The 144,179-nt window shown below is 43.9% G+C and overlaps 7 protein-coding genes across 10 annotated transcripts in view; 3 read left to right on the top strand and 4 right to left on the bottom strand.

The window, feature by feature from the left end:
- LOC117263751 (E3 ubiquitin-protein ligase znrf2-like) overlaps window positions 1-450 on the bottom strand; it is an 11,329-nt gene extending 10,879 nt beyond the window's left edge. The window contains exon 1 of one of the 2 annotated variants that reach the window (XM_033637374.2): window positions 1-450. This exon is cut by the window's left edge and continues 331 nt beyond it. The gene's annotated coding sequence lies outside the window, so the exon portion shown is untranslated. The other variant, XM_033637373.2, reaches the window with a different exon arrangement.
- A 4,974-nt stretch (window positions 451-5,424) lies between these two features.
- mturn (maturin, neural progenitor differentiation regulator homolog (Xenopus)) lies at window positions 5,425-22,858 on the bottom strand. The gene is made up of 3 exons (XM_033636383.2): window positions 22,218-22,858; window positions 9,497-9,619; window positions 5,425-6,914 (listed from the first exon to the last, which is right to left on the bottom strand). The coding sequence occupies exons 1-3, from the start codon at window positions 22,374-22,376 to the stop codon at window positions 6,807-6,809; spliced, it is 390 nt and encodes a 129-aa protein (XP_033492274.1). The 5' UTR covers window positions 22,377-22,858; the 3' UTR covers window positions 5,425-6,806.
- A 2,671-nt stretch (window positions 22,859-25,529) lies between these two features.
- Window positions 25,530-42,362, top strand: LOC117263159 (SH3 domain-binding protein 5-like). Its single transcript, XM_033636338.2, has 9 exons — window positions 25,530-25,865; window positions 26,193-26,255; window positions 28,669-28,797; window positions 36,787-36,951; window positions 37,068-37,198; window positions 37,484-37,526; window positions 37,812-38,028; window positions 38,157-38,495; window positions 40,282-42,362. Exons 1-9 carry the CDS (start codon window positions 25,704-25,706, stop codon window positions 40,455-40,457), a joined length of 1,425 nt encoding a protein of 474 aa, XP_033492229.1. The 5' UTR covers window positions 25,530-25,703; the 3' UTR covers window positions 40,458-42,362.
- A 3,741-nt stretch (window positions 42,363-46,103) lies between these two features.
- LOC117264080 (digestive cysteine proteinase 1) lies at window positions 46,104-58,545 on the top strand. 2 transcript variants are annotated; one of them, XM_033637894.2, is made up of 11 exons: window positions 46,104-46,260; window positions 48,034-48,093; window positions 48,183-48,275; window positions 50,416-50,588; window positions 51,108-51,369; window positions 51,468-51,663; window positions 53,540-53,733; window positions 53,820-53,911; window positions 57,302-57,463; window positions 57,764-57,953; window positions 58,036-58,545. In XM_033637894.2, exons 1-11 carry the CDS (start codon window positions 46,218-46,220, stop codon window positions 58,221-58,223), a joined length of 1,653 nt encoding a protein of 550 aa, XP_033493785.1. In that variant the 5' UTR covers window positions 46,104-46,217; the 3' UTR covers window positions 58,224-58,545. The 2 variants fall into 2 exon arrangements, with proteins under 2 accessions (XP_033493785.1, XP_033493786.1); XM_033637895.2 differs by having other exon boundaries at window positions 46,131-46,260; window positions 48,040-48,093.
- LOC117263238 (solute carrier family 22 member 13) lies at window positions 58,394-71,786 on the bottom strand. 2 transcript variants are annotated; one of them, XM_078175734.1, is made up of 11 exons: window positions 71,346-71,786; window positions 70,871-71,207; window positions 69,226-69,329; window positions 68,439-68,593; window positions 67,147-67,315; window positions 66,889-67,003; window positions 64,381-64,487; window positions 64,084-64,295; window positions 63,517-63,625; window positions 63,199-63,411; window positions 58,394-63,010 (listed from the first exon to the last, which is right to left on the bottom strand). In XM_078175734.1, the coding sequence occupies exons 2-11, from the start codon at window positions 71,204-71,206 to the stop codon at window positions 62,920-62,922; spliced, it is 1,611 nt and encodes a 536-aa protein (XP_078031860.1). In that variant the 5' UTR covers window position 71,207; window positions 71,346-71,786; the 3' UTR covers window positions 58,394-62,919. The 2 variants fall into 2 exon arrangements, with proteins under 2 accessions (XP_078031860.1, XP_078031861.1); XM_078175735.1 differs by having other exon boundaries at window positions 66,895-67,003; window positions 70,871-71,786.
- Window positions 71,787-75,755: 3,969 nt separating this feature from the next.
- Window positions 75,756-98,057, top strand: trak1b (trafficking protein, kinesin binding 1b). Its single transcript, XM_033637628.2, has 19 exons — window positions 75,756-76,126; window positions 79,948-80,231; window positions 81,248-81,442; window positions 87,083-87,159; window positions 87,426-87,542; window positions 88,020-88,120; window positions 88,240-88,345; window positions 88,445-88,523; window positions 89,019-89,149; window positions 89,247-89,321; window positions 89,414-89,551; window positions 89,633-89,709; window positions 89,818-90,066; window positions 90,231-90,508; window positions 94,522-94,640; window positions 95,796-96,009; window positions 96,101-96,206; window positions 96,808-96,933; window positions 97,133-98,057. Exons 4-19 carry the CDS (start codon window positions 87,109-87,111, stop codon window positions 97,725-97,727), a joined length of 2,562 nt encoding a protein of 853 aa, XP_033493519.2. The 5' UTR covers window positions 75,756-76,126; window positions 79,948-80,231; window positions 81,248-81,442; window positions 87,083-87,108; the 3' UTR covers window positions 97,728-98,057.
- A 9,933-nt stretch (window positions 98,058-107,990) lies between these two features.
- On the bottom strand, window positions 107,991-111,501 carry LOC117263331 (cholecystokinin). The gene is made up of 4 exons (XM_033636596.2): window positions 111,383-111,501; window positions 110,584-110,704; window positions 110,326-110,481; window positions 107,991-108,427 (listed from the first exon to the last, which is right to left on the bottom strand). The coding sequence occupies exons 2-4, from the start codon at window positions 110,702-110,704 to the stop codon at window positions 108,291-108,293; spliced, it is 414 nt and encodes a 137-aa protein (XP_033492487.1). The 5' UTR covers window positions 111,383-111,501; the 3' UTR covers window positions 107,991-108,290.
- Between the last annotated feature and the right edge of the window lie 32,678 nt (window positions 111,502-144,179).

The raw sequence follows: 144,179 nt of genomic DNA on the forward strand, positions 1-144,179 counted from the left end.
CCTCCTCTGGCTTCTGCGTGCGCTTTAAAGTTTTTTAGCCGCGACACATGTTGACAGTGAGTTCTGAAGAGCTGACACAACAAAGGAAATAAAACCTAAACACGTGAACAACAATAAAGGGCGAGGTGATCCAACACTTCACAGTGTCATGGTGCGCTCTGTGCGTAAAGTGCGCACTCACTGACGCATAACTTCATTTCCAAACGGTTGTTTGTTTTCAGTTTTTTCTCCTGGCAGAGCCCTTCCCCTTTTTCCAACAATGGGAAAAATAAACCAGCTCAAATCTCTTTAGATAAAAGTCCCCAGTTCCTCCGCTTCACACGAGCTCATCAGCGCCGGTGTTGACTCACAGCTCGGCTGCTTCAACTTTGTTTTTGTGCTCAACTGCGGCCGTCTGCAAAGAAAAATAAAAGCAGGGGTTGCCCTCCTCCTCCTCCCCCTCCCCTCTGAGAGACAGCTCCGTCAACTGACCCAGAGTTCAACAGGAGAACATAAATTCACCTTCAAAGTAAAAGCAGAGAACAAACCACTGAGGGGCGAAACGTGAGGACAAACTGTGGAAGTTAGAATTTATAAAAGACTCCAGTAAAGTACAAGTAGCTTTAATTTGTAAATATACTCAGTAATATAACAATATGACACTAAGTACTAAATAATCTGAATATTTTAACAGTGCTGAGTCACAGACACACAGCACCGCTCTCAACATTTAGGATTTATATTTCTATACTTTTAGTTTTTCCTCACTATAACTGGAACTATGATAGATATTGGGAGGGACACATCCCCCTAAAATTCAAATAAAAAAAGTATACATAAATATATAAATTATTATTATTATTATTATTATTATTATTATTATTATTATTATTAATTCATATAATGAAAAAAAAAAAATTAAAATAGAATAAAAAATAAATTCCAAAATAATCATTAGCAAATATAATCAGTACCAGTCTAAAGCTAATAAACTGTCATTATTATTACCACTGCTTCTAGTGTAACAATTTACTGCAGTTCTACTTGTGGTTTGTCCCAGCTGTGTTGCCGTACCTCTGGGTACACCATTGTTCAACTGCTGTGAATAGTCAGTGTCAAACACTGTGCTGTCTCTCTATTTTATTACTTTAAAATGTATTAAAAACCAGGATGTAGTGAGTGTCATGTAGACTATATGACTGTTAAATGCTATAGTTTCTGTAACATGTCAGTGTGTCATAAAAAAAAAGTCATAGTGTGTGTTTCCTGTGCAGTTCTCAGTCACATGTTGGTGCTCAAATGGCTCTCGCACCCTTTTCCATCAACATGAAACAGGTTCTGTTCCAGTCTCTGCACCTTATTTTGAACCATTCAGAGCATTTTGACCAAAAATAAACTGGTTCACAGTCCAACAATAGCAGGTTTTCTCTGAAGTGTGAACTGTGATGACATCAGTGGGCGTGTCATAATCTACAGATTGGAGAGAGAGGATGGAGAAGGCAACAGCAGAGACGTTAAGTAAGAAATCATCATATAAAGAGTGTTCACTGGTCTCATTAATAGTTCCGTAGTAACAGAACAAAAGTTTGCAGGCGATCGGTACCATCCGCCATCTTGCTACTGCTGTTTGTTTCTGTTGTGCATTGTGCGATGCGACGCCCTCTGTTGATGACACATCTTTGAATACGATGGTTCTGATCGAGACTGATGGAAACGTGGGCTGGTTCACTAGATGGTACTTATCTTTAGTGAAATATTGTAGGCAACTGGATTTGAAGAGGTTTCACCTCTCATCCAAGAAGCTTCTTCAGTTCTTCAGCAGCGAGATAACACCGAGGTCCAAAGAGTCCTGAGCAGAACCAGCTCAGTCATCAAACCTTTAACCTTTAACAACCCCTGATCTAACAGTGTCTCAAATCACATACTAAATGCAGTGAGCTACTGGTGCACTCAACACGGTTCAAAAGTTGAGCATAGAATGACGAACACTTCTCACCCTCAGTGATCGCCATCTTTATGACATGTGCAGCTGGGGACAGCAAGGAGCCTGAGCTGGCTGCAGTCAACACCAGCGTGTCACACAGATGTTACTACATGTCTTTGGTATTAACTTTCAATACTGTTGTCAAATAGAAGCTGTCATAATCAAATGTCTGCGATAATGCTCCACCATTTGTTCACTGTTAAAAAGAAGAAGAAGAAGAAGAAGAAGAAGAAGAAGAAGGAGAAGGAGAAGAAGAGGAAGAAGAAGAAGAAGAAGAAGAAGGAGAAGGAGAAGAAGAGGAAGAAGAGGTGGTTAAAAAAAGCTGTCATCACTTCCGGTAAGTACAAAACAGCAGTGTGCGACTTGAGACAACACGACCTTGTTGAAATGAGTGCACCGCACAGGAAGTGCACACTGTACATAGTGCACTAACAGAAGTATGCCATTTAAGACACACTCTGAGATTTTTGTTTCGGTTTAGCAGTAACTTTTCCAAAAACGTCTCCAGGGGTGGGAGAGGTTCCTGCACGTACCTCCCTGGAGCGTTGGGTTTCAGAGGGACGACGGCCCTGTTTCCTGCGTGGCTCTGGATCAATGTTGTGCTCACATTAGGTTGTAAATGTTGATGTGTACTGAGAGGTGTCTGATTATACTCACAGTTCCACCAAATTAAAATTGTATGAACTGCTTTATGCTTGACGACTGTCTGGACTTTAACCTGAATTGGACATACAGTAAATGTGTGTATATTAGTGTATAGATCTATAAGAACTCAAAATACAAACAAAACCAAATGGAAGCAGTCACATGCTCTCTGTCATACTCAGTAACCAGCCTGTGGAAGAAGCAGAACAGTTAAAGTGCTTGGGCACAGTTACTGATCAGACCGAAGCTTTTAATGGAAACTCAGAGGGGATTTTAAAGACAGCCAATCAGCCTGTTTTTAATCAGGAAGCTGGAGAGCTTCAGTGTCAGCCAGCACATACTTGAAACAGCATACAGAGGCCTGGATGCATTTTATTTTATCATGTAACATATCAGAATGGGATGACAACCTGAGTGCAAAGAGCAAAATCAAGCTCAAGTGAAACAACTGACCGACAAGTCACAGAAACAACTCAGCAACATATCTGACAGTGCTGTGTGCAGGAGGGCCAAACATATAACTGCTGATGCCTCACGTCCATCACACTCAGAGTTTGAGCTGCTCCCGTCTGGACGCAGCTTTAGGGTCCAAAGAACCAGTCAGAACATGTGTATGAAGTCCTCTACTCCCTGTGCTGCACAGGCAATGAACACTACTACTTTACTTTTTATATAACTCACTGCTCCTGCCTGCTGATTTGCACCACTGTATCATATATATGGTTTAATTGTGCATATTTAATGGTGCATTGTGTGTGTGTAACAGGGTCGGTCATACAGCAGTAACATGTGTGACACAGTCAAATGTATAGTAATATTCAGTATTCTAATTACACAATATTAGTTTCAGTTGTTATAATCTGACCCTCTCAGGCCTCCATAGTCAATATGTGGAACCTTTGACACAGTTTCTGTACCCCTACGTTCACCTTTGAGAGTACCCCACCTATAAAGGGGGGTCTCCCTCCTTACCTCTCCCCTGTTGCTGCTGTGGTCCATAAGAGAGGTGAGAGACATTGCTCTCATAGTAATCCCCATGTTTTAACGCTGTTAAGATGTTTATAAGTTCATTTCATGCTGACATTATCTTGTGGATCCATTTGTGAAGGGACTGGAGTTATACGGTTGTGTTTGACGAAGGATTTTGTTTTTACCTCTTGCTGTCAGGAACAAACGGAGATCACTTCAGAAGATATCCACAGTCTGGGCCTCTTTATATCAACTCTACGCAGACGTCACTAGAGTCTATCTATCTATCTATCTATCTATCTATCTATCTATCTATCTATCTATCTATCTATCATCCATCCATCCATGTCTCTATCTATCCATCCATCCATCCATCCATGTCTCTATATATCCATCCATCCATCTATCCATGTCTCTATCCATCCATCCATCCATCCATCCATCCATGTCTCTATATATCCATCCATCCATCCATCCATCCATCCATCCATCCATCCATGTCTCTATCCATCCATCCATGTCTCTATCCATCCATCCATCCATGTCTCTATATATCCATCCATCCATGTCTCTATATATCCATCCATCCATGTCTCTATATATCCATCCATCCATCCATCCATGTCTCTATATATCCATCCATCCATCCATCCATGTCTCTATATATCCATCCATCCATCCATGTCTCTATCCATCCATCCATCCATCCATGTCTCTATATATCCATCCATCCATCTATCCATGTCTCTATCCATCCATCCATCCATCCATCCATCCATGTCTCTATATATCCATCCAACATCCATCCATCCATCCATCCATGTCTCTATCCATCCATCCATCCATCCATCCATGTCTCTATATATCCATCCAACCATCCAACCATCCAACCATCCATCCATCCATCCATCCACCCAACCATCCATCCATCCATCCATGTCTCTATATATCCATCCAACCATCCAACCATCCATCCATCCATCCACCCAACCATCCAACCATCCATCCATCCATCCATGTCTCTATATATCCATCCAACCATCCATCCATCCATCCATCCATCCATCCATGTCTCTATATATCCATCCATCCACCCAACCATCCATCCATCCATCCATCCATGTCTCTATATATCCATCCATCCATCCATGTCTCTATATATCCATCCAACCATCCAACCATCCATCCATCCATCCATCCATGTCTCTATATATCCATCCAACCATCCAACCATCCATCCATCCATCCATCCATCCATGTCTCTATATATCCATCCATCCACCCAACCATCCATCCATCCATCCATCCATGTCTCTATATATCCATCCAACCATCCAACCATCCATCCATCCATCCACCCAACCATCCAACCATCCATCCATCCATCCACCCAACCATCCAACCATCCATCCATCCATCCATCCATCCATCTACCTATCCATCTATCCATTTATCTATCTATCTATCTATCTATCTATCTATCTATCCATCCATGTCTCCATCATCTATCTATCTATCTATCTATCTATCTATCTATCTATCCATGTCTCTATCATCCATCTATCTATCTATCTATCTATCTATCTATCTATCTATCTATCACTAAAACCCTCAGCAGACAGCCTTTATGCTTTTACTTTGAAGGCCACAGCACAGCTTCCTGTCTGCAGTCCCCTCCCAGTCTCGAGCTTGACGCAGCTCAGCCTGAGTGGGCGCGTCAGGTGGCTCATGACGTCAATCCCAGTAACACCAGCGGGCTGTTGGCACAGCAGCAGCAGCAGCAGGTCACCAGTCCACTGTCTCCATGTTTGGCTCTTTGTGTGCATGAAGCTGAGAGACGCTCAGAGTGACGCTCTGCTGACACGCTTTATTGAACAGTTTCACACACATCGGAGGACGAACAGAAGATACACTGCATGAGAAACACCCAATAAAAAGACAGACATTTACAAGCCAAAGTAAACAGGCCAAAGATGAACCTGTGAAACAGTCTTACATGTGGATGGAGTGGTTGGAGGCGGCGGGCGGGGGCAGGGCAGGGCAGGGCGGCGGGGCCTGAAGCATTGCAGTGCACTGGATGCGACAAACAACAACACACTGTGAGAGATAAGAGGGCCGGCCGAGGGTGGCTGTCAACAAATAGTTCCTCTCCCCTGTGACGTCACTCGGGGACTGGGGTGTGCACGTATTAAATCATGGTTAGAAGCCGATAAATTCAAAACAACACACTGCAAAAAGAGACTGCGGCTAGATTTAGGAAGGGTCTCGTCAGATTGTGCTGAGAAAAGGAGGGTGAACTGTGAAGCACCAGGAAGACTACAGGACAGGAGGGTGTCATGTGACAATGACACACCCACACCAGGAAGGGCTGAAGCTGCAGCATGGGCCTTTGTTGTGATGTCATGTGATCGGAACACTGATTAAAAACCTCCTCATTGGGCGACTCTGAACTCTTTGAGGTGCCTTGAAAACATTACGGGACACACCTCACGAAATGATCCATGCTACTGTAAAGCCGCACACTGTGACGTCCACATGGGTGCTGTAGTTTTGACTATGTGAAGTGTTGCGATCTGGACGGCGAGCTGAATCAGTTCCCTCCATGCAGTGGAAAACTCTACCTGCGTCACTCCTGTTACCTCACGCGGCCACAAACTGTCACTTTTCAGCTCGCTCTTGTGTATCGTGTGTGTGTGTGTGTGTGTGTGTGTGTGTGTGTGTGTGTGTGTGTGTGTGCGATCAGACACGCAGAGAAGTAGGTTATCTGTCACATTCATCTTCGAAGCCACGGGGAAGGACGTGTGTATTGCGTCTGACGGTTTTTCTGCATAACAAAGCCAGCTGAGGCCGATGTAATATTGCTGTGCTGTGGAACGTTAACTAACCGGATGGTGAATGATTATGATACTTGCATTGTACATGGCTACTGCCACGTAGCCCCAATGTGTGTGTGTACGTGTGTGTGTGTGTGTGTGTGTGTGTGTGTGTGTGTGTGTGTTTGGTCGGGGGGGGTTCAACACAGTGCAACAGAGTGCACTCTTTGGGAAGCAAAGCCACTGAGACATTCAAGAACATGGTGGTGTAGTTTTAGCAAGTTGGCCGTAAGTATGTGTGTGTGTGTGTGTGTGTGTGTGTGTTTGGATAAGTTGTTAAGTGTTTGGGCTAATGAGTTGAGACCCAGAGCTTCGGAGCAGCTCTGCCCCAGCTGCAGGCCTCGTCCTGGGGCTCATCACTGCTGGCTGACCCCCATCTGCTGGTGGTCCGGCCCCGGTTCCCCCTCCATGTCAGCGTGGTAGTGCTCGAAACTGTCGTCCTCTATGTCTGGCAGACCCAGCAGCTGACAAAAGGTAAAGAGAAGTGTGTGTTACAGTTTGTGATGTAAAGGTGTGTGTGTGTGTGTGTGTGTAAATAGCAATAACACAATGTCTCTCTGTGCCGTACAGTGTCAGTTTAACGACTTCTTGTTTATCTGCAAACAAACATTCAGCACCAGGAAGCAGAACATGATCAAAGGTCTTATCTTAATTATTAGTTTAATCTATTCTCTTCAACGCACTCTGCACCCCGTGGTGGAAGTATATTTACTCAAGCACTGTACTTAAAGAGGCAACAGATAGCATCTTTTCCTGAATATATCATGATGAAAATAATGTGGGTTGCACAGGGTAGTGTCCACAGTAAAATCATAGGTTACTTAGTGGCTTTGCAATCTTTGCAATAAGCTTCTGCCACCGGGGGCGAAATTTCACAGATAAAATCTGCTTTACGGCAGGAAACGCGTCATGTATTGTGAAACTGGTCGGTCAGCCAATCAGGGACTGGAGCTGGTCCTTATGAGGAGTTGGGCATGAGATAGTTGAGTCACGAGCACAATGGCAGACGGCCAAAGTTTGGAGACAAGTGAAAAATGGCCTAAAAAAAGAAAAGGAGCTCCTCTGTGTGAGGAGGCAAAGAGGAGCAAAAAGGAGAGTGATAAAAGAAGAGGAAAAACAAGAGTAAACCTCAGTCAGGCGTTCAAGAGATGGAGGGAGCTCCGTGACCAAAGAGGCTTCAAAACCCATGTCCAGCTAGCTTTCTTTCTAATGGATCAGTAAGTAACATGGCTAAATGTTAGCTAGACCAGAGAGGACTGTACTGTACTGGCTGCTAGTTCATTCCTAGCTGGCCAGCATCGCAAATCGCCGCAACCAGGGAGCGGGTAGCGAGTGTTGGTCGGCTGACATCCTGGTTGCCATTCTACGGCAGCCCTCGGACAGTGATACCCCCCTCCCTTCCTTATGTTCTCTTCTCACGGAGGCAGCTATCAACGGACATCGCCCAGCTAAGTTACGCCCAGCTAAGTGAACACTGGACTTTGTTTCCCATTCAATTTGAGCTCCAACCGGCCGCATGGTTTCCATACGGTAGCGTTTATTCTAGAATGGGGACTGTTTACATGTGCATATTGGTATAATTCCACTGTGTCTACTGTTGTTTGTACTGATACTGTACATATTGGTATCATTTACTGTGAGCTGTTTGTACTGGTACTGTGCATTCTGCTATAATTATTTGCATTACTATTTGTTTTTTCTTCAGATAAATCTGATAATTGTTGCTCGGTCTCTTTACTCATTTATTCAGTAGAGTGTCCACACACCTTCTCATTCTACATATACATAGAGGTATACTGGTGGCTTTACAGCCTGCATTTTATTCATTATCTCTGATCCCCACGCTCAATTTGGTCGTTGCCACAGTGCAACCGCTGACGCTAGGTGGCGCCCAAAAAACCTGAATCCTATCTGTTGCCTCTTGAAGTATTTATACTTGAGTAATTCTAGTTGCTACTTTTACTCCACTACATTTTGGAGGCCCACACTGACACACTGTGTGCTGGTGTCTTCCAGAGTTGACATACTGATGACACATGTGTGACATCATCCTAATTATCCTAAGTCTGCAGATGAGTCAAGGCTTCAGAATAAGAGCACTTATTTATCTATTTCTCACCTAACCATAAAAATAACCTCAGGCATGATGGCCGCCAGCCCGCTCTGACACACGGTGCAAATTCGAGCCACTACAGCTGCCGACCTAAGGTCCATCTCCAGAGCTGCTGCCCACTCTCCTCCCGGGGAAGCAGTCCACAGCGGCGGGGAGCGAGGCGGAGGGAACGTGGGGTGGCTAGCTAGCTAATTCATTTTTGGTTTATTAAACAGAGAGAGTGGGAGTTACTGTATGAAGTGTGTGCATGTATGTGGACAACCAGTGGGAGGGGCTTAGGACAGAGATAGGGGAGCTGTAAGAGGAGGGTATATTTTCAAATTCTGAATTTTTTGTTTGTTTGTTTGTTTAATTGGTTGGGTTTTAAAAAAAAACTTTTTCTAAGTTTGATGCACGGTTACTGGGATTGTTAGTTGTCACTCAGTCTTGATGTAAGCTATGTGTTCTTGTCAAGTTAATCTTATCTTAAATTTCTTACCTAATAAATGTGTAATTAAGTCATTATTGATGGGTAAATCAACATAATCTTTGGACAAAAAGAAGGGAATAACTTTTATAGTGTTACCCTACAGTAAACCCAGTAACATCTGCTTTAATTTTTAAAAAGATCTTTACGTATTGTCATATTTATTCTGACATATTCCTATTAACCAAAAAATGAAGTGTCAGGCAGTTTCAGCTCTTCTTATTAAGGGTTAAGTAGTGTTACATGTCAAACAGATGATAACACTCTAAGAAGACCTTGAATCATGTTCTGTATCCACCTCTTGTTTTTTTAATGTCAGATTTGTGGGTGGAGTTCAGCATGTTTTGTCCGTACCACAGAGAACAGAATGTATCAGGGCTGTAATGGAAACAGACATATCGAGCAGAGGTCACCCTGCTGCGCTCCATGCACTGTGTTAAAAAGTTGTCACGCTTCAGATTCCTTACAGGCCTAAAGGACGTGAAGACCTTCTCCAGCACCTCCAGCAGAGTCTTCTTCCCGCAGGAGGAGATGTAGTCCTGGGCCAGCTGTAGGAAGGGGAGGCAGTCCTCACTCTCACTCCATACATGCTGCAGACACACAGGGACACACAATAAGTAATGAGCAGGTGGCGTCAGTCCAAACCTGTCACTGCATAAACCTGTGTGTGTGTGTGTGTGTGTGTGTGTGTGTGTGTGTGTGACACCAAACACACTGAGAAAAAGAAAGTAAAGCTTCATTATTGCTTCATATAACAACATAAGTGAAGTAACAAACACTCTGCCTGGTGATGTAACACTGTCACATGTCCTCAGTGACAAATTGGAGGAATTAAGCAGTAAATAAGTGAAGCTGGGTCGGGGCCAATGCAGCGCAGAGAGAAACTGGAACGAAGCAATTAAAGCAGAGAAATGTTTCTCTGTGGACGCACAGCAGACAGGACTGAAGACACAAACAGTGGGGACACTTCAAAGGAAGACACACAGAGTCCTCAATGTTTACCACAGAGGTGTCAAACTCATTTTAGTTCATCGGCCACATTCAGACCAGTTTGATTTCAAGTGGGCCGGACCAGTAAAACCATCGACATGACCATGTGATAACCTGTAAATAACAACACCTCCAAGTTTCTCCCTTTCCACGTCCACATATGACGTCCAAGGTACCCTGGGTGTGTTGGTTGTTGACGCTGTCCGTTTTCAAAATACACCTCTGTTTTCACAGGAAATTTAACGTTAAGTCTTTCTACCTTCAACAACAAAAACACGTGATTAGGTTTAGGAAAAAAGAACAGGGTTTGGTTTAAGAATCTTACAGGACACAAACACCACTTTCTCAGGTGAAAGTCCGTGTTTGTTTGACACATCCAACACCTGTCCCACCCCAGTCAGACTTTCACTGCTTATACATCCGTCCTTGTCCTGCCGCGATTCCCACTGATGCCGCCTGGTGTAATCAACTATAACAGCAGCCGCGTATTATGCTGACGTCAAAGGACACCTTTTTTTGTTGGTTTCTGACACCGCAGGTCACTGCCCAAGCACCGGATTTCAACGACTTTGGAGTGAGACTGGGCTCTCTGAAAAGGTTCATCCATTTACAAAACAGACGATGGACAGCCTGAGATGTCTCCAGATGAATAAGTGCAATCTTAACAACATGTCTCAGTGTTTCCACATTCAGTCAGTCAGCTACTCACTGGCATTGCATGTGCATTTCCTTAATTTATGTCCACTCCTGTGTAATGCTGACATCACCACACCAGATTAAAGTGGAATCTACTGAGGAAGCAGGTTGTTATCTCCTGCTTTACAAACTATTTACTAATCTACGGTTTGGCAGTGCCTCAGCAAAGAGAAAAAGAAGATATACTTTATCAATCCCTGAGGGGAAATTCATGTCAGAGCAAGGAGCTGCTCATGGACGGGCGCACCGAGCAGTCGCGGGTTTGGTGCATTGCTCAAGGGCACCTCGGTGGTGCCCGGGCAACCCATCCTCACTGTGACCTCGTCACATGTCCACGTTTGGTCATGGACTTTCCACGTCCACATATAACGTCCAAGGTACCCTGGGTGTGTTGGTTGTTGACGTTCTGGAACGCCGTGTCAACTTCAGCCTGTTACATGCATTGTCTGTTTTCAAAATACACTTCTGTTTTCACAGGAAATGTACAGTTTGCATACAGTCTCTTTCAAAATAAAAGCACTACGTCGGCTTTTCAGTTTTCTCTGGATTGGGCACTTTTACTTTTAAAACTTTAAATATGTACTTCCTCCACCACTGGAGATAACTCTTTCTCACCACAGAGCCTGTCTGGTCTGTTTGGTTGTTTGGTGTAAAGCCTCCACAGCTCTGATGAACACTGAGGTCAGCAACATTAGCATCCTGATGGCTAATAAAACAGTATTAAGTAACTATAAATGGTCACTTCTCCTTATCAGACGTAAGAGTCCCAGTCAGATTAGAATAAACTTCCTCATTAGTGCAAGTCGTCTGCTCCCCTCAGATTGTTAGATAAACATCACCACTTGGGGAAAGGCCATCTGAGTAATTCAGCTTCACTTCCTCTTACTGCTCTTTAATTGGAGTCGAAGGCCGCATAGTTATAGATGATGTATTAGGTAATATTATTAAGGGTGATCGGTCGAGTGTGCACCGTGAGCTGGAGGAAATAACCAGCAGGTGTAAAACAAAAACAGGTCATCTTATTGGGGTGTGTGTAGGCTTTGTAGAAGAAGTTTAAGTGACGCAGGAGTTAAGAGTTTGACACTGGGTTTGATTATTTTAGGAACTCTTTTTGGGATTGTTTGGATTTCAGTTTAAATTAAAGTCTGAAAAGTTTTCAGGTGAAAATTAAGGTAATTAAATCACAGTTATATGTAACAGCATTCTGGTATTTCTGCCACAAATTTGGGGTTGATTAACAGATTGTAAAATGTTAGGGTATTTTAAATTGTTCATGTGAACAGACTAAGGACTACTAAAGGAATACTTCACCCCCAAACGACCATTTGTTTATCAATTACTCAGCACATGACACTGAATTCACGAGCAAAGCAGTTTTTCTCTCATGTCTCCACTGTGAACAGAGAATCCAAAAAAGGCGAACCATCGTCATGAATGGAAGTAATCAGGGTCTGCACTTAACAACAGCAAAACTATATCAAAACATCTGTTTACAAACTCTCACACAACTCATGTTGTGTCAGATACGACTGGTTAAAAAACAACTGGATAAAGGAGACCTGGATTACACTGCAAGAGTTGTGTGAGAGTTTGTAAACAGATGTTTTGATTTAGTTTTGCTGATGTTAAATGTGGTCCACAATGAATGTAATTCATGCAGAAGGTTTGCCTTTTTGGATTCTCCGTTCACCGTGGAGGCATGCGAGAAAAACAAAGTTTTCATTACGAATTCATTGTAAATAATAAGGACAAAATGATATCTATGAGAAGTTTCAATCTGGTTTTAGGTCTGGTCACAGTACTGAAACTGCTCTTTTAAGAGTGTTTAATGATCTTGTCTTAACTGTGGACTCAGGATGTGCCGCTAACCTGGTGACCTTAGATTTGACGGCTGCCTTTGATACTGTTGATCATAGGACCCTCTTATCACGCCTAGATCACTGTGTAGGCATTAAAGGTGCTGCCCTCAAGTTGCTACAGTCGTACCTAACCGACAGCAGTTTCTCTGTCCATCTGGGTGAATTCTCCTCAAATGTGGCCCCTCTTACCTGTGGGGTCCCCCAAGGCTCCATTTTGGGCCCTTTATTGTTTTCTTTATATATGCTGCCCCTAGGTTCCATTCTCCGTAAGCATAATGTTTCTTTTCATTGCTTTGCAGATGATGTCCAAGTGTACCTTCCTTTAAAATTAAAATGTAAGGACTCTCTGCAGCCTCTGTTAGCTTGTCTTAATGACATAAAAACTTGGATGGGCCTAAATTTCCTGAATCTAAATGATAATAAGACTGAGGTTATTGGATTTGGATATCCAGAATGTGTAAATGACTCTGTTGGTGCTCCGGGCCCCTTGGCTTCCAAAAACTGTTCTTTTATTAAAAGCCTTGGTGTCACTTTTGATAGTGCTTTTAAGTTTGACAGGCAAATTGGTTCTGTGGTCAAAGGTGCTTTCTTTCAGCTTCGCCTGCTCGCCAAAGTAAAGCCCTATCTCTCACCCAAAGACTTGGAGAGAGTTATCCATCCATCCATTACGTCTAGGCTTGATTACTGCAACTCTCTGTATGTGGGCTTAGATAAACGTTCTTTGCGGCGTCTGCAGCTAGTGCAAAATGCTGCTGCTCGCCTTTTGACCAGCACAAAAAAACGTGACCACATCACACCGTTTCTGGCCTCTTTGCATTGGCTTCCTGTCCGCTGCAGGATTGACTTTAAGATTTTGATGTTTGTTTTTAAGATATTGAATGGTCTGGCCCCCCAGTACTTAGTTGAACTCATCCATGTTCACACACCAGCTAGAGCACTGAGGTCATCAAATGAGTTGCTTCTAGATGTCCCGATATCTAGGCTCAAAACTAAAGGCGACCGAGCCTTCGCGGTGGCTGCCCCAAAATTGTGGAACAGCTTACCACTGTATATTAGATCTGCCCAGACTCTTGAGATATTTAAGTCGTTGCTGAAGACCCATCTTTTCTCGTTAGCATTTGATGCACGTTGAGCCGAACACTGCCGATGTATGGACTGTTTTTATCGAATTTTGTGCCTATTGTGCACTTTATTTTGTTTTCTATTGTTACTCTTAATATTTATATGTACTGTGTGCTCTAATACTGTATTTTTCTATTTCTATAGTTGTATTTTAATACTTTAGTGCTTTCTAGATTGCACAGCACTTTGGCAAACCTCGGTTGTTTTAAATGTGCTATATAAATAAATTTGACCTTGACCTTGACATTTTATTAGATGCATGATTCAAAGGGTTTGTAATGTGTAAGAATGTTCACCTTTTCTGGATTCTCCATTCACCGTGGAGGCATACAAGAAAAACAGTCTCTTTTCTAAGTTTCCTTTACTAATTCTGTCTTTGGATTATTCTGCAGGAGTCGTGTGAGTTTGTAAATGGATGTTTTGATATAGTTCTGCTGTTGTCTAACGGGGTCCACGATGACTTTAATTCATGCAGAAGCTTTGTCTTTTTTGGATTCTCCGTTCATCATGGAGGCATGTGAGAAAAACAAAGTTTTCTTTACCAATTCAAGGTAACACGTAGTGAGTAACTGATCATTTTGCAGGTGAAGTATTCTTGTAAAATTGACACAAAACCATGAAAACCATCCCATAATTTAAACCTTTAAATGCCAAACACTGGGATAATTAAGGGGGGTAATAAGGAAATTTTATTACATGCATGATTTAAGGGGTTTGTAATGGGTCCACACAAAAAAAGATGGCCCCCAGTGACTTTAAATCATAAATGATGTTCACCTTATTTGGATTCTCCATTAACAGTGGAGACATGTGAGAAAAACATTTCTTTAGGAAGTCTTCCTTTGGATTATACTGAACGAGTTTGTAAACGGATGTTTTTATATAGTTTTGATGTTGTTAAACGGGGTCCATGATGACTTTAATGCACACACAGGGTTCACCTTTTTTGGATTCTAACACCCAGTGAGTAACTGATATACATTTGATCATTTTGTGACTGAAATATTCTTTTAAAATTGACACAAAACCATGAAAACCATCCCATAATTTAAACCTTTAAATGCCAAACATTGGGATAATTAATGGGGGCAATAAGGACATTTTATTAGATGCATGATTTAAGGGGTTTGTAATGGTTTAAGAAAAAAGATAACATCAATTTTTACCTTTACTGAAAAATGCATGCCTCCTTCAAAATGCCTCAGTATCTATTAATGTATCCATTAATTATTCCCCTAAAATCCCAATAAAAACACCTTAATTTCATTATTACTAGTAAATGGAGTGATGTAATTTATAGCTAATAAATAAAGCGATTAAGTTTTCTGATGTGTAGTAGGGACACACCTTCATGTGAGAGTCATGTGAATCAGCCCAGATAAAGTGTTGTCACAGACGGGGTTAATGCTCAGCCCTCTGGCTCACTGCTCAGGGACGGTTGTTCCTGTTTGACACTGACGGATGGACTCTCACATGAGGGCGTGCCTCTGCTGCAGCAGCAGAAACACCACCCTCCAGCAGATCTCACAAAGCACGTCCAGCAGCTCTTGTTCTTCGGTCACCTGACCTGGACCATTAAAAACTACTGAGAGGGAGATAACAGAGCTGGAGACAGTGACGTGCAGCTGAGCTGTGATCACAGTGATGTCACAGCGCCCTCCAGTGAGAGGACGGGGCCATGATACCAGGGTTTGAGAGGAAAACAAGATAAACTGAGAACAGGACTGTGTGTGTGTGTGTGTGTGTGTGTATGAGAGAGAGAGAGCATGTGAGACGCCCTGCTGATGGCAGTATTGATCGAGTGAGAGCAACTAGATCTCAGAGTTATTCTGGCTGATTTGAGAGCAGACAGCAAACTGTGAAAGTGTGTGTGTGTGTGTGTGTGTGTGTGTGTGTGTGTGTCAGGGTTGCAGCAGTAAACAGATTCAAAAGCAGAAGAAGAGCAGAGCGCTGTGACCGTGGCGCCCCCAGAATTTTTTCTTAAGGGTGTCCAGATGGGATGGCACATCGAAACCAAAACCCCAAACTGAATTTCAGGAGTTAAATTATTAAAGTATACAGACTGTGTCAATATAGAGAGTTAGGCAGTGATCACACAGAAAGTGTTTCAGCAGCTGGAGGCAGGTTTTTGTAACAGTTTTAATGAGTATGAAGCTTTTTGCTCGCTGTTTTTGTTGCTACGCACCTCATGTTTCTGTGCTCCAAGCGCCTGGTGTTTTTTTTAGGAACTAGATACTGACTACTGTGAAATAAATTAAATAAAAAGTATATTGATTACACAGAAAGGTTAGAGTACGGAGGTGATGGGGTGGTTTTTTAAAGTTTGGAAAAAAAAGTCAAATAAAGTATAAACTTAACAAAGTGTCCAAAAAACTACAGTGAAATGCCCCAAAAAATATTGATAAAATATCAGAAAAAATGAAGAAAAAAAATAGTCTGAAAAAATGTTGATAAAATGTCCAAAAAATATTTAAAAATGTCCAAAAAAAATGTTGCTAAAATATCTGAATAAATGTTGATAAAATGTCTGGAAAATGTTATTAAAATGTTGGGAAAAAATAATAAGATGTCTGAAATATTAATAAAATAGACGGAAAAAATGTTAAAAAAGAGTCTAAATAAATATTGATAAAATGTCCAAAAATATTACTGAAACATCCAAACAAGTTAACAAAATGTTCGGAGAAATGTTAACATGTCTGAAAAATATTAATAAAATGTCTGAAAAACATCTTAACAAAATTTCCAAATAAATGTTGATAAAATGTCCGAAAAAAAATTACAATGTTGGAAAAAAATTAATAAAATGTTCAAAAAATATGATCCTAACAAGTCAAAAAAATGAAAACATTGGTGAATGTCAGGGAGACAAAGTGAAAGAAAAGGAAGGAAGATGGGAAATGAAATTGGCACAAAGACAACTGACCACATGATGTATTTATGTACAGTAGCTACAAGTTGTGTGTGTGTGTGTGTGTGTGTGTGTTATTTAATCTCTTTAATGTATTTTCCCTCTGTAATATTCTAAATAAGATGATTTGATCATGCAGCAGCTGGATTTATATTTATCTGTCCTCCAGCAGCAGTCGGTGGAAAGCCCCGGCTTAATCAGCCCAGCTCTGCTCAGCTCTGCTCAGCTCTGCTCAGCTCTCCCGTCTGTGGGACACTCCAAACTCGTAACGCAGCCACAGTCGGTGTGACATAATGTGTTATTGACTGAACAGACGCCCTGGCTCCTGGGTCATCTCCATCTGCTCCCCGCCCTGTTAGCCCCTGTCACTAAGCAGGAGGAGGGAGCTGGGTGGGTCTGGCCTCGGGAGCTTTAGGGCTCACAACACCAACATTGCAGCACACTGCTACAGGGTATACAGTCAGGACGGCCTGGAGATGATCAGAGCACAGCTGGAGCCTCTATCAGTGACACTGAGCTTATATCCTCTGTGCTGTCTCTGGAGTTTAGAGGATTTTAACACCATCAGGAGTTTATGTTCAGTAATTACAGACAGATTCCACACTGTGTCTCTGCAGGACTGACTGATGTTGTCTGGGACCCTCACATGGGACTGTTTGAGGAAACATATTTAACAGCTCAACAGTCAGATGAAGGGATCTGGCAGCCATTTGCTTTAAACCTTACATTGTGTAGTTTAAGTACACACATTCTAGCACTGTAGGGTTACACAGGCAAATTGTTTGACATTAAATATCTGTTTCTTTGTCTTTGAGTTGCCGTGGTTGTTTGGGGAGGTCACTTCCTGGTGGAGCAAAAGGCGTGGCCGAGGGCCAAGGACAAGTGCTGTCAGCCCTAGAGTGGTCTCCTCTGGTCTGAATCAGGGACTCATGTTGTTCCAAAGTTGTATAATTGCCTAGAGTTGGTTGGTGTTCTCACGGCAGCATTTACAAGAGGACCAGATCAAATGCCTTGTGTGAGAAAGCTGCTCTTGATTGGTCAGAATTTCCATGTGGGAAAAATCCAGGAAGTAAAGCAAACGTTGAAGAAGAGTACACTTGCAAGATAAATGTGACACTTTCTAATGTCACAATGGAGGGACAACTACGCAGGTTGATTTTAGCGCTGCTCATCGTGGACTATATTGCTGTCATTGTTCATTTTAGTCAAACCATACAGTTTGAAAACGAGGCGCGGCTCCAACTAGAAAACAATGTTTTGATGCATTGGATGTGCTGAATGTGCATATTAAGGCAGTACAGGAGGAGGTGCACATTAATAATCCTCCAGGACTGTAACATGCTCATGTTTAACCCAAACAATGTGTCATGTGACTGCAGTTGCTTCACATCCAGGTCGGAACACCTTCTCACCACAAACCAACCGCACCAGAGTTCCTTTGGAACCGGACTGAGACCACCTCTTCAAGAAGGTCTCGGTCCGGTTGTTTTGGTGTGTTCACACCTGCACAAATGAACCGCACTGAGGGGGCAAACACACCTGAGTTCGATTGGACCGAACCAAACAGAGCAGGTGTGAAAGCAGCCTTAAACCCTGCAGCCAACTCATTGGACCAAACCATGTGCTGCCATGTCATGGGGGGGATTTGGGATTAGTTAGTCTTGCTTTGTATTTGGTCGTAGTTGCCGTCCATTTTGGTTACCCCTTGTGTATTATTTGGTTTGTCAAAGCCAGTCTATAGTCTCCCTCATGTGTTATCTTGACAGCTCAGTTTGTTCAGTTAACACCTTGTTTAGTCATTTTATTGAGTATAGTTATGTTACACTGACCTGTTTTATAGTCTAGTTGTTCAGTTCTTGATTTGTAATTTTTCGTGCATTTTAATTGAGTAAATAAAAACTCACGGGTTTGTCAACAACTCCTGCGGCCTCACTGCTTGGTCCCTAACATTGAGGGGGGGCTTGTTTTGTGTGGGGTTTCATTGGATCCCATGGATTCTGTATCAAAGGAGAAAACTGCAATAATTCCTTCAAAATAAAAATACGAAAATGTGGCCCTTGAAAATTATTATTTACTGTGTGTCTGCAGAACACCAACCTTCACCAAATCTTACATGAACACAGCTCTCTCAGGTGAAAGTCGGTGTTTGTTGGACCCATCCACTTCACTCCTGCCCAACTCGGACTTTCACCGCCTTAAGTTTTGTCCTTGTCTCACTGCGTTTCCCCCTGACGCCACCTGGCACTGTTAAGATATAATGGCAACCAGCCACGTATCATGCCGACATTACAGGACGCCTTTTTCATTGGTTTCTGACGCTGCAAGTCAGTGCCCAAGCGCTGGATTTCTACGACTTCGGAGTGAGACCAGGCTCAACATACACGTCACCCAACAATCTCCACTGCATATCTGTATATGACAAAAACATCAAAGAGAATAAGAAACCGTTCATTTAATTCAATATTATATGTATATAGTTTATTCAGAATGGTTATGGTTTTTGTAGCGTAAGCATTAGTTTTGTTGGAGATAGTTACTGACTATTGTAGGGACAAAATGAATCATGACCATATACAGACATGTAGTATTCTGCTTCCTTGTGTGTAAAAGGCTTCATTACCTGCAGTAAACTGTGTCCTTGCACAGTTTTCATTTGTGTATGAGGAGCTCAGTTTGTAGCTGCTCTCATGACACTTCTCAGTGAACCAGACGCCTCCCTGTGCCTCTGTTTAACTGTGCACCTCTAAGTTTTAATCACACTATGTGACTGAATGTGTGACTCTTCATCAGACCTACAGAGGATGCTCCATGTGTCACAGCTCTGACCTGTCAGCTGAGATAGACTGACTCTGTTATAGCTCTAATTATTCTGTTCTGTCACTTTGTTAAATAACTCAAATGACAACTTGATTGTTTGTCTCATTTGTTCACGTCTGCCACCACAACGATTTTACCCGAAAAAGAATCAGAACGCCTTTTGATTCACAACAATTTAAGGAGCACTACTGCAGTAAGGTGCTGACTGAGAGTGAAGAGCCGCTGCACAAACGCACACCGCCATCTTGGATCAACCATCAGCTGTGAATAATCCTTCCACGGTTTCACCTACAGAAACCTTATTACGACTTTTACCTCCTTTAACCCTTTCACGTACAGTGGTCACTGCAGTGGACCCTGGTGCATCATGCCATACACTGCCACCCACTGGCCAGGTGGTGTCGGCGCAACACAAGTCTTTCAAAACCAAGATGGCCGACAGAAAGCAAGGAATATTGTGCAGCTCAAGAATATCTTACCAGTCCCTCTATGATAGGAGACCCTGGTGGATAAATAACATCTGAAAACATCTAAGGAGTGATACAGATGATTATATGTTGGGAGGAAATACAATTAATCATCTGTCCACTAAACTGGACGTCATGCATCACGGCTCTGACACATCCTCACTGCGACCTCGTCACATGTCCACGTTTGGTCATGGACTTTCCACGTCCACATATGACGTCCAAGGTACCCTGGGTGTGTTGGTTGTTTTTGACGTTCTGGGACGCTGTGTCAACTTCAGCCTGTTACATGCATTGTCTGTTTTCAAAATACACTTCTGTTTTCACAGGAAATGTACAGTTTGATACAGTGTCTTTCAAAATAAAAGCTCTATGTTGGAACAACACCACCAACTGATATTTTTTCCTACAACAACAACAAACACACACACGTGGTTGGGTTCAGGACAAAAGAACAGGGTTTGACTTTACAATCTTACGGGACGTGAACACTGGCCTCCTGAATGAAAGTTGGTGCCTGCTCAACTTGGACTGTTGCCGTCTTAACTTTCGTGCTTGTCCCGCCACATTTCCCCCTGACGCCACCAGGCGCTGTTAAACTATAACAACAACCAGCCATGTATCATGCTGATATTAAAGGACGCCTTTTTTAGTTGGTGACGCCGCAAGTCAGTGCCCATGTTCTGGATTTCGATTCGGAGTGACACCGTGTTCACATCACTGGCTATTTTTCAACTACAATTAAAGCGACACTTACCTTTCTGGAAATTTTTACGCTTTTCTTTCTTTAGGTTAAAATGCTATTAATAAGCTGATGGCACACTGAAATGTAAGTGAATTCCACCAGAGATAAAAACTCATCATTATACCATTCTCATACGGTTCTAAGAAAACTCCGGCCGAGCGTCCTGTCTATCTTCCCCACGTGGAGGCCTCCGACTGACGTAACCGCTCACGTATGTTGTAACGTTACACTCGCCCTCCTCTTCTGTGTATCTAACGTTACCTTGCCAATGCCTACATCTATCATAAACGTAATGAGGACGTAATGGAGGAGGGAGATGGGACTTTGGAGGGAGGCGGGAGTTGTGGATGTTCAAATTTTTGTGCTGTGTGAAATGCAAGAAAGGTAAGAGTTGCTTTAACAGTATTACAGCAACTTTGTTCTTGAAAATATTTCATCTGCAGTGATTTTTTTTGGCTGTAAATCAAATTGATTTGTGTTTTTAGAAGGTAATGTTCAGTTTTTGTAACAGAAACAGTATTTTGACAAGATTTATGTAGAAAATGTTCATTGAAAAAATGATACAGTTCAACAGGAGGTGTGTGTGTGTGTGGGGGGGGGGGGGGGGTGGCTGAGGAGTGAGGAGGAAGGAGCTGAATGATGGAAGAAGGAGGAGTACAAAGGGAGGGGAGAGGCTGAGGAGTCAGAAGCAAAGTTCAGCACTTTTGCATGGCACTGAACAGTATTATAATTTGTTTAAAAAAATGTGAACACACTAGTTTAACAGCATTTAAATATATTTCTATAGTTTCACATGACGTGTCATTTCTTGATTGGTTTATATTTTTTTGTTTAAAAACTTAAACACATTCTGTCCACCTGAGAGTTTAAAAAAATGAATTTCATAATTCTTTTCATCCCTGAGGAGGAATAAAAACACTTATAATTCATGCATGAAAAGTCTACAAAGTCAAGTTTGATCATCAAAAAATAATCATAAGATAGAGAATACAGGTTTGTATTTTATTGCAAATGGCACCATTTTTAATTTATTTTATTTCTTTATAAACACAGGTGTAGCTCTGAATCATTGGCAGGGCCCCCTCCACCCCAACCCACGGGCCCCTGTGCATCCTCACCGCCTGCACTGTCTATATTTACGCCTCTGCTCCACATACACCCCCTCGTTTTATTTTAAAAGCTGACTCTGTGTTGCAGCTGCAGAGAGATGATCTGCAGGGCTTTTATTTTGAAAGCTACAGGCCTGTTGTTTCTCAGGAGCTTGATGCTGCTGGTTCACAGGGTTATCGCTGCTGATTATCATGGAGGAAAAAACACCATCGACAGAGGGATGGGAGGGTGTGCGTGCGTGCGTGTGTGCATGTGTGCACCCAAACTGAAATGACATCATCCTCCCTCTTCGATCACCGCCCCCCCTCCCATGTCCATCAGCCGGAAAACCGGGACCGACCGTGACAACCCCACCTCCACAGCAGCCTCGACACACCTACAATAACACACACGCGCGCGCGCACACACACACACACACACACACACACACACACCGAGTGTGAGCTAAAGGCCCTGCAGAAGCTCACTTACGAAACTGTCGGTGCCGCCGGGACACAGCACGTAGAAGGAGACGCCGGGCTCTGCGTAAAAGTCCAGCCGCCTCTCGTCGTCCTCCTCGGCGAAGATGAGGTCGAACGGGTTACCGGAGCACCACTTCTCCGCCGCCTCCACCAGATGCTTGAACTCCATCCTGTGTTATCCGGTCTGCGGTGTCCCTGGCTCCGGAGCTTGATCTCGGTGTGTGTGGCCGTCACGGCGATGATGCTCAAGACAAGAATAAGAGCTGATCGGACAGCAGCATCAGCAGCCTCCACCACTACCGCATCTCCTCAGTGCGCCGTGTGCATGGCCCGGGAATAACGGGAACACTGATGGTGCATAGAGCCTACCGGGACTGGTGCTCCTCCGTGCTCACAGCTCCATTCCTCTCTTCCTCCCCACGTTATGAAATCAGCCCGTCGGTCGCATACATGCATACGCAGGAGGACGCTGGGAGAAACGCGATGACGAAGAGTGGAGCCGGGCAGCCGTCCATATCTGAGGCACTATAGGCTCCCTGCTGTCTGTGGGCACGAGCCCTGGGTCAGTAACCTGCTGACATCACGCAGCAGCTCAGTGGACACGAAGCTGTGCAGAGGCTGCTGCAAGGTGCTCACAAGAGTATTATACTGGACACAGGTCAGCAGCCTGCACCTCCAATACAGACACAGCTGATATAGCTGAGCATAAATAAAAAATAAAATTAAATAAAATTAAATTAAATATTAAAAAAAAACAATATATGCAACACACACTCTGAGCCTTATGATGAAGGCAGCAGGGGTGTAAATATAGACAGTGCAGTGGGGCCCCTAGGTCGGGGTGGGGGCCCTGGCAAATGATTCAGATCTCACTCCCAAGTCATCGCGATGCGGCGCTTGGGCAGTGACTTGCAGCGTCAGACACCAACGATGAAAGGCGTCCTTTAATGTCAGCATGATACGTGGCCGGTTGCCGTTATAGTTTAACGGTGCCCGGTGGCGTCAGGGGGGAAACATGGCGGGACAAGGATGAAAGTTAAGGCAGTGAGAGTCCGAGTGAGGCAGGTGGCAGGTGGCAGGTGGGAGGAGGGAGGGGTGGTGCATGGGTCCAGAAGCTGCAGCAAGAAAAACAAAAGAAACCAACAGGACAAGAAAGTCGCAGAGCTCCTTAAATTACATTCATTTAGCTTTTTTATAAACAGCTTCCAGTCGTGTGTGTGTGTGTGTGTGTGCACCTCATAGCCATGCACTAGGGCCCGTCCCAACAGTGTGCACTGGGGCCTGTGGTACCTGCCTTACACCACTGTCTAAACTAGCCAATCAGCAGGCCTCAGTGAGCGTTCATTACTAAGTTCTACCACAAGGTGGCGTAAAAACCTGGCTTAGAAGCTCTGGGGCCAGTTACACAAAACACCTCAACATTTTTTGTAACATCCAAGTTAAGGGATCCTTAAAATAAATAATAATAATAATAAAAACATAAAATAAAGGTTAAGGCTTAAGGTTTCCTTAAACTGTTCACTTTAAGGTTTCTGCTCCTCTGAGCTTATTCTAAGAAAATCCCTTAAAGTTATCGCACAAAAGACCTTAGGTATCAATCCTCAACTAAGGAAATGTTTGAAGGGATTTCCTGCAACAACAATTATTTGTTAATAATAATAATATTTTCTGAATTATTATTAACTATTGTTAATCAATAAAGACAAAATAATATCAGGGACTAATTAAATGAAAACATTAAACAAGGAGCACGAGTATTCCTTTTAAATTTTTCTTAAAATGATCTTATTATATTCTTTAGTTTAATTTTCAAACCCTATAAATGCAGATTCAGATTGGCTTAATCTGGATTTATGAATAAGACTCTTTGCTAAAATAATCACCAAACTGATTATATATAGTTCTTTAAGGTTTTTATGATCACTGTTGTTGTAGAAACCGAACAGTTTATTCCAGAGTCCCAGCTCAGAGTGTTTTACAGGAATGCAGCCTGCTGCCATTGTTCTCAGTGTGACCCTCCCTGCTCCCCGTAGTCCTCACCAGCAGAGGGCGACACAAACCAGCCCACATTCCCATAATGCAGCTGCGTCAAGCTCCCAACAGGTAGCGCCAATAAGACCGGAAGTCAGCCTGAGTCTGTCCCTACAAAATAATAGTAAGATTTTGGGGAAAAAATGAGGAGGAAAAAATGAGACAAGACTGAGTCACAAAGTTACAGTGTTAAAGTTTAAGTTACAGATCATTATCTAAATGTCAAGTCTTTTAGTTCCAGCTACAGGACAACAACTAATCACAAACTCCTTTAAGCTTATTTTTAATTCTGATTAACTGAGAAAGTTTCAAGGTAGGATATTTTTGTAAATCAACAAGTCAGAATTATGGTATTTGAACAGATTTGTTATTGTGGTAGTCAAATGAATGTCCCAGATGTACAGTCGGACCTGCAGCTAACGTCATGCAGCTGAGGACTTGACTGGAAAGTCACCAGATTTGTTTCTGAATTATCTTCAGTGTTTTTCTTTTTATGAAAAGACAAGTTCTTATCTGATATGGTTAGGGACTGTTTGTTAGTTATGAAGGTTAGGGGTGGAAAAAAGGGGCTTAGGGGAGGATGTACAACTTTAAATGATTGCATTTTATATTAATTTTACAGCTTTTTAAGTTGTTCCAACTCTGACATTTTTTTAGTCAGTCAGTCCTATGAGTGTTTTAAAATATGACAAACTGAATTATTTAAGTAGGCTATTACATATGTGATTTGCTTTGACCTTGAAGGGATTAATTAACCAACCAACTTCATATTTATCCAAAAGCTTTGGTGATATTAAGTGGTCAAATTATTTTATTTTATTTAAGATATTCTAATTTATTTATTTTAATTCCATCCTTCTGGATGTGCATTGACAATAAAGTTCTATTCTATTTCTTTAAAAAGAAAAAAGTAAAACATCAATGATACAACTTTTTTTTTTTTTATGCTGAAAAACTTATTTATTTGAGGAGTTATCCGCTAACCCCATGAATCATTTCACCATTAAAAAATCCATTGGTTCAACTTAAAAAAACTCTACTCAACTCAAAAATGTCCGATTTTTTTCTTATATTTTTTGTTTAATTTATTTTTTTATTTTGACCAACTTCTTAAAATAGGTTGTAAACTGACTAAAATACTTCGATGTAAAAAGAGTAACATTTTAATGCTGAAAATCAGTCATATTTTAGAGTGTATAGTTGAAACATTATCACAGCCTGCCCAGTAAACGAGCTTTTATTTTGAAAGTCCAAACCAGAAGTAGTCACATTGATCTTTTCCTCAGCGGGTGTGCTGCCGATCCCTGAGGTTGTGATCCTGCTCAGTGAGTGTCGGCTCTCCCAGCGGTCAGACCGCGGACTCCTCTGCTCCCGGACCCGCACTGAGACCTCACAGAGCCGGAACATGCGCTGCGCTCTGCGTAATTACGCTCAGTGAGGCCGGATCACAGCTGGACATCTCTGTATGTCCGGCACCCCGGGGTCGAGCTCTCTTTGCACTCAAGACCCACATTTTGTCTCACCAACAAAATCTCCAGATATCCTGAAAATGGATCCTTTGAGGAATAACCATGAGGAAGACTCTCCGTGTGCTGAGGAGGAGGAAGAAGTGGATCCAAGAATCCAGGTGAGGTTTTAAAATGAGATCCAGATGTGGCACCAGGGAAAGTGACTCTGGGGGGAGCAATGGGAAGCCCAGTGGAAAGTGCTGTCAGAGAGTGTGTGATGGTGTGTGTGTGTGTGTGTGTGTGTGGCCAGTGAGAGACTGGACATATTATTACTTTATTATATTAATACTGTTTTATAACCACTACAGGTAAAATAGTTGAGTGACTGAATGTGCCAGAGTTCAAGTCATGCAGAAATAAATACACACACATACACACACACACACACACGCTCAAGTAACTCAGTACCTCTCTCTGTGTCTCTGTGCCATGTTGTGTGTAAACAGGGAGAGCTGGAGAAGTTAAACCAGTCCACAGATGACATTAACCGCTGGGAGAGTGAGCTGGAGGTAAGAGCAGACACCAACACACCATCATCACAGCCTCTCCCTGCAGGGCTAAACACACGGCCGAGCTGCGCCACAGAAACACCCATCAGCCCTCACTTTCAAATCTAATTTTACTCCAAATGTGAGAAATCCTCCGGTTGCTGTGAGGTCATCAATCTTGTTTGAGGAATTCGCCTAGCAACGAGGTCACCGCATAGAAACAGTTCAGACTGGATGGAAATATTTCTGAAGCTGCTTCTGAGGGAAAATGTGGAAAAACTGAAGCAGCCGTCGCTCCTCCTTAATAACTCTGCACTGTATGAACCCTCCCTGCTGTAAGAGGCCTTACTGTGATCTGAATGTTAAATATAATATCTGAATGGCACGTTCGGAGCAATCTGAACCCAGAGTGCTCTCCTCGCTTCCTTTAAAAACACACTGAGCACTTTGAAAGGCTGTGAAGCAGCAGCAGCAGGAAGATGGAGGGTCGGTCAGCGCTCGCTTGGATGTTTAAAGGTTTACTAGACGGGTTACTGTTCAGCAAAGTAAAAACATTCCAGAGGAAGGCAACGGTTTCTTTTCCTTAAAGCAGGCTCCTTCTGTTTCTCATTAGACCCTCAGTCTGTCTGAATGCCACCAATCAGAGCTGGAAGAAAAGTACCAACAGACAGAGAGGCAGATGAAGAGGATTTAAACACACACGTCTCTGTGTGTTGCTTCATGCTGCTTAATTCATGTTCTCAAGATAAACACTGGATAGTTATGGTCATTTTTATCCAACTGCTGTGAGTTGTGTTGTGATGCACGTCTTCCCTCTGCTTATGCAGTGTGTTGAGGCAACAGTTGTGTCACTGGTGTAAATACACACACACACACAGGAGCAAACAGAAAGTGAAAGGAGCCGATTCATCGTCAGGCAGAATGAGCTGAAGAATGAGGAAGTGCTGCAGGCAGGCTGCGGGCTGTTTCCCTGCAGAGTCTGGGGTTGATTAAAGATGTACAGTGGAGTCAGGCGACGCCAGAGAGGCAGCCAGGTTAAATCTGAGCTCAGATATGAGACGCTCTGCTCGCCAACATGGAGGTAAACCTCTCATGGCACACACACAACACAGCAGGGCCCAGAGTGTGAGCTGTCATTGAGCCCCTACAGAATATATTACTCAGCGTGCGTGCTGCATCACTGTGTCACAGCAGGAACAGGAAGTCAGGAAAGGTGATGATGTCACAGGAAGTGTGCTTCCTGTAGCGCCCTCTCCCTTTTCCCTCTTTAACGCTCTCTTGTGTTCTTCCTTCAGTTTTTTGTATGAACAGGATGCAGGTGCTGCTGCCTTTCAGACTCTGTGTAAATCACAACACATGTACACACACACACACACACACACATGCACTCAGTAACCTCACCATATAGATTCAGTGATGACAGACCTTATTTCTGGATGGCAGGTCTTCTGTCACTCAGTGTGTTCACATAGAGAAAATTGATTTATCGTGTCAGTCTGACTAAATCAGACATTTAAAGTCATGTGAACATGTTAGTGTGACTGAAATCATACTAAATCGAATTTCTGAAAGTCGGACTAAGTCAGGAGTCAAATCCCTCCTGCATGTATACAGTCAATCAGACCCAAACTGGCCGAGGCGCTCTGAGCATGCTCCACAGTTTCCGCCCCGAGCTTTGACCCGGAAGTCCAATAGCATTAAATGTGTAAGAGAAGAAGAAGCCGGTAACAACATGGAGAAATCTACATCCAGAGCCGTGACTTTTTGGACGGACCAAATGTACAGAGCTGTAAAGTTGTCCACCATGGTAGCAGTTAGCTGCTAGCTAACCGTAGCTAACTTGTTTGTCCATTGTTTGGTCTGTGACGTAATAGGTCAACAGGAAAAAGGTCCAATACTAACAAGCTGAAAGGGGGCATATCTCCACCTATCGTAGAGGAGTCGCACATACTTGGCTCAATAAATGGATTCCCCTCCTGTGCTTGTATACTGGGACAAGGACAGTAGGCCAGTTAAATGTCCTCGTCCAGCTGGAACTGTAGCTCCACTTCACTGTGACTGGAAACACTGAGAATTTCAACCTGATTTAATCACCAAAGAATGTACATAAGGTTTGTTCAAAACCAAATTGAGATACAGCTGCTGTGCAACGCATGCTCATAATATTTGGGTTATGGTTTAGAGATGGCTTTGGAGGCACCAGGCCAAACTGATCAGAGCCAGCAGGACAGCAGAAGCAGACACGAGGCTGAAGCTTAAAACCTTCAACACAAGAGGAAACACAGAGTCACACTGATTTTCCAGTTCTCCAGATCCACCTTCACACAGCTTTGACATGCAGTGTAATGACCAACATTGACAGAGACATTTAAAAGCTATTGAGTGTGTACGTGTGTGTGTGTGTGTGTGTGTGTGTGTGTGTGTGTGTGTGTAGGACTGCCGTCAGAGGTTTCGTGCCGTGCTGGCGGAGGCAACAGTGAAGCTGGACGAGCAGGTGAAGAGGATCGGGCGAGCTGTGGACGACTCCAAACCGTACTGGGAGGCCCGCAAGATAGCAAGACAGGTACACACACATACACACACACACACACACACACACACACACACACACACACACCCACACCCACACACACATACATACAAATGCACACTGTATATACACACACACACATTGACAGAGGAGGGCTGGAGTGAGTGAGGTCAGCAGACAGTGAGTGTGAGGGCAGGCTTACTGAGGATGAGAAGTTTAAAGAGCTCAATATCTACTTAAAGGGAGCAGAGTCATGTGGTGTCTATTTTTAAACTCAGTCACACCTCTGCATGCTAAGCTGCTGTCACACACACACACACACACACACACACACACTGTGGGGAAGAGGAATTGTCTGAGGCTACATCCACACTAAGACGTTTTCGCTTGAAGACGCAGAACTATTGCTTCGTTTAATCGGAGCGTTCACACTACTGCAGCATTTTGGAACCCTCAAAACGGAGACTTGAAAACGCTGCTGACCCTGTTTTTGTTTCAGTCTGGACGGGCAGTAACTAAGTCTTTTGGAAACGATGACACAGACACCTACGTTCGCCTCCTGGTTGGTATCAGTCATGACGTGTCAGGTCAAAACATTATACCCCTCTTCTGACAATGGATCAAGCTCCTGGTTTTTGACTCCCAGTCTGTTCTGCGCCGCCTTGACCACATTATACTCATGTCAGTGACAGTTCCACCTCGTCATCGGTCCGAGCAAAGAAATCTCTGGTCTTTAGTTTCAGCCATCTCCCTACTATTTTCTGTAACTAAGCAACCGACCACAGAGTAGACAATCTGCTTCCTGTTCACATCGGCACACACATTCTCAGTGTACATTAAGGGACACGTGATATGCATTTTCAGGCACGTTAATAGAAAGCTGCAGGGACTACGTTTATTTGTCGGCCAATACGGAAGTCAGCATCACCCTGGTTCGCTTGCAGGGTTGCAACAGTTTCTTGATTTTCACAGTATGATAACTGTCTCAGAAAATATTGTGGTTTCACAGAATCACAGTATTACAGAATTTATATTATTATAAGTCAGAATGACACTTAAAGGGATAGTGCACCCAAAAATGTAAATTCAGCCATTATCTACTCACCCATATGCCGAGGGAGGCTCAGGTGAAGTTTTAGAGTCCTCACATCACTTGCAGAGATCCAAGGGGAGAGGAGGTAGCAACACAACTCCACCTAATGGAGGCTGACGGCGCCCCAGATTCAAACGTCCAAAAACACATCATTGAAACCACAAAATATCTCCATACTGCTCGTCCGTAGTGATCCAAGTGTCCTGAAGCCCCGACATAAAAAGTTGTTTGGAAAAACCTCATTTGAACTCTGTTTTTAGCCTCATTGTAGCCTGTAGCTCTGACTGCCTCTCTGGGCACCGCGCTCACGTGTGGTTTCAATGATGTGTTTTTGGACGTTTGAATCTGGGGCGCCGTCAGCCTCCATTAGGTGGAGTTGTGTTGCTACCTCCTCTCCCCTTGGATCTCTGCAAGTGATGTGAGGACTCTAAAACTTCACCTGAGCCTCCCTCGGCATATGGGTGAGTAGATAATGGCTGAATTTTCATTTTTGGGTGCACTATCCCTTTAAAGGAATAACTGATCTATAGTTGAAACTTGAAACCATTTTTTAAAATGGAAGTATGTGTAATAAATGACTCCTTTAAACAGTAAGACAAATAAAGGGGAGATTCTCTGTCCAGTTGCATTTTTTTATATCATCAATAAGCAAATGTACACGGTATGATAACCACCAATTTTCATATCAAGGTTTACATTAAAATCAGTATATTTTTGCAACACCTACCTGCTCATGACTCATTCCTGCACCGCTCAGTATGGATGGAGATTAATTCTAAAAATTGTGCTAAAATGTTCTTAAAAAAGAAAAAATGTGGATGCAGCCTGAGCTTTACTGAAACAGAGATCTGCCATATTTCAATAATCTGTGTGCATCCTTTGCTTTGTCCAAAAGCCTCTGTGTTTTCAGGCTTGTTGCAGGTAGACGCAAAGTAGGGCGACTTCCCCAACACCTGTTGTCCCCTCTGCGCCGGGTCGCGACCTTTAACGTCAAATTGTTCCAGCCTGTTGAGGCTGTGATCTGATTGGGTGGCACAACTTTGGAGTCCAGCCCCCCCCCCACCCCCCCCCCCACCCCCCCTTGTTTCAGCCAATAAGGAAGAAGCTTATGAGTCATTTATCAGAAGGCTGACATTTGTGTGTCAGAGCTGAGCTGTCAAACTGAAATAGACTCTGTGTGTGTGTGTGTGTGTGTGTGTGTCTTTTCTTATCTCTGTAGCTATATAACAAACTACTTGACAGCAGCATCGTCCTCTGACAGTAACACGTGAGAGTCGGGGATTACTGAGAGGTTTTGAATTTTGATGGGACCTGGCGTTCACGTGAAACGATCCAAAGCCTTTCTGAGCTTCGTGTATAAGTGTGTGTGTGTGTGTGTGTGTGTGTGTGTGTGTGTGATCAGGGGGGATTATATAGAGCACAGCCCCCAGGTTAAACTGGCGTATTGTCCCCTTATGATTTATGGATGAATATTTAATATTTAAAACATGACCTATTTTAAAGGAATTCGAATGCTTACCCTCACTGACCCTACCAGAATAAACACACACACACACACACACACACACACACTACCCCACCCATAAACCAGTCCCAACCCCCCATGTTTATCCCCCTACATTCCAGCAGACTGGGGAGGTGGTGTGCAGGAATTTGCCTGTACTGTCCCATCTTTTGTCCTTTTTACCCAGCATTCTCTTCTGCACCGCTGCCTGTCTGTCTCTCTCCCCACCCCTTCACCCTCTCATCTCTCACCTCCACAAAACTGTAACTGGGGTGTATTTCTCGAGACAAAGGCGTCAGACAGGATGAAAGTGTCTGACACATGAATTCAAAATGAGTACAGTCACACACACACACACACACACACACACACACAAACACACACAGTAGGATGATAGTAACGTCATGCATCATGCGTATACGAGGTGACAGCGTGTCATGGTTTTTCAGAACAAAACACGGTTGGCATTGTTGCCTTACAGACACACTGGGCTCCATGACGTTAATTAACTGATAACAGTGGTTGCCATCTGCGTGCTGTCACATGTTCAGCAGGCTTTGTGCCACAGAGAAAACTGAGTAGTGTCCTCCACCTCTGATGCAGGTTACTCATCAGGGTGCTGAAGGTTTGCAGAGGCAGAGACTCACATACTCATCAGCCCTTTTTACACTGCCTCTTCAAGGCGGGAATTTCATGCCATTATTCCCAATTGGGGAATAGGGGGACAGAGTTGTCTCACCTTAAAGCCGGCATCAGAGGTGGCAGTAGCACCACAACAAGGTCTGTTACGGTCTGCAGTCCGTTGCTGCCCTTGTCGTTGGCCCTCGTCATCACTAGTCAGCCTTACTTCAGCAGCACAGAAGAGCCCATCTCATCCTCACTGTGACCTCGTCACATGTCCACGTTTGGTCATGGACTTTCCACGTCCACATATGACGTCCAAGGTACCCTGGGTGTGTTGGTTGTTGACGTTCTGGGACGCCGTGTCAACTTCAGCCTGTTACATGCATTGTCTGTTTTCAAAATACACTTCTGTTTTCACAGGAAATGTACAGTTTGCATACAGTCTCTTTCAAAATAAAAGCACTACGTTGCTACAACACTGCAAATTGACTTTTTTTTCTTTCTACAACAAAACACGTAGTTGGGTTTCGGAAAAAAGAACAGGGTTTGGCTTTAGAATCTTACAGGAAGTGAACACCGGCCTTCTGGGTAAAAGTCGGTGTGCACTGCACTCTTTCAACATTGGATTGTGTTGGATTGTCTTCCGGTTTCCCTTTTCCCATGACAAATACAGACGACGACGGTCTGCTGGTGTGGAGGGTTATGTCCTCTCACACAGGCACTGAAGATAATCCCCTTGTTGGCCGTCTATTTGGTGTGTGCATGTGCAACTTTTTTGGCCAAGACATGGCAATGAGGTGACACAGCAGGGGGCTCTCATAGCAGCCAGTTCTCCGACGACTGTTTGGTGTGTTTGGGCCTTGAAAGGGACGGCCGGCAGGATGTGACCAAGGGCAGCACGGGTGTGACGTTTTGACATGTTATGTGTGCGACCCATTGCGGGAGAATAAAAAAGTAGCTGATAGCAGTTAGTGGCTAACTCAAGGAAGAACAGCAGACGAAAAAGTCCACAAAGTGGTAAAAAAGTGAGGTCCGGGAGCTCCTTACCCTCCGAGCAGAGGACGAGATAAGCTGCCATAAAACAGGGACAGGAAATTATTGTTATAGACATGTAATGCCATTGTTATTGTTTGTAAAGCACTGCTGACATGTATGTTACATGTCACACCCATCATGCCTTGTTTGATCCCACGATGCCGGCATGCTGTCTGAAATCACACACAGAAGCGACACAATGCCGCTATTTTTTGGTTCTGTGTAAAAAGGGTGACTGTGTTTGTTCTGCTAACAACATGAGCAAACACCAAACCCTGCATGAGAAAGGAAGCTGCTGCTCAGTCCAGGAAGTCTGTGTGACGCTTTATCTCCAACTTGACAAACACCATTGATGGATAGCATTAGAGTCTCAGCTCCTTTTCTGCTCCTCGCTCATGGTTTCTCCTAATCAAATATCCATCATCCTCCGTCTGTCTCCCTGCACCCCCTCTCCTCTCTGAGCCTGGGAAATGGGTCATGACGGGGACAAAGAGGAGGGATTCATCTTTGCCAGTCAAACTAACAGATTACCCACAAAGAGCCGCTGCTATCTCCCCGTCCCCGTCTTCTGTCTGTTCACCTTCTCGTAGAAGTCTTGACAACCCCGGACAGGCTATCTGAGCACTGATAGACTCAAGATATCACAACAGCACGACACAGGAGATGTCAGCTTTGGGAGTTTTTATAATTGGTGTGAGACGATGCAGATCTGTGCTCGCTCACGTCACTGGTGGAGCCCTTATCATGAACATGGCTGACAGAGGCAGAGGGTCGTGTCACTGGGGTTAATGTAACAGGAAGACACAGGAGGCTGTGAGAAAAGAAGTCTCTGACTTCACGCAGTATAATTTGCAGGCTAGCATCATCCACTCCGTCTTTCTCATTGATGTCATAGGTGGGGGAGCTACTTTGGCTAGTACTCAGTATTTTCTGTCACAGTCGTAGCTTTCCTGCTTTTTTTTGTAACCTTTTTTCCAGCGTGTCTGAAAACATACACTTTGCTGTTATCTGGAATGTTCTCAGGGTTATTTTGCCAAACTGTCGGGGAGCACAAAAATTAAACCGCCATCTTGACTGTGACCTGGAAGCCCATTCTGGGCTCAAATTAATTTTTATGTTCCCAGCCTTCAGATGATGTGCACCACTTGTATGTAAAATACATTGTTGACCTGCTAAATTCCCCCAAAGACACCCCCATAGAAAGACGAAAATGGTGGGTCTCAGAGGGTTAAAAATGGCTATTTAGCTGCAACAATAATCCATTCAAAATGCTCGAGGACAGAAACACAAACTAGTGCAGCAAAGTTAGTTTCCATTGTTTTGCTCAGTCAATGCACACAGACGGTTTGGTTAAAGCAGGACAAGGGCTCAGTGGCAGACTCACAGCGTATGTTAGAAAATGTTACACAGCACGTATAACAACTGATTATCCTGTTAAACTGTGCTGAACAAAATGTACTCTAACCCCGTAAAGCTTCTGAGGGACAAGAGGAAGAGTATCAGCTCGGCCTGTTGTTGCATAATTTTGGATGTAAGATGATATGACAGAAAGCTTGGAGCTGAACTTTTTCTCCTTATGTAAACTGAAAATCTGTGAGCTGTGTAGGAGGATGAGGATGTTGCTTTGTTTCTTCTGTTTGTGAATTATGTTTGATACACAGAGGTAGAGCAAAGCTAAATGTTACACCCACTACAGGTCTCTGGCACAAGGAAGAAATATTTTTATTACAGAAGTTTGACTTTACAGTCTCTACTCTCCCACCGTACCCACCTCAAAACTGAGCCCCCAGCTGTCCCCAACAGGGCAGAGTTTAAGTTCCACTGTCACACCTGTGTACACAGCAATCAATGCACTCTGCACTCCAAGTGCTAACACATTTCCAAAGTTTCCATACGTGATTGTTTTCACTGCAAACAATCAACCACGGCGCACCTTAAGCCTGCCCTGACCGTCTGACTGGGGTTAACCTGGGCGAGTCGGGAGTTAGTGCCTGGGGGGATGTGGACAGATTAAACATACGAAGGAAAATGAAAGAATGAAAACCAGTCCGGCCTGAGGGAAACACCCAAATCTTTTTGCCCGTTACCAGCTCACTGCTCAGGGCGGACTAGACAAAGAAAAAGACCTAAGCAAACATCCAAAACGGTCCCACAGCAGGAGCAGCTAATGAACCACTGCTGCTCTGCAGAGACACAAATGGATAATCTTAAAAACACTATTACAAAATTTTAAAATGCACTCAGATTAAATGCTTAAAATCAGATAAACATGTATGACTAAACTTTAAAAATACCCGGTCATCCCACTGACCTGAACCAACATCACAGCCTGCGCTGCTTCCGCAGGAAACCCTACACCAAAGACATCACTACTTGGTGCACCTCCTATTTTCCTCCGTGCCACCTGCCACATATGTACTGTATGTAGAGTACGTACACATCACAGCCACGGCTAAGTCTCTATTGTTTCTGTTCTCGAATATACATTTTCATCCGCTTATCCGGGGCTGGGTCGCAGGGGCAGCAGACCAAGCAAAGCACCCCAGACGTCCCTCTCCCCAGCAACACTTTCCAGCTCCTCCTGGAGGATCTCGAGGTGTTTTAACGCCAGATGAGATATGTCATCCCTCCAGTGTGTTCTGGGTCTGCCCCGGGGCCTCCTACCAGTGGGACGTGCCCAGAACACCTCTAACAGGAGGCGCCCAGGAGGATCCTGATCAGATGCTGAACCACCTCAACTGACCCCTTTTGACGGGAAGGAGCAGCAGCTCTACTCTGAGCTCCCTCTGGATGTCTGAACTCCTCACCCCATCTCTAAGGAAACTCATTTCAGACGCTTGTATCCCTGATCTCATTCTTTCAGTCACTACCCAGAGCTCATGACCATAGGTGAGGGTGGGACGGAGTTGGACCAAGAAATTGAAAGACAGTCCACATTACTGCAGACACCGTGCCATATTGCCGATCCATTCTTCCCTCACTCATGAACATGACCCCGAGATACTTGAACTCCATCGCTTAGTAACTCACTCCCAACCAGGAGGAGGCAATCGACAGAGCACCATGGCCTCAAGTTTGGAGGTGCTGATTTACAAATCACCCAGCTAACCAAATGTTCTTCAGTATTTTTTACTCCAGATAATCTGATGAAGTTACTGTAACTGCTTGGTACTCAGCCAGTTGCTGACCTTAAAGTCACACGCCTGTATGGGTGGAGGGAGTGGGTCCAAATATGCCTAGCATGACAGGAAGAATCCTCGTATTGACTGTGACTGTGGGCAGGAAGAGCCCACTGACAGCGTGTCGGATTTTCTTAGTGACAAAGCTTCTGTTTGTCCATCGGATCAAAGCTCTCTTGTCTGTCTGTGTGTGCATATCTGTGTGCGATCTCTTGGTCCCTCTATGGCTGTCATAGGGAATCAAGCGTGGCTCTTCCAGAGGGGAATACAGGTCATGAAACACACACAGACACACGCTGGATGGATGCAACACAAGCACAACTGCTGCAGTCATACCATGTGAGAAGAAAGGCGGGGCCAACTCACTGTCGGAAATTAGTGTCAAATCAATGTCACGACGCCGTGATTACAGCTCCCATCAGCCTCTCCACACTTGACACTTTCATGACATCAGAAATGGGTGAAATCTCAGTCTGTCATTAAACTGTGAGCTCCAGGGCAGAAATATTTTCCACTTTTCAGTGTAGCTGAAATATGCTTTTATATTTGATGTGATTATAACTGACCCCTGTCTCTCTGAACTCTAGGCCCAGATCGAAGCCCAAAAGGCCACTCAGGAGTTCCAGCGGGCGGTGGAGATCCTGCGGGCTGCCAAGGAGACCATCGCCCTGGCTGAGGAGAGGCTGCTGGAGGAGGACAGCCGCCAGTTTGACTCCGCCTGGCAGGAAATGCTCAACCATGCCACACAGAGGGTACGAACATGAGACAAGGGGTTCAACTGAGGGTGATGTGGTGGAGCCAGTCGATATGATTGGCCATCTTCAGCTCGATTTCCTCAGATAAAATGAGTCTGTATGGATTGTTTCAGGTGATGGAGGCCGAGCAGGCGAGAACACGCAGTGAAGCTGAACACAGGAAAACAGCAGCCAATTACAACTCGTGTATGGGCCACATGAGGCAGTTAGAGAAGAAACTCAAACGCTCCATCAACAAATCCAGGTCTGTGCCTCTGAATGTTTCCCTCTCTGTCCCCTAACTGGGCCTCGCTCTGAGTGTGTGTGTGTGTGTGTGTGTGTGTGTGTGTGTGTGTGTGTGTGTGTGTGTGTGAGAGAGAGAAAGCGTTTATGTCATTTGATGCAGTCCAGATGTTTCATGGCTGTGCAGTGTTGGGGTGTGCTCCCTTTGTAAGAGCCAAGGAATGTGAGTGCTCACAGAGGAGTGTTATTCCTCCAGCAGTGTTTCCCTCCCTCCCTCTCACTGTGTCGTCTCTTTCTCCCCCTGCAGGCCGTACTTTGAACTGAAAGCAAAGTATTATCTGCAGCTGGAGGTATGTATGTATGTATGTATGCCTGTATTAGCAGGCTGTTTAATTATTTACAGTTAAGCTACACTGAGTCGAATCAGATCAAAGCACTGTAGTTTATACATTTTTTAACCACGCTCATGTGGTCGACCAGCTACAGTTGAAAATGTGACATTAACCAAAGCTGAAGATCTGATTTGACGCTCAGCTTCTGTATACCTGAATATTCCTCATATGTGCTCATTAAAATATTAAAACATTAAAATATTAAAACACTGTGTGTTTACTAAGAAACTATTTCTCTCACAGCAACTCAAGCGTCATGTGGACGAGCGTCAGGGCAAACTTGTGGTTGCTAAGGCCGACTACCGCACAGCGCTGCGCAACCTAGAGAGCATCTCCGAGGAGATTCATGCCCAACGACGCTCCGTTGCTATGGGAACCAGGGAGCAGGGCGTCGGTGCGGAGGGAGACGAGGGCAATGACGACATCGCCAACTTCAAGATGGAGTCAGACGGTTTGTCAAGTGAGTGAACTGAAGCTTAGAAACGATCCACGTCATTCATCCACGTTCTGTTTCTTGTTCTGTCGGTGCATCTGTGTGTCTGCATGTTTAATGTGTGTATCCTGTGTGTGTGTGTGTGTGTGTTTCAGTGGTGTCCGTATGCATTGACGAAGAGGGCAGTCACAGTAGCAGCAGCTCAGAGGAGGAGGCCGACTCTCACTCCACCTCCTCACCCCGAGCCATGCCCTCCTCACCCTCCTCTCTCCCTTCCACCTCTGCCTCCACCCCCCTGGACATGCCCTCCTCCTCGCTCCACACCCTCTGCTCCTACCTCTCCTCCTCTCCCTCCTCCCCCGTCCTGTCCTCCTCATGTCCCGCTGGCCTGGAGTTAGTCAGCCCCTGTGACTCTCATGACCCGGACTCACCTCTCCTGGGCCCTCGCAGCCAGTGCAGTGGAGCTTCCTCTCCAGACTGCGACCAGGAGAGAGGTGTGTGTTCACATCATCAGTGTGTGTGTTGACTCCTGATGTGATGCTTCATCCTACATGTTCAAACTGTTTTGTATTTTTTAGCGCAACATTAAAGGGATAGTGCACCAAAAATGAAAATGCAGCCATTATCTACTCACCCATATGCCGAGGGAGGCTCAGGTGACGTTTTAGAGTCCTCACATCACTTGCAGAGATCCAAGGGGACACACATGAACGCGCTGCCCATGTCTCACGGTCTCGCGCAAGCGCACACACGTGAGCGTGGTGCCCAGAGAGGCAGTCAGAGCTACAGGCTACAATGAGGCTAAAAACAGAGTTCAAATGAGGTTTTTCCAAACAGCTTTTTATGTCGGGGCTTCAGGACACTTGGATCACTACGGACGAGCAGTATGGAGATATTTTGTGGTTTCAATTATGTGTTTTTGGACGTTTGAATCTGGGGCGCCGTCAGCCTCCATTAGGTGGAGTTGTGTTGCTACCTCCTCTCCCCTTGGATCTCTGCAAGTGATGTGAGGACTCTAAAACTTCACCTGAGCCTCCCTCGGCATATGGGTGAGTAGATAATGGCTGAATTTTCATTTTTGGGTGCACTATCCCTTTAAAGAAATAGTTAAACATTTAGTTTTTTAAAATACATGCAAATAATACACAACAGTTTATCCATTAACGCAGGACTTTGGTGCAGTGTCTCCAGTTGGATTCAGTCAGTTAGTGCAGGATTTGGTTTCTGTACTTGGACAACTGTATCAAACATGGCAACCTCTCTGTGACAGAATTACAACTTTTTGGTCCATCATGTGATGCCATGGGGCCCAGAAGACTTCATCCTGTAGACTTACATTGTGAAAGAGACGTCTGTAAATCAGTGAAAGGATGTTGTTTCATCAAAACATAAAAAGAATATTCCTTTGGTCGCTTTTCAAAAATTGTAAGACTATTTTTAACAAAATCTCCGACTTGTAAATAACGAAAAAATGGGTTTGAGGAAGAGAGAAAGGGTTTTTTTTTTCAGCTAAATATAAGATGCCACATCTGCAGTGGTTGTCAGCCCGTTATCCCTCCACAAACTAAAGGCTCAGTCGGACTGAGATGGGCTAAAATTATGATTGAATCAGTATTCGTAAGTATCTCACCCCCACAAAATGACTCATTTCACTATCTGAATTTGATCTATTCAGTCCGATAAAGTTTCATAAAAAAAAAAAAAACCTCAAAAGCATTTTGGCAAATTCTGATAGTTTGATATCGGCTGATACTGATTTGGTATTATCGTGCACCCCTACTAGACAGTGCCCAGTTTTTGATAAAGTTCTGCTTCAGTCAGCAAAGATATATTTGAGTGCCCTTGGTTTATGTGAATGTACACTAGGGCTGCCACGATTAGTCGACTAATCGATGACTAATTGACTATTAAAATAATCTGTGACTATTTTAGTAGTTGACTAATCGGTTTGAGTCATTTTTCATAGAAAAGTACTATAAAAGTACCCAAAATATTCTTATTGCAGCTTCTTACGTTCAGATATTGGCAGCTTTACACACTCTCCCGTGACAGTGAACTAAAACCCTTTGGTGTAAGTAAGAAACAAGACATTAGATGACTTAATTTTGGGGTTTGGGCGAGACAGACCAACATTTTTCAACATTTTAACACATTTTTCGATGAAATGATTAGTTTACTCATCAAAGAAATAATCGACAGATTAGTCAACAATGAAAATAAAAGTTAGTGGCAGCCCTAATGTACACATGTATTCACTATTGCTGTGTGTGTGTGTTGCAGGTGACAGAGCAGAGGGAGCGGAGGCGACACTAGAAGCCGGTTTGAACAAGCTAACCTTGACTGTAGCACAGAAACAAGACGGAGACTCTGAGGATGAACAAGATCCCCTTTACATGACCCCAGACATTTCCTCTCCCGGCCCAGCCACCACCATTCTGTTAGTCAACAGCGTCTAATGAGCGTCTTTCAAACTTCAAACACTCTCTGCGCCCGGCTTCAAGCCTCTGGACTCTGTGGCAGAGCAGGTGGAGCAGAGGAGGATGCAAGCTGCACACTCCAACTAACCTGACGTTACGTCTCCGTGTCATCTGAACATCTGATGGTGTCATATTAAAGGTGCTATAGTGTATTTGAACATCAGTACGTCTTTGTCAGATTAATTGTGAACATGAACATGTGTCATAAACGACTGAGAGCAGCAGCAGAAGGATACAGAAGTACTTTTCAAAAGACTATTTCTCTTTTCTTCCTGTTGCAAAGAGGATGCTTCTTGCTGCCATTGAACTGATTTTACTCACTCTGTTTTTGCCAAAAAAAAAAGAAAAAAAAAAGAACATGGCTATTTTGGCTGTCAGTCATCTCAGTAACAGTGTAACATGTCGACAGATTTATAGTGATGTGGTAAACATTTATTGATGTAAATATGCTACAGTTGGCACCACTGAAGCCCCGTCTCCACCAAACCCTTTGAGTCCAGTCCCTGTGGAGCCAACAGTAAGCCTTCAGACATGGTACCTAGACCCTCGGTGTGTTCAGACAGTCCTCTTAAATGTGGGCGGGGTTGTTGTCACTCACTGCTCCGTCCAGCACTCGCTGTATTTCCTCATCAGCGGTGACACAGATGGAAGTCTGCACCTGGTTTATCGTCCACAGAACGAGGCTGCACGCCCACATTTTCACAACAAAATAGAACAGGCTGCAGTGAGAGTCTCTCTCCATGGGATATTTAAAAATAGCAGCTTTGTGCATTTAGTCCTTCTCAGGCAAGCTCAGGGGTTTAGTGTTGCTGTAGCCCACAGGAAGTGAGGATTAGAATATATGACCTTCACATAATCCGCTCCAAATTCATCTATATTTTTAAAGTCATTACTAAAAGTGTGTGTCATATAAAAACTAAAGTGATGGTCAAAGTTGTCACAGTGAAATTTAAGGTGTGCTGATGGATTCACGTCATCAACTCATGCATTGAGTAACATTACAAGTTAACGTTCCACCTTAAAAGTTGCCGGCAGTCGGCCCAGTGAATGAAGTTATTTTTTCTCAGACTCCAGCTGCTGTGAGAGGCAGCAAAACATCCTTTCATTTTATAGTTACAGTTTACTAATAAAACTCTCCACAGTATGAACAGTGGTTACATGAGCCTCAAAACCAGACACAACTCAGCCCTGAGCAGAGTGACCGTCCTCTACTGACCAATCAGACTGCAGTGTTCACAGCTCCACCTTTTAGTACCAGATCTGTGTGCTAGGTACCCCAACAGAGGGGGGACCAAACATGGGGACGCTAAGGAACGCTTGTGTTGGTACCATCCACAACTTTTCACTGTGGAGACAGAAACAATGTGTACTGAACTGAACTGAACTGAACTGAACTGCTCGGTGGAAACGGGGCTTATTAAAAGATGTTTTGTATCAACATCAACAGTGGGACATTTTTGGGATCTGATTCTCCACAAGGATCAAACTGGGACAAGCTGTTGAGTGTTGGATCATGTGTTGTTCTGCCTCGATTGTTGAGCGCCTCCTAAATGTAAAGTTGAAATGTAGGATGTGGAGACTGTTCTGGAGGAACATGGAGTGTGAGCAGTACTCTGAGCACTAAACTAAAGCAGAGACTGAACCCAAATGGTCCTCCATTTGGATGTGTGAATAATGAGTGAGTGAATGTATGGATATGTGTGAGTGAGTGAGTGAGTGAGTGATTGAGTGAGTGAGTGTCTGTTGTGTTTTTGAGAAATGTTCCAACACTATCCTGTAGCACAGATATTCTATATTTATACTCCTGTATTCTTGTTTATGAATGTTCTGTGGTTACTGTTGTTATTGTTTAATACAAAATAAGCAATAAACATGTGCTACACATAACTGATTGTTCTTATATGAGTCTGTGACACTCTGTCAGCACCTAAGGTTATAGATTTAAATATTGCTCATGGACTTTCCACGTCCACATATGACGTCCAAGGTACCCTGGGTGTGTTGGTTGTTGACGTTCTGGGACGCCGTGTCAACTTCAGCCTGTTACATGCATTGTCTGTTTTCAAAATACACTTCTGTTTTCACAGGAAATGTACAGTTTGCATACAGTCTCTTTCAAAATAAAAGCACTACATCGGTACAACACGTGTCCATGGACAGCTCTGACATGTCTGAATATAAGACGGCTACAAAATAAAAACTCACCACTGTAAAACGTCCTGTTTTGGTCTTTGTTATGAAGATGTTTCAGCTTGGGAGAGCCGACGCCATTGTTATCTTCGCCACAGTGGTGTCTTTAGCAGCTCATGTAGCCTCAGGAGGTGAAATCCAGTGAAGGTTAGGGTCGTGGCATTTCCAGTACTCACTCTAAGGGGAGACATGAGCACAAACAGAGTGCTTCAGACAGAGGTGCTGCAGCAGTATAAGAAATATAACATGTTTTTTGAACATTAAAGCACTCAAATCTATTCCAGGAGACCCCAGTATTACACATATGACCCTAAAAACGAGCTTAACAGGACTTCTTTAATGCTGCATGTATCGGTCCTGTTTGTGTACGTGTGTGTATTTTGAACTTGTGTGTGTGTATATGACAACAGAGTGAAAAGAATGTAAAAATAAAGTATATCTTAATCTGGTGGCTGCTCAGCTGTTGCAGTGTGACCTCATGTCTTCAGCAAATGACCTGAGACTCCCACCTGACAGAGTGCACTGCAGCACTCGTTCCTTTACAAAGTAAAACTCCATCTTCCATCTTTCTCTCTCTCCTGCCTGTCTGCACATGCTCATGAGATCACGCCGCTTTTCAGTGACACTGCATCATGTGATTTTTAATATCTGTGCCAGAGCAGCTCCAGACTCTGAGTGGGAGTGTTGGGCAGTAATCTGACCGTGTTCTGTAAGACGCTGACATCTAGTGCCAAGTCTGGGTTTTGTATGTTTGTTTCCACCCACGTGCTCCAAAGCACAGTTGGAAATCTGTGACTTGGTTAAATTTTGTTTTCTCAGTGACTTGCTGTCTTGTGAATGAGTGAAAAAACGGAAACATCTGGTGATAACAGCACAAAAACAAAAAGTAAGACAAAAAAACCAACAAGCTTATTCTCTGACGGGCTGCCCTGCTGCAGTGATGAGAGCTGGTTGAGTGTGTGTGTCCTGTAGCAGCACACCTGATGTTGTCGACCCAGTCACACAGGCTTCATCTTACCTGACGAACTTTAAGGAGTGAAATGTTTTCTGTCCAGTTTCATCACAATCTGTTGAGACAAAAATACAGAAAAAGGAAAAAACTTGTAGTATACATTTGAGAAAAAAAGATTTTGCTCTGATTATTAAACCACAGAAACTTTAAATAAATGGTGAAATGTTTTCAGAATCATTTACTCATTAGTAAAGATTCTCAGTTTGAAATCTGGAACAGTCCAGACTCATTAAACTGCTTCTTTCTTTGTCTGTTTTAAATGGTGTCTTTTGCTGCTGTTTCCATCTTTGTTGTGTTGCAGCCTACAGACAAATCTGTTACACGTCCAGTTATGAGTCATACGGATCAACAATACATACATTCAAGTTTTCAATAATATTCATAGTAATTAGGCTCATTCCCAGCTCTCCATCTATTCTTACTACTTCACCTTCTCCACCAATAAATCAGCTGCAACTGATTCAAAACTCTGCAGCACGAGTTCTCACTCAGACCACAAGGAGAGCACACATTTTAAAATCCCTGCACTGGCTGCCTGTTAGTTTTTGTATTGATTTTAAAGTTCTTTTATTCGTTTAAGGCACTGCATAGCTTGCACCAGACTATATCTCAGAGATGTTTTTATTTTATGAACCAGGAAGGCCCCTCAGATCCTCTGGCTCCTCTCTTTGAACTGTCCCACAGAGTAGAACAAAAACATTTGTTGATGCTGCTTTCAGCCACTATGCTCCAAAAATTCAGTCTGGCTTTTATGTAGTGTCCTAAATTAGTTATATTGTTTTATAACTATTCTATTTATTACTTTTTATCTGTATTTATCTTCTTGCTACTTTTGTTTTTATTCAGTGGTCTTATCTGTATTTTTCTCTTTTCATTATTGCACAGTAGTTTTGATCTGGTTTTTATCTTCTATTATTGTTTTAAATTATTATTGTATGACACAGTGTGCATTAGTTTCCCAGTCCTTCGTCTGTCCTTACTTTTTTATTCTCTGTATTTTTCAATCAAAATGTAAAGCACTTTGAATGACACTGATTTGTTTTGAAAGGTGCTATATAAATAAAATTTGATTTGCTGATTGATTCTTACACATTAAAGCCAGCATTGCAGTGTCACGTAAGCTTCTCAAACACCTTCAAATATTCCTCAAATTCATACATGCATGGTATTATTCAGCATTTCAAGCGAGCAATGCAGTATAGTGCAAGCTATTCAACTTGAGCATTCATACCTACAATTTCTTCAGAGCTGGGGTCTCCAGTGTTTTACAGGCCAGGGGCCCCTGAGCTGAAAGGGGGACAAAGCGGTATTAAATAATCTGTACAAAGTAAGTTGTGTATTAAAGGATAACTGCAGCACTTTTCAACCTGGATCCTGTTTCCTCATGTAAATCGGTCAAAGAGACCTATGTGCACAACAGCCTTTAAAGTTGTTTCAGTACTGAGTATACGGACAGCGAGCAGCAGCCGGTAGCCACAGGACAGGTTGCAATGGAAGCACTTGGGGGCAACTGAACACCGTCACCGTGTGCCCATTAACAGTGGTCATGTTTGAGGCAGAGTGGCTCAGGTTGTTATCTTAAAGGGATAGTGCACCCAAAAATGAAAATTCAGCCATTGAAACCACAAAATATCTCCATACTGCTCGTCCGTAGTGATCCAAGTGTCCTGAAGCCCCGACATAAAAAGCTGTTTGGACAAACCTCATTTGAACTCTGTTTTTAGCCTCATTGTAGCCTGTAGCTCTGACTGCCTCTCTGGGCACCGCGCTCACGTGTGGTTTCAATTATGTGTTTTTGGACGTTTGAATCTGGGGCGCCGTCAGCCTCCATTAGGTGGAGTTGTGTTGCTACCTCCTCTCCCCTTGGATCTCTGCAAGTGATGTGAGGACTCTAAAACTTCACCTGAGCCTCCCTCGGCATATGGGTGAGTAGATAATGGCTGAATTTACATTTTTGGGTGCACTATCCCTTTAAGGGTGTGAAGTGTCTCTTTACCTTTCACTTGATCCGGTCTGTTTGTTACTGTCTCGTTAAGCAGAAGTCTTTTTCTAAAACATCAATTGTATAGGTCCTGTTTCTGCATGTGTGAGTATTTCAGGCCTGTGTGTGTGTGTGTGTATGACAACAGAGTGAAAAATTGAATTAATAAAGGATTAATAAAGTCTATCTTCTTCTTCCAAACCCCAGTGTGTAGCTGATGTGTTCAGTGTCTAATCTAGAAACAATAGAAACATCTCTAACACTCTCAGCAGACTGAACTGAGGCCTAAACACACCTGACTCAGCCTCTGTCAGCTGCTCTGTGCAACCTTCCTCTATTTAGTCATATGACACAGATCACATGACTGGCAGATAAAGCCCCGCCTCTCGTATCTGATTGGACCACACTCCTCCGCGCCGCCGTGTGATTGGCTGAGAGCTGTCAGTGTTTGCGGTGGTCGGTTATTTAATCAGTGTTTTGGACGGCAAGCTGCAGAGTCATGTGTTTGAGTGAGAGTTCAGTGTGAGTGCTTCATCTGTTGTGTCTCCATCACGAGATGCGTCTGTTCATCGCAGCTGTTGTCCTGTGGGCTGTCTCAGGTAGGAGACGTTTAATTAGCAGCACTGTGTTAGCAGTTAGCTAACGTTAGCTAGGCTATGAATGCAGCTAGCAAGTGGTGTTATTAGAGTCGTGTCGTAATAGGTAACGGTCAGGTTGCGAAATATATACTTTCAGATTTAAGTGCTTTACAGCGGTGGCGAATACATATTATTATTATTATTATTATTATTATTATTATTATTATTATTATTATTATTATTATTATTATTATTATTATAAATGAATTTAAATACCAAAGGAAACATACCTACTTTTGTCTAAGCTACGTGCTAATGAGTTCAGACAGTGTTGTGCTAAACTTCAGTCAAAAATCATTCAATTTAAAGTTTTCTTACTTTTTAAGATATCTACAGGCATCTTAAAATGTGTCTCATGTTACCTGAGGACACCTCAGAAACTCGTCTGAAATTCGGTGTATATACAACACACTGTGCAACACTTTCTAGGGACTGTTCGTTATTTGTAAGGAGAGAGGGAGGGAGCAAAAAGAGGAGGTATGTCAATTAATTAGGACTCAATTCTCCTCGTGGACCAACAGTCCTCATCAGGGTCCATCAGTGGACCAACAGTCCTCATCAGGGTCCATCAGTGGACCAAGAGTCCTCATCAGGGTCCATCAGTGGACTAGTCTCCTGCATGTTTCTGATATGAATGTAATGATTAAATGATATATTTTGGTGGTTTGAGTTGAAGGTGTGAGAAAGAATAGTATCAGTAACATTGTTAACACTGTGCTACATTACAGAGAAATACAAACCGTACTAATGAACCTTCATTAATATAGGCCTATATTTTATCTCCAAGTGCACGTCACACACTGAGCGAGCCGCCTGTTAATGACGCTGTGGGCTAATGGGCATGTAGCTACTTCCATGTTTCACATGATACGTCATGTTTGGAGTCGACCAATGAAGATGAGTTTACATATCACCTTGGGTTCGTCCTTCACCTTCTCAAAATGATCCCACACTTTGGATTTCCTGCCCGACATGTTATTAACTAGCCTGTGGAATAACCGCAGGTACCAGCCCTGGAGATTAGAGGTTGTACACATGCTGTGTCTTTAAACATGAGCTCAGGTGCTGGGTGCTACTCTTGTGCCTTTTCTGTGCCAGCTTTCAAAAGTGCACCGGCAGGTTGCATCTGACGTTGATAACCAACCTTAACAAGCATCATATAGCCTGTTTACCTGAAACCCTGAGTGCAGAGCTGATCTTCTTCCAGGAGCTGTTTATAAGTGTGTAGGCCTATCGTCTGTGGGACAGATGTAAAGCTCTGGGTAGCCCTGCACTAAAAACAAGAGGGTCAAAGTTCACGGTGTAATGTTATGAGAAAGTCCTGATTGTGTGCGCACTGCATGCTACAGTAGGTACGTTTTAAGGGCAGCTGCAGGACATACTAAAAGTAAACAGTAAAAGTATGTGATCCAGAACTCACCCATTATGTGGAACAAATGCTTCCATCAGAAACAAAACGTAACCAAACCACCAAAACCACTTTATTCTACATGTCTAATTTCAATTTTTGCTAAAAATAAACCTTTTGCAGGAACTAACCAGCGTGCATGACAAGAGTGAAAGAGCACAGCTACTGAATCACCACATTTTTTTTGCTGATGTTTGCGTTGAAAATGATAAGGACACACTCTCAGACCAAATGTCCAGGACAGCTATCAATATTCTGAGCAACACTGTGTGTGTGAAAAGTAGGTGTATAAGTTCAGTAACACAACTGGAAATGTTCTTTTTCAGCTACAGAGGGGAAAGCAGTTCCTTCTCCTCCAGATTTTGGGAGCAGCTATCATGTCAAAGGTGAGCAGTACGACATCATATCACACATCAGGTCTCTGCTTCCCCAGAATTCAGCCTCATCACAAAACTGTCTCACATCTCTGTTTCAGGAGTGATCTCTCTGCCCTACGCTGAGATCAAGGAGCCATTTGAGGCCTGGTTGGATGCAGCAGCAAAGTCCAGCCGCATAGACTACTACCATGGTGAGAAACCTCTTGACCCACGTCTGCTCCTCTTAAACCTGGCGCTCGGCTGGATTAGTGATGTGAAACTGAGAACATGATGTGTCAGACCAGTGTGACCAGAGCAGAACATAAGCACTCAGTACATAAACAAAGAAGTGGAAAAAGAATGAATCAGCATTTTTCTTGTTGGGTCATGTTTCACACTCAGACTCTGAGCCTGTTTTCTTCCTGGCACAAGATAATTTTATGAGCTGTGTATTTTGTGTCCTCACCATCCTGAGGAGGTAACATATCTTGAATGAAGAAGGAACTTCTGAATAATTTTGCCTTCCTGTGACTTTCAACCTACCCACCTGTACCTCGTGTCCAGTTTACATTTTGTCTCTCATGGTGTTGTAACTATGTGTGTAACTGTGTTTATCATCACCAAACAAAGCAAGCAGAGTCGTGACACCTTTACCAGAGGTGGATAGAACAGCCCAAACACTGCACAGTAAACCTGATGTTACTGAACGAGCCAGTTATAAATACTTACTGAGAAATAGAAGTAGCCAAAAAGTTCATACTCAAAGCTCCAGTGTGGAGGATTTATGGGATATATTGTCAGACATAGAATAAAATTTTGTAAGTATGTTTTATTTAGTTTATTATAATCACCTGAAGGTAAGGATTGTTGTGTTTTCGTCACCTTAAAATGAGCCGTTTATATCCACGTAGGGAGCAGGTGTTTGTTAATGGAGATCACCATGTTGCACTGCCATGTTTGTACAGTAGCCCAAAAAGGACAAACCAAACACTGGCTCTAGACTAGTGTGTCTAGTGTTTTCATGTCGGTCACTGCAGTAAGAAGTCCACCTGCAATGAGCAGCGTCGGAGATGCACTGATTTGAAACGTTAAACTGCTTTATTCGTTGTTTTGAATCACTTTGTCTGTTTGTTTTGGAGAGGAGGAGATTTGTGGATAATTTGGCTTCCCATGAAAACTATGGAAAGTTTTATTGGCCTTTATCATTTGTAGCCCACACAAGATGATCTACAAATGTGTGCCATGATCCACAAATACTTCACTATCCACAAACATGTCTTTTTACAGTTGTGTTGTGAAAAGTCATATCCACAAACTTACTCTATGAAAACATATTTTAACTTCACATAAAAATGTGACAGATTTAACAAATATTAAGAGTTTCACCACAGGAAATACACATGAAGTCATATTTACGCATTTGTGGATCCATGTTTACACGTGAAACAGGTTTAGCACATTTGGGGATGGCCTACTGTGAGTTTGCAGGTCATGTGACATTTGTGACTTCCCTCCTGTGTATTTGCGTAAATTTGTCCGGTTCCTGCCGCAGCAGGATCTGTAAAAATAAGTATCTGTGTGAGGTGCATTTACTCGCCACATCAGCAGGTGACGACATTCTCACACATGAGATAACTGTACCAAGTAGCTCACGATAAAAACTTAATGTCTGGATCAGAAAAAGTTGACGTTAACTTATGAGACAAAAGGTCTGAGCACACAACATGTTGTGGGGCATTTTTAGCCTTTAATGTATAGGACAGACAAGCGTGAAAGGGGGAGAGAGAGAGAGTGACATGCAGCAAAGTGCCACAGGCTGGGGTCAAACCCGGGCCGCTGCGGCCACCGACGCCCCACAACTGTGTTTTTATGTGTTTTTACCAGATAATATCACCTGGTTTGTTTGTTTTGGAGACGATAAAAACCTCCTGAACAATAAACACTGAAGGAATTCTCAGTGGAAGAAGTTTTTAGCTGGTTACAGTCTGCAGTTCACCGTTAGACGACACCAAATCCCTCTAAATCTTACACACTTTACTTTTAGTTGTGAGTTTCAGAACAGAAAGCCAAAGCAGACCCAGGATCAGCAGACCAGCAGCCTCTCTGGATAGAAGAGAATATAATACATGAGACATGATGCAGCTTTGCAAATGGGCAGTAAAAAGTCGGCATCAATGCAGGCTCGCTGTCAGGTTTTCTATCCCACTTCCACTCCCTACTGGTTAAATTGAGATGGCACTTAATGTGATGGACCCTCCACATGAAGGCAGACATGGAGTGGAAGTGGGTAGGGAGAGGGTAGATGGAGTGGTTTGGCAAAGGCCCTAACTTAACTACATTCATCATCAACAGGCCAGGTGTCAACCTACCAGCTGGGGGCGGAGCCACAGTGGGGCGTTGCCTATAAAATCACTCCAGAGACCACAGAGACGGAGCTGAATGTGATGAAGTGTTTCCAGTCCAATGGAACAAAGGACGAAGCAGTCACAGCGCAGGCGTCGCTGCCTGACGTGCAGGGCTTCCAGGTCTGTGAGTGCAAAAACACACCACACTTATTAGACTGATTTTTGAAACAGTCTCATCAGGATATACAGTCTTGAAGGATGTAGCTGACCACCAGGTCACATCCTGGAATATTTACAGTGCAGAAAAAGAATAACTTGTCTCTGCTGTTGCAATGTATTGTGTGATCCATTAAAGTGCAAGTGTGAGTGAACCTGAGTGACAGTTTAAGTGTAAATGCTCTCACAGAATCTAGTTCAGCTCTCCCTGACATGGAGCCTGTCCAGTGAATTCTTGTAATTCAGATGCAGGTCTTAGAGTGACTTTATAGTCTTAATGAGTGAGGTCACGGTGTTAGTTCACTGTGCTGTTGACTGTAGTCCCACATCCTTGTACCACTGCACACTAGAGTGATGTTAAGGACTGGGGAAAAATGTGCTCCATAAAAACAGAACAATCAGCATTGAGTGTTCAGTGTTGGAAAAACGCTCTCACAGTCTCTGTCCTGCTGCTCACGTGTCATGATGTTAACCCCTCCATAGTTCCTGAGGATGGAGTACTATGGAGGCTCCCTATGTGAAGTCTGGCAGAATGTCACCACTGTGGGTTACAAGAAGAACACGTACACACTGTGGGTGACCCACTCAGAGAGAGGTGGTGACAGCAGGGACGACCCTGCCGTACCCCTCCACTATGAGATGATGGGCTACAACACGCTGCTGGGCTCACATTACGACAAGTACCTGGTGGATTACAAAGAGTTCAGCACTCATGTGGACCCCAAAGTCTTCTCTCTGCCTGAAGGTTTGTGCTCGGCTGCAGACTCACATCAAGACTCACTCAGGAGGATTTAAAGGGGAGAAAAACACTTGTCTGCTTTGTTGATTTTTTTTCCCCTGCAGGGATGAGCTGTGGGCCATTTCCTGGTCCGGGAGTGGAGCACCACATGTTGGCCAATCCGATGAAAGATCTCATCCACACATCAGCATCAGGCCACTCACAGCGCATGTTCGACTACTTCAAGGACAAGTTCCAGCGTCAGTACAGCGACGAAAGAGAACACGAGGAAAGGCAGCACGCTTTTGTTCATAACCTCAGGTGAGAGGAGCTTCAAGTACTCATGAGCTGTGACACTGATAACCAGTATGGGCATTAAAGGGATAGTTCAGATTTTTTTAAAGTGGGTCTGTGTGGCGAACTTATCTATAGACAGTATATTACATACAGTTAGCAAATCCTAAGTTTGGAGAAGCAGGCTGTAGTCTGAGGTGGAGGTTAAGGGGCCGTACACATGCTGCGTTTTAAAGTGCCTGGAAAATGCGAGGTCAGGTGCTGGGGTGCTACTCTTGTGCGCACTCTGTGCCAACTTTCAAGGCGCGGCTGCAGGTTGAGTCTGAGGTTGCTAAGCGACCATAACCAGCACCATATCAGAGCCTAATTATCAAAAGTCCTGAGTGCAGAGCTGATCTTCCAGTGTGTATTAGACCAAAAATATGGGACTGTCCGTGGGACAGATGTAAAGCTCTGGCAGCTCTGCACTAGAATGATGACTTCTCCATGTTTACACACTGATATTTACGGAAGAAGGGAAAGATATCTGCTGGCTGTGATTGGTTGGTCCTCGTCACATGACAGGCGGTGCACGCTGCTGCATTCAAAAAGTTTCTCTCAGTTTATCTCAAGGCACAGCCGCTGCGCTCTGATAAACAGGTGCTCGGGAACGTGTATCCACTACAACGGCATCGCTCTGGCATTTGAGTACAAGCCAACAAAACGTATTTTAGCCACTTAAAAAAGTCGCAACTAAAAGAAATCAATATCAGTTTAAGTGTACGTTTATATTGAGAGTATTTCCTCTGCTTTACCTTAATGTCACACAGCCTGATCTGATGAGGAAGCTTTTAACGGCTTCAGTTCCCCATCTTTGCACTTGTGAAAGCCACCAGACTCCATTGACAAAAACACTAATTATAGGCCCGTTTCCACCGCAGGGACTTCGGGGTAATTTTCGGGGCCGGGGCCGTTGGTGCGTGTCTCCACTGCAGGAACCACCCCCGAAGGACAGAGTTCCGGAACTTTTACAGGGGCTAAACAAGTCCCTGCCTCGGAGCAGGTACTCAGAACGGCCCCGAAAGACTCCCGGCTGGGGCTTGGGGATTACTTGGTGCTGATTGGATATACTCAAGGAGAGATGTGACGTCAACAGAAAGCAACAAAATAGCTGGCATTTTTAAAACTCAGCAGACAAGGGTTAGCTCGTTCATATAGCTTCCTCCGCCATGTTAAAAAAACTCATTAAATGGCCCGTGAAAAAAATATCTTTTCCAGCGGATATCTTAGTTACAACATGATTGAGCTAGCAAAGCAGTTTTGTGTTGCTATGTGTGGTATTTATTCAGTTTTGGGAAATCACAATGTCTAGAAAGCATCAGCTGACTGGGACAGCTGACAGCAGCAGCAAAGCTAACATCAGGACGTCATCTGTTAAAAGCCTCCCGTTGTCGGATACGACATGAAGCTACTCCAGTTAGCTCAATCATGTTGTAACTAAGACATCCGCTGGAAATTTTTTTTTTTTTTTTCACGGACCATTTAGTGAGTTATTACAGACACCGCTAAGGGCTATCAGCTAACGGCGTCCCTACTTCGCCCCGGCCAAAATGGTCGCGCAACGATTACGTCACATCCAGAGCCCGTAACTTTACAGGAACCTTCCTCCTACTCCACTCTCTCAGTGGAGACACGGCGGTTGAGAGGGCCGAGCGAGAGGACGTTCCTGTAGTAGTTCCTGCCCCCCAAATAGTACCAGGAACTTCTTCAGTGGAAACGGGCCTTTTAAGCTCACTGAACACAGGAGCTGTTCTGCTGGTCTACTGCTGCTTCAACCCCACCCAAAATGATCTGAACTATCCCTTTAATGCCAGTCCAGCACTGATATCCTGTACATCTGATGACAGTTTCCTTGTTGCCGCAGGTACGTCCACTCCAAGAACAGAGCAGGGCTGTCCTTCTCTCTGGCTCTCAACTCTCTGTCAGATCGCACCATGTCGGAGCTGGCCGCCATGAGGGGAAGGAAACGAGGAAAGACCCCAAACAGAGGGCTGCCTTTCCCCGCCAAGATTTACCAAGGGGTGAAAGTACCCGAGTCACTTGACTGGAGGCTTTACGGTACGTGTATATATACACAGTCTAAAACTACAGATGCATCTTCCTGGCTGGACGTTCTAGCTTTTACCCCGGCTGCGTTCTTACAGGTGCGGTGACTCCGGTGAAGGACCAGGCCATCTGCGGCTCCTGCTGGAGCTTCGCCACCACTGGAGCAGTAGAGGGCGCTCTCTTCCTAAAGGTGAGGGGGATGAAAAGCAGTGTGCTGCACAGTCCTGGCCACATTCCAGTGTCTTTAACTGACGGGGCTGCTTCCTAATGCTCTTTGAAGCCACAGATGTTCAGCATGGAGGTTCAGCTGGTCATGTTTTCATAGATGTGCTTTGCTTTTTGAAATATTTAAGACCTGAAGACGTAACGTTAAAGGAATACTTCACCCACAAATGACTAGTTATATATCAGTCGTGCTGTGTTACCTTAAATCTGTGAAGGTGTAGCGTAACTTAAGGCCTTAAAGAACAAAAATTATTTTTGCAATTATTACTAATTACTAATTGAATTAGTTAGGTGCCAGATGAGCGAGGGGAATGGAGATGATGTACCAGAGCTTAGATCCAGGGTCAGACATCAGAGGAGCACAAAGGTAGATAAATTAATCAAACCCGCTCTTGATGATCTGCAGCACTGGAGTACAGCTGAGCAGTTTCCAGCTCCTGAATCCTCCGCGCCACTACAACAACAATCACAATGAATCACCTTCATGATCACTGTCATTCTCCAACATCCTCAAGGAGCTTGTGACGATCAATCAGACAAAGAACAATGCTTTGTGTGGCTCAGCTCTCTTCTTCTCATGCCACTCTCCTCCACACTGGCTTTGTCTTCCTCTCACACCTCACAGGTGTATGCAGTCAGCCATTATTCTCTGTTTAAACAACGCCCCACCTTCACCGTCACACCCACTCACCAAATCCTCCTCTGCTCAGAAAATAAGGAGCAGCCTGCTGTGTACTACTACAAAGGAAACATGTTCTTCCTCACATGGGAACCAGCCTACAAAAACATTAATTTATTGATTGATTGGGGTTTAACAGAAAAACTGTAAACTTGTGCAGTATGATCCAGGTCTCATTTATCCAGTCGTATACTCAGCACTTCCCAAACACATGAATGTTCACAAAAACACCCTCAGTTTTAAATCTGGCTTTGAAGAGAGAACAGGTTTCACTTTCAGCTAGATTGTAAAAAGTCAGGGTTTTTTTTTTTTTTTTTTTTTTTAACCGAGCGATACAGTTCAGTAAAAACAAAGGTAATTTAACTTCAAACACGACAACTATAACCTGGGAATCAACAAATGATCTTTTAAGAATTGTCTACGTGCATTTAGATCAAAGGAAACTCACAATTCATGTTCTCAGTTCAAACAGTTGGATAGAATAATCAGGCTGGCCCAACTGCTCCTTTGTTCTTCCAGGGGAAAATGGGCTGTCACCTGGGAGCCATGGCTGCATATAGATCCAAGGCTCCGCCCATTCTGGTAGAGGGAGGCAAATAGTGTCTGGGGAATTTCTGTGCAGGTAGATGCTGACAGGTAGAGGGCTGCTTGAGCATTTTCCACAAGGTTGTTTTGCTGCCTCTCACAGCAGCTGGAGTCTGAGAAGAAATAACTTCATTCACTGGGCCCACTGCCGGCAACTTTTAAGGTGGAACGTTAACTTGTAATGTTACTCAATGCATGAGTTGATGACGTGAATCCATCAGCACACCTTAAATTTCACTGTGACAACTTTGACCATCACTTTAGTTTTTATATGACACACACTTTTAGTAATGACTTTAAAAATATAGATGAATTTGGAGCGGATTATGTGAAGGTCATATATTCTAATCCTCACTTCCTGTGGGCTACAGCAACACTAAACCCCTGAGCTTGCCTGAGAAGGACTAAATGCACAAAGCTGCTATTTTTAAATATCCCATGGAGAGAGACTCTCACTGCAGCCTGTTCTATTTTGTTGTGAAAATGTGGGCGTGCAGCCTCGTTCTGTGGACGATAAACCAGGTGCAGACTTCCATCTGTGTCACCGCTGATGAGGAAATACAGCAAGTGCTGGACGGAGCAGTGAGTGACAACAACCCCGCCCACATTTAAGAGGACTGTCTGAACAGACCGAGGGTCTAGGTACCATGTCTGAAGGGTCACTGCTGGTTCCAAAGGTGCTGGACTCAAAGGGTTTGGTGGAGACAGGGCTTATATTTGAGGTGCAGCTCTTTTGTCTGTGTGAAGCGTCCCTGTGAGTGAAAAGACGTCCTCCCCCTTCAGAGGAGGAGCGAGTCCACAAGACCTCTCATTGTGCCACTCTCTCTCACGTTAGACAGACATGACTGTGTGTGAAGAAATGAGACTGAGTGAGTGTCGGCCCTGGCCTGCCTCCATCTCAGCAAGGAAAAGCTCAAAGGCATTCCTTCTTACCCTGTTGCCAAGCAACCTGATCCAAACATTGGATGGTGTATTATGGGATTTGACGGCACCCCATTGACGTGACCAGATTCACGGACTCTCTCTCTCACACAGCATCTTGAGTTTGTCTCTCGCCTCGGGCCAGAAGCTGTTTAAAGTGGACAACTCTTCAACTGTCTTTGTGTGTTTTTTGTCAGTGCTGTTGCAGAGACGAGCAGATCACGACCAACAACACAGAAAACACTGCGTATTGTTATCCACAGTTACTGCGGTTGTTCTACCTCCCTCCATCTGTTACTGAGGACAATAACTGCAGAGAGGTTACACTGATACTTTTTGGTAACCGGTTGGGATGGGGCAAGAAATTAATACAGCATAGTATATTTTTGTGTGGTGATATACATCACACAGTGCCAAGTATCAACAAATACAAATTAAACTTTAGGTAGCCTACTAGAATAATATAATCAATTACTTTTTCAGTTCAATAGAAACATTTTGCTGCAATTTTTAAAAAAAAAAAATCTTGCGATATGCTGAGTATTGTGATTTATTACTCGAGGATGAACTGATTAGATTTTGGTGGTGAAGGGCCAAAGGTCCAGGTTGCTGTGACCTTGCATCCATCTCATTTTCATGAACGCTCCCGTACGTCCTGAACTTAATGAAAGGAAATGTTGAGAATCAGACAGATTGTACGATTAAACCCTAAAATGTTTGGCAGGATTGTCAGATTACTGAAGTGATTTGTCAGCTGTCAGATATAATGAGAGCACAGAGGGACAGGACGAGTGCTCCACTAATAGTCTCAGTGTTTGGCAGTACAGTGTGATCAGACTTGCAGAAAGCACCAGCAGTTTGTCTTTGTGCCTCTGCCAGCATGCAGCGCAGCAGCAGCAGGAAGTGACCCGCTGGATGTGTCACCCCGTCCCCACAGGCAGGTTCAAAAACAGAGCTGCTCCACTGGAGACAAATTAGAGCGTTTTCTTTGTGACTTCACGGCGTCTGCCTGACCTGTAGAAAACAGCTGGTGTAAAAGTGTTCATTTTAAACTCCATTGTTTATCTCACACCATCTATTGATGTATTGTGCTGTTCTTCAGAGGAAGTGATGGATGCAGAGCAGGATGTGTTACTAATCTGTGAGTGACGCTTTGCTCTTGTCCTTCAGACGGGCTCCCTGCAGGTCCTGTCTCAGCAGATGCTGGTGGACTGTTCCTGGGGTTACGGTAATAACGGCTGTGACGGAGGGGAGGAGTGGAGGGGGTACGAGTGGATCATGAAACATGGAGGCATCGCTACAACAGAAACCTACGGAGGTTACATGGGAATGGTGAGATGACTCCATGATGTAAAGCCTGTGACTGCTGCAGCAGAATAACCTGTGAAGACTAAAAGCTTTTTCTTTTTGGATGGCGGGAAGCTGTGAAGGTGTTTCATTACGGCTGAAAAAATGAAACACCTTCACACATGTGGTCTTCATATTACAGAGATGGTGAATGGTGCACATCCCAATATTCTTACAGTATTTTGACTCAGACTGAATCATGGAAACCTTGCTCCTGGATTAACTTGAGTATAATTACAAACATGAAGCATTTTATTAACATGTTCCTCCTCCGTCTCTGAACAGAACGGATTTTGCCACATGAACGCGTCCCAGCTCATCGCACCGATCCAAAGCTACACCAACGTGACATCAGGAGACGCAGACGCCCTCAAGCTGGCGCTCTTTAAAAACGGGCCTGCGGCTGTCAGCATCGACGCTGCACACCGATCATTTGTTTTCTACAGCCACGGTGTCTACTATGAGCCGGCCTGTGGTGAGTCTCGCGCTCACTGGTGCTCGCACCCTCTGACAGTGACAGTCTTTCTCGCTCTTTAACTGGCTTCTTGTGTTTCCAGGTAACACCACTGATGATCTGGACCACGCTGTGCTTGCTGTGGGATACGGCTCCCTGAACGGGGAGCCATACTGGCTGATAAAGAACTCATGGTCCACGTACTGGGGCAATGACGGCTACATCCTTATGTCCATGAAGGACAACAACTGTGGCGTCACCACTGATGCTACGTATGTTACAATGGCATAGATTTGTCCATTTTCTCTAACTGTGCTTTAAAGCCACTATGTGAGTGCCTGAGGATGAATGAAACCTAATGCTGGATGTGTTGAGGTGTGATCATCACGTCAGACTGAGCTGCTCGATGAGAATCACGTGTTAAATGTTGAATTAAGATGCTGCACACAGAACAAGACGCCTTTCAAACATGGTACAAGTTTATTGGCTCACAGCTACAATGCCTTCATCATTTCAGTTGTACAAAGTACAGTCTGTGACACATTTCCACTTGAACCTTTGTAATTTGTTGCATTCAAATTTGAAACAATAAAAAATGTAAAGTTTTTTTTTTTATCTGCTGGCGTCAGTGACATCTCTGGTTGATCTAACCAACTCACAGGCTGTGAGACAGTCAGGCATGCTCTCTAAACTCATGCAGTAGAATAATATGTTCAATCATAAGCATTCACAACATACTGGCCTCTGATATATTTGCAAGAAGAGAAACAGATTTTACCTGAGTGACGTTGCAAATTGCACAGTCTGCGCTTCTGGTGTATGCCTTGAGGTTTTTTGTGTATCAAATTCATACACACAGTAACAGCCCTTAAAGATACTAAACAGATCCAAGTCATCGTAGCAAGTCATAAAATACATAAGAATAATTCAATGTAATAAAAAGAGAACAAACAATGCTGAAGCTAAATATTTCACATGCTAATCAGTCACATCCCAAAGTTTCCATACAAAACTACAAATCAATAACAGTGGAGTGCAAACGTTTAGTCCCCCCCGGTCGAAATATACTTTACTGTGAAAAGTTAGAAGATGAACTGATCTCCAAAAGACATGAAGTCAAAGACGAAACATGCTTTTTAACATTTTCAGCAAGATTAGTGTCTTATTTTTGTTCTGTACAAGTTTGGAGTGAAAGAAAAAGAAAGGAGCCCCGTGCAAAAGTCGGGGCGACCCAAAACATTTGAGCTCTCAGACAACTTTAACTATGACCTCAGACCAGGGATCTGGTTTGTTCAGTCATCGTTAGGAAAGGCCAGGTGGTGTAAATTTCAACTGACTCCTGAAACCTTGTCCCAACAATCAGCAGCCATGGGCTCCTCTAAACAGCTGCCTAGCACTCTGAAAACTAAAAGACCTGATGAAGACTATAAGAAGATAGCAAAGTGTCTTCAGGGAGCTGTTTCCTCAGTTGGTCATGTCATTAAGAAATGGACGTTAACAGGAACTGTGGAGGTCAAGCTGAAAACTGTGAGAGAGCTGCTCGTAGGATTGTTAGAAAGGCAAATCAAACCTCTGTTTGACTGCAAAAGACCTGCAGGAAGATTTAAGAAAACCTTTCCTGTGTCCTCGCCGCTAAATTCAGCCTCAAGTTTGCAAAGGAACATCAAAACAAGCCTGATGCTTTTTGGAAACAAGTCCTGTGGACTGATGAAGGTAAAACAGAACTTTGAGGTGTGTTTGGAGAACAAACTGTTAAACATGGGGGTGGATGGATGATGCTTTGGGCTTGTGTTGCAGCCAGTGGCACGGGGAACATTTCACAGGTAGAGGGAAGAATGGATTCAGTTAAAGTCCAGACATCACAGCATCTGTAAAGATGGCTTCTACAACAGGACAGTGATCTGTAACACACTTCTAAATCCACAATGGACGACCTCAAGAGGAGCCAGCTGAAGGTTTGGCCACGCCCCTCACAGTCCCCCGACCTAAACATCATTAAACGTGTGGATAGAGCTCAAAGAGCAGAGCATGAAGACGGCCCAAGAAGAATCCTCCAAACAGGAACTGAGAGACTCTGAGCTGGATACAAAAAGTGCCAAAGGGGGCGCTACTGAGCACTGACCATATAGGGTGCCCAAACTTCTGCTTCAGGCAATTTAATTTTTTGTCATTTTCAAACTATAAAACATTGAAACAAAAAAGTGAATTAAAATATTTACTTAAAATATTGAAGAAATGTGTCATCTTTAACTTCATGTTTTTTTTGAAAATCAGTTCATCTTTTACTCGCTTAGCTTTACACAGTAAATCAAATGTTGACCATTGGTGCCCAAACCTTTGTACACCACTGTTCATTAGTCTAACAAATTCTATATTAAGCATAACTAAGTTAATTAGTGCATGCATTCTCACTAAACTAGATTTTTCTGTAGAAAATGAGGCAGTTATTTGTTCGATACAGCATTAAGACACAACAAAGCTATTCAGCAAACAGTCAACAGACGTGGTACTTTTATACAAAAATATTATCCACAAAAAGTAAGAAACCCTTTGGTCCTGAAAAATATGAAGTCCTAACAATATCTGCTTCTCCTCTCCTCCTGTTTGATGCTTTCAAATCAGCAGAGAATTAGAAATTATAGCTCTGAGCTGATGTTTGTAGATTTATAAATATTAGTAGTGGGGGAAAAAATCAGTACAGCATAGTATCGTGATATCTTCGTGAGGTAATATCATATCACCACAGTGCCAATTATTAATTATTAATATGATAAATACAAGTTAAACTTTAGGTGGCCAACTAGAATAATATAATCAATTGCGTTTTTAGTTCACTAGAAACATTTTGCTGCTGCTGAAGTGACATGAACAGACTGAAAACAGATGTTGACAAAGTTTTCCTTTGAGGACATAATTTACAGTTAAAAAAAGGAAATAAATCACAGTATATTTTATCACAATACTGGTGTAGTAATAGTATCATGAATCCTCTGGTTCCCACCTCTAATAAATATACACAAACATGCAATCTGTGGTTCTGCAGAGTCGTTAAGGAAACGACTGCAGAACCACACATGTAACATACATCAAACCACTTCTCAAAATAGGAACAAAGATGTAAATGTTTGAGGAATGCACAAGATTGTAAAGGAAGACTGTTCTCTGCTGTGACTTTGCCTTGGCAGCATGTATGAATGACTGCTTTGTGTGTGTGTGCAGGTGCCCGAGCTAGTTAGGTTGGTTTGCATAGAGCTCTAAATCAGGTCTTGGCATGTGTTGCATAGGGGATGTTATGTTAAGGGATGACTTTGGTATTTTTCAAACTGAAATCTATTTTTCCCATGTTTGTGTGTCTAAGAGACTAAAGGTGACAACTGTGTGTAAACTGGTCCAGTGGTGAGCGAGACTGCTGAAGCCAGGAGCAGCGAAACAGGCTACAATGTGTCTACGTGGGGCAACTGCGCACTGTCAGTTTATGTCAACTCAAGTTTTGCCACTTGCAGGCTCAGATTGTTGGTGTCATTATCATAATGGAAAGGATCCCTACAGAGATAGAGCTTTTTATTTTACCAGAAACAGTCTCTAAGGTCCCGTTTATACGACAACGATTTCAACTGAAAACAGTAAACTTTAGTTGCGTTTTGGCCGATCATTTACACGACAGCTGCGTTTTGGGTGCCTGAAAACGCAATGTTTTGAAAACAGGTTCCAGAGTGCAATTTTTTGGAAACGGCACCGCCTCCGTTGTCAAGTAAACTTGCAATATGCAGTTCCTCTGAAAATTGTCACTAGACATGCGCGAGAAAGTCGACCATCACAACAACAACGCCGAGCTCTGTTTGTGCTGCTCACCTTGTTGAATTTATCAATGCTTCAGCAAAGTGTAGATCTACTGTGGCAACTCCACCTCGTTGCGGTCCTCTGCGCTCCTCTCACCCACACTTGAGCACCTGTTCTGGGATACACAGTGTTGGCCTGCCCGGCCTGACCTCTGCAGCCCTCCCTGGACAGATGCTCAAGTGTGGGTGAGAGGAGCGGAGAGGACAGGCAATGGTAATGTATAGTTACATGGGCTTCATCAATCAAATTACGCATTACTGCCCAACACTGATTATAACTATTTAATAAGAAAGTAGTATTTGGGTATAGCAAAAAAATAAAAATAAACTTCAGGTTGCAGCCTCTGCTTGGAAAAATAAACGGTCCTAAAACTGCAGCCTCCGGTACTGCAGCCTTACCTTACCTGATTTTGCGGCTCCATGTGAACGGAGATCGTTTCAATAACGTCGTCATATAAACGCAGACGTTTTCTAAAACACAAAGGACAGACTTTTCCGTTTTTAGAGAAACTATTGTCATCTAATTGCCTTCACCAAACACACCAGACTCCATTTAAATAAACACAAATTTTATCATCATAAAACACACTTCATTCAAAGTCTAGATCACAAAATAGGACTCACAAAAGCTGTTTTGGTTTGTCTTTCCACTGTTCCAACAATCACCAGCTCTGGTTTGGTTGAAGTAAACCTTTAATTCACCTGGTGAGATGTGAAAACATGCTGCCTCTATACACGCTAAAATTACTTATTATGTAAATGGAGCCTGGTGGGATGGTCGTTGGTGATTTTGGGGCTGTTTCTGGTTAAACAAAAACGATCTTACTCTTTAACAAGGTGTTTTTCTGTCAGTCTGAGCCTGTCAGTGACAAAAACAAGCACGTTTAGTGGACGTAAATTGATGGTGCACAAATGCCCCAACTGGTTACATTACAACCTGTTTCGCAGCCACCTCCTGCATCAGTCTCACTCAATACTGGACCAGTTTCAAAACCTGTTGTCTCCACTGGTCACTTAGACACACACACACGTGAAAATAGGATCCAGGTTAAAAAAATACCAACGTTACCTTTAAGTTCTGTATCTGCAGGAAACAGTTGAGGCTGTTTAACGTGACTCATGGAATGTGCGTAGTGTTTAAAACGCAGTCAGGCCTGGCTTGTTAGACGCATCTCCTGCCGCTCCGCGCTTCTGGCTGATTGGCTCATATCCTCAGACATCTCAGGGTTCTCCTTGCTCCTGCAGGAGACAAAATACAAAGTACACACTGAACTGTTAGCAGACGTTTGGGTCTTCACATGTGGGAACTGATAGGGCGGTGAGATTCTGTGTCCTGTTCAGGGTCACAGAGGCTGAGTAGCAAAGACACATCAAATGCATGGTGATATAAAAGCTCCAGTGTAACACCAGAGGTCATGTCGTAGCACCTGGTGTCCCAGCTCTCTGCTTCCTCCACTGTGTCAGGCAGAGATCTGTCGGCAGTTTCGGGCAGGGCCAGGGCCAGGACAGCACCCAGCAGCGGGGACATACCGAAGATGACCAGAGGTGTGGTGGGGCTGTGGTTATGGAGCATGTTTATAACGGGAGCTAACACACCGCCCATCCTCGCGAACATACAGGACACACCTATCCCTGTTTGCCTGAGGTACACAGGAAGAGAAAAGTCAACCAACAGATTAAAAATACACTTTGGGATGATGTGTGTGTGAGAAAAGTATTTAAAGCTGTGCAGACCGAGGTCTTACCGAAGCACCGTGGGGAATATCTCAGCAGTGTACACATAGATTACAGCAAAGGAAGCTGTTATACCAAACTTCCCCGCCATGGCAAGAGCAGTCAGGACGCTGGGATGATCTACAGATGGCAGGAGGGGAACTGGTTATTAGATTATTTGAGTTGTGAGTATTTTTTTAGCAGGATAAAGTGGTGTCTGTGTGCCGGGTGCCGTTATCCTCAGGTGCCCTGAAACAAGTGTCTTAACATAACATAACAAGAAATGTCTATGCAAACTGATTCAAATAAAAAGATGTGTACAGTTTTGTGTTAAAGGAATTAAAGGCCTGTCTCAAATATAGGTCCCCTTGATAACAGTAATTTAAGCTCATAATAGTCCAGGCCACTAATTGAATACTAAATATAAATGTAGTTGAACTACCAGCACGCTACTGAGAAATGTAATTAAACCACTAGTTGAATCACAAGACCTTGGCTCCTCTCCTACACTGAGGATGAGATGAAAGCTGATGTTTCTAAGATTTGGAGAAAGTTCACATTCTTGTCAGAGAACAACAAACACACAGTGTGCGTCCCACCTGCAGGCACAGCCAGCATGAGCAGACAGGCGAGACCTCCAACAGCCAGGAATCCACTTTGGGAGAGTCGGCGACTGAAGGGCAGGACGAGCAGGACGAGGGTACGAGCCGGGATCTCAACCAGCCCGAACACAAACTGGGTCAGGTAGAGGTTTGTCCCCAACCTGGACACGCCCAGAGAGAGGCCATAATACACCAGCACGTTCACAAACCTGAGGGGACACAGGAGGACACAGTTATTGATTTTCTATATCTATAAATCATCCGTGCATGTACACACACACACACTCATCTTACCAGATGTAGAATAAGATGAGAGCCCTCTTCCTCATCTGAGGTGTTTGTACGAGATCCACAGCTGAGTGACTTCGCTTCCCTTCACGTAAAATCTGACACTTTTCAACCTGGACACACATCAAGCAAAACATTTGAAAGATATGAACGCTGATATTCTACATTATTTTTAACAGATCCAATGGAAAGACGAACAGACAGAGTGGTTCTCTTCTAACTCTTGGCAAGGTTTACATCTGCAGCAAGAATAAACAGACCTGGAGCTGAGTGTCACCGACGGGTTGGAAACGTTGTAAAGTACTGAGAGACGGACTAATGCTGTTATATATGTTACATAATGTTGCTTTTCTAAGGTTTTGTCGAAAATAATGAAAAACATAGAGTAACAGTATCTTTTAACAAAAACTAGTCCATAGCCATTGGTAGCTTTGTCCCCTTCTACCTATGCCAGTCCTCAATGCCTATGTGCAGTTTCACATAGATTGACCACGTCAGTGAGTAGAAAAACGTGGGACAGACAGAATGACTGACTGACAGAATGACACACTGACAGTTTCTGTGATTATGTACAGCATACCATACCATGACTTAGTCATACCAAACATTAGAAAACACCAACACTGGTCCACAGGGGGAGCCACAGCGATCGGTCGCATTTTAGCCATTTTGAAGCATTTTTCTGTTGTTATAGCGCCACCCAGTTGCCAATTAGAGTTAAATTTCTCCAGTCACCTTGAGGCGTCCTGTTCTACATATCTACCAAGTTTAGTAAAAATCCATATGGCGGTTAGGCCTAGATAAGAAATGAGCTCTCTAGCGCCCCCATTTTGTTTGATGGGGTCAATAATGGAGGGGTCCCCTCAGATTATGTGTGGTCATATGCCTACAAAGTTGCGTGGTGATGGGTGAAACCCTTGAGATGTTATACACCTTTATGTGATGAGCCACGCCCTCCACAATATTCATTGCCTTATAGAAGCTCAGTTTTAGTAAGTTTTCCAACTTTTGCCAAGAGGGAACTTTAGATATTGGTCCCTAGATTATGTTCACCCAGTTTCATGCAGATCGCTCAAACTTCCTAGGAAGAGATCCATTTGAAGTGTTTTTCAAAAAATTCAAAATGGCGGTAAATCTATATAAGCGGAAGTTATGGGTTCTTGAGGCAAATGTGTTCCTCATGAGGAGAGGCATCTCTGTGCAAAGTTTCATGTCTCTACCACATACGGGGCATGAGATATGCCCATTCAAAGTTTGACATTTCAATGGGTTGCTATAGCGCCCCCCTTTGGCCAATTGATGTAATATTGCTTCATTGGCATCCTCCCATGACCCTCTACCACTGTGCCAAATTTCACATGGATTGACCAAGTCAGTGAGGAGGAAAACGTGGAACACACACACACACACAGAGTTTTCGTCACTATATAGTAAGATAAGATACATCTTAAACAGCATGCAGCAAATCAATCTCTTTTTACCTTTATTCAATTGAATACAGTACAAAGACAAGATATTTATAATATTCAAACTGATCAGCTTTATTGTATTTTGTGAATATATACTCATTCTGAATGTGATGCACAGGACAGGAGCATGTTTACCACTGTGTGACATCACTGTGTCACATGATTGTCACAGTCTATGTTCACATCAGCTTTTCCTTTTAGCAACACTCAGTCAGTGTTCAGGAGCTGAGGACACTAATTGTTAATGTTCCACGCATGTTCAGTGGGAGACAGGTGTGGACTGAAGCAGGTCAGTCTGGTACCTGCACTCTGTCACTACAAAGCCACGCTGTTAGAACACATCACAGTGAGTCTCATTGTCTCGCTGGAATAAGACGGGACACAGATGTGAAGTTACCCATGATGCCATGGGCTCTAACACACCTCCATCCCATCACAGATGCTTTGAACGTTGAGCTGGTAACAGTCTGGATGGTCCCAGAGGACACGACGCCCATGATGGACTCGTCAGACCACTTTGTGTCAGTCTGTCTCAGATGAGCTCAGAGAAGTGGGCGGAGCTGTTTCTGGATGTTGTTGATATCTGGGTCTTAATGTACATGAGGGGTCAAAGGTCACAGACTTTGAGTGCTGGTTTTCAGCCTTGTTCCTCACATGCAGTAATGATGCAGTCTTGCTTTGAGAAACTTGGTTGGACTGTTTGCCCCCACAGTTTTTTACAAAGTGACCGCCCTTCCAGGTGAACCACCACAGAGGTATATTTTGAGCAACCCACAACTTTTCCAGTCTGTCGTTGCTCCTGTCCCGACTTTTTTGGAACACATTGAAGGCATCAAATTCAGAGTGTGTATCTATAAAAAAACAATAAAGTGTATCAGAACTTTAAATATCTTGTCTCTGTGCTGTATTCAGCTGAATATATGTTGAGAAAGATTGGCAAATCATTGCATGCTGGTTTCATTTCTGTTTTACACAACTTGTGGTTGTTCTATTACAGCAGCTTAGACAGCATGAGAACTGTGGAGTAAAATGCAGAGAGACAAACTTGTACAGCAGGAGGTAAGACCCGGCCGTTAACCAGTGCTGCCTTGCGGAGGAGTGCGATGGCTTCCTCCCTCCTGTCGTTGGCCAGCAACCATCTGGCAGACTGAGGGAGCACCCTGACACGAGACAGAGAGGGCAGACAGGAAGAGGAGGCAAGACCAAGTGTCAGAAATAAGGGCAGGGGAGGAACAAAGAGGACACCCATGTACTCTGGTCAAAGAAATGTACGAGTACACAGTGGATCTGTTGGATTTCCCACCATATGTAGAAGATGAGCAGGAAGCCCGGGGCTGATATCGCCAGCTGCAACTTCCTCCAGTCTCGTATCAAGTACGCTATGCCTGCTAGCAGCATGTAGCCCAGACCAAACGCATAGTCGGTGATGATACCTGCTAGCATGCGTCTCTTGGTGCACGTCCATTCAGTGCCTTATAGAGGAGAGGAGAGGAGAGGAGAGGAGACGCGACGAGACAGGACAAGACGGAGGAAAGGAAAGGACAGGAGACGAGATGACACAAGACGAGATGAGACGAGACAAAGATGAGGAGAGGAGAGGAGAGGAGACGAGACGAGACGAGACGAGACGGAGGAAAGGAAAGGACAGGAGACGAGATGATACAAGACGAGATGAGAAGAGATGAGACAAGACAAGATGAGACAAGACCAAGAAGAGGAGAGGAGAGGAGATGAGACGAGACAGAGGAAAGAAGAGGAAAAGAGACAAGACGAGACAAGATGAGACAAGACGAAGAAGAGGAGAGGAGACGAGACGAGACAGAGGAAAGAAGAGGAAAAGAGACAAGACGAGACAAGACAAGATGAGACAAGACGAAGAAGAGGAGAGGAGACGAGACGAGACGAGACAGAGGAAAGAAGAGGAAAAGAGACAAGACGAGGCAAGACAAGACGAGATGGAGGAAAGGAAAGGACAGGAGACGAGATGACACAAGACGAGACAAGAAGAGACGAGACAAGACAAGATGAGACAAGACGAAGGAGAGGAGAGGAGAGGAGAGGAGACAAGACAAGATGAGACGAAGGAGACGAGATGAGACGAGACAAAGGAGACAAGACAAGCCGAGACGAGACGAAACGGAGGAAAGGAGAGGAAAAGAGACAAGACGAGACGAGACGAGACGAGACGGAGGAAAGGAAAGGAGAGGAGAGGAGAGGAGAGGAAAGGAGAGGAGCCGAGACGAGAAGGAGGAAAGAAGAGGAAAAGAGACAAGATGAGGCAAGACAAGACAAGACATGGCGAGACGGAGGAAAGGAAAGGAAAGGAAAGGAAAGGAGACGAGATGAGAGAAGATGAGACGAGGCGAGACGAGAAGAGACGAGACAAGACAAGATGAGACAAGACGAAGGAGAGGAGAGGAGAGGAGAGGAGAGGAGGGGAGAGGAGGGTTAAACTCAGGAGGTGGTTTGGGGCTTTAAGGTCGTGGAAAAAGAGGCTGGGTTCATGTTGTGGGGCAAAAACAAGCAGAACACATTAAAACAAGTGAATAATCCAGTCGTGCTACATCACAGTGAGTATCTGTGTTTGGTTAGTACCAAGTACAAAGGCATTGATGATGACTCCGGATATGGTGGTGCCGACTATAAAGCGAAGAATCACATAGACGGGGAAGTTGGGTGCAAACGCCACGGCGACTCCAAACACAGTCTGCAGAGCGATGGACAGCAGCAGGATGAGACGTCGGCCGTACCTTGCACAGAGAGAGGAGCGGACATGAGTTGGCACGTGCACACGCATCAATGAGTGCACAGGTGAACCACTGCGACTGTGACAGAGTGAGGCCAGGCTGCACAGGGAGGGGTGGAGGGGTTAGTGTGTGAAAACTGCCACTGCCTCGCCAAAGTCACACCTTCAGGAATGTCAGCAGTTTGAGTTTTAGCATCCCGTGAACGTTTATGTGCTAGTTCATAGAGAGAAACACTGAATATTTCACCACTTAAAGATTCTGTCAGATTTGTCAGATGGTGTTTGAGGCACAGACGTCAGAACAGTGTCGGTCTTCACTGCAGCAGCACTCGCCTTACTTTATCTTAATGCTCTGTTCAGAGAAAAAACAGACGTCACCTCCAGGTGGATCAGACTGTGAACAAACTGACACATGGATCTGATAACAGACTGAGATTTGACAGGAAGTTAGTGTTTCAGTGACTTCCTGTACGCACTTAAGGCTTGCTTACAACAAGCTTCACCACAGCTTGTTGTAATAACTCATTTGACATAACGTGCCCTTCTTACACAGCTCCCATACGCTGGCTGTGTGTTGCACCTGTACCCAGTGTGAGGCCACAGGGCTCCAGTCCTACAGAGAGCAGCGAGGCCTACCTGTCAGCCATGGCTCCAAACAGCACCGATCCCACCAACAGGCCGAACATGTAGACAGACGAACCCAGACTGTTCAGTCTGGCTTTGTCGCACACCAGGTCCCACTGGAAGAAGGAAAACCAAACAAGTGGTTACAGAAACACACCTTATATCTGAATTTATAGGCCGGTGCCTGTGTGAGTGTTGGAGCAGGAATCTGTGTGTCAGAATGCAGCTGTGTGACAGTTTAGGAGAAACACTTATTTGCTTTTTTTTGCAAAAGTCAGAAGAGAAAATCACTCTTATATCTTCCTGGTAAATAACAAGGCCACAGCCAGCAGCTGGTTAGCTTAGCTTAGCATAAAGACTGGAGACAGGAGGAAACAGGAAGCCTGGCTCCGTCCACACATTACAGAAAATACATCATGTAGCATGAGTGAAGGTTTTTACGGTAAAAATGATGGTGGCCTTCATACTGAAACGTTGGCACAATTTTTTTCTTTTACTTATCAGACTACATATAATTTTGATTTTTTAAAGAATAAAGATTTTTTTGTAGAAATGGTCCTAGACTCGGGTGCTTAATCAAGCCTGCTGGTAAAAGGATGAATCGATGTTCATTTGTACAGTGAAACTGAGTCCACCTGTTTCCATGCATGGGAATAATTATAGTTGTATATTTTTTATCTCTAATTAAACAGATCATGTGCACATCAGCATCCCTCTGTGCAAGGGATGCACGATAATATCAGCATGTCATCGGTATCGGCCGATATTGGCTTTAAAATGAAATATCAGAAACGTCCAATACCAGGGGTGTAAATATAGACAGTGCAGGCAGTGCGGTTGCCCAGTGGGCACCTGGAAATACGCCCGTGTTTGAATTTGAATTTTAGTAGCACACAAGATGTGATAAAAACAAGTATATAAAAACAAACATGAGAGAGGTAGGAAACCTGAAGGGGCTCATGGTAAGAAAAAATCTACATATACATGTTTGCCCTCAAAAAGGCAAACACATCTCCATCGTGTTTTTCTGTTTTTGTAAAATAGTGTCAATCTATAACAAAATCATCTGCTTATTCTACAAAAAATATAATTCAGCTATGAAAACAATTTGATTAAATTAAAGATTTCCTATTTTCTTCTGTAGTTTTTGTCACAAACAGATATGTAACGATGATGCTGGGTAATATGTGTGTTGATCTTGTCCAGGATCAAGTCTCTGTTTAATCATGTAACAAGACGATATGATTAGCAGACGATAGTTTAGGTGCAAAATATCCCAACACTGACGAGCTGACGAGCTGGGCACATCTGCAACTGGATATAACATGAAAGCTGCAGCAACACACACTGTTGGTACAATATATTTATGCCTAAAACTCTGTGTGTGTTTGTGTTTCATAATTAGTAGCAAGGGCGCACTGGGGCCCATCATGCACTGGGGCCCATTGCCAAGTATTTCATGTCTCCATGTGCTGGTGGACGGTCACAATAAGAGTATGTATGTATAATATGATGTTAATTCCACACAAAAAACAGACTCGATGATCTCTAAGATTAGGTGGGGAAAAAGTGAACATATTGATATCGATTGCTAAATATCGGCATATCGGATATCGGCAAAAAACAAAAACAAATATCGTGCACCGTTACTCTGTACCTCTGTGACTGTTGTGCTCTGGAAGGTCTCCTGGCTGTACACCCATCCGTGGCCACACGGGACGCGCTCGGTCCGGTTGTCCTGCAGGACCTCAGAGAAGCAGCGGGAGGGATCCGACAGGCTGAAGTTGAGGCTCAGTGTATGCGGGAAGGAGGACTGATTCCCGGTCACTGAGATGGAGCTGTCCCGGCAGTGGTGAGGCGGCGTGGATCCGGTGAAGATGCTCACCATCATGTGGAAGGCGAGGAGGACCTGAGGCAAACAGATCCACACGTACAGGATCTTCTGATACTTCCCGAAGCCTCCGACGGCAGACAGGATCTGGTCGAAATTCATTCTGGGGGAATAAATAGGTCACTTTGGAGATTTGCTGTGTTTGAGAGAAGGAGGCAGAGAGCTGAGGGTGAGCACCAGCAGGCAGTAAATCAGAGGGGCTGCTGGGAGCTGGAGGAGAGATGAGGAGGTAAACAACAACCTGCATCCAGCTCCACGTGACGCCTCAGTCTGCCCAGCTGTGCTCCAACAACATGTATGTAGTATGATCCTCAGCACAGGTCACAGGTCCATCAGGTAGAGAGGTGCGTCACTGACTCAATGCATCAGTTTCCTCCTTGAATCCGTCGTTTAAGAATCTGACAGAGTGAAAACAGTCAGCTGGTGTTGGGCTGATGCTCCGTGCAAAACGTGGTGAAGCCACACACACACTCACACACACACACACACTGCTGGCAGCTGGGAGCGGTGTATCCTCACTCAGTGTGCAGGGCAGAGCCACAGGATCCCAGAAAAAGACGCTCCAGCGGAAGATCACAGCCCAGCACTGATCCTGTCAGAGGAAGAGTTCATCACAGAGCCTCCTCTTCATGAAACCATCAGTTACACACGCTGCCACCCTCCCTGTAGAGTCAGAGCACTCCATTGTTTATCCGCTGTTAATGTGCATCAGATCAAACACGGTGTGTTCATGTTGTCAGAGGCTCTCTGCTGCCACCTGCTGGTTGACTCACAGTGAGTGTGTCTGTCATCACTGATGTTACAGCTCCCTGTTTGTGCTGCTGCAGCCTGAAGTGACAGTCGCTGAGGTCAGAAGGTCAGGTGCTGGTGCTGCATTAACCCTTTGAAACCTGAACAAAGTGGCTGTGGGAAGAAAGCAATGAGCATCTTCAAAAGAAGTTACATGAGGTTAATTCGTCAGGAGCAGGGCCACACCTCGAACTCACCTCTAATTACCTGCACAGCCTTCTTATACCTGGTCCACCCGTCCTGCTCTGTTTGTCTCAGATGTCTCGACCCATCCTCCCTTTGCCTTCTCTTCATCCATCATCCTCCGTACCAACCTTCCTTCATCCTCCCTCATCTCGTCTTATTCAATCTGGTGCAAACTTCTCCCATGTCTCATTCTAGGTACCGTCTTAGGGCCTGTAATCAGCCTGAGACTGAACCCCTACTCTGAGTCTCCCTCTGCCCGATCACCAGAGGACATCCCTCCTCCACCTTCACCCTCACTTACATCCATTCACCAGTCCTCAACAACCAACACCTCCTGAATTACAACTAAACATTGAGACGACATGTTGTTGTGGTCCTTGCTAGTGAACCTGAAATTAGCAAGACGTTAGGAAAGGACAAAAGTGAAAGTACAAGAAAATTACACAGAAATATGGGGGAAAGTTAAAAAAAAAAGATAAAAACAAACAAACAAGAAAATGACTTTAAAATAATGTTTAAATATAATAACAATTCTGTAATATAATTCTAAACATGTAAATATGATAATTATAAATATAGATTTCTGGACATTTTTCCCATAGATAATTTAAAATAATTTTCTAAATCTACTAAAGTTGCTCAGTGCTTTTTCCCCATGTTTCAAAATAATCAAACTCGTTTGCTCAGCATTCAAAGATTCAAATAGACTTGTGAAAGGCAAGTGAACGCAGCACAAGAAAAGTGATGTCGATCCAGGTTTCAGAGGGTTAATGTCACTGCCTCTGCTGCCTTCAGGTGCACCCAGAAGCTTTTCTCTGCCAGACTGCAGGATGAAGCTACCTGTGATCAGGATAACCTGAACTCTGCTCAGGCTCAAGTCACAAATATGATGATTGTGAACTCAACTTGACAAAATTTTACACTTGCAACTCGACTTTGACTTTAATACCAGTGACTCGTGACTGCACTCAGACTTGAGCCTTTTCATTTGAAAATTCTGTAGCTCTTTAGCTCCTCTCCTGTGGCTCCCGGTGGCTTTGACAGAAAATTAACTGGAAATGAATAACCGTTATTTTTTTAACTTCCAGATTTTAATTTGTGGTTGTTGTGGGACTAAAGTGATTATTACATTCTACAGCTGTGAAAATGTGCAGCCTATACGTCAAATTAAAAAAAGTTTTAACGTTTCATCAACTAAAACGTGTGTCAAACGTTGATGACCTGCTGCCTTGTCCTTGTCCTAAATTTTACTGAACTTCAGAAGTGGAGCAGCCTTGAGTCTCTCTAACAAGGCTGGCTGTGGATACCAGATCCAAAAGTCTTGGAGGAAAATAGAGTTAAATGAAACACCTGGATGGTGCAGCTTGGACACATCATCAGTGATGAATCCAGGGTCAAAGGGTGTTTCGGGTCTTAGATCATCAGACACCTTCACCTGGGCGACCCAAGCTGTGTCCAAGCTGCACACTACACCACTGATCTGCCCTCTTGATCCACAGCCACCATGAAGCTTTGTCTGCAGCCTCACTGGTGTTTCTGGTATCTTTCCTCTCCTGCAACCCTCTGATGCCGAGGAGCCTGAGCGCCCGGTGCACTGACTGTCCTGGGGAACCCCTGCAGCCCACCTGGACTGGCTCACAGCTCACAGTGGGCCCTCCAACCACGCTCTCTACAGGCCTCTAACAGCGCAGGGTATTTGGCCTTCTGTCACTCATGGGCCTCCTCCATCCGGTCCTCCCAGGGGACTGTGAGTTCCTGAGTGATGTCCTTGAAATATGCTCCGGAAACTTTCAGCGTCGACTTTCAGCTGCCAGTCGTGAGCCGAGGCCAGCGGAGGATTTAATAGTGTGTGGACAGATTCGTTTGCTCTCACCAGCAACGCTGCAAAGATAAAGTACGAAATACTTATAATATGAAAGGCTGCCGACCTCTGCACCAAGTCCAAAGATTAAAAAGTATGTTACAAATCAAAACAAACTTAATCTTTAGATAATATAAATGATAATGTATTTTATTTATAGGAACCTTACAAGACACAGTTATAAAAACAAGCAGCTATGTACAGCTCATCTATCCGTACCAAAGAAATGACCCCAGTCACAACACAGAGCCACAGTACAGAGTACAGAGATTTTTATTTTATATTAAAGTTGCGCTCGTGTTTCCTGTGACGTATATTGCACTTTGTTAAACCAACTGCAGCCCGTCCCACCACAGTGAGGTCCAGAGTAGAGGGAGTGAGGAATGGCTGACTCAGCCGTGGTGTTCTGGTTATTGTCTGCAGAACAATGGCTCCTCTCTTCAGCTGGTTAAGTGGGAGGCGTTCATCACTGCAGACTCATGGGAATTAGTTTCACCTCAGTTTGGCCAGAGCTCAAAAACATTAATATCATCTTCATACAGCAGGTTACAGGGGTGGAGCGATGGCTTTATGCATAATAATGCTGCAGCTGACCTGCCATAGAATACATATAGAATACATATACATATAATAAAGTATGAAAAATAAAATATAATAAAACGTGTGACAGATTTAATAACCCAAATACGTGTAATTATTATGGGATGACTTGAGGTAGGTTTCCTTCTGAACATGTCTGTAGCCTGTCCCCTTCCTGTTGTGGGTGCTCGTGACGTCACTGATGCTCGGTCCTGGTTTGGGTGTCTAGATGGCAGCAGGGAGGAAAAACTGTCAAGTTAGATGATGTTCAGCAGGAAGTGGTCTGAAACAACATGATGCTTTAAAATTAAAAGCACAGTCTGGTCAAAATTACCTAATATAAAAATTCTACAAAACGAATAACTTTACCCCCTGAGGGTTTCAGTAGTCCTCAATATCAGCAGATATTACCTCCCCTTTTCCTTATTTATATATTTGAATAATTTCGGACTTCAGTGACTTTCTTACCTCAATTAAATGTGTTCTGTTTCTTTTTTTTGTACTACAAAGTCTTTGTTAAACCCAACTGAATATATTAAAATAATTTTTTTTTTTTTTACCTCAATTATTGTTTTTCTTTTTTTACATGAAAAAATGATGAATGACTTGCAACACTGCAGGACTCTTTGCAGAAAAGAAGTATTTATTGCACTGTGACATACGTTTCGAGCTATATGCTCTTTGATGATTTTTAATTTTTTTTTTGTTTTTACATCAAATATTTTGTGTAACCCAATTAAAATAACCAAATAAATTTGTACTTCATTGATTTGTCTTTACCTCATTTAAATGTGTTCAATTCTATTTTTCTTACCTCAAACATTTTATTTAACCCAATGAAATATATTCAAATAATTTCAGACTTCAAGGATTCTTTTTTTTACCTCAATTAAATGTGTTCAATTATAGATATTAGATAATTTCAAGGGGTTTTTTTTCACAGTTGAATGTGTCCATTTTTTTTTACCTCAAACATTTTGTTTAACGACATTAAATATATTCAAATAATTTCAAACTTTAGAATTTTTTTTATCTCTAACATTATGTTTAACCCAATTACATATATATATATATATATATTTGAATCAATTTTTTATTTGTATTGTTATTCTAAGAAATGTGCTGTCCCAGTCACGTCATAATTTCACCTTTTAGTTGTGTGTTAAAAATCTGTTCTCTGCTGATGATTTTATTTTGAAGGCGGTGGCCGGAAGTGTTGTTGCTGTGGTGCTGTGTGTCTCGACAGTGTTGAGGGAGGCTCCGGAGAGAGACAGAGAGAGAGAGACAGAGGGAGAGAGACAGAGGGAGATGGCTGAAGGGAAGGAGGAGTGGACCGGGTCAAGAGCGACAGAGGAGACCCCCCTAAGGTGACCTTGATGATCCGGATCAGTCCAAGCTGTGCACAGATCCAGGACCAGAGACACATGACAGAGACCCGCCCGGCCTGCACACACACACACACACACACACACACACACACACTGTCTGACACACACCGTCTCTCCTCCGAAGGACAGTCACCAGCATCAGCCCGTGTCCTCCTGAAGGCTCCTCTCAGCCTCCTCTGGCTCTCACACAGGAAGCTTCGGACCCGTCAGCTGCTCAGGGTGAGTCCAGTCCGGCTCTGCTCACACAGGGATGCTTGTAATGGCGGTGTCATGCATCATAAGGTCAGCTGATCATGTTCTCCTTGTGTTGCTGCTCTAAGGACATGATTTTTTCACAAAACCCAGATCTGCATCCGTGACGTGAGCAGCTGATGTAGATGAAGCCCCGCCCACAGACAGCGTTCAAACATCACAGTTTATGACACACGCATGACTGAACCCTGACCTGTTCACTGGCACTGAGCCAGCAGCAGCTTTACTGCAGGACAGCAGGTTGGGACTGGAGGACAAGCCCTCCCTCAGAGACATGGCGCTCTTACTGCTTTCATTCAAATCTGTTTTAGAGACAGATATTTAGATTCCAGCTGTAGCTCAGTAACTATTCTCTAAGTCATCGAAACACATGAGATACTTTGTCTCTCTTGAAATCCTTTGGTCTAATCCATGTCTGTTTATGATTTACAGTACAGGGGCGTGAATACAGACAGTGCAGGCAGTGCAGTCACACTGGGGCCCATGAGGTGTGGGGCCCATGGAGAGAGTGGGGCCCTCCAGCAGTGTGTCGGGTGGAGAGTGGGCCCTTATGAGTGATTGCCGCCTTGTTAAAAGAAAAACTGTTATTGAATTAAATGTAATGCATTAAATATTGTAAAATAGTCACTATAACACAATCATATGCTTATTCTATAACTATAAATCAATTCTTCTATAAATCAACTACTAAAATTGTTAAATAAATAATTTCTTATTTTCTTTGGTATTTGTTGTTACATACAGATGTGCAGTGATGATCGCTGGGTAATATGTGCATTGACGTTATCCAGTGTCGAGTCTCTGATCATGTGACGAGACGATATGTGCACGATGGCGTGCACTAGGGCCCATCGTAACTACCTTAAGCTACTGATAATATGTGGACACATGAATAGATGAGTAATAAATAGAAATCTGAAATAAAAAATATTCCAAGGAGTTCAGACGAATAAAGACATCTTAAAATTATTCAAAAGAACAAGTTAATAGACTGATTATCAATAAAAGAGAAAAAATATTTACAGAGAATTTAAAAGACAAATTGCAGAGGGAATAAAAGATTTTAAATACCGGTTAGTTTAAAAGTAAAAATAATAAAATGTAAAAACAGAGAAAATTCACCTTCAAGAAAATGTTCAGAAGAAGCAAAAATACTTTTCGATTTCTGGAGGATTTGTTGATTACAAAAGTCAAGTCCCGCTGTGTCCTCCTGTGACCTTAGAGCAGATTTTAACAGTGCTATTTATTTTGTCTGTCTGTGTGAGGCTGTGAGAGCAGCCGATAAATGAAAAACACAGGAGGTTCTTAATAAAAGACATGATGATAGAAACAGCAGAGGATGATGGAACTGGTGGAAAAGGAATCTAGTTTATGGAGAAGCTGAATTCTCTGTTGCCTTCGCTTCACAATATCTGCAGTGTTTATATCAAAAAAGATACCTAAATGTTTGTATGAGGTAACACATGCCACAGTTTCACTGTGAATAACGCTTTCTTATGTCTAAAATCAATAATCAAATCCTTGTTTTAGACAAGTCCATGAAATTATTATTATAACATCAAGAAATAAAATCCAGAAGAGCATTCCTGTGGTCTGATCCTGATCCACAGAGAAGTCACAGCACTGCGGTATCGTCTGAGAATCTGACCAAGCAGCTGCCCTGCTGTTTGCTCCTGTTTTCACCAGTGTATGTAATGAAAAGTAAAAGTGGGAGAAAACACAGAGATGCAAATATTCTTAAATATTTGCTCCTTTTATTGAAGACCTGAGGAGGAGGAGAAGGAGTTTTTACAAGATGTACAGAGATGGTAGGGTTTGTTGGGGACGGTGATTTGGGACTTTTAATCCCAAACCTGTGTGTGCATGTTGGCAGGTTGGAGCAGAAATCATCTTTGATCCACAGATTATATAATTCAGGAACAGCTCTGTTGAAGAGGACAAAATAAACGTCCTGTTTAACACCAGTGTAACAGAGAGTGGATACAGCAGACACACTGCAGCAGCAGGTCAGACGTCCCAAGGTTGTGATGCTGCTGCACAGAGAGCAGAGCGTCTGATGGTGTGTGATGTGTTTGTGTGCTTGTCAGTTATGGAGACAGTGTGTCACATGCTCATCCATCACCAGGTGTCTTTTGTTTAATGCTCGTACAGAGAGAACAAGCTATTCATCCTCTGGCTGCAGAGGACACACAAACACTCGTGCATCATCACACTCACACCTCCTCTCCGTCTCTATTTATATTCTGCTCCACGTCAGCAGCTGTTTGATCTGACAGGCAGGTGAGCTTCATGATCCAGATCTGTGGTGCGTTCACTGACTGTAGCTGGCTGTGCATCTGCAGTCACACACTGAGTCCTGCAGAATGCAGTGCTGCAAGGTCGCTACATGTGAGCACTGCTGGATCCACCTCAGAGAGGACACTCAGGATCTGGTCTTAGTAGGCCCCCTCTGTGCTGTGAGGACTGGGAGGTCAGGGGGCTGCAGTGTTGGCTGCTGGTTTGAGACTTTGTCCTTTGATTCCAGCCCCCATGTTGGTGTGTATTCTCACTGCTCAAGTGTCCCCGACACACAGAAGCCCTCACAGCCTGAGATCAACTGATCTGAACTCTCATCAGAGGAGAACATGAAAAAATCATTTCCCGCACATGGATCAATAAGTGGTCCATTTTCATTATGTCATGCTCCTATCAAGAGTTGCTCTTAACCCCCGTGTGCCATCTCTCATTCCCCGACAGATGAAGAGTGTGTCTGCAGTGGATGGGCTCTGATTTCTGCAGCCTGCTGGCAGGCGGCTCAGTGCGGACTCAGCACTTGAAGTTAAAGACTCTGTAGGGAGAGAGAGAGGTGTATTGATCAGTGTGGACCTACAGCAGCATGAGCACAGAGGTGTGCAAAGGTTTGGGCACCTCTGGTCAGAATTTCATTTCGTAGATGAGCTTGTAGAAGATGACCTGATCTCCAAAAGACGTGAAGTTTAAGTTTAAGCAAGATTAGTATTTTTATCTTAATGTTTCAGTTTCAAAATAACAAAAAAGGAAGAGGGCCTGAGGCAGAGGTTTGGGCACCCTGCATGGTCAGGACTTACACTTCCTGTTTTAAGGATTTCTTCTTGGGCCGTCTTCATGCTCTGCTCTTTGAGCTCTATCCACAGATGTTTAATGATGTTTAGGTCGGGGGACTGTGAGGGGCGTGGCCAAACCTTCAGCTGGCTCCTCTTGAGGTCGTCCATTGCGGATTTGTAAGTGTGTTACAGATCATTGTCCTGTTGTAGAAGCCATCTTTACAGATGCTGTGATGTCTGGACTTTAACTGAATCCATTCTTCCCTCTACCTGTGAAATGTTCCCCGTGCCACTGGCTGCAACACAAGCCCAAAGCATCATCCATCCACCCCCGTGTTTCACAGTTTGTTCTACAAACATACCTCAAAGTTCTGTTTTACCTTCATCAGTCCACAGGGCTTGTTTCGATGTTCCTTTGCAAACTTGTGAGGCTGAATTTAGTGGTGAGGACAGAGGAAAGGTTTCCCTCTGATGACTCTTTTTCACTCTAAACTTACGTACAGAACAAAAATAGAACAGTGATCTTGTGTAAAATGTTGAAAAGCATGTTTCATCTTTAACTTCATGTCTTTTGGAGATCAGTCTGTCTTCTACTAACTACTCACAGGGAATGAGATTATGACCAGGAGTGCCCAAACCTTTCCATGCCACTGTATATGTTCAGCTCTGTAAAGGTCTCTGCTTCCTTCCTTCCTTCCTTCCTTCCTCCTCTTCTCTCCCCTCCAGGTTGCCGTACCTGCTGCGTCCTGTCCGTCAGGTGGACCTGCTGACCCAGTGGAGCTCCAGCTCCAGAGGCCCATGGCCCCTGTTTCTCTCCACCAGTGAGAGGTGAGCCAAGCTGGCCTCCCCGGCCCCCTCCCTGCCCCCGGCCCCAGACCTGGATCCGGACCCGGACCCTGAGCCCGACCAGCGGCACACCAACGAGGAGCAGTATGTGAGCGAGGGCGAGTGCAGCCAGCTCGACACACACCTGGCGCCGCCTGACTGCAGGGACGCTGAGACCATCACAGGTACGTGTGCGTGCGTGTGTGGGGGGGTCGACTCTGATTTCAGTTTGTGTTACGGAGCATCCAGTGGTTGTAAAGCATTAACACAAGTGTAACAGAAATGTGTATTGCATCAACATCTCCAGATGTAGCTACACAGTGTGCACGACATCTCAGCAGCATGTCATTTGGTTTCCCTCCAATAACTCCAAATGTAGAAAGTATTTAGTTTGAATGAATTTCTTTGTTGTTCTCTCTAATTTCCTGTGTTATAAAGTGATGTTGCTTTAATCACATCATTTTATAAACTGTAATCAGATTCAGTTGTACTCAAGGTATCAAAAGAAAAAATGCCCCCTGTGAGTGATATCATTTTTATTTTACGCGCTGGGATCAGATCAGTACTCGGTAAGGTTCAGGGATCGGAATCGGTATCGGGAAGGAAAAAGTGGTATCTTTACATCTCTACAACTGATTCTACAGTAGTTGCAAATATTTATCGGCCCCATCTCCGATCGAACCCACTAATTTTAGCCTCTTCTACCGCCAAGATACAAAGACGCGCCATCACAAAATACTGTCTGTCTCCACCCAAGCAGCGCTCAAACATCAGTAGTCACCACTGAGTAACTTTTCCCTGGCCTCCATGCTGCTGTCCACTGTTTACTAACCTGTTTCATGACCTGCCCGTGACGTCGAACATGACACAACAGAAAGGCTCACTCGTCTGCTGCACAGCTTTGTTCACAGCTCGTCTCCTGACAGTGGGAAAGGAGTCTACAGCTCATTGTCAGCAGGTCTGCTGGACTCTGATCCTGGCTCACTCTGAATTTATGCTTGACACAAAATAAAAATTCATTCATTCATATTGAAGAGAACATTCATAAAGCCAACACAATGTGGTCTTATCAGGAGTGGGCTGTGACTGAGCCTGCTGACAGTATATCAGGCACCATGTGACCCAAACAGCATTGACATCCCTCAGTGCCCCAGCAGGCAGCAGCACACTGACACTCCTTCCTGTCCTCTCTGATGCTCAGATGTGTGCAACAGCACCGACCTGCCCGAGTTTGAGATCATCAGCCTTCTAGAGGAGCAGCTGCCGGTGTACCGGCTGCGGGCTGACACCGTCTACGGCTACGACCACGATGACTGGCTGCACACTCCCCTCATCGCACCGGACGCCAGGCTCGACCTGACCACCGAGCAGATCGAAGAGACTCTCAAATACTTCTGTAAGTCTGACCAGAGTGCAGCCAACCCTAACTGACAGTATATTATACATTATATATATCTGTTTCCTGTGCAGCTGATGCTCCTGGTGAAACGTGCAGGAACCTCTCAGTCATATCGTTTATAATTCAGGCAGTAATGGAGGAGATGAGGAGGAAACTGGAGATTAAACTGGTGGGATTTTATCTGTGGGACTGGTGAGAGAATACATGTGAAGGATTGACCCACCTGAGTACACGCTAATTTAATCCTTCAAACAGTTCTTGGAAAGATAATCTGCTATAGCTGAAACACATTTTCATTCTTCATTTCCCTGCTCTGAGTCTCAGACTACATGTCACACTCAGTTTGACCTGAGCTGTATTAAATAATCTCACAGGGTCGTTATTGTCAGACCTCCCTTTTGTTTTTTTGTATTTAATTCTTTTAAAGCAGACAATGATTCTGCTCGCTGCCTCAGGACGATCAATAAGTCTGATAATAAAGCTCATTTCTCCTCTCCTCCTGCCAAAGAACCACTCTGCCTGATGCTCTGGCTCAGTCAAACACAGAGAGGAGCTCTGTCTGCAGGCGGCTCTCATATCTACAGCTTTGAGAGGCTGTTTGTTTATTATTGTTTATCTGTTTTGAATGCATTAATGATGGCTGTGGAAATCAAATTGGTCCTGCACAGATTAAAGGGGAACACCAGCTGCATTAAGAGTTCCAATAAGTTATTTCCATGACCTCGGAGAGTTCAGTCAATATTAGTGAACATGAGCTGCTCTCTGTCAAAGCCAGAAACCAGAGGAGGGAGTTTCAAACTGGTGATGTCATTGGGTATACAGGGTATAATGGGAACATTCTCCTGGCTGCTGTCAGGCTCTGACTATAAGTATACAGATATTTTGGTAGACGGATATTTTCCTCCATGTTTGGGCCTTTTGTTTCAGGTACCTAAAATGGATATTTTTTAAGGTTTGGATTTATCAGAACTCTGGTTTTCCTTTATCTGTGTGGACGTGTAAAACAGAGAGTTTGGAAAAAGTAATCTTGCGTGCCTATTGATGCTTTGTGCAATGAGCAAACGCTGGAAACAAAATAATGGTGGATGGCTGTTTGCTAATGTTTTGTTAGCACTGCTTGGTCTAATGATGACTTTTTGCTGCACCCAGTGTTTTTGCATGTTTTTGTTCAGCGTCTGGAGTTTTAAATCCACTAGAAGCAACAGGATCAGGACCGGTGGAAACAGCAGATGGTGGGACACTTTTTTGTAAGGGGACTGTTGTTGATGAGGAGTGGAAGGAAAAGTTCCTCATGTCCAGAGCATCACTCATATGTTTAAGTGAGCTTCTTCAGCTTCCTTAAATTGAACAGTAATCAGCTGTGTGGGGTCTCCAGTAGGTAACGTTACCCTGAACACTTCACAGATACACCAGGACCACAGGCGGCTCGGCTGCTGCTCAGCTGCAGAACATCTAGAGAAAAGGAGTCTCGCTGTGTTTTCAGCAACAGATAGGCAGTGACATGATGTTTGATTATCATACTGACATCGCACCACCTTTCACCACAGTTTCAGTGTTTATATCTGAGGTCTATATTTCTAATCAAACGAGATTCCTCAGTGTTACCTGCAGTCTACAGTTTGTCTTTTCCCTGGTTTAAAATATCTCCCTCCACAAGATGGTGCCCTGCTTCACTCTGCACACAGTTTTGGAGTTACAGTCTGTGTTCTCTGAATACTGTGTGTTTACTCTACACTGATGATTTTACTTCATCTGCAGTGATGTCTCTGTGACATCAGGTAGGGTCAGAGTTTAGGAGGTTTCTGTTGTGCTCATGTTTGATTTCAATCAGGAGAGACAAGTGACTGAAGTAAAGATAATAGTCTAAGTACAGATGTACAGATTAACACATCATATGTAATGATAAAGATCTGACAGAGCATCTTTGGTGCTGGGAGACTGCAGGGAGATCCTGTAATGGAGGGGCAGCTGCCCTGATCAGTCCCCCCATGGAGTCCAGACAGGGAGGTGCTGGTGGCTGCAAAGACTGATGATGATGATGCTGAAGAATCTGCAAAAACTGGTCAGTGATGGGGAGGAAGAGGAGGAGCTGTGCACAACTGCAGCATGAGTGTACTAGAGGCAGAAAGAGAATCATATTTAGAAAAGACAGCAGTAAGATGATAGGCTGACAGAGAAGGTGTGTCGAAATGTGGTCAGCTGACAGAACAGCTGATGTCTCAATGGAGAGCCACTGACAGTGACACCATGAAATTGTGAGTGAGCATGAGTGCAATGGGTGAAGGATACATATCTTCTTCCAGTGTGTGATATTGTCTGTGGGACAGGTGTACAGCTCTGTAGCCCTGCACTAACATGATTAACTTATTGTCTGGCCGGCTGTGATTAGTTGTTCCTCGTCACATGACGTGTTGCGCACTGCTGTGTTCCAAAAGTTGAACTCTGTTTATCTCAGAGTGAAGCCATTGGAACGGTGTCGCTCTGGTGTTTGAGCGCGCCTGCCATGCATCTACATTGAAAACAATGAATTTGAGGGCGCCAGAAACGCAGCATGTGCACAGTCCCTTAAACACACTAATGTGAAAATAGGGTTTAATACCAAAGATACCCTTTAATGTATCTCTGTAACTTTAAACGAACTGGTTTCATTTGAAGGTATTTTAGTTAGTGATTTGCTGAGCAGGCTGTTTCTTTAGTTTGGATGCAACAACATGGACTGAACTCCTGAGCATGTTATATTTGTATTTTTATATGTCCACTTTATTCATAATGTCTAACATGTTATTATGAGCCCTTTGCAGGTCTCTCAGTTGAGTTGGTAAATTAAACTTTGTTTGTCTGCTGAAGCTTTTTATAGATTTTTTGTGTCTTTAACACAGCTCCAGGATGTGATGATATAAAACTGTCTTCATTGTAAAGCAGAGTGATTAATAACTTTACAGTTTAACCTAAAACATTATGCTGTTTGGTTGAGAGAAGGTCAGATTATTGGTTCCCACAGTGTGTGTCTGCAGCATGATCAACGTTGAAGAGTTAGCATGTGTGTCTCTGCACGTGTCGGGGCTTTGTTTGCAGATGAGGGTTGCCGTGGTAACAGTCGCTGGAGGCAGAGAGATGTTGAGCATCCTCACACAGAGTGGAAGAGAGAGGAGACGAGGGGGTGACAGGAAGGTGAACAGCAGAGAGGTGTGGGAGTTCTGCAGCCCACCATCTCTGATTGGCTCTTCCTCTCCATCCTGCATCCTCTCCATCACAATACGACTTTCACTTCCGTTATACCTCCAGCTCAGTGGCTGCAGAGCGCGCTCTCTCTCATCTCTCCGCCTCCCTCGCTCTCGCAGGGGCGTCCATGTGGGCGGAGGGTAAATCAGTCTCTGGGCCCGGGAGCTGAGCAGCAGGAGTGGGAGAGGGGAAGTGAATGGATCAGTGTTTGGAGCCGTTGTTGTTCCTGTATCGTGGAGGTCAGGGAGGAGATGGAGATGGACAGCAGGAGCGGGATGGAGGGATTAGCGAGGGATGAATGTGAGCTGGATGACTGGTTCTATAAGGAGGACAAGAAAGGTGAAGTGCAGACATGTTCAATGTGATTCTTATCATTTTTTATTATTTCCAGTACAAAGATCTGATGTTTGTGCACGGCTCAATATTTACCTGTTGAACACACCACAACAGACGTCCTGTTATTTCACATATACAGCAACAACAAACAGCATTTTGTACCAGTTTTCTGTGTCTAACCTCCACTGGAGCTCGTCTCTGCCTTTGTTCTTCTCATTAAGGAGAATTTTCCTGCGGCCTGCTGACTTTGAATTCACTCTGTTTTGACATATCAGCTCTCGAGCACACACACATGCACACATGAACTCCCACAGTCCACTCATGTGCCGTGAGATCAGAGTGTTGTTGGACAGGAGGAACTCAGGTGCTTTGATACAACAACTATTACATTATTTTGTGCTTGTTTTGTTACTAACAACGTGACAGAGGTTTGACAGAACATATTGAATAACTTTGTGACAGCGTGTTATTGATCAGAGCTCTGAGGTCGATGGGCTCGTTCAGCTCGGGGCAACAGAGCCAACAAACATGGAAACAGCTCGTCTGCTCTGTCACACACTAACATGTCAATGTGATGGACGTGTGACATCCTAAACATGACCCGTCCATGACCTCTGAGAGGACTTTCAAACCCTCTGTGTTGTATAATGTGGCTGTGTGTATGTGCATGCCCTTCTACATGTTCATGCTTCACACAAGTGAAGAAAAGATATTTGTTACACCTCCGTGCCGGTGACAGCCTCAGCTGGAGGCGTAATGTTTTCGGGTTGTCTGTACATACATACGTATATCTCACCCATCCTTGTGAAGACGATATCTCAAGAACAGTGCAAGGGAACTTCTTAAAATTTGGCACAAACATCCACTTGGACTCAACAATGAACTAACTGTTTTTGTTGGTCATGGATGAGAGGTCACTGTGACCTTGTATAGCGTGTGTGGACAGATCATACACAAGTGACGACTCAAAGACATTGTTTTCCAGCATTTATTCACTCCTGCGGACGACAGTAGGACACATTAATCACCTATTTCTGCACCACCAGATATGGGATGTTAAAACTGCAGCGCTGTGCTGATCACGTGACTCAAGGTGCCTCGCTGTGCCACAAATGGCCGCAAACGTTAATGGAACAAAAGTGGTCACAACAAAACAAAGCAGCCGCTGACATGACAATAAAAGCAGTGCGAACAATATGCACCAAAGATTAAAACATAAACCGCTCAATTTACAGAGCAGAGCAAAACAGCACTGTGAGAGGCAGACAGAAGGAGCTACGGAAACCCAGGAGGTACAGAAGAGGCGATATGCAGCAAGTTCATCTCCACAGGAAACATTAAAAATAACAACTCAGAGATAAAATTCACAAACACTCAACAAAAACTTTAAATGATAAATAAAATGTACAAAATATAGTTTAACAACAAGAAATAATTAAGTGTCACACTAAATCTGTCACACTTTGTCTCATTCTTGTGAACGTGATATCTAAAGAATTCAGTGAGGCAGTCGCTTCAAATTTGACACAAACGTCCACTTGGACTGAAGAATAAACTGATTACAGTTCTGTGGTCAAATGTCAAAGGTCAGTTTGACCTCACAACATATGTTTTTGGTGGGCGCCCATTAGCTCAACTGGTAGAGCAGGCGCCCCATGTACAAAGGCTTTGTCTTTGTTGCAATGGCTGTGGGTTTGATTCCAACCTACGGCCCTTTGCTGCATGTCGTCCCCTCTCTCTGTCCCCCTTCACACCAACAACTGTCCTGTTGATTAAAGGCAAAAAAACCCTAAAAATATTGTTAAAAATAAAATGTTTTTGGCCATAACTAAATTCATATGCTAATTATGACAAAACTTCACACAAATGTCTAACAGGACAAAATAATGAATGATGACATTTTATATCCAAAAGGTGAAAGGTCATCATGTTTTAACGTCATATCTCAGGAACAGGAGGGGAGACATTTGGTCAGACACTGAATTGGTGACTGATTGTAGTCTTTGTTAAGCTGATTGTATCTCTGCGCCTCCTCGCCTCCTTCCTCTCACTCTGTTTGTGTCCTTTATACTCCCACAGTGCTATGTGCAGACAGAGTGGGCCAGATGACGAAGACCTACAATGACATCGATGCTGTCACACGTCTGCTGGAAGAGGTGAGGCGCTCTCTTTGTGTCTGTATCAGTAATTCAAAGCTGCAGTAAGAAAGATTTTTAACCAGTCTAAATCACACAGTGAGGCTGCAGGAGAGGAGCTGCACTGTAGGTTTGCACAAATGAAATATGTCTGTGATGTGATTAGGTGTGGAAAATATCCAACAGCGACTGAACCTCTGCCCCCACAGGACACCAACAATAATAAATGTTTTGGGGTTTTTGGGTATCGATGCTATACTTAACCATCTCTGTCCTCCGACCAACAGAAAGAGAGAGATCTGGAGCTGGCTGCGAGGATCGGCCAGTCGCTCCTGAAGAAGAACCGAACTCTGACGGAGCAGAATGACTACCTGGAGGAGAGAGTGGGACAGATCACAGAGGAGGTCTGCTCACACACACATTCACACTGTCCCAAATCAGACTCCACCTCACATTACATTTATATAGCTGACACTGTTATTCAAGGTGAAGTCCTACAGAGTGCTGCAGGGATGATACAAGTGTTACATTTAGAGACAAATTTTGTACGAGCCAAGGTGCAGTCTCAACAGATTCATTTCTCAGTCTGAGACATAAGATGTGTGGAGTTACTGTTACTGTTCCTCCATTATTGTAGAAGCAGGACAGCAGACTGTAGCGGCTTCTTCTGGAGCTTTCAAACGAATCACAGTCTTCATCAGTATCAGCGATGTCAACAGCTCCATCCTTGCTCCTGAAACTCCTCAGGGTTGGAGTTGTTTCTGTTAACGTTCTAAAATAAACCAGATTTTACAATGGAGTCTGATTAGATCCATCCACACCACATGCACACAGTCAAACAGAGACGTACAGTGTGTCAAACACTGTCTGTCGTCCTCCAGGTGGCGCAGCTGCACCATGAGCTGAACTTGAAGGACGAGCTGCTGCAGTTTTACACCAATGCAGTCGAGGAGAGCGAAGACGAGTCCAGCAGCTCCCCAACGTTAGCATCCTTTCTTTCTCACTTCATATCAGCTGTAGATACTCATTTAACAGTCCACAGGTGGCACATTATAGAGAAATAAAGCCATACACTTATCTTCTGCATTAATCTGTCTGAAGGGAAAAGAAGAGCAAAGTGGGAGCTGCTTCAGGAGGCTTTGTGAGTGACACGCTGCAGAGGAAACTCAAAGAGCTGGAAGAGGAGAACCTGTCTCTGCGCTCAGAGGTATCTGTCTCCACACACACACTGACAAGGTGTAAGAAACAAAGAGTCTGGGATTATAGGGTGTATATTTATGAATATGTGATGTGTATGTGTACACAGGCACACCATCTGAAGTCAGAGACTGAAACTTACGAGGAAAAGGAGCAGCAGCTCGTCAATGACTGTGTCAATGAGCTTAGTAAGTTTCATCTCACACTCCACGTATGCATCTGTGTTTAATTCACCTGTGTTTGACTGTATGTGTGTGTGTCTAAACTTAAAGGGCCAGTGTGCAGGATTTAGAGGCATCTCTTGGCAGAAATGAAATATTCATAACTACATTTTCTTTCTCTCTGTAGCTGTTGACGTAACGCAGCTTTAACATGTTGATTTGTGACGTTTTCTGTACCATCACGTGCGTTTCTTCATCACCGCGCCACGTCACGTCTCTTCCTTCATGCCAGCTACGTGAAATTACGTTTGAATAGAGTTTGAATCTGATATGTTTGAAAAACATCGGGAAGGTGGGACAAGGGAAAAAAATGTATTAGGGGTCCAAAAAAGTCATGAAAACATTTTGAAATTTTGTCCATGAAAATGATGATGATTCTCCCATTTGCTCTTCTTCTACTCTCACGTCTCTCATCTCTCCCTCTCTCAGGCTAAATTAAACTTTTCCTTTCCGTCTCATCAGGGTTGTCCAGTCTCCAAATCTCCACCATAGCGGAGGAACTGGCTCGTAAGACCGAGGATGCAGCACGCCAGCAGGAAGAGATCACACACCTCCTCTCTCAGATCGTAGACCTGCAGAAGAAAGCCAAATCGGTGAACAGACTCATGAAGCCACGTGAACTCAGAGGTGACTGTTAATATGCTCTGTTTTCATTTTGCTAATTCAAACCTGCGTGTGTGTATTTTAAAGTTTGCGGTGGAGAATGAGGAGCTGTCTCAACACCTGGTGGCAGCTAAAGATGCTCAGAGGCAGCTCACAGCAGAGGTAACGTCCACACCACACCTTCTTACCTGCCAAGCTGATACCAGTCAGTCTGAGCTCAGTTACAAAAATCATTTTAATGTCACAACGAACAGCTCCAGGAGTTGGAGGAGAAGTATCTGGAGTGCATAGAGATGCTGCACGAAGCCCAGGAGGAGCTGAAGAACCTGAGGAACAGAAACTACCCTGCAGGAACCCCTCGACGCTTCCATCCTCTGGGGCTGTACCCTATGGTGAGGGAGTGTGTGTGTGCGCGTCTGTAGGTGTGTACGTGATCATCTTGCATTCCTTCATGAGGGGTGTTTGTGCTGCAGGATTCTCTGGCGGCTGAGATCGAGGGAACGATGAGGAAGGAGTTGAGTCTGGATGACCCAGAGAGTGAGGAGCAGAAGTACGTACGCACTGAGAGTCAAACATGCTCACACTCTAAACTAAGATGCCACATTACAGAATCAAAAGTGCAAACACTGCAGAGTGATTCCTTTGTGTCTGGTTGCAGGATCCATCGGAAGCGCGTGTTTGAAACGGTCAAAAACGTCAACCAGACGGTCCGTCAGCGCTCTCTGACTCCAACCAGCGCCAACATCCCGGGCTCAAACCAGTCTCTGTCAGCTCGTACGTCTCCCCAGTCCAGCGGCCTCTCCACGCCTCATTCCAGCGTGTATGGAGGTGACATCAGTGGAGACGGTGTTGCCCTTGACAACCGGACGCAGAGCATCCTGATGGAGACGGCAGCCAGTCAGGACAGGTGAGGAAGAGCGGGCTTATATCATTAACTCAGCTGCTCTTCAGTTACACAGTTACTCAGGACAGTTTTAGGCATCAGCATGATACACAGAAGAGTTACCTCCTCGATTTGTACAGTTTACAGAACATGTACTTTAACAAACTGGTCTCTGTCTCCTCTCTCAGCGCTGAGGCCCGAGAGAAGAAGACCAGTGGAGCTGAGGACCTGCGGCTCGCCCTGCGCCGCCTGTCTCTGCGTCGACAAAACAACCTGAGCGAGAGGCGCTTCTTCGAAGAGGAGAGGGAGCGGAGACGAGGAGGACACGGAGGTCTACATGACGCCCTGAGCCAGGAGAGTGCGCTGACCCCCTCAGAGAGCATCATGTCCCTCGGGAACCTCCACCTCTGGGCCTCGCGAGGACCCTACCTCCCCGACAAACTCCAGATCGTCAAACCGCTTGAAGGTGAGGGTGAAATGGAGAGCGAGATGAGCTGCAAGGCGGGGAGGAAGCAGGAAGGGGACCGCCACAGAGGGGTCGGGACAAAGAAAGGGAGCAAGTGGGGCTGGGGGGCGGAGGGGGAGAGGTGGCGGGAGAGCTGGCACGGGCGGACACTGGAGGGGGAGAGAGAGAGAGGCTGGGGATGGGTGAGGAAGACGGGAGCTGGGATAGAGAGGGAGAGGGGGAGAAGGTGGGCCAGAGACCGAGCCGGAAGCAGGAAGATGAAGGGAGCGAGAGAGAGGAAAGACAGACCTCTGTCACTGATGCTGTTTAACTCTTTCTGGTCTCTGATGCATCATCACAAGTCAGGCAGCTTCACATCTCCACACAGATACTACAAAGACACACAGCCCAGAGGATGGCTGTAGACACACCAGACACTGTCTGTAGTGGAGCCAGCAGTAAGCCTTCAGACATGGTACCTAGACCCTCGGTGTGTTCAGACAGTCCTCTTAAATGTGGGCGGGGTTGTTGTCACTCACTGCTCCGTCCAGCACTCGCTGTATTTCCTCATCAGCGGTGACACAGATGGAAGTCTGCACCTGGTTTATCGTCCACAGAACGAGGCTGCATGCCCACATTTTCACAACAAAATAGAACAGGCTGCAGTGAGAGTCTCTCTCCATGGGATATTTAAAAATAGCAGCTTTGTGCATTTAGTTCCTATATTTTTAAAGTCATTACTAAAAGTGTGTGTCATATAAAAAGTAAAGTGATGGTCAAAGTTGTCACAGTGAAATTTAAGGTGTGCTGATGGATTCACGTCATCAACTCATGCATTGAGTAACATTACAAGTTAACGTTCCACCTTAAAAGTTGCCGGCAGTCGGCCCAGTGAATGAAGTTATTTTTTCTCAGACTCCAGCTGCTGTGAGAGGCAGCAAAACATCCTTTCATTTTATAGTTACAGTTTACTAATAAAACTCTCCACAGTATGAACAGTGGTTACATGAGCCTCAAAACCAGACACAACTCAGCCCTGAGCAGAGTGAGCGTGTCTTTGATTTATGCTTCTGAATTATGTGCCAGTCACAGCTGATGATGTGACATCATTGATGGGCCAGAAGTGTAACACACAAGTGTTTTCTTGTGGCTCAGTGTTGATTTGACCTTAAAGGTGGCTGCTGGGCCTGTGCTGCCCTCTGCTGGTGATAACTCAAACTTCATTTAAAAGCACAGTCTGTAGAACACATCTCCATGCTCTGTAGAAACCCTGCCTCTGCTTCTGTTTACATCTATTTATTTCCGTTCACACCTTCTCATATATGTAGTATTTTTCTGTCTTTATTTGTGTCTTCATTATTTCTGACTTCCTGTTTTTATGATTTGTGTTTGCTCACTCTGACACTTCTTGCTGTCTCTGGTTCAAATTAATGTGGCTGACTAATAAAACCTTGTCTCATACTTGCTGCTCTTCCATTTCATTTTCATCTCCTGTCCTTTTAGTGTCTCTGTGTTTATCTTGGTTTGTTGCTCTGATCTGAGGCCTAACATAGTGTAACCTAACACCCCTCCTCATCTGTTTTTACGCCTCCATCCTGGTGACAGCCCTGTCATGTTTGTTGGTTTCAGGTCACTGTGACCTCACAGAGCATGTTTTTGGTCTGTTACGATCCTCTAAATTAGCTCGAGCCAAAGAGACTGAACACAGTTAAACAAGGCAGGAGCTGCAAAGAAACACGTTTTTTATTGAAAGGTAAAGAATCACTGTGACCAACTCAAAAACCCAAGAACCTAAGAACCTAGCTAAATTAACCCCCTCTCTTCCAAACTAACTGAAAACTGGTGTGCCAGCCAGAGGGAACAAAAGAAGGGGAGCCACCACAGTCCAGCCCACATGGGACCGTTGGGACAGAGCTCTCCCCTCTACCTTAACATAAACCAACTAAAGCCTCAACAATAGAAATAAAGCTTGTAGCATGTAGGATTCATGCGCTGATTATGACAAAACACCACAGAAATGTCAAACAGGACAAAATGATGAAGTGAAGAAGAAGATACACTTTATTAATCCCAGAACGGGATTTCACTCTGTTGTCACACACACACACACACACACACACACACACACACACAGGACCTATACATGCATTAAATGGAGGGAGGTCAGACACATGGACAGGCACCCTGGGCAGTTCAGTTCCCTGGGACTTGAGCCAGCAACCCTCTGGATCCCAAGAAAAGTCCCTATGGACTGAGCTACTGCCGCCCTCAAAGGGGGTTCTGAATCCCGGCTGAATCTAAATGTCCGAACTTTACCGCATTTGCAGACTCCTGGACTTTGTGGGCGCGTTCCCGGGAAGCCTGAGAGTGCTGAGTGCTGCCCAAATCCACAGTTCATCCAGTCCACAGGGGCCTCAAGACGTTCTGCAGACTTCCAGAGAGTCTGCTTGGGCTGCAGACTTCAGCAGACTTCACTGATTTAATAACCCACAATTCATTGCAGTATGGACGTGACGTTGTGGGTTTCCAGTGCTGAAAAAAAAACTTGTGAATGTGTAAAATAGTTATTGATAGTTAGGTCTATTAAAATGTTGCTTTAACTGTGAAGGCCACAAATAATATTCAACCTCATCATGATGCAGAGATATGTATGAGTCCAGGCTGTACAGGGACTGAAAATGTGTTTTATTATTGCAGCCTGTCAGACTGATAAGATGTGATGGGCTGAAAAATTATACTAACAACAAAAGAAGGTTTCTAATGTCAGTAGGACACAGTTTATTGAGTCATAGTCCTGATTTACACACATCTCTGTTTTAATCATGTGTAGCTGTTATATAGAGATGTGTTAATACATTTTTATTCAGTCACAAAATAAGGCTCTGCATGTGATTTATATCTTGTTATCTGCAGGAACAGATGAGTTTAGCACTGCTCATCAACTTATATGACATGAATATGAATATGACAGCAGCAATACTTAAACATTTCCATGGCAACGAATTAAACAGTCTCAGCTTGCAGTCTCTGCCCTCGCACACTTTACATGATGACAGTAAATACGCCACACTACGTACGTCAGCGAGGGCTCAGTCTGCAGGTCCAGAGGGTGGACGTTTGGATTCAGCCTTAATGTTCTTTCCTGGACATGTTTTAACGTCATATCTCAGGAACAGAAGGGGAGACATTTGGTCAGACACTGAATTGGTGACTCTAATCTTGAAACTGAGCTGATTGTATAGATCTTCTGTGTGTGAAGCATCCATGTTTTAGAACATGCAGCTTCCATATTTGAAGCACCTGTCATGGCGACATGTGAGTCTGGACAGACGTGACTGTCAGCTGTAACTTGACTGGTTGGTGGAGGCAGTTTCATGTATATGCTCATTAGACATGGCTTTTAGAAAAGTAGTTACTAGCATTAACGCATATGTTAGATGGTTATTTGTCATGATTTGGACATGTAGTCTGCAGGCTTGTATCAGCCCATGAACTAGTGCTGGATAAAATATTTCTACATACATTCATCCGTCAGTTTGTCCTGCAGCAACATCACAACACCACTTACTACACGTGTGTTATAGTCAGAGGTTAATGTGATTTTTCAGTTTAACATGAGTAAAGTCTGTGAAGCCTTCTAACACAAACCACAGGACACAGACAGCTAAAGTTCCTGTTCAGGAAAGCTACGTATCAAAAGCATCAACTAAAATAATCAACTCAGCTTCATTTATACGAACATGCAGCCCACTGTGCTTCATGTGGCAAAACTGGAACGACACACAATTTGAAGCATAGCACAAACAACTGAACATAAAACAACAAGACAATAAAACACAAAGATGTTAAAAAAGAAAAAGCAAACAAAACAAAACTAACAAAAACAGATGATTAAAAGTCTTTAGAATAAAAAGAAAGTTAATATATAATCAGTTCCAAGTTGTAAATCACTTACATATTTATTTATTCAAGTGTTTATTTGTGTGTGTAAAGATATTGAGTGAACTGCAGTCATATCCATGTGTCTCCCCCAGGCTCTGCCACCCTGCACCACTGGCAGCAGTTAGCTCAGCCTCACCTCGGGGTGATCCTGGACGCCAGGCCGGGAGTCGTGCCCAAAGGCTACAGACCCCTGGAACTGGAGCTGGAGCAGGTCTGTGTGTGAGTGTGTGTGAGTGTGTGTGTGTGTGAGATCATTTGTGTGTGTTAGAGAGATTTTAATACACCCTCTGACCAGCCTAACATGCAGCATCTACTCCGAGAAAATAGTGTCAGTGTCATAGATGCAGCAGAATATATCAGTGCATGTCACAGTCCAGAGGCCTCTGCACACTGAGTCTGTTTTTTCAGTTACATTTTTAGTCTGTTACGCACACAAACCTTTCACACTGATTCTGATGAGTTTTATTCTTCTGTTAGTTGTGAAAATTCACAATACGTGACAAAATGAAAAGACACATTTCCTTCTCTGCCTCTCTCCACTGGAGTTCCCTATCTGACCATCATCACTCCCTCCCTGTCTTTCATTTGGCACCACAGCTGCATGAAGGGGCGGAGCTGTCCTCCTCCTCCTCCTCCTCCTCCTCCTCCTCCTCCTCTTCATCATCATCTACCTGAAAATCACTATCTGACCTGTTGACAGTAGCTATCTGACTCATGAAATTATTCTGTGCACCCTGTTCCTCTGTCTTGTCTCAGCTGTGTCCCACCGCCACATTTCCTCCTCTGATTCTTGGTCAAACGTCTCTAAAGGCTCCGACGGATGAAGGTTTCAGACTCAGTGTGCACAACATGAAGTCACTCATTAATTTAATGCCCTGTTTTGCTCTGTTGACTGTTGTTTTTTGTGTAATCAAATTTTATTCACTGCCTTTTATTGTATTTATGCTCAGTGAACGTCAACAGATTACTGCAGACATAATGTTTTCCCACTGCCTGACAGCATGCCATCAGTTACACTATAATTATACAGCTTTATCACTGCACAAATAAAATTGGGATTTGTCGTCGTCTTTTACTACAGAGGGAATCCAGTCCCACATATGTGCTGTCCATCTGTTTAACTCTGCTGCTGTTTTTCTCCTAAGTTAGTTCAGTGGGACGAAACGATGAATAAAATGTACACTGACAGAAGAGCTGAGGAGATAGGCTCAGATAGGTTTGGTGTAATTCATCTTTATTTTGATATATCTCTGTGTTTATATGGTATGACTTGACTTATTACTTGCAAATACTCCGTACCCTCCTCATGATAAGTAACACTCAGTGCTCCGTCTCTGCTGTCTGTGCTGCACTGTGTCGTGTGCAGGTGTATCCGTGGGGCGGCTTCGAGGAGGATGAACCAGGGGAGCAATACTTCCAGAATCTGCCCACCTCCTCGGCCTCTGCCTCTGCCTCACCCGCCGTGCCCTCCACCTCCAGCACGAGTGACACCAACCTCGGGCAGCCTCCACCCAGCCTCGCTCCACCATCTCCACCCTCTCCATCTGCGTCGCCTCATCTCAGCAACACTGACGTCCTGGGTGAGGACACAGCACAGTCATACATACTCTGCACTACATGTAGACTGTTGAGGTGTATCATGTGTTTAAAAATGTTTTCTGTGACCTGCAGCTGCGTACTACCCAGGTAAATGCATGGCCCACACCAGCTCTACCTACACCTTCACCACATGTCGGATCCTCCACCCGACTGACGAGCTGACGCGGGTCACACCAAGGTAAGCAACAGATGTTGTCTGGAGCTGCTCGAAAATGTATGTTCAAAGTCAACTTTTCCTGTGAAGTTTCTGTCTGATCTGAGAGAATTCATTCGGCTTCAACCACAGCAAAAAAATTTTTTTCTGCTAAAAGCCTCTGTATTCAAACATTACTGCAAAATCTAATGAAATAGTGTGTTTCCATAACAAGTGTCTTGTGTTTGCCTCCTAAAGATGCACTCTGTTTTGAATTATGCATGCTTTTAAAAAACAAAGAAAATGAGTTTTGTATGAAACGTTTAATGCAGCTTAATGTGCTAATGTTCCTACAGAGTGCTCAATGTGCACTCAGTCTGAATTTGACTAAAACCCACAGGACAGATAAGATCCAAACAGCAGGCGCTGAGGTGGGATCCAGTCCAACAACATTCAGTCAGTCGTCTTCTAGACAGTAGGAAGGTCCTAAATAATACATGCAGGTCCTTAAGGTTCGATCAAACATCGTCCGTCGTGCACAACAAACATAGTTTGATATGATGAGATGTTGCGATTGTGCAATTTAAGTATCATCTTTTCAATTTTCCTAATTCTCTTTGTGGTTTTGTTTTCCTTCTCTCTCCAGTCTGAACCCAGTCCCAGCGTCGTCCGCCTGCGTGATGACCAGCAGTCTGTTGGGCACACCTGCTGCCACACCCTGCACGCCGCGCAGGCTCAGCCTCAGGCCGTCCGAATCCTCGACCAACCTCAGGCACGGTTTCACATACACCAGAAAATTACTTCATTCTCAGCTGTTGTCTACAGATATGTCTCCTTCATGCTACTGTTTCTTTGTAAATGAGTTAGCAGCACAACAGCACTGACAGGAAGTAGGAAGCAGACTGTGCTGCTTGGATCAACATCACTTGTTACCAGTCAGTCTGACTCTCTTGTTTCCCATGTTTGTGCAGAGATGCAACACGCACCACCAGCACCTCCCTGGGGTTAGTGCGCCTCCTCCAGGAGAGAGGGATCTCAGCAGCGATGTATCACCAGAGTCAGGGCCTGGAGTACAGTCAGGGCATCGGAGGAGTCTTATTCAGCACCTCCATCGCTCCAAACCGAGCGCCCAACCCCGACCCTCTGCGCCCCTCCACCCCTCCCAACTCACCCACAGGACAGGGAGCTTCAGCTGTGCCAACGTCCGCCGGCTTCGACTTCAAGAGCCCCTCCTACGACAACTTCCTGGCCTCCAAGCCAGCCCGCTCCATTCTGAAAGAGGTGACGGGGAGGATGAGAGGCAGGCAGAAAGGGAGGGACTGTGAGAGCCAGACTGACGTTAGCGTGACCGTCCACAACCTCAACCTGCTGGACAAGGTGAAGCGGCTGGGTGTGGCTGGAGCTCCAGGTGGCAGAGCAATGAGTCCTGGCCCCATCCTGGGGCCTCTGGGTGGGCTGCGCAGATCCGGCTCCCCTTTTGGGCCCGATGGAATGAGGAGGAACCGGAGTTATCCAGCCATGGTGGGGGCCAGCATGGCCATGAAAGCCCCGGGGCCCCAGGAGTAGTCTGGACTGCTGCTGGCCGTTAAGGTAGCCACGTAGGAGCCAGGCAGGGCCGAGGACTGACTGTTGAGCAGTCACCTGGAGCCTGACACTGTTCATACTGTACGATGACAACATGGCACTGCTGACAGTTTCTAACCACTGCTGTGCTTCCACACAGACACTGTCCACTCGTGCTGTAATTCAAAGCAAAATTAGGGTTGTTTTACCCAAATTACTGCAAATGATTCTGATGTGCACCCATGCAGATAGTCTTGGTTTATGTGCCCATATTATGAGACATCTGAAATGTCTCAGACGTGTCTGTATCGAACAATCTGAGCTCGTACAACCAATTTCCTATAATTAAATTTTATGTAATTGGGTGAACTGACCCATTGAAAGCAGAATATTAATATAATTACTGAGATCTCTCCCTCTGCTGTCCACTCACATCCCTGCTTTGGAGACTGACTCTGCTGGCTAGATGTAGTACTCCCACTCTTGCCTTTACTGAAACACATCCACAGAATCCCACACACATCAAGACACACTGGTGCACTCAAATCTTAAACCTGCCATCTTTGTAGTCTCTGTAGCACTAAACCATGCCTTTCTTCTTCTCTCATTGGATTAAGATCCACTTTTTATACATCATTCAAAACCTTTGACCAAATAAATAAAAACATGTCACGCTTAAGACAGATTTATACTTCTGCGTCAGCTCTACGCACGAGGCCTACGCCATGTTGAGCATTATACTTGTGCGTCTGAGTCACTCCAAATCACTAGCCTGAGTGTCAGACTGAAGCTCCCAGAACCTTCAGTCTGACATCGCCTCCATTGAAGGCTATTTACAAGGGGGAGGGAATTTGATTTTTCCCTAACCAATCAGTAGAGATCAACGACTCACCCAGAATGTGACGTCATTAGTATCCATGCCTCGGGGGTGCCGAAAACAAGTGAGCATTGCCCGTTTAAAATGTCTCTGTGTGGCGAAATACCTCGATAGCATCGTTAATGTGGTCTGTAGGATCTGTAGCGTCGCCATAGTTGCTATCCTCACCAGTTACCCACCGGCGCACAGCTTGACATCAGCGTGGCACTGATTGGCTAATCACTAGACCCGCCCCCACCCCCGGCGTTCATTGGTCCGTCCATCTTTTGGACGAGATAAATTGCAAATTCATTGCAGTATGCCAGACCAGAGATGCAAGCCTACTCAGTTGAGTGGGCGGGGTCTATGGTCTGGAACCAGGCTACCAAATCACTAGTCGGAGATGGGGTTTCTATGAAGTGCTGTAAAGTTTCATGATTAAAAACACACAGTAAACACACATTAAACACACATTAAACATGTCTTAATAGAGACAGTTTCAAACACAACTCAGCTTCACTATAACTCGCAGCATTCACAGACAAACACTTGTCTTTATCTGGACAAAATTAGCCTAGCAGCTAACAGACTTTTTCCTCTTCACATATGAAGCCAGAGACAACAGCAACATTTAACAAAGGTAACGTTACAAAATTCGGCTCCATTACAGTTCACAAGATTTACCGACAAAACTACTTTTACTACTGAAAACGTTTCCCCACAAATACAACATGCTAACGTTATTAGCACAAGCCTATGGCATTTTACATTGTATAAATTAGCCTTGCAGCTAGCAGAGATTTCCTCTGCTCATATGAAGCCAGGATAAATCACACACACTTAAAATGCTATTTTAGTGGAGGCTTTATTGTCTTCACAATTTATTGTTTCTTATCTGTGAAATTAAAGTAAATCAAAGCTTTGTTTCCACTGAGGGAAATGGTTTCAGCTCACAGAGACAGACAGGAGGTCTGCGTCGCTGTGACACTGTGGAGTTACATTTCTGGGGAGGTGCACGTCAGTCTACACATCAATGACATTGATTTGACACAGAAGTATAAATCCCGCTTTACCCTCACTCTGTCCCATCAGTGTGACCCCTGACCTTTGTCTCGCCTGAAGTGATTAGATGTGAATCTAATAAGTCGCTTTTTGTTTTATGGGTTTTTGTTTTTTTTTATAAATCATTAAATAGATTTCACAACAGTATTAAAGACACTTTGGTTCAGTTTCCTAATTGGCCATTAGACAGGGAAGTTGATGGTGCTTCCACAGAACGAGGCGGATCGATACGATGAAGCTACGGAGAGAGAGAGCGATGAGGGAAGTGGCTACTCAGCTGTCACAGTTGGAAGCTTTCAGAGAAATGAAGCAACACAGTGCCTCCACCATCTGATATTTTATTTAATTTAATTTAGAATTGTAATAATGTTCTTTGTGTGTGTAAGGGTAGGAAAGAGCTGTCACAGCTGTTGTTGCACTTTTATTTATTTGAAAAAAATCATGTGAATCTTCATAAAGAATATGCTGTCTCATGTGCACACTGTATATACTGTTCACTGTCACTAAATGCTCAGTAATGACACTCATAAAGGGATCGTTATGTGTTGCATAACCAAGAACCACACATCACTGTAAGTATCAGGGTGAGCATGTAATGAGGGTGTTTTTCCAAATAAAAATTCAGTACTCAAACAATAACTTGATGGTGCGATTTTCCCCTCTGTACATGAAATCATGACTCATTCAGGACACGAAGAAGTCCCAGACAGGAAGTCATTATTCCCCCTCCTCCAGCAGATGGTGCTCAGCCATAACTCAGCCCAGAAAATAGTCACTATGTGATGTGTGTTTGCATTTGTCCGTCTGTCCACATTGGCGCAGTCACAATCCATTAGCCATCCACCATCTGTAGCGTTTGTGTTATGAGGGATGTGATGAGGGCAGATTATTAAACCTCTGTTAGCCACAGGGTGAACGGGAGGTGAGCAGTCATCCAAAAATACCACTCTGGCAGCCGGGGAATGAGAAGAGATGAGATGCAGCTGCTTCATATGTCACTGACGTGTCTCTGTGTGGACGTTGTCCTCTCAGCATAACATTATGGTAATCTTATTATCACAAGATCAAATCATCTGCCTCCTGAGGTGAGAGGACGTCCACCCTCAGGTGCAAGTAGGATGCTCCTCTGAGCACAGGTATCACTTACAGGATATCTGATGGAGCCGCACAGCACCATCAGCTCCACCCATAATATCTGTTCATTAAAGCTGATATTAATTTAACTGACTGCTCTTTAACTGTATTATATATATAAGTGACTACTGTCAGTAACATTTAACCACGCTGGCAGTGAAGTTCAAGGAATCTGACCTTGGTCCAGACTTAAATATCTCGTATTTAAACAGCCATGAAACCACGTACAGATGTTCAGTCTGACCCTCACCGATACACCCTTCCTACCCAGGGAATATTAAATGCCCCCGCACGCAATTGGATAGCGCGATGGCCAATCAGAGCAAAAAACAAGGTGACGTATTCATTGCACTAAGCCCCATTTGTTTGCTGACCAGTGAGGCTAACTGATATATTCTGCTTTTGCCGTATCCCGTCGGCAAAACAGCAAAAACTTCCTTCCTGGAAACGAAGGCTTCTAGGGCAGTCTTCTGTTCCTCTCTCAGGAAAAAGATAAGTGTAGTTGGCTTAGCGTTTCTTCCAAAGCTAAATTGAATTCAGCAGCTGTCATCTTGGCTGTTTACTTTTCGACTCCTACGGCGCAGCGCTGTCCTCATCATGTTACGCCCGCCCAGAGCCCGCCTCTGTCAGATAGACTGATCTGATGGCGATTCACCGGGATTCCCGTGCATTTCCAGGTTAGTACTGAGCAGCGTTGCCAGCTGTACAATAATTATCTTATTTGTACGATAATTTGGCTCTCTGTACGATCAATAATCCCCAAAAAGGCCAAATGTACGATAATTTGACCATTTCATGAATGTGTGGTTGTAATCAGTATGCCAGAGTTTTTTTGTGAGCCCTGAAGGCATCTGTTCTGTCAAACAGGCTGCAATGTAATCACTTGGGGCATCCGTGCACCGTCAATTTACGTCCACTAAAAGTGTTTGTTTTTGTCACTGACAGGCTCAGATTGATTCCTACAGGGATAGACCTTTCTGTTAAGAGTGAGATCCTTTTTTTGTGTAACTAGACACAGCCCCAAAATCAACATCTCCAAACCCACCAGACTCCATTTAATCAAATAAAGTCCCTTTCCCACTGCACAAACACCTGCAGACATCAGGGAGGGGAGGAGAACATACTGTTGCAGCTGAGCACAGACCTACTTTGCAGTTTGGAGGGTCGACTGGGTGGTTTATCATTTGGTTTGTTGATTGTGATGGTTTTTTACTTTATAGATCACTACAGGCTGCACAACATGGCATCATCTTCTTTGTTGTTGTCTGTTATAAACAAATGATAACTGTAGAAAGTGTGTGTGTAGCAGCTGCTATGTGTACATAACACAGATATTAAGACATCTCATAAGCAAGTCAGACAGACATTTACCGTGCTCATTGCTGTGCACAAATGTTCTGTGTGCACTAAGGCCTCAAGAAACAGATGGTAACCTCCCGGCCATGTGCAGCACTTTGTGTGCACACTTTTTTTTTTTTTTTTTTTTTTTTTTGCATCAGCATTTTGCACAAAATTCACCTCACGTACCATTTGTCAGAGACCAAAGCCTTTTTTGTACCAGGCTGTAAACATGTTTATTTCTGCTGTTAAATTTGAGTAGGTATACCCGCCCTCTAGGTACGTGACTCGCCACCTTAACCTAAATGTCAGTCTACCACCACCGCCGCCGCCATGGCCCCCTTCGCTCCTTGGACCGAAAGTACAAGGCCCAACAAAATTGCTTCATGTATTATGTATTAAAAAGTGGATTATTGCTTTGTGTGGTCTCGTTTATTTAAGTGGTGCACTGGGGTGGGAGAGCCCTTCTACATGTTCTCCCTGTGTCAGCGTGGGTTTCCTCCAGGTGCTCCGACATGTTCTCCCTGTGTCAGCATGGGTTTCCTCCAGGTGCTCTGACATGTTCTCCCTGTGTCAGCATGGGTTTCCTCCAGGTGCTCTGACATGTTCTCCCCGTGTCAGCGTGGGTTTCCTCCAGGTGCTCTGACATGTTCTCCCTGTGTCAGCGTGGGTTTCCTCCAGGTGCTCCTACATGTTCTCCCTGTGTCAGCGTGGGTTTCCTCCAGGTGCTCCAGCATCCCCCCACAGTCCAAAGACATGCAGGTTAATTGGTGACCTGTCCAGGGTGAACCCTGCCTCTCACCCAATGTCAGCTGGGATAGGCTCCACCCCCTGTAACCCCAACAGGATAAGCGGTTAGCGCAGTAGCAGTTCAGATAACCTTCATGCTGGTGGGTTTGTCTTAAGGGGCATGTCGTGTACGCTACAAACAGAATGTGTCTCATTAAGTTGAGCATTTTAATGTGGGGGTCTGTGGGGATGATCTGGAGCCAGTCTCAAGTAGCCACTAGAGGGACTGCAGTTTTTGGCACCTCTGTGTTGGCTTCATTTTTCCGGATTGGTGCTGCTTGGTGAATACATGCTCCCAGAACGTTATATTTCTTTTAAATGTGTAGTTTCATACATGACTACCTTTGAAAGTTGCTGCTGTGTTATGTGGCAATGGTTGCTCGATGAATCTCTATATTGTGAGCTTGGAATTATCGAGTTTTGGAGCCCAGTCCAGAGCATCAAAGATAGGAACTCTCCTTCTCTGCCTCTGCCATAAGTTCTTCCGTTTCAGATGCCAGTAAAATGCCTTTGAGTCGACCAAAGCTGGTTTTAAGTGACAGAAATGAAAATGTTGGAGACAGACAGGACAGAGAATGAAAGACAGTGTGTCGAGCCAGTTTCATAGATGATCCAGGAAGAGCTCAGGCCATCTGCTCGTCACCGTTACTGGATCTCCATAACAGCCACACTCTCGGAGCTCACGATGCTTTCATGAGCGTGTGGCTTTGCCCCATTAGCAGACAAAACCAGAGCACTTATGCATGTACGAGTGCTTGAATCGCTCCATGTTGCAGGCCGCGCATGCAATCGCCTTTCGACCATTTTTGTATCACTGCCACCCCCAGCAGATATCCACATCTGCACATCCGCTGGCACACACACACACACACGTTTACTGGCAGTCCCACTGAAGCCTTAAAACCTTTCAAGAGCCGTTAACTCTCAAGTCGGCCTCGGTTCTTCAAACAGAAAGTTTGAGTCGATTCCCATGGCCCTCTCAGAATCTCAAATCTCTGTACGTATCTGATTCAAGCGCGATCTCAGTCCAGGCCACCGGCTTTAGAACCCAACACACACACACACACACACACACACACACACACACACACATATATAAACACACAGCAAGCCCTCTCTTCCCCCTGAGGCATCTAAAACCACCTCTCTGAATAATTCACCATCTTCTTTGTCCATCGATCCCTCTCTGCACCTCTCACTCACGCAGACACATCTTTCACTTAACACACGGGGCCAAGAGTGGAATAATGGGTTGCTTCATCACAATTCACCACCACCTCTGTGACTTCCTCCTCTTTTCCTCTCTGTTACCTGCAGGAACAATATGATTATCGTAGCAAAAACAAACAGTGAATCGATACCACAGCATCAAATCTCTTCCTCACCCAGAGAAGTCTAAAATGTTCTCATGACACAACCTTTTTCTTCCGAACACCAAACACACTGAGCTCTCTAAAAGCTGTTATTGGAGCCAAAAACAATTATCAAGATTTATTTTGAGCCTGCTTTAATAATTCAATCGATATCAGTTTCTCCAAACGCTTCAAACCATTTCAATATTCAGCACAGGCGTTAAAGCTCATAATGATCCTGCCGTTCTTTTGAAGATATTCTCGAACGTTCCCCGGCCAGCTTCCTGAATGATGCATTCACTGACTTTCATCTCCTTTGTGCTCCTGCACGCTGACTCTTTTTCTCAGCTTCAGTCATCTCTGTCCCTTTACAGTACATTCATCAGACTCTAAAACCAGCATCATTAACCATGATCCACCATGGCCCAGCAATTTTGCTTTCATCGTTTCACATTCGCCAAAGACGCTGACCTTTGACAGTGGGAAAGTGGTTTGAATTCATTTTGTCCTCTGTTCATTTCCATTTGAATAGCAGAGAAATGACAGTGGTTTTTACTCCAATACATTTAATTTATTACATGTAACAGTTACTAAAAGAAAAGAAGCTCAACCTGGCAGAGGATGAGAAGTGGATGACAAGTCCCATGACAGACTCTTTAGTCACAGATCTGTAGGCAGACTGAGGTCTTATTCATGCTGATATGTACAAAGCACACACTGTCCGACAGAGTTAAATCATTTGCTTCAAACTATTTTATTAGTTTAGATATAAAGCAAAAGAAATAACATCCCAAAAGTGCACGTACACAATAGACACCATCGATAGAGGAACAGACACAGCCTGTTTCTAACAGTTTCTAACATGCAGCAACACATCCAACATGTCTTTGTCCCTCAGTGTGACAGGAGCAGGGGTTTCCTTCATCCAGTCTTCAGCAGATTGAATTTTAGAGAAGGAAGAAACAAGTCCTCAGGGGGAAGAGCCAGAAAAAATAAAAGCCCAGGAGCTTTGATTATTGTAGATCTTTGAATATTCTTGGCTGCTCAGTTTGAAAATGTACATGTCAGTAATGGATGTTCCTATAGGCAACACAGACAGCCGCCTGGGGCGCCACCCAGAACCCCACCCCCACCTGTAAGGAAAGTAATGAATTGGTGGAGTGGAGTTTATGTGGCGAGCATTAGAGTACTGTACGAGTCCATTTTTGAAAATCTGCACCTGCCCATACCTGTAAAGCTCAGCACCAGAACCGACCTGTTACCTGTCATTATGTCTAAGTCAAAGCTGCACCCGTTAATAAAAGTCCCATGACCTGACCCACTCCCATGATCAAACCCCCCCAGGCTCCAGTCCCTCACATGAAGCTGGTTCTCCGTTCTTGAATTGGACGTCTCTTTGACTGGATGGTGAAAACATTCAATCACTGCCAGGTTAGGAAACATGTTAGCATGCTCCTTCCACCACCATCAAACCTCCAAAGGATCCTCCTTGGGTGTGAATTTGCATATAGATACATATTTTTAGCTGTTACACAGCTTTTTGCAGGTTACCCATCGGGTACCTGACCTGGTGCAGGACTCTGCCACCAGGGGCACAGCCCATTCTCATTCCCAGGTCATCAAATACCAGCGCTTTGTCACTTATTTTAGCGCCAGACACCACCAGTAACAACATGATATAAGGACCTGCAAAGTCCCTGTTAGTGTTGTCATGGTACCAAAACTGGGTACTTCTGAGAAAAAAATGAGGCAGATGTGCCTTTTGTCATTTATAAAAAGATAAATCACTTTTCTATAATACATCAATGATATTTCAATGGAATAAATTACTAATTGACTTATTCATACTTCAAAAACAGCATCAATAAGTGATTAACACAGGGCCACCAGCCACCCTCCTCCCCTGACAAGTAAAGAACAGTCCCTTCATAAGTAAAGAACAGTCCCTTCATAAGTAAAGAACAGTCCCTAAAGTGCGGTGAGGTTTGTGGACCGTTACCTGCCACAAAGAGAGAAATGTGAACGGCTCGTTTCTCCTCTGACACGTCACATACCTGTGTGCCGCCACGACTCGGCTGTCCAGGTACTTCTGGGCAGTCATGACACCAACGAAAGAGGAAATTATTGGACCTGGAGCTGAGCTTCTCTGTCGCCAGAAAGCCGTTATCTTGCGGTGGCCATAGTGCTCTGCCGTATTCCTGTCTGTGACCCCCGTTCAACCCACAACCGGCAGGATTCGCCTTTCGTTTCTGCTGCTGGTTGAAATCTGTACTCGCACAGTGTGCTCCTGAATGATTTGTTTTGCTGGCACAAAACTATTTTTAGTCGCAAATGCGAGTAAAATGCTCACACCGTAGAGCTCTGTGGAAAACAAATCACTGTAGCATATATAAACAAATCTAGCCTACAAGTAAAAATAAATAAATAATAACTTTCACTGCTTAAAGATACTCAATAGCTCAGCTAATACCTGACATGTCACTGGAAAACAAACCACTGCAGCAGCATATTGAGTGTCAGGTGGCCAGCGCGCGCCGTTATTGGACGGCGCATGGACACTCACCCTCTTGTGATTGGACTTTGAACTTATCCCACAGTAGTGGTACCATACTCCAACATTATGGTATCATATGTACCGTTGTGTTTTAGTACCGCGGTCTACCATTGGTACCAGTATACCGTGCAACACTAGTCCCTATAGGGCCGGCAGGAGGGGCGGTGGATGGGTCCAACAAACCCCGGACTTTCACCCAGGAGCCTGCTATAAATGTTGAGCCTTAAACATGTATTTTTGAAATAGTCTAACAAGCAGAAACTGAGCATTTCCTGTGAAAACGGAAGTGTATTTTGAAAAGACACAATGCATGTAACAAGTGTAAATTGACACAGCGTGGAGGAAACGTCTGCGCAGGAGGAAACCTTACATGTAACATGTAGACCTGAAAGTCCGCTGACCACGTGATATGTGACGAGCTGGGATGAGAACGTGTTGGTCTGGTGACCTGTCCAGGATGAACCCCGCCTCGCATCCAGTGTCACCTGGGATAGACTCCACCCCACCTGCAACCTCCAACAGGATAAGTGGTTACAGAAAATGAATGATGTACTTATGTAACATAATGCAGGCTGTTTTCCTACAAAAAGTAATGCACCCAAATTCGTACATATCCCACATATTTGAAAGGCTGCGACCATGTGACCAATGAGCTGATGGCAGTAACCAGGAAGCAGTCCTGAGTGCTTGTCAGGAGGCAGGTTGGGGTGGAGGGGTCACAGAAAACAGATTTTGCTCGGGGCTTTCCACTGGAGTCACGACTCTGAGTCATTGTAAGGTACTTTCTCACCATGTTTACTTTACGTTAAGGATGTGTGGCACAAATTCATAGGATATCATACAAGCCGTTCTATGAGAATATGTTGCGTAACATAATGCGTCTTGATTGAATCTGGAACTAAACCATGGATTCAGTGAAGTGCTTAAAGACGATTTTATATCCTGGTTTTATTCAGAGAGCCCTCGCCCTGTGTGTGTGTGTGCTCATCATGAGTGTTGGTACATGCTCACGCTGTCATCCCTAATCTCGCTGGTGATATATTAATCTCCATAATAATGAGATTATAGTGTGTTTGCAGCAGTAATGAGGTGCCACTGATGACCCTGTATGCAACCAATGAATGTTAATGGCTCTAATTTAAGCAGCATGCATCACACTGGAGGAATTCATACGCAGAGAGTCATATTTTTAATCTTTATTTAGTCCAGTTAGTCTCAACAGACCCTCACACCACCCCAACCCTCTCCGCCCAAAATGATAAAGAAACCAGAGAAAAACCAGAAACAAACGAACCTGGGACAGTGAGAGCTTTTCTGCAAAATTTGGCATATGTATATTGCATTATTACAGTTTTACAAACAAATGTACAACAAATACATCATAAATAGACTCTTATTGTGAGACAGTGAGGAGCCAGCTTGCGTGTATTTTTCTTCTTCTTCTTTTCTTCCCATGTGCCCATACAGCCGTGGCTTCCCCTTTACGAGGAGTACTCGTACTCCTCTGCGCTGCGGCGGCCGAAATCCATCCACCCCGTGTAGTCCCTGTCTGCTATCCGGTGGTTGGCGCTCAGTCCGTTGACTCTGCTGTTTGCTGTAGAGTTTCTGCGCACAGAACCTGGGAGGAGGAGGAGGATGAGGAGGGGAGGAGGTGATAAAAGATTGGGTGGAGGAGGGAAATTAGTATTCTTTAGAGTTAGTAGAAGCGGCTGAGAACGTCACAGAGTCCTACTGTTGGTTTGTTTCTGCACAGAGACAGCAGGAGGATGCACAGACTGTGGAGCTCACAGGATTCTTTTGGTGTTCCTTAATAACTAAAACATCATTATATTGGTCATTTAATATCTGGTGAAATGTGACAGTTTTTGGGTGAGATCAGAGACAAACCAAGCTGTTAATACTGTCTGTGCCCTAAAATGTATTTTCAGTGACTGATGCTTTTAATATCCAAAACCTTATCACTCCACTGCTCCGACTGTTTTGCACCAAGATGGACGTTTGTTGAGTTCATTACAAAATTACGCCTTTCACAGTTTGGTGTTTGTGCCTGGTGTGCAGCAACTGATGATATTTAAAAAGCTTTCCAACATTTTAACTGTGTATTTCTGTGTTTCTTTCTCTCATTCACACACATACACAGCAAAGGGGACGTTCCAGCAACAGCTGGACTTTAGGGTGACAGCATGCTATCACCCTCTCTTCCTTTGTGTGTCAGTGCATGTATATTTATCAATGTGTGCACTTATGTGTGTCCATTTGCCTGAAATGATCATCGCACCCTCTTTTCTTCTTCTTCTTCTTCTTCTTCTTCTTCATCCTCTTCTTCTCCACACACTGTGACCTCCTGTTCCTCAAACATCTCCCAATCTCCGACTTTTTATTCCGAGTGAAGCGAAGCATGAACACTCTCTGTTTGATAATCAATTGAGCGCTCGCTGAGATGCTGTTTTCACTCCACCCACATCCTCCCACGCAACACACACACGGCGCCATGCACACACACATGCGCACACATAAACACAGTGTTTCAGTTCCCTGGTGTGCTGAGAAGATTGGCTGCAGAAGGCTCGACAACGACACCTCCTACACCGAAACATGCAAGTGAACAGCGAGCACACGAGCACAGACGCCCACAAACACACACGCACGACTCCACAGAAAGCAGGCACACATTTCTTTAGGGTATTACATATTGAGTTCAGCGTGGCCTTTGACATTTTATACACTTCAGTGTCTGACTGACTTTGGAAAGTCTTGTGAGATTATACAACAGCAGAGTATAAACTTTACAGCTCAGATGTGTAAATGTGGCTGAAGATGCAGGAAACTCTTCCTCAGTGTCTTCTTTCTAACCTTTGATGACATGTTGAAACATTTCTCTGACTGACTGCAGCTCTGCGACAATGTGTGCCAAAGTTTCAGGCTGTAGGATTTGTTCCTCACAGAGACGTGGACACAGAAGAAGTCAATCTCTGGAAGCCAAACAGAGGATTCAGGTCCTGACAGACAGTGAGTATAAGTGTGTGTGTTATGCTCTGTCAGAGGCCTGACGTTCCCCAGTTCTGTCCCACGGCCAGAGAGATCAGAGCGCAGAACATGAGGGACCCTGACAGCGCTGAGGGTTGTTTTGTTGGCATTGAAGGGGGAAAAAAGAGACTGGGAGTCAGATGGGGAGAAAAAAGTGAAATAAGACGGTATGAGAAGATTGGCCGGAAGGCTGCGAACACTAATACGCACTCTTTCAAACCACAAAAGCTTTTCAGAGCCACTAATTCATTTTTACAAAGCTGGCTGCGCGCTGATTCCAGTAATTAGCAAGACTGAGGGGAGGAGGATGGCAGGGAAGAGCACTTGTCTCTGAAAATGAATCTGCAAATATTGTTGTCGCCAGATGTTTTTTTTATGCGCTGACACACACTGCTCCGCCCCCTGTATCCTTCAAGATGTTGCAGGTGCAGCAAGAAGGACAGAGACAAACCCATACACAGACACACAAATACACATCCTCACACACACCTTTCCTGGAGGAGATGAGTCTTGCCAGCAGCTCGCTGAGGTTGGCTCGGGAGTCTGCATCGTCCTCAACCAGAGGGAGAGCTTTCAGCTGGGGCGCAGAGCGGCTGTGTTGGAGGTGGGGCTCTCCTAAGGTGTGGGTGTCAGCCTCGAGGAGAGCTGCTCAACACAAACACACACACGAGCAGGTGTCAGATATGGAAACTTACTGTGATATTAATGAAAGAGTCTTTGCTTTCCCCCGCGGTGAGGAAGCTGTACCTTCAGAGGCAGCGGACATGGAGCGGTGGCCCTCGTCGAGGGGCTGGGATGAGAAGGGGAGCCCCAAACAGCTCGTACACAAGACTGCCAGCACGACACACACACACAGCCCTGCAGTCATCTAAAACACACACACACACACACACACACACACACACAGGAGAGAGAAGCACACAAGGAAAGTTTAACAACCAGGATTTGGAGTTGCAGTCTAGTCTGGGTTTACAGCAAGTGTCTCCTGACTCAACAGTCATCTTCCACACTAAGAATCTACAACTGAGACCATCTGCCATCTGCCAGACAACTGCTCGCTCTCAGTTAACGCTCGCTCCGACTGAAACCGAGTGAATCAGAAACAACATATTCACACTGTCTTCCCGAGGCACAGCACGACACACACTGTGGATCTTGATATCCTGAGCGTGATTTCAGCAGGTGAAAGTGACCCGACGGTCAGGAAACATCTCAGGAGATAAATTCACCAAATAAAACATCAAAAAAGACAAAAAAACATCTACTTTTTTTTTATCTAAAATTTATAATTTATTAATAATTTTAAAAGAGAACACACCAAATGGGATGGCAAAGGCAAAACTACAAAATGAACACATCTTGTCATCTTTTCCTTGCATCAATATTGCTTTTACATTTTGAAAAAAGACATACATTTTGTCATCTTGCCTCCATGTTGAAATTCCCGTCTGATTATGAAGAAGAAAAATAATTTCCCAGACTAAAAACCATCTCATAAAGTGCTAAAATCTTTCTTATTATAGAAAATAAAAAGTGTCTTCCTTACCTTGAGAAAAGAGGTTCAGCGTGTCGGAGGAGTGTGTGAGAGTGAGGAGAGCACTTCTCCGTTGAGTGGGAAGGATGCCCCTTTTATACTCCCCGCTCAGCGCCCTGTGAGCATGTGTGTGTGTGTGTGTGTGAGTGTGTGTGTGTTGCCTCAGCGTACATCCTGTGTATCCCTCCGTGTGTTTGCGAGCCTGATGTGAGTGTGCTTGCTACAACGTCGACAATACAACAGTGTGCTTCAGTTTTATTGTCTGTTTGCTCGTCATAAAATTCAACATGAGGAGCTGATGTGTATTCACAATATGTTGTGTGTGTGTGTGTGTGTGTGTGTGTGTGTGTGTGTGATGGAGTGTGTCAGAGTGTTGTACACATGTCAGTGAATCATGTAGTTTTAAAGCTTTAAAATAAAGTTGAAATATTAAAAAGTTTTTTTTTATTTGACTGGAAATAAGTGTATCTTTATTCAGTATACAAACACTTTAACTGCTGTCATGAGGAGCCTGTGTGTGTGTGTGTGTGTGTGTGTGTGTGTGTGTGTGGGTGTGTGGGTGGGTGATGGGGAGGATGGCTGTGTGGTCAGGCGTGTGTGTGTGTGTGTATTTGCACACACCCACACACGTATTAAATGTCAGTGGATGTTCACACTTAAAAAGTGGGCGGCAGCAGAGAGGAGAATCTTCAGTTTTGTTCATTTAACAGGTGACTGAGCTCGAGCTGAGACGTCTCCACCGTCCTCCTGCATCCTCCCCCCACTCCCCCTCTCCTCCCTTTCTCCCCCCTCCCCATCTCTCCCTCTAAGTACACAGGATTAACCCGGCTCATTGATCATGCAGGTGTAACAAATCGATCAGGCTGAGTCAATAGCTAATGATCAGCTGTTGGGAGTTAATGTTTTTATTAATGAGGCTGACAGCCCGCTGAAGCGTGACGGGATTAAGAGCTCTTTGTACCTGCTGAGATAATGTGGACAAGAAAATGTAGCATCAGCGAGGCCGTTAACTAAAGCTAACATGTACTGGCACTGAGGAATCACAGAGGAGGAACACACATCCTTTTAATGCTGGAGTCTAATTGGGAGCAATAAATGAGTGACAGTATAAAGCTGAGCTTACTGAACACACACACACACACACACACACACACACGCTGACATTCAATAAAAAATGGATCAAGCGCTCATTTGCTGCAAAAAAATAAAGAATAATTGCGATTCCGTCTGTGAGGAGTTTCTTTTATAATTAGTAACTGTTCCCCTGATGCTGCTGCCAGAGCAGATGAACGACCTGTTTAAAACACAATCCATAAACCAGCTGTAAAGACGAGGCTGCCCACAAGCACAAGTCAGAGTGTTGAAACCTGTTTCTCACATGGATGTAAAGATATTTTAATACAGGTGCTGTGGAGACCAACTCAAATAAAATCAATGTTTGCAAAGAATCCAAATAGGACTATTTACTTATTAGAATCAGTTCAGAAAGACACAGAATGCTGATTTTATATCTGGGCTTTAAAGCTGCTAGTTGACTTGGTTATGTGAAAATATGTCCGTCTAAATAAAGCTGCGTTACTTTTGACAGCTATTTTAGATTTAGTCTTCGTCTTGAGATGAAAATGTTGATTAGTTTTAGCCACATTTTAGTCATTTTTATCCTTCGTAGTTTTAGTCAACGAAAATTGTTGAAAATGTTGAAACAGGCAACAACTTGCAATGCTCCGTTCTGCAATGTTCTACAAACCTGCTGGTTGACACCTAGTCACCACCATGAGACGGCGCATCATCTCTAGTCAACAACTCTCTGTGCTTCTGATCTGTAACGTCGACAGGAAGTGACCGCCATGAGACGGCGTATCATCTCTAGTCAACGACTCTCTGTGCTTCTGATCTGTAACGTTGACAGGAAGTGACCGCCATGAGACGGCGCATCATCTCTAGTCAACGACTCACTGTGCTTCTGATCTGTAACGTTAAAATTTAAGACATTTATTTCTTTAACACGGTCCTTATCCTCCTTTGTATGTTTATCTCTGCTGTAAAGTTGGGCATTTTAACATGGGGGGTCTGTAAGGACTGTGTGGCTTCCAGAGCCAGTCTCTAGTGGCCACTTCCATATTGGCTTCATTTTGCAGCCCCATAGGTTGCTGCTTTGTTTTTTACCTCTCTGCATCTCAACACTGAAAACAGAGTTTCTGAACATCTTCAACCTGGAGAGAGTTTTACAGAAGATCTCTTTTCAGTGACCAGTGGCCTTGAATTGACCCTGATATCTCCACGTTTTCTTGTCACCACATTATGTGAGCACAGGTAAAACTTAAGAGACTTTAACGAGACTTTAAAAGCTGCCATTTGCTCTGCATCACTAATCAAGCGCAGTTACATAAACACTGATAGAGATCTGGTTCGCCCAGATGCCACTCTGATCTGATGTATCAACTCTCTTCTGCTAACAGGAAGTGCCTTATCCAAACTTAAAACTTCATCTAAACAGCAGTGAGGGGGCACTCTGTCCAGACAGAGTGCCCCCTCACTGCTGGGGGGATTCATCTGATTAACGGTATCAGATGTCATTACCTAGCCAGGCTGTGTGCACAGTGTTTGCTGTTTACTGCATTTCCTGGTGTTAAAGTCCTGAAATTAAATCCAACCACCTCTGGTGCCAGTTGTGAAGCTGCTGGATGAACTTCGGGCCACAACTCCCAGCTGTCACTCAGAGGGGGGGAAAGTCTCTCTCTCATATCAGCTCACTCTGACACTTTTTTACTTTCACATTCATGGCTTTGCTTCAGTCTGCCCGTCTTCCTGCTCGCTGAGGATGCTGCATGCTCGTTTTCTCCAGGCTCCATCAGAAGGCATGAGTGTAGGAGGTGAGGCCACGGCCGTTCAAATTAGAATTAATTAACCATGTGGTGTGGGAGGCGTGCATGTGTGTGAGATGTGTGTTTGTGAGTTTCTATTCGAGAGATATACTTGTAGCCGTTTCTTCTCGGTGTGTGTGTGTGTGTGTGTTTGAGTTTGAGATACGGATTCAGGGCAACCTGTTGAGCATGATAATTCTCTCACCTCCTAATGTAGGCGAGTGTCCATCTGAATGCACACAGCTCACATCTGGAGTTTAAATATTTGTTAAAGCGTCTAATTGGTGACAGTGTGAAATAAAATCAAGCTGAAACCTGCAATTATAAAGAGAGACAGTGAGAGACCTCTTGCCGAGAGCATTCGCTACAGCTTTGGTATACAGTCGGTAAACACGTTAAATAATGCATAGATCTATTAATGTCTCAGTCTTACACAGCAGACACACACAGATACACACTGAGGCTGGTCTCAGAGGTCCATTCAGCCCACAGGGTGGATGTTGGAGCCCCTTCACTTATATTTCTTACCTGATGTACCTGTTGGACTGTAGATGATATCGTCCACGTGGCGTCTCTGTACATGGCTGTGCCTCGATTTGAAGCTCAGCAGGAGCCTCGTGTCATCAGGAACGTTACATACTGCACAACCATCTGTTGGTTTCTACAAGAATATCAGAGCGTGTGACGGCCCAGTCAAGGCTGACGGTTTCAGACAGAACTTCAATACAAGGAGCCGGTGGATCCTGACATAACATCATCATCCTCACTGTGACCTCGTCACATGTCCACGTTTGGTCATGGACTTTCCACGTCCACATATGACGTCCAAGGTACCCTGGGTGTGTTGGTTGTTGACGTTCTGGGACGCCGTGTCAACTTCAGCCTGTTACATGCATTGTCTGTTTTCAAAATAAACTTCTGTTTTCACAGAAAGCATACAGTCTCTTTCAAAATAAAAGCACTACGTCAGTGCAACACTGCGAATTGACTTCTTTTCCTCCAACAACAAACGCACGTGGTTGGGTTTAGGAAAAAAGAACATGGTTTGGCTTTACAATCTTATGTGTAGTGAGCACCGCTCTCTCATGAAAGTCAATACACCAGCCATCCACCACCACTCCTGCCTGCCCCACTTGGACTTTTGTTGCCTTACCTTTCGTCCTTGTCCGGCTGCATTTCCCCCTGATGCCGCTGAAATAGCAACCATCCGCGTATCATGCCGATGTTAAAGGACACCTTTGTTTCGTTGGTTTCAGACGCTCCAAGTCACTGCCCAAGCGCCAGATTTCTGAGTGAGACCGGGATCGATATAACAATGATGAGAATTTGTCAAAAATTAAGAATTAATTTTAGTTATTGAATCAGAATTTAATTAAAGACACAACAATATGCATAATATGCTTCAGTTTGTTCGTAGGCTATTGGTACATTATTGGCATTATTTTTGTCCTTGTGAATATGATATCTCAAGAGTGCCTCAAGGGAAGTTCCTCAGATCTGGCACAAATGTCCACTTGGACTCAACGATAAACTGATTAGTTTGTGGTGGTCAAAGGTTGCTGGGACCTTGCATCAATCTCACTCTTGTGAACGCAATATCTCAGGACACCTTAAGGAAATTTCTTCAAATTTGGCACAAACATTCACTTTGATTCAACATTGACACTTCAAATATTTGCTACCTGTTCCTGGCCTCATATTCAACTGACAGGTATGACTGTGATATTGATCTTTTTATCTAACTCAAGGCAAGATAACAACTCAGCGTATTTGCCAAAATGTTGAACTACTGTTTTAAGGGTAACACTTCACTTGAAGGTATCTACATAAGAGTGATATGACACTGTCATAACTATGACATGATACAGTCATGAACCTGTCATGAATATTATGTACATGTCATAAACATTTATGTCATTAAGTGTCATTTGGTTTTTGTAATGACAAGTTATGACAAAGACATGGTAATGTCATGGTAATGTCATCCTGGTTAATGTCAAGTTGTCATTATAAGGACATCCCAAACAAATTTAATGTCAACTTGTCATGACAAAGACAAAACGTTTATGACATGTACATGATGTTGATGACAGGTTCATGACAGTGTCATGTCACTCTTACGTAGATACCTTCAAGTAAAGTGTTACCACTTTAAGTAAAAATAAAAACAGCTCACTCTGTGAACAATAACGCTGCTGCTTCATAAGAGTTCTTGTCAGTGTGGATGACCCAGTTACACATGATGTCACATGTATCTTCCCACGAGAACCTGTCACTGACCCTCTCCATGTGAAGTCTTACAGCTGCGTCCTCACCTCAAGTGCCAAGCTGCTTCAGCATAACACCACCGCCACAATCATACACTTGTACATGCATGTTCCAGCGCGTTTGCTGCTGTGCACTTCAAGCACACACACACTCTGGATGCTGATGAATGCCAGCGTGTGGATGGTGCTGCTGGTGTGTGGATGCAGAGTTGGTCCAGCAGCACTTGAGTCCCAATGAATTCAGTTTCAAGTGCAATGTGAAAAAGACACCTGGAACTTCAGAGGAGGTTGGAGCCCCAGATGCCCCCTCACACACACACACATGCGCACACACACACACACACGCAGGAAAGAAATAATAGATCAAGATGTATCCAACCATACATTTGGTACAAATATGCTGCATGTCTACGAATAATAAAAACTGATTTCACAGTATCTTGATGCAGATTTTTCATCAGTAGCTCCTCATCTTTTCTCTCATCTTTGAGTGACCACGCCTGGGAACAAGCTTGCTTTCAAATCCAAGCATCAAAATCAGTTTAATAATGTACGAAACTTAGAATGAAATAGGAAAAGTTATTAAAACTGAGACTTTATTCGTTCCCATCATCATCACTTCCATCGCTTTTCCATTTTTCTTTGTGGGGCTGCTGGCGACTCCTCAGCGCCGTGCGAATGAATCTCCCAGGAGATCAAGCACCAGTACGGACAGGACAGGAAGACCTATTACACTGTGTGCTTCACATCAATTGCTCTGACACGGAGTGATGAGAGCGGACTCACCTCGCCCCGGCAATGGACCCTTTATGATGGAGATGTTCACACATATTATCATGTGCAAATTGCTCAGACCTAGTTCTCAAGGCTTTTGCGGTGTTACTCCTCCCATCTCTTTAGACGGACATTCAGATGCACAAGTAGAGGATTTAAATGTTGTAATAGAGCAGGTATTCTTTCCTCGTGTGTCAGTTTAGTGAAAGAAGTTAATTAACCTTTGAAACAACATCGAGATCCTTTTCAACGTGCTGCTGATGCAAGAATAAGATGAGGAGAAACAAGAGGACAGATGAGGTTTACAGACTGATGTGATTGACTGGACAGGAAAGCAGAGAGTGACTCTGTGTGGCTGGTCTTTGCGATAACTTAGTAATTAACAGCAAGCCAGAAACTTTAGTTCTGTTAGACTCAACGTGACTCAGGACAGCCAATACTATTGATTAGTGCTAATGAAAACATTCTTTCACCTCTTGGAGACGGTCTTTGCAGCCTGAGATCCAGACAGCTCCTGGAATTTTTTTGCATGCATTTTATTTTTCCACTTGATCTCTTGTCTCTGTCTCATTTCATGAGGTACTATTTTATCCCAAAAAATTCTGTCGGTGGTCTTTGGTGATGTTTTCTGCTAACTAGGAAACAAAACAAATGGAGATCTTTTAAACCCATTCGTGAACACAGCTAATACACCTTTCTCCCATTTCTAAAACATGCGTTTCACATGCACTCTACCCTCTGCACAGTGATGCAGTTGCTGGGTGTAGTTCTGTAGAAAAAGAAGGTTCTTCAGTTAACTGCTTACAAGTTTTTCCATTATTATCTTGAGCAGTGGTCCCCAACTGGTTCAGATACAGGGTCCAGATTTCTTCTCACGTCATGTGCTAACTGGATGCGACACAAGCAAGTGTCAGCGACTACATCAGTTTGACTGCACTGTTTTCTTTTGAACTGTCTTTACTGCTCCACAATTTTTTCCACACACCAGTCTTTAAAAAGTGAAATAATCTGTAGAACACAAGACAATAGCTGAATTTATGATGACTGAAGAGAAGGAGGAAATACCAAGGCGCACTTTTCAGTAGAGCGAAAAACTGCTGGACACAATGAGCAATGCCCGAGTTGTAGAAGAGTATATGCATCTTCAGCCTCTCTTCAAAATCTCTGCATAACTTGACTCGGACCTTGGAACACCAAACTGCTACTTTATATTAGTAAAATTTCTGAGGCATGCTACTAAATTCAGCATCATGGTCCACTCAGTAAAATCAGCAGTTCCAAAAATGCTTTGTGGAGGCAGACGAACATTAATGTAATCTGGGAAACATCGCATTTATTCACTTAGATTACATGGAGCTAAAATTAATACCAAATTATGTAAATGTTTGCCAAAAGAGTTACAGTGTGTCTCAAATCACATACTTCTGTAATGAACACTAAATATTTTGAATGCACAAGTGCACTAAGTGTGTTCACTCACAAACTCAGGTGTGTTTGCCCCCTCAGTGCGATTCATTTGTGCAGGTGTGAACACAGCAAAACAACCGGACTGAGACCTTCTTGAAGAGGTGGTCTCAGTCCGGTTCCAAAGGAACTCTGGTGCGGTTGGTTTGTGGTGAAAAGGTGTTCCGACCTGGATGTGAAGCAACTGCAGTCACATGACACATTGTTTGGGTTAAACATGAGCATGTTACAGTCCTGGAGGATTATTAATGTGCACCTCCTCCTGTACTGCCTTAATATGCACATTCAGCACATCCAATGCATCAAAACATTGTTTTCTAGTTGGAGCCGCGCCTCGTTTTCAAACTGTATGGTTTGACTAAAATGAACAATGACAGCAATATAGTCCACGATGAGCAGCGCTAAAATCAACCTGCGTAGTTGTCCCTCCATTGTGACATTAGAAAGTGTCACATTTATCTTGCAAGTGTACTCTTCTTCAACGTTTGCTTTACTTCCTGGATTTTTCCCACATGGAAATTCTGACCAATCAAGAGCAGCTTTCTCACACAAGGCATTTGATCTGGTCCTCTTGTAAATGCTGCCGTGAGAACACCAACCAACTCTAGGCAATTATACAACTTTGGAACAATATGAGTCCCTGATTCAGACCAAAGGAGACCACTCTAGGGCTGACAGCAGCCTCAGTGTCTGTTTATAAGTCGTAAGGAATCAGAAATTGTCTTTTAGAAGGATCAGATGTTTACGGTAAACGTGGGTAAATCCTCATCCTCTGTCCAGTTTCTTTTTCTTTTTGTGTTCTCTGTGTTACTAAAGTGCACATGTGCTGCTTAATGACAGTAACCACCTTAGTTTCAATAACAATTTTAGAGGCTTTGTGAAATACTCATGAACGTAACACTCAGCTCAGGGAAATATTTTGCATAAGGCACAAACTTAAGTATGAACCTTGAAGTGGTTTATCCAACTGTGCACAGGTGAGCACAGTGGTGAGAAAAAGGCGAAGTGGCTGTGAGAAAATTACAGCCTATGGCAACTCTTGAACATCCATTAACATCAATTATGTTGGAAAAAGGTTATATCACAGTAGCACATATAGCATGAAATAACCTGGATGGGAAAATAAAGTCCTACGTTATTCTCTTTTCATGTGTTGCACACTTGTGTAAGTACCACTTTGCAGAAAGGTTTCAGAAACTACACATAATGGCTGTTCTTACATAAACCTGTAATGCCTGTGTGTGTTTCTGTCCCCAGAGTGCCTATAATCATTGTGAAGTGTCTTCTCTTGTGTGATAAAGAGGAGCAACACTGATGAACCTTACACAGATACATAGAACCACAATTTTAACCATTAGGAAGTCATTATATTTCTATAAGGTTCCACACATAACAGTCCAAGGAGCAAAAGCAGGAATGATATATATATATGATATTGATAGTTTAATTCAGACTTTGACGTGTTTCAAGTTCAGCCCTGACAAGATGAGGATCAGTTTAACGTCATTATCGTTGGAGGTCTGCGACTAAAAGAGACATTTGTGATGAGAGGTCAAGTCGAGTCAGTCGTTATTGTCTTCACTATGCTGCCATGTTGCAACTCCGAGTCTCACTCACCTGCAAATGTTATTAGATGTGACTGTGTGACTTCTGCAGCCGTCAAATCACATGATGTCAAACAGGGATAAACTGAAGAAACATTTTCATTTCCACCGTTATTAATGGCACACGACAAAACTTTTCTCGGCTCAGACTGTTCCCGTGAACTGTTGGTACTTTGTCCTACGAAGAGTAATGCACCCTACCCATCCACGTATTTTGAAAGGGTGCGATCACTTATGCGCTGACGGGAGTAGACAAGGAAGTGGTCACTAGCGGACTTGCAACGCCCAGTTCAGACCAAGGATTCGCGATAATGTTGGGGTGTTGGATGGGTCACAAACAACATGTTCTCATCCCAAATTGTCACATATCACTGCTCTGTCAGTGGACTTTCACATCTACATATTATGCGGTAGATATCCTCCTGCATCTGCTGTTGAGCCGGCCTCCTGGGTGAAAGTCCAGGGTTTGTTGGATCCCATCCACCAACCCACATAACACCATTACTGGCAGTGTTTCAAACTGACGGCATCCAGTGGTGAATCATACTGCCGTGACAGTTGGCGTCTTTCTTCTGGCACAAAAGATTCCAGCTGGCCATGTTACAAACTGACGCTGCCTGGCGTCTTGTCATACTTCCACGAAAGGTGGCATTTGTCTGACGCCAAAATCACTGACAAAGTGTCGGGATTTGATGACTTTAGGATGAGAACAGGCTGCACAAAACCATAGACTCTTCCCCAAGACTCTCCCCAGGAGACTGTGTGAACATTGAGTCATTTGTAGTTACGTCCTCAACATGTTTCTTTTCCTAAACCTAACCTCGGTAACTTAACTTGCCTAAACCTGACCTCGGTAAGTTTACATTATTTACATATCTTTACATTAAGGATATAATGTTGTTCAAGGGGCACTGATTCATAGGATAACCTACAAACCAGTGCTAACCAATGCTACGATTTGCTGCTGAACAAGAACAGCAGGTTTAAAGAACAACTTTCCTTCAGTGTAATTTGCTCAGGACAGAATTTAGGCGCAGCAACATGGATTTTTATATTTATATTTGCATTCAGCAGACAGGTTTTTGCCCCCGGCTACATTCTTGCAAACTGCTCCTGCATGTCGTGATCTTTGGCATATTCTCCTCATGACTTGTTGTGTAACAGCAACACTTTCTTCTTTAGAGAAGTGTTTGTATCTGGGGACACAACCCTGATGGAGCCAGCATTCTGTTTTTTTCTGTCCAAATAAATATGAGCATCAGAGTGTGTGTGTGCTGTGCCTTGTATAAATAAGTGTGAACTGTAGATCTTCTGCCCTGTAACTCACCGATACAAGTGTGGATGCTTCTCTGCAGTTTAAAACCTCTAACCACCATTTTAGGTGAAGAGCAGCTCTCAGTGAAACCAGCTGATCAATACTGGTTTGACAGGCCGTTAGACAAGATGTCTGGCCGAGGAGCGCTGAAGCCATGGACACTGTTTCAAACATGTCCCAATTACAGACACTTTCACTAGGAAGCTATTCCCTGTACATCCAAAGTGTCACCGTAATAAATGATCATCTTCGCTGCTCTGTTTGCGCCTGATTCAGCGTGCGAGCATGTTATTGTGCACGTGTGATTGGTACATACACATGTGTGTTTTTCTGCAGTCAGCAGGCTGCACTGAGAATGTGGGAATATTTTGCATCCAATTAAGTTGATGAGGGTTCATTAAATCACGGCACATTTCTAAACTAGACACAAAGAAGTGAAAGGGAAGCAGACGAAGACAAATAATCAAGTTTATCATTCAGGAGGTTTTGTGATTATAATGAAGCAGAACTCTGGGTGAGGAGGAGACGCAGCCCTCTGAGGATGTGGGTAAAAATCTTCAACAATTAAAATGTTTGTTTGTTACATGACACACCGGTCAGTATGAGGTCTGATGATATTAACCCTCTCTCCTCTTCACCGCCTCTCGTTGCCTGGGAGATGTCATCACCTGTATGTGCTGCTGCATGTCTATGCACAGGCGTGCACGGATAGGAAGAGCCATGAGAGGCTGGTAATTGTTGCTCCATGGTGTTGTTGTCTGTAGGAAAGCCAATCGTGTGCCTCCTCTGGCTCTGCTTGGTCTCCGTGCTGAATTATAAATGACCCTGTGGTGTGTCAGTGATGACAGAGGAGAGTGGATATAGGTTAGTCCCACCGAGCAAACACGGGCATCACACAGGGAAAAGATATTTGCAACGACTTCATCGCCTCGCTTTTACTTAGAAACCAGCTGCACAGCCATGGCTGCGTCGCAGTGTTTTCTGTTTTTAATCAGCAAAGAGATTAAAAACAAGCAACGTGACTGTTTTCATCAAACGCTCACACTGAAATCTGGAATTAAAGAAAGGTTAACATCATCAGATCTGTTTGACCTGGGCAAATAACACACACCATAATATTATTGGGCAAAATTTGAGTGAAAACTCTTTTTGTTTATGTGTTTTCTCAGTGAGAAGATGCACTTTTGTCTTTTTTGTTTGTGTTGTTGTTGGGATAGACTTGAATAACAGCCTGGCGAGAACACCCTCAGCTGCAGGTGGAGCTGAATTAAGATTCTAACTTGTTTTTTAGGCTGATATTTGTCTTCAAGGTCTCATTTTTTAGTGACTGGCTTCTCAAGAGAGTTTTCCTAGTCGACCAATAGTCATCATTTAGGGCCAATAGTTGACTAATCCCCTGCATGTTTATGATATCAATTTAATTATTAGATGATATATTTTGGCAGTTTGAGTTGAAGGTGTGAGAAAGAATAGTAACTATAGTTACACTACTCGTCACTGGAAAAAGTAATATCATCACTGTAACGTGTTAACACAAGTCATTCAGTGTTACCTTCACCCATAGATTCACACACTGGTGGCCGAGGAACGACCATCAGGAGCAATTTGGGGTTCAGTATTTCGCCCACGGATGCTGGAGGAGCTGGGGATCAAACCACCGATCAATCCAAGGCTCAATCCTTGGTCCCATTCTTTTCTCATTGTATATGCTTCCCTTGGGCCAGATCATCAGTCGTTTTGATTGTATATCCTGTCATTGCTATGCGGATGACACTCAGCTATATTTTTCAGTAAAGCCAGATGATCTTAGCATCTAAACACTCTCCACAACTGTTTAGCTGTGATAAAGGACTGGATGTCTGTCAACTGTCTTCTGCTAAATTCTGACAAAACTGAGATTCTCATTTTTGGCCCCGAAAATACTGCTAAAGGCATCTTTCAGCATGCCTTTAGCAGCTAGGAATCTTGGCGTCATATTTGACCCTAAATTGAAACTTGAACAACATGTCAATAAAATGGTTCAATCCTGCTTTTTTTCAACTCAGGAACATTGCAAAAATCAGACCATTATTGTCAGCCTCTGACTTGGAACATATCATTCATGCCGTCATTTTTTCACTGCCCTGTCACGTCTCCAGCTTGTACAAAATGCAGCAGCGAGGCTATTAACTAGGACTGACCGTAGATCCCACATCAATCCTGTTTTAGCTTCACTGCATTGGCTGCCAGTGAAGCTCAGGATTCATTTTAAGATTCTTTTAATCACTTATAAGGCCTTACACGGCTTAGCTCCCACCTATATTTCCGAGCTACTAAGCCCATATACCACCGAGCGGTCACTTAGGTCTTCCAACCAAAACCTGTTGGCCATACCACGTGCCAAACTAAAAACCAAAGGTGACTGCGCTTCTGCTGCCCTGGCACCCAGACATTGGAACAACCTCCCCACTTCCATTAGATCAGCTGACCCCCAAATTCCACCAGATGCGTGTTGGTTGCATCTGCGCTCCCGAACGGCAGCAGAGCCCATACGTTTCAATTCTAGTCAATGTTTGTGCTTCCACCGGCTGCGGCTGTGCTGCGTTCGGGCTCTATCACAGCTGCGGCGCTCCGGAGCCCTCTGCAACAGATACACAGGACTTTTATTTTTGCTGGACTCAGGAGCACAACGCAGCAGATCGTGCGATGCAGGAAGTCATGCACAGAAACAAAATAAAACATCCGGCTAATTTTCAAAATAAAATACACAGTCTTCATGGCGGATCATATTTCCCTGCACTACACCTTGAAAACGTCATAATGGGCAGAGGCAGGCCTGAAGTCAACAGGTCAGAGGTTTTCAGACGTCATTTCACCCCGTGAACACCATGGACGAGGAGATGTTAATCATGGAGGTGCACCCAGATGTCTTCCTACTACTCCTCTGGTTTTGTGGTTCTGTTTATAGAAATTACATTTTGTTACATCACGCGATTATGCGTGAATTCGCGAGATCTCATGGGTCCTTGTGACTCCTGCTGTCCGGCAGAGCACGCAGCGGATAACCAGCACAGCCGTTCAGCAACGGACACACATCCAGTGGAATTCCGGCGTGAGTCTGTTGACTGGTTCAAAAAACACCTAAAAACCTACTTTTTTAGGATGGCTTACTCAGAACATTTAATCAGTTCCAAGTGTATACTCTGGATGATGACTGCATGCTCGCTGTGCTCGTATGTGTGTTGTCTGTATGTGTTCTTGAATGTGTCTTGGGGTCCTCTTTTCTTTGTGTCCCAATGTCAATGGAAAGCACTTTGTAGACTGCGCTAAAAAAGGTGCTATAAAAATAAAGTTTTACTTACTTACTTACTTACTTACAATTGGTGGAGGACCTGCTCTGCCTCCTGAGTCACAGCCGCCTTGAGCTTAAGATAAAAACAAAACAGTGCACAGTTGGAGCTCACACTCCTGAGAACACAACCTGTATTGACACCAGTCGTTGATGACTAACCAACATGTCTCACTGATCTAAAGCAGTGTGAAGCACGCCTGAGTCTCAGCAGTTTGATTTGGGACAACTTTATTTGATACATCATTTTTATGTTTATGTGTAGCATTCAGGGAGTTTCTTTTATTTATCCACCTCATGACGTCCCTCTGAGGAAACATGTATGCAGCTCCATAACTCACGTCACGGCAGTTAAGTACAAACCCATTATCATCATTAAATATTAAACACAAGCCATAACCGTCATTCACACTGATGACCACGTACTGTATATCTGCGTACACGAGGAGGCACGCGAGACGTTCATGGACTGTGTTTGGTTATCTGTGATACAGGAAGAAACTGGCCAATAAAAGGAGATAAACAACAATCATTATCTCTCATCGAGGGAAACCATTACCCAGATATAAACCTGCCTTGCTGAAGCTCTATTGATCTCTGCTGCTGTAAATATCAAACACAAGCTTAACAAAATAACCAATATTGATCACCTGTGGAGAAATGATCACTTAATTCATGGCATGTGACATCGTCTTTCATGTGCTGCAGGAGAGGAATAATACTGAGTGTTGAGTTCAGCGTGTTCACACCATGCGTGTTGTGGAGTGTTTAGTATGTTTGTTTGTCCAGGTGAAAACAACATTATTTAAACTCAGGCGCCACCAAATAACATCAGTGATGGTTTTTCTCAACAGAAACAGTGGTTACATGTGAAAATGCAAACAACCCAAAAATACAAGACAGTGCTAACATGTGATGGCTGATGGCTGCGCTCAGAATGAACCAAACATCATCATATTTCATCAGCGTACTATTATCATTCACATGTGTGATGCTAACATAAAAACATGGGGTTATAGATGCTTCAGCCTAAAACGTTTCTGGCCTCTCACCCAGTGTGTAACATGAACAGCTCATTTAACCCCTTAAAAACTGATCCGCAGGAGGTCCGTTGTTTGCATGATTCTCTTTGATTAAACCTAACCCTACACTACAATTACTACTACTTCTACATCTGCTTGCTACAAAAATAACTCAGCATTTCTTATCTCAGCCTTTTCAGTTAATTCAACCTTTGACAGTCCAACAGTTAAGCTTCCACCTTTTCAGGCAATGTATTTCAGCTCCTAGCATCTTTAGGTGAAACAGTTCAGCTTCATATTCTGCACGTTTTAAATTGTAGCTTCCATTTTCTTCTCAGCAGTGTAGTCGATGCATTTGAGCTTCTTTCAGGTAATTCTTTTTTTTTTTTTTTTTTTTTTTTTTTTTTACATATGTCTGCATTTTCAGTAATGCATTTCCTGCAGAAAATGCATGTGAATGCTGACGGCTGAAATTTGACGGCATTTCAGCCGTCAGCATTCACATGCATTTTCTGCAGGAAATGCATTTTCTAGTTGGATCTAAAATAAGAAACGTAACAGCTAAAGCATCAATTTTTTAGCTGTAGAAAGTGAAGTCATGACCTTGAGTTGCTTTTCTAACCTGCCAACATGGTATTTTGCTGTAATTACGCTGGTATTTCCACATAATGACCAGGGGAGATTGCTGTGTCCATAATCTTGTATATATATATATATATATATATATATATATATATATATGTATGTATATATGTATTAGCTGTAATAGATAGAGCATTTATTCTTTTTGCAGCAGAAAGTCAAGGCCTCTGTCTCCCCTGACATCATGTCATCACCTTCTTTAACCTTACCAGGATGTTCTCACAAATTTTTCGTATGTTTTCTTATGAAAACTAATGCACCCAAATTCGCACAGATCACACGTATTTTGAAAGGCTGTGTTCAACTTGATAAATGTGCTGACGGCAGTAAAATAGAAAGCAACACTTGTAAGGAGGCAGGTTGGGGGTGTGGATGGGTCACAACAAAACAGATTTTCCCCTGGAGTCACGTGTTCAGATCCATGTGAACTTTGAGTGAACTTTGACTCAAATGAAAGTGAGTCCTCCCCATGTTTCTTCTCCTAAACCTAAGCACAGTATCTTTACTTGCCTAAACCTAACCTCCATAACCTTACATTAATGATATATCTTGGGACACAACGTCATTCGTCTGGTGCTCATTCATAGGATATTATATAAACTGTTTTTATATGAACTATTTGATGAGATTACGCTGTCACAGCTGATAAGAAAAAAAAGTACAAGTGTAAAGTATATGCAAAACACCTCCCCAAAAAAACCCTTTAAAGGAAAAAAAACAGTCAACAGTACCTTAGAAGATGGTTGCTAAAAAATGACACCATGATCACTGATGTCAGCCTAAAAACAAGTTATAATCTTAATCCCGCTGTTGTGAGTGCGATTTTGTAGGATAACGTCCAAACTCTTCTACGAGGATACGCTGATAGCATCATACATCCCAAAACAACAAAGTGTGTTTCATTGTCAACAGGACGATGGGTTGAAGGCTGCCTCCCACCATCTCATCACACAACAGTGAGATCTCAGAGCGTGTTTGCCAAAAAGTCAGTTGTCTTCTTGTACCTGCTCATTAATTAAAGTTTGTGGTCAGAAGTCTAGAGTCATGCTTTTTAGACAGCGCAGAACTGATGTGAGACAACAAGAAAACACCAGCCACTGCCATTGGTGAATGTCAACTTATTTGCAGATACAAGGAGAATATTGGCTGATAAACCAGTGCATCCCTTGGTCAGAGCTGAGAGAACAGGTGAGGCTGAAAACTGTGGTGGCTGTTTACAACACACAGTTATGGTAACCAAAAAAAAGCATTTTTCTCTTCCAACAGTTTGGCTGACTTTAGGGTTTGTTTACAACCTGTGTGATCTGCGTCATGGCCCTGTTTATGGACTATGCAAACATGTTAATTATGCCATTTTCAGCCAACTACAGACAGTAAACGAAGCCAAAGTCCATCATGCCCAGCTACAGTGACTATTTCCACTCACTGCCAGAGTCTACAGCCCAGCAGGACACCAGGTCAACATTCTGACCAATCCACAGTCTCTGTCATCCATCTGATGCGTGTCACTGTTGTCCTCAAAGCTTTGTACCAATGTCAAACAGAAACAGTTGGGTTTGGAGCAGAGAAAACAAACTGAAGGTGCGATGACAGCAGATCGCAGACGGCTCTGTTATATAACTGTTGCTCTGTATCACAGCGTTTTTCTGCCAGCTTTACTTCATTTGAATGAGCGACAGACAGTCAATGGGCAACAGATCCTGACGCGTTGCTTTCTGTGTCTCACACTCGTGTCAGCGAAGAAATGAACTCCTCATATCATCTTACTTTTCCCTCTCCTCTCTTTATATCTGCTCCCTCGGCTCGCCGTCTATTTCTTAACACTTGTTGAATGCTTAAGACAGCAAGAGATTTACTGAATTTTTGATCACACACACACACACACACACACACACACACGCACACACACACACGCTCCTCTGTCTCTGCCTCCTTCTCTCCCTCCCACAGGATGTATAATTCATTAGGCGTTAGTGGGGTTTGGCAGCCACTGGCTCTGTGCGAGTTCAGAGCTGCAATGTGACACGAATTTGGCAGCTGCCAGGAGAAATGTGTCCGAGCAGACTCCACAGGAAGACATGCTGTGTCCAGAGAGGGTGGAACAGAGGGAGCTTTGGTGTGTGCTGGCGCGGTGGATCAGACGTGTCATGGAAACCATCAATTAGCGCGTCTAACTAGCACCAATTCAGCCCATCACATCCAAAAGATTTTGGAGGGCAGTGGTGAGAGCAAACACCGTTTGAACCTTCAGGGCTCCTGTATAATGACTCTATTTAAGTTTGGAGGCACAGTGTGTTTGTCTGATAATATGATCCATTATGACTCACTCCAGGCAAAGCCTCTTTTTGCCTGAGGGTCAGTTTCAGAGGCTGGTAGATATTCAGTCCTGAGTTCAGAGATGCTGCAGCAGGTGAAGCTGATTGTAATGAGGAAGGTGATGAACAGTAAGTTAGAGCAGTCTAAGCCTAAACTGAGATAACCATGGTGACATCATCAGGGTAGCTGCTGCTGGTGCATTTATGTCACCATCCTAAACCAGTTGACATGGTAATGCACATGCTCTAATTTCCATCTGAGCACTTTAAGGACTTTTTGTCCATGTTGACGTAGAAGTTTAGACTCCCCGTCAGGAGTATTTGACGGAACAATGCACCACATGTTGATCAAGCAGCAACATGGAAAATGAGGCCAACAGGAAGTGCCAAAACCTGCAGTTCAGTCAGGCCCACTTCAGTCAAAGAAAACATTATTTCCATTTGCAGTATTATATTTGGTGGTGCGGCTCTGTTCTGGGGCCTCTCTGCTCTTCCATGTGCCTATTCAGAAAGCCTAGGGTGGACAGAGCACACCTCTCTGCCCTTCCACACGCTTACATGGAAAGCCTAAGACAGAGAGAGCAGACCTTCTTGCATTTTGGGGCGGCAGTAGTTCAGTCCATAGGGACTTGGGTTGGGAACTGGAGGGTCGTCTGTTCGAGTCCCCGTCCGGACCAAAATATGGAGCGTGGACTGGTGGCTGGAGAGGTGCCAGTTCACCTCCTGGGCACTGCCGAGGTGCCCCTGAGCAAGGCACCGAACCCCCCAACCGCTCGGAGCGCCTGTCATGGGCAGCCCACTCTGACATCTCTCCACTTAGTGCATGTATAGGTCCAGTTTGTGCATGTGTGTGTTCGGACCTGTGTGTAATTGACAAACAGAGTGAAAAATTGAATTTCCCCTCAGGGGGATTAATAAAGTATATAAAATTAAAAAAAAAAAAAAATTCCACACGCCTATTCAGAAAGCCTAGGGCGGAGAGAGCAGCAGCAAAGATCCCCGGGGAACAGAGCAGCATCAGTGACAATGAAGAGCAGTTTAAATACCCTGAATGAGATTTGCTGATTGGTTGCATATCTCTCAGCTGACTCCCGTCATCAGTCAGCTGATCCATCAGTTGATTGGGCTGCTTGAGATCAGCTGATGCAGCTGGGGCATGAGCTGAGCTTGACACCGTGTCCTGCCTGACCTAATGCTACGCTCAATTTCTTTCTAGTGTCCTGGGCTTCTCAGTCAGCTCCACACTGTCGTCCAGTGTGTTTCTTGTTTCATGTTATTCATTCATGTTTGATCTGCTTCCTGTTTTATTTTGTAGATTCTCTCCTCATGTGTCATGTCTCGTTTTACTTCCTGTCTTTGTGTGTTTTGCCACCTGTTTTCTGTCACACCTGTCTCGTTAGTCCGTCCCTGTTCCCAGAGTCTTCCCTTCACACCTGTTCTGTATCAGTCTCGTGTGCTCCACCCTAGTGTTCCCCACCACACCCTTGTTGTCAGCCAATCTCCATATAATCTCCTCTAGTTTTGGTTCTGCTTTCATTTGGACTTTCAGTTACCTGCTTGCTCTGGACATTGATTTTCTATTGGCTGCATTAAAGCTTGCTTTATGTTAAAACTTTAACCTGCCCGTTGGCTGCTTCCTGAACTGATTTATGACAGAAGATCAGGTGATACAATTGGAAGCTAATGACAAGCAAGTGAATGGATCTTGTGCTGAGATCGTTTTGTTGACCACTGCTTCCAGTGTCAAGAACTTTTCCCACTGTAAACTGAGTGACCCTTTAATGGAAACGAATGGGAAACCCAAAGACAGGACACAAGATGGGGATGATGAAAAAAGATTTAATGTCACAAGGAATACGAATGACTGAAGGTCCGGGGGTCTGTGGGAGGGAGCAGAGGAGACTGAGAGGAATCTGGCGTGGGCAGACAGTGAAGGAAGTGTGGTGTGCAGGTGAAGCTGGTTGACAGGTGAGTGGGTTGAACAAGGATCTGATCTGGCAGTGAGAGGTTGAAGAGAAGAGTAGGAATACTGTATGCTGATGAGCTGATGGCTGGCAGGTGAGTTTGGGACACCAGGGAGGGGGACCACGCCCAAGCCGCCAGCACACAGGCAGACAGGAACACAGGAAGAGGAAACACTAGAACTGTTGTAATTCACTGGTTTAAGGACCCAAAATGCAGAACTCAGAGACAGAGTTGAAAGGAGTGGTACCATTTATTGTAGAGAAAAATGAAACAGAACTTGATGGACGAGCAGACAGAGTACCGTGTTGGTAAACGGACGATCTGACGAAGACTGAAGTGAAGAACCAGGGTTTATAAGCAGCAGGAGTCAGGTGTGGTGATGAGCCAGATTGATCTCAGGTGTGCTTGATATGTGGAGGGAAAACTCAGGTAGGAGGAGGGTGACGAGAGAGCCACGCCCTGGAGAACAAACACAGACAGAGGAAACAGACAAGAGACACAGGGAAGGGGACAACACTGGGCACAGGAGGGAGAGAGGCAAACTGCCACATCCTAACAGTAACACAGCTGACTAGATCAATAATCATTTAAACTAATAATCCCTGATGATTCTAAATCTATAAACGAGTATTTTGCGAGTAATCTCACACAGCAGCGAGTCAATCTGTGACCTCGATGAAGGCCTCACACACTATTTGCTTTATAGTTTCAAACACCTGCTGTCTGACTGGTCTCTCTCAAGAACCTTTAGCTGCTTTAAAGGGAATAAATAGAAGAAGTGGGCAGTCAGTCTGAGCGGCGGCGTTCATCTTGGCGAGGCAGAATGCCACCTACAGAAACACACTAACAGAACATGAAAGAAGAAGGATGTGCTGAGCACGGTTTGAGTGGCAAGTGATGTCTGAGAGACGCAGGAACAATTAGCACAACAGATGGAAACAAAAAAGCGATAGTTAGTGATACGGTTTGTGATTACATAATGAGAAATACTACCTTTAATGTTCGGTGATGATCCATTCAGAACAGATGGAGCGTCTATCAGAGCGGCCCTCCGTCTCACTGACCACATGTGTTTCTCTGCTGCTGTTGTCAAGGCTCCAACAGCTGAGGAAAACTTTATTCTCAAGTTTCTCCCAACCTATTATGATGAGCGAATAGTAAGCCATGTGCAAACTGTCCCTCTATAGACCCCGAAGCCATAAAAATATGCGTGTGTACGTTGGCAATAGAAGTGGCGTTTTGCCCCAGACATTAGCAAGCCTTAAACATTCAATTAAAACTGTTACCAGCATCAGAATGTCTGGATGCTGCATATTCGTTTGTCAGAATTAATTTTCCAACTCAAGTTGTACAGAATTCAAACAGTACTGCACTGTACCATGATGTATTTATATACATATTACTGTATTCATTCCATAAGGGTGTTTGTCCATGACATTATGTGCATGTTTGATGTTATTGATTATTTATGATGAATTTGCTTTGTTGGATTTAACCTGACTGTGTGCACACTCACTTCTTTATTGCACCTGTGATAATTATAATTATAAATAGCCACTGCCTGGTGCGTGTCATACTGCCGCGAAGAGTTTCTTAGTGCATCCGTGTCCAACACCGACATCCACTGACAAAGCTGCAGTATTTGACAAATTCAGTTGTGGCCAGCAGCGTCAGTAACAGCTGCTGCCCATTGCATATCATACCACCACAAAGAGCATCCTGGCGCGTCGGTGTCTGACGCTGACATCCGCTGGCAGAGTACCTAATGCCAAACATAAGGAACTGACAAAGAGGCGGTGCTTGATGAGTTTGGTTGTGGCCTGCAGCATTAGTAATAGCCGCTGCCCAATGCGTATCATACCACCGTAAGGACAGTCCCACCATGTCTGATGCAACGACAAAGCAACGATATTGACCACATTCAGATGTCGGGGGCAGTGTCACAAATAGCTGCTCCCTGGTGCGTATCATATTGGCACAAAAAATGTCTCTGTACCACAGTACCTTGAACCGAAACTGACGACCTGACAAAGCAGTGGTATTTGACAAATTCGATTGGGGAAGGCAACGTCAGAAGTAGCCACCGCCTGCTGCGTATCATATCGCCACAAAAGGTGCCTCTGTACATCAGTACATGACACCAAAACTGACGACCTGACAAAGCGGCGGCATTTGACGAGTTGGGAGTGAGAATGAGCTGCTGTATCATTTCTCTCAGCACCACTCAGCATCATGAGCTGTGTACAGTAAACGGACTGACGCTAACATCCTATTAATTTTCTCACAGGCTTCCTGGCAGGACCAGGTCAGTCTAACACAGTGCTCAGATAATCAGGGTTTAGTGGGGCGAGTTTACAGGCAGTCGTCCTCAGAGCACACTGTTCATCTCTTACTGGAAACTTTACTCTCTGTATTAAACTGTAGACAGATGTTTCATTTTCTGTTGACCTGCTGTGCATTGAATAAAAATCTCTCTTGCAATGATTTGGAATGAAATAATCAGAAATGTACCGACTGAGCACTGCGGCTTTGTTTCTTTCTTTTTTTATTAACTATAATTGGTAGCAAATTCCGCATTTCTGTCCCGGAAACGTCCTCAATAATTATTAAAACGTCATTATAAAATTACAGACATTCAAGTCATACCAACCTGGAAGACTCTGAGCGGATTAAACAAACAATCATGCTCCATTTGGACATTTCTCTTTGGCTGGAAACACTGATATTGTCGAGATGGTGCAGGTCTGAACGATTGTAATCAGAGCCGACATGAAAGAATTAGTCACACGTCCACATCGTAATCCAAATAGTCATTTATGTGGGCACACAGGCTACCACTCTCTGTCTCTCTCACACACACACACACACATGCGGACAGGTACATCTAGCTCCCACCTTATTGCATATGGATGTACACAGCCTGAGGTCCCACTGAAATACAGTATGCTTGGTAAGCTTGTGTGCTTCTATGAATCATAATGAATATTTCATATTTGGCGTGCCTTGTCTGGAGAAGCAGATGGTACCTCTTCTTCCTGTCTCCTGTGCACCTGGATCCTGTTCACGTATTCGTGTTTAAGACTGTCTCGTCCCGCTCTCACTGTTTTCCTCTCTCCGTCTAAACCGTGGTGCGTTCTCGCTTTCCAGGAAATGTCTCATTAGTTCAGTTTGACAACACGAGATCAGCTGCTCCGTACTTCCACACACATTTTGTTTATTGTCAATCTGAAATGGGATCTGTGCTAAAATATAAACTTCATGCAGCAGCTTTGAGTCTTTGTAAACACCAGTGTCAAACCCAGCCGGCAACAAATACTGGGAAACATGCCAAAGCATTAGAGCCCAGTAAAAGGCTATAGAACGAAAGACTTCATTTTAAGCTTGTGCCTTTTAACCTTTCACCAAAGGTCAAAAGTAACAAATGATTGCAAAGCCTCCATTTGTGTTTGCATGCTCGGTGGATGTGGGATGGCTGTTAATGGAGATACATATATTCTTGTGCAGAGTCACCATTATCCATTTCACGGGCATCCCATTAGTCAGCCATGTGGTGAATCAAAACAAAAAGGGAAGAAGAAGAAGCAACCTGAATCTACAGAGAATCCCACAGCGCTAAAGCTTGACAGACGATCTCAGAGGAGCCAAGCCGCCCATCTCCCAGATGGCTCCATCTACAAGTAGTTAGGGGGGTGTACGCGACAAAATCCCTCAAAGCACTAATGAAGCTTCTTTCACTGCAAGAAAACCTTTTCAAAAGAGATGATTTTTAGGTCTGTGGGAGAGTTAACACAGTCAAATGTGCTTAAATGCTGTTGAATTGAAAATGAAAATACTGTTAAACCCTCTGATTCAATTGTTATTGACACTTGCTTTGATTTAATGTAATAATGTATGACTACATGTGCTTTCATGACTGCTGAGTTTTTCTTTTTGTGAATAGTACAGCTGAAACATCAGTCGATTTACTGATTGGTCGAGCAACAGAAGATCAACTTTTAACTGTTTTGAAAAGCCGAACACTTTCTGGTTACATTTCCTGTTTTATTTCCCTGTAAATCTTTGTTTTTGTGATTGTTTGCTGGAGAAAAACTATCACTTTACAGACGTCACCTCTGACTCTGCAAACAGCTGGCTTTCCGTTCTTGACTTGGACGTCTCTTTGACTGGATGGTGAAAACATTCAATCACTGCCAGGTTAGGAAACATGTTAGCATGCTCCTTCCACCACCATCAAACCTCCAAAGGATCCCAACTCCATGTAGGCTGCCACCTCATCCTCGGGCTGCAAAGTGTCATGGCTGGAGTCCTCCATGTCGGTGACCAATGTGACCACGGGGTCAAAGGTCACACTGGTGTCACTGACTGCTTCCACTTCCTGTAATGAAACAGTCTTCTGATTCTGAATCTCAGTAGTCTCAGAAACAGCAGTTCAGTTTTCCCAGCATGCTCTCTGCTTTGACCATTCACTTGACTCATATCACATTAATGAACCTCAAACTGCAGGAGTGCAATGACTCACAGAGACCGTGATTCAATTTATCACACAGTCAATAACATGCTATAATCTTATCCTCTATGATTTATGGAATAATTCTGTATAAAACTGAACACACCAAAAGAAAACTGTATCGTACTATAACCTGTATTAAATATGTATCAACACTGACTCTAACTTCCCATTTTATGTTAACATAAGTTGCTGGATTCATATAAAGGACCTCCAGTAAAGCTGCTGCACGACAGCGGCCCAAACAACCTGCTACCTGTTAGAGCCTTTCCAAAAAACCCAAGTGTTTTAGAAGTGGCTGCTGCCGCTCCATCATCATCCTCACTGTGACCTCGTCACATGTCCACGTTTGGTCATGGACTTTCCACGTCCACATATGACGTCCAAGGTACCCTGGGTGTGTTGGTTGTTGACGTTCTGGGACGCCGTGTCAACTTCAGCCTGTTACATGCATTGTCTGTTTTCAAAATACACTTCTGTTTTCACAGGAAATGTACAGTTTGCATAGAGTCTCTTTCAAAATAAAAGCAATAACACCACGGATTTACTTTTTTTCCATCCAACATCTAACGCACGTGGTTGGGTTTAGGAAAAAAGAACTGAGTTTGGCTTTAGAATCTTACGGGATGCGAACATCGCTCTCTCAGGTGAAAGTCGGTGTTAACTGGACCCATCCACCACATATGGACTTTTGCCACCTTAAAGGGATAGTGCACCCAAAAATGTAAATTCAGCCATTATCTACTCACCCATATGCCGAGGGAGGCTCAGGTGAAGTTTTAGAGCCCTCACATCACTTGCAGAGATCCAAGGGCCCAGAGACCGTGAGACATGGGCACTGCGTTCATGTGTGTTCACGTGCTTTCGCTGGTTGTGAGCGCAGTGCCCAGAGAGGCAGTCAGAGCTACAGGCTACAATGAGGCTAAAAACAGAGTTCAAATGAGGTTTTTCCAAACAACTTTTTATGTCGGGGCTTCAGGACACTTGGATCACTACGGACGAGCAGTATGGAGATATTTTGTGGTTTCAATGATGTGTTTTTGGACGTTTGAATCTGGGGCGCCGTCAGCCTCCATTAGGTGGAGTTGTGTTGCTACCTCCTCTCCCCTTGGATCTCTGCAAGTGATGTGAGGACTCTAAAACTTCACCTGAGCCTCCCTCGGCATATGGGTGAGTAGATAATGGCTGAATTTTCATTTTTGGGTGCACTATCCCTTTAACTTTCGTCCTTGTCCCAACACATTTCCACCTGATGCCACTGGGCACCATTAAACTATAACGGCAAATAGCCACGTATTGGTTTCTGACACTGCAAGTCACTGCACAATTGCCGGTATTCAACGACTTAGGAGTGAGACCGAGCTCGCCGCTTTGGTCCCCAGCTGCAATGACATGCAGTTGCTTCCAGTGAACGTCACCTATGGAAGTGCAAACTAGCTTGACGCTGTGTAAATAATTCCCACAACCACTTCGTCCCCTACTCCCGTATTTGAAACCACTTCCAAGCTGGAATCTTAATCGAACACAACGGGCGGTGAAAACTCAGTCCATCCATGCAGCACCTTTGGAGGGCTAATGAGAAAACAACTCAAATGTTTTGTGTTATTTGAAAAACTCTAGAAATGACTCCACTTGTTATTGAAGTGAAAGCTTTGTGCTGTAAGGTTCAACAGTCTCATTATCAGCCCATGTTGGACAAGGTGAAGGACATTGACACTTGGGCACTTAAGTCCAAACTCAATCTGTGGTGACGTCTGTGCGAGGGGCTGTTAATTAGAAAGAGGGGACGATAACATCTCTGTCCGTCTGTCTGTCTGTCTGTCTGTCACAGTGTTTGTCGCTCCATCCCACTCTGATCTGTTTTTTCTTTGGCTTTACTGTTTGTCAGAGGGAGCTGCTGCTACAACACACTAATGATCAAAGACCTGCTGTGACTCTTTGGAAACAGTCCCATCAGTGGCTTTACCCAAAATACTACAGCACAGTTCCCCTGAGTTGTGTCTGGTGGAGGAGTTGAGTAGTTTTGTTTGTATCTACGATCAGGATGGAGCTGATATGAAACACATTTATGCCAATTCCAACACCTTTATGTTAATGAACCATCAACATGTGTAAGGTGAAAGGTGAAAGATGTGGTTGTTCATAAGAAACAGAGAAGTATGACATCACTGCCCTTCCCCTCAGCTCTACAGAGCTTTATAGCATACGGCCCACAACTTTAAACATTTGCTGTAAAGCTACAAATTTGTGAGGATGTTATTAAAGACTGAACCAAACTTTGTGATCTCTTTACTTTATTATTTTTTGGATTTACTACTGTCAGCTCTCGACTGCTTTTTCAGCATCAGAGGGAAACTTTTTTTTTCAGAATTAAGGTGAGATAAAACCAAAGCCACCTGCTCAGCAGCAGCACAGAACACAGCTGGCAAGACAGAGTTATTGAGACAAAGTTTGCCAGACAAAGACAAAACTAGTGCGGCAAAGAAAAAGTGACCAGGACAAACACAAAGTCAGCAGAACAAGGACAAAACTAGGGAGACAAAGGTAGCAAGACAAAGACAGAGTTAGCAGGACCAAGACATAGCCAGTGAGACAAAAATAAAGTTTGCAAGACAAAGACAAAGTTAGAAGGACAAAGACTAGGCTAGTGAGAGGAAAACAAGTTAGTGTGACAAATACAAAACTAGTGAGACAAAGACCCAGTTGGTGGGACCAAGACTAGGCTACCAGGACAAAGCCAGCAAGACAACTTTAGCAACTAGCTGGTGAACATAGTCAAACATTTAGCAACTAATAAATCCAAATATTCTTCTTATAAGTCAGCAGAGACCAAAACAGAGCAAAAAACAGAGGTAAAATTTGATTTAATTTATCAGGTCAGGACCAAGTAACGTGACTCCATGGCCTTTTCCTTTTACAGGAACTTATTGATACATCCATCCTCCAAGTGAAAAGTTTATACTGGCGATATCAGATTATCAAGGTTTTATTTAATCTTCTGCATCTGTCTGTGTGAACTGTGCATTGTTGCACAATGTGTGAATCAATGCAACATTTCCAGAGCTATCATTTCCACGTGGCAGCGGTATCTTGTGACGAACGTTGCATCGCTTTATTTTCTACTGGAGGAAAAAAGCTCAGAAGTGATTTCTCCCCCTCGGTTACGTCATCATCAGCGTCTCATCTTCTAATTAAGAGCAGTAGAAAGTGCGAGGCTAGCAGCTTCCGGTGTGTCCTGTGGGACAGACGCCCGAGCAGTCAAATTATGACGTTAGAGCCAACAGTTCAAACTGGTTCCACACCCCTTCTCATACTTGTAACCCCTATATAAATGGATGAATGGTTGCCTTCAATTACACAGCCCAGTCTATTCTATACGAAGCTAAAAACCAAAGAGGCTGCTGTAGTACGACTCCAGTATGAGCCAGAGGTACTTGACTTAGGTAACAAACAAAGCTTTGACATTAAGCTACGGGTAAACACAGGCCCAATCTTTGCTTCCGAATAACTTCAGTGTCAACATTTTGAATTTTTAACTTTTGCCCCGGAGCATCTCATGCTGGTGGTGTTCGGGTGGCGCCACTGATCATTAGTGTCTTTACTGCCGGAGCAAAAGCCCTCGGAAAGATTCAACACTGTGTGTGTTTGTAGATGTAAGTAACACACATCCTGCTCCCTAACAGGATCTTTAAAAAATTACTACACTTCCCCCGGCGGCGTCACATCGCTTGTCCTCATCACTGTCAGCAAGGACAGCAGCAACGCTTCTAATCTCTCAATCCCTGTCCTGTTTGGTTTGACGGATGCATCCACCATCGCCACATGTCAAAATATGAGCAGCCTTGAGACAAATCACAGCAGCATATGGTCGTGTTTCTGCTGCTGCGGGGGGGTCGGCGTGATGGAGTGGCACACATATAATGGGAGGTTATCACTTTGCTGCATTGTGGTCTCTTGCAGTGGAAATGTGGGTCCTTCCCCCAGTTATTTTCCAACATCAAAAGTATCCACGGTTCTGAAAAAGACTTTTTAAGTTGAATAATCATCATGATAATGAAGTGTATTCTTAGCTGAAACTCTCTCCCTTTCACTCTGTCTTTATTTATGTATGCCTGCAGACCCTCACGGTGACGTGCCATTATGAAGTCTCTCTGGTCTTCATTAGAGTTTTTATTCACAACTTTCGTGACGGAGAGAAAGAGAAAAGGGAATACAGGAGAAGGACTCGGGAGAGGAAGAGACAGAGGTGGGGACATGGGAAGATGGCTGAGATGAGCCAAACATTAGAAATAAGACTTTCAATCTGTCGTTCTCCTGCACTGTAACTCACAGCCTGGGAGTGAAGGTAGAGCTGATTAACTGCGGGATAAACTGGGCCCATTTAATACAGAAAGACTGGAGCGTACGGTGGGTACATGTAATGAGGTGTAACGTCTAAATATACATAATATCAGCGGTGTGTAATTATAGCTGCAGGTTGAGCTGATAATCACAGAGAGACGGCCACAGTGTCAGCTGATGTAAAGATGTAGAGCAAAGAAAAAGAAGTTTCAGTAAGAAACTGTACTGCCGTCACCTTAACGAACAAAACACATGCTTTGATCCCCTTTGTTTCCTGTTTCCTGTGTGTCAGTAACACATGGTTCTCCTGGAGACATAAAATGCACCAGAACGAGCAGAGCTATTGGAAACCATTTGGATGTTGATGGATGTCTGTCTGTGAGCGGATGCTTGTCTGGGTGCTTTAAACATGATCGGTAGGAGAAGGATCAGAGAAACAACATGGCATTGTTAACCTCGTACATTTTTAATACGCATCGCTTCAATATTTGATGGGCCGAGAGGCTTCACAGATATTGTGGTGTCAGCTGACAGATGTTTCAAGTCTGGGGAAAATCTCCGAGCTAAAAAGTTTATGTCTCAATTTTAGAAAAGTGTCTGTTCATTTAGCGTGCTGGGCTTGTTTCTATCTCTGCGAGAGGAGAAAATAGAGACGAGAATATTAAAAAGAAGAAAATATGTTTTTTACATAATCCATTTTTATTGTGGTGCTGCGCTGGTTTCTAACTAGGCTGCTTCTTTTAATCTGGATGAATTGATTATTTGGTGAACTGGAGGCAATGCATCAAGCTGGAAACATATTTCAATCAGGAGACACTCGTTTTTTTATAGAATTTAAAGAATATTTATTGTTATCATATTTATTTAACATGTGTGCATAAGAATGAAAAATGTGGAAAGTCTTCAGCGATTAGACCCCATAGAGATGGTATGATTTAAATAAGGGTGATGAAACCAGAGTCCAGAGTGTTAAAGGTGGTGAAGATGGAGAGGAGCTGAAGATCTGGATGTGAAGAAGAATGAGCCTTTGTTGAGCTCGTCCTGGACTCTGGATACCATGGCTGGAGGTGAACGGGGTGGAGGAGGGCGCGAAGATTCTGCCTAAAATGACAGCTGACAGCAGCAGAGGAGAGAGCAGATTCAAAATTTTGCAGTGGCATCCTGATTGGCTGAGAGAGATCGTGGCAAAGTTTGATTGGATAACTAGACAAAGGATGAGCACAAAGAAAGTCTTCTTGATTGAACGTACGCTGAGCTGAAGTTAATGTTTCAAACGTGTTGGCAGGTGCATCTTATTTACACACTGAGCAGACACAAAACAACATAAACATTGATTTAAAATTTTGTGACCATCTGTCAAATATAAATCTAATATTTCCTTTCCTTTCAGCTCTGCGTTGGTCTCCACTACATATCTGGTTAAATGCTCCAATATGTTCACCTGCTAGTTGCTCATTTTTGTCTGCTTTTTGGTGCCTGGCAGATAGCGTACAGTGACAACAGCATCTTGAAGCAAGGATGAAGTGAGACTGAACTAAAACAGTAATGTTGCTGGCTGTAAAAACACACACTGGACCTTTAAATTTGCTCTAGAATTGAAATTTCATTCAGTTTTATCCCACACAAATCCATCTATGAGAGGCAACCCAACCCCCAGAGAAAGGCTGGCATTGTATGTCTCTGCACACCACAAATACATGGCATTTGCACGTTATAATGTAGTTGATAAGTTAAAACTTTATGTTTAAACAGCACTGTGGTTAACGTGTGGTTAGGTTTCAGCACAAAAAACACTTGGTTGTGGTCAGGAAAAAATAATTTTTTGGGGCACACAGTCCCAGCAGGAAGAGCAGCGATGTCTTGGTAAAAAAACATCCTTTTTGTGCCAAAAAACACATTGACAAAACAGTGACAGGTTGCTGTAACGTGTTGCTTCAAAACACCTACGTTTTGTGCCTAAAAAAATGCTGGAAAAACAGCAACAGGTTGAAAAAAAATCCGCTGCAATGGGCCGCTACAAAATAGCCAGGTTTGGTGCTTAAAAAGCAGCTGGAAAAACAGTGTTGGGTTGCTTAAAATGCCTCTAGCCTATCACACCAGCCACCATTCCCTCCAACTCCATTTGACTATCAGCTCATGTGCAAATGTAATGTATTCTCAGTATACAGACATGTCTGATGCCAACATTTCCTCTGATGACTTGGGCTGACGGAGGACGTACAGCAATTAATACCTAATAATCCTTCGATTCTGAATAAGTAACTGGAGGTGTACCACTTAATCGATCGGTGATCTGTTATGCCAATAGCACCGTGTTTGCTGTACTCAATTGATATTGACTAAATCATTACCCCAGCAGGAGCAACAACGCAGCTGCAGCCTCTTATCTCACTATCAGATGACTTTTAAATGTTGTGCACATATCATCCAGCTCATTCAGCTGTTTGTCTGCGCTGTGAATAAGACTTCCCCACGTGTTCCCTGTCAGTCATTAACGCCGCTGCTCCGTGCCTTCAGGACACACCAGGGATCCATTTCCATTTTCTCAAAGGGAGGAAAATAAAAGCTGCTTCAAAGGAGAGCAAAGTTCTCATTGTGACCAGACCCCCTTTATGAAGCCTTTATCATTTGTAACCAAAATCTGTTTAATTGACATTTATAGCTGCAGATTGGAGGATTGTTGCAGTTCCATGTGTTAGTCAGACATGAAGGACGGTTAAAACGATCCATGAAGCCTGTAATATAAAGATTAATTAGTTATTAATGAATATATTCTGGTCCAGATGTTTGCAGCTATTTCTCTTAAACCAAGTTCAGACCAAACATTCACAACAAGACGAGTTGAAACAGGTGACTAACATTGACAGGAAGTGACCACCGTGAGACGGCGTATCATCTCTAGTCAACAACTCTCTGTGCTTCTGATCTGTAACGTCGACAGGAAGTGACCACCATGAGACGGCGTATCATCTCTAGTCAACAGCTCTCTGTGCTCCTGATCTGTAACGTTGACAGGAAGTGACCACCGTGAGACGGCGTATCATCTCTAAGTGTTATTGATTTCCTATGTATCATTATAAAGAGGTACCAAAAAAGTGCAGACTCACTGTGTGAAACATCAAGTTCTGGTTTAGTTTTTAGCTTGCATGTAGCGTGGCGATGTCTGTCGGCCCACTTTGGTTTAGACTGAAAGTATCTCAACAACCAGTGGATGGATCGCCGTGACTTATTTTGTCAATTTGTGGTCGCCTGAGGACGAAGCTCTCTGATGTTGGGGATCTCCTGAGCTAAGAAATAACTTGACTAAAATGTGCCAGTCCTCAAATACCCAGTGCTTTTCTCTAAAGTCAATCAGAGCTTTAGAATAAAGAGCCAGGCATTTGCGCCCCGACATGAAACAAGCTTTGAAGCGATTCACCACTGGGTCTTCTGCTGTCGTCAGAGCGAAAGAAATTCTTTTGTTCAAACAGAAAAATCTATGAATGAGTGGGAGATGAAGAACACAAGGAGGATGGAGATGCCGAAAAAATGGGAGAGTTGCAGGCAGAGAAAATCATGCTTGATATACAGCAAGTGTTTGATTTATGTTCATGTAATGACCTGTGTGTGTGTGTGTGTGTGTGCTAACCTTTTCACACTGTAGCAACATGGGAAATCTGTTTTTTTGATATGTTCAGAGAAGTTCAGCTCCTCCCGGGTGTTTTCATTTGAGACTCTCTTGTAAGAGACACACAGAAGAATGAATAAATAATAAGATTATCATATTGACAGCACAACACCTAGTTATGCTCGACTGCTTTCCAGGAGGTGTGTGTAACAAACAAGAGGAGTTAGGGGATGACAAATTGGCTGGTTAAACTATGAAAAACACAGACACATGGTGAAATTAAAGCACTCTCTGGAGAGACTGATAGCTTTTCTCGGGGCAAGACAAATGCCAAAAAAAACAATAAATCAATAGATAAATATTCAAATTTAAAACAGTGGTGGGTAGAGTACTGAAAAGCTATACTCAAGTCAAAGTCCAATTACTCACATAAAAAATGACTAAAGTAAAAGTGAAAAAAATCTCAGCACTTCTTTTGATGAACAGGTCTCCTGACCTTTCTCCATCTCCTCCTCTCTGCTCCTCGTCCTTATCGTAGCATCAAATATTAATGTTACACATGAAAATGAACATAGCTAACGTTAGCTAGCTAACTCATGTTTACCCACAGTTTGTGCATTTCCCCCAGAAAGGTTGTTAGGCAAGTGTCAAGCATTGTTTTTAACCTTCTTTATCCCAGACAGATGCCCAAACACTCACTCACACTTTTATTACCAGCTGTTTGCACGATTGCAACTCCCTTTTCACCGGACTGCCCAAAGAGTGAATAAGAAAACTACAGTTAGTCCAGAACG

This window comes from Epinephelus lanceolatus, chromosome 16 (assembly GCF_041903045.1).
Source record: "Epinephelus lanceolatus isolate andai-2023 chromosome 16, ASM4190304v1, whole genome shotgun sequence".
NCBI classification, from domain to species: domain Eukaryota; kingdom Metazoa; phylum Chordata; class Actinopteri; order Perciformes; family Serranidae; genus Epinephelus; species Epinephelus lanceolatus.

Coding starts and splice junctions, on each gene's coding strand:
- mturn (XM_033636383.2), bottom strand. CDS start 22,376: ATGGAGTTCAAGCATCTGGTGGAGGCGGCGGAGAAGTGGTGCTCCGGT. Junction 9,620..22,217: donor CCGGCGGCACCGACAGTTTC/GTAAGTGAGCTT, acceptor GTGTGTCTGCAG/CATGTATGGAGTGAGAGTGA. Junction 6,915..9,496: donor TCTTCACGTCCTTTAGGCCT/GTAAGGAATCTG, acceptor ACCTTTTGTCAG/CTGCTGGGTCTGCCAGACAT.
- LOC117263159 (XM_033636338.2), top strand. CDS start 25,704: ATGTCCGGCACCCCGGGGTCGAGCTCTCTTTGCACTCAAGACCCACAT. Junction 37,527..37,811: donor AGTATTATCTGCAGCTGGAG/GTATGTATGTAT, acceptor TTTCTCTCACAG/CAACTCAAGCGTCATGTGGA. Junction 38,029..38,156: donor GGAGTCAGACGGTTTGTCAA/GTGAGTGAACTG, acceptor TGTGTGTTTCAG/TGGTGTCCGTATGCATTGAC.
- LOC117264080 (XM_033637894.2), top strand. CDS start 46,218: ATGCGTCTGTTCATCGCAGCTGTTGTCCTGTGGGCTGTCTCAG. Junction 51,370..51,467: donor AGTCTTCTCTCTGCCTGAAG/GTTTGTGCTCGG, acceptor TTTCCCCTGCAG/GGATGAGCTGTGGGCCATTT. Junction 51,664..53,539: donor GCTTTTGTTCATAACCTCAG/GTGAGAGGAGCT, acceptor TTGTTGCCGCAG/GTACGTCCACTCCAAGAACA.
- LOC117263238 (XM_078175734.1), bottom strand. CDS start 71,206: ATGAATTTCGACCAGATCCTGTCTGCCGTCGGAGGCTTCGGGAAGTAT. Junction 64,296..64,380: donor CTCATCTTATTCTACATCTG/GTAAGATGAGTG, acceptor GTGTCCCCTCAG/GTTTGTGAACGTGCTGGTGT. Junction 63,626..64,083: donor CATGCTGGCTGTGCCTGCAG/GTGGGACGCACA, acceptor TGCCATCTGTAG/ATCATCCCAGCGTCCTGACT.
- trak1b (XM_033637628.2), top strand. CDS start 87,109: ATGACGAAGACCTACAATGACATCGATGCTGTCACACGTCTGCTGGAA. Junction 88,346..88,444: donor ACCTGTCTCTGCGCTCAGAG/GTATCTGTCTCC, acceptor ATGTGTACACAG/GCACACCATCTGAAGTCAGA. Junction 89,322..89,413: donor AGAGGCAGCTCACAGCAGAG/GTAACGTCCACA, acceptor CACAACGAACAG/CTCCAGGAGTTGGAGGAGAA.
- LOC117263331 (XM_033636596.2), bottom strand. CDS start 110,704: ATGACTGCAGGGCTGTGTGTGTGTGTCGTGCTGGCAGTCTTGTGTACG. Junction 110,482..110,583: donor CATGTCCGCTGCCTCTGAAG/GTACAGCTTCCT, acceptor TGTGTTGAGCAG/CTCTCCTCGAGGCTGACACC. Junction 108,428..110,325: donor ACTCATCTCCTCCAGGAAAG/GTGTGTGTGAGG, acceptor TCCTCCTCCCAG/GTTCTGTGCGCAGAAACTCT.